The sequence below is a fragment of the Pelophylax lessonae genome (assembly GCF_965119305.1).
Source record: "Pelophylax lessonae genome assembly, chromosome: 8".
NCBI lineage: Eukaryota > Metazoa > Chordata > Amphibia > Anura > Ranidae > Pelophylax > Pelophylax lessonae.
Window position 1 is genome coordinate 148,882,646 of NC_138775.1, and position 144,179 is coordinate 149,026,824.

At 43.6% G+C, this 144,179-nt stretch overlaps 1 protein-coding gene across 2 annotated transcripts; it reads left to right on the forward strand.

Annotated features, from left to right (window-relative positions):
- Positions 1-31,808: 31,808 nt before the first annotated feature.
- PDC (phosducin) lies at positions 31,809-83,792 on the forward strand. Of its 2 annotated transcripts, none has more exons than XM_082264964.1 (4): positions 31,809-31,924; positions 66,674-66,755; positions 79,102-79,262; positions 83,192-83,792. In XM_082264964.1, exons 2-4 carry the CDS (start codon positions 66,689-66,691, stop codon positions 83,711-83,713), a joined length of 750 nt encoding a protein of 249 aa, XP_082121090.1. In that variant the 5' UTR covers positions 31,809-31,924; positions 66,674-66,688; the 3' UTR covers positions 83,714-83,792. The 2 variants fall into 2 exon arrangements, with proteins under 2 accessions (XP_082121090.1, XP_082121091.1); XM_082264965.1 differs by lacking the exon at positions 31,809-31,924 and adding an exon at positions 33,034-33,137.
- The last annotated feature ends 60,387 nt before the right edge of the window (positions 83,793-144,179 follow it).

Sequence of the window (144,179 nt, forward strand, 5' to 3'; positions counted from 1 at the left end):
CGGACGATACACCTCCCACAGAGGACAGCCTTTCGTCGCCTCTGGGCAGCCTGGCACACATGAGCGATTACATGCTGCAGTGTCTCCACAACGACCGCCGAGTTGCCCACATTCTAACTTGTGCTGATTACTGGGTGGCCACGCTGCTGGATCCCCGTTACAAGGACAACGTACCGTCCTTAATTCACTCACTGGAGCGCGATCGCAAGATGCGCGAGTACAAGCGCACGCTGGTAGACGCCATGCTGCTGGCATTCCCATCTGACAGCGGGGCCACAGTGGAAGCACAAGGCAGAGGAGGAGGAGGAGGAGGTCGCCAACGCAACCAGGGCACCGCCAGCACCTCAGAAGGCAGGGTTAGCATGGCCGAAATGTGGAAAAGCTTTGTCAGCACGCCACAACAAACAGCAGCACCAGCAGCTCAGATGGAACGTCTTAGCAGGAGGCAGCATTTTACCAACATGGTGGAGCAGTATGTGTGCACACGCCTACATGTAGTGAATGACGGGTCTGCCCCCTTCAACTTCTGGGTCTCCAAATTGGGCACATGGCCTGAGCTTGCCCTTTACGCCTTGGAGGTGCTGGCGTGCCCTGCAGCCAGTGTATTATCTGAACGGGTATTTAGCACGGCTGGGGGCGTTATAACAGACAAGCGCAGCCGCCTGTCCAGAGACAATGTGGACAAGCTCACGTTCATTAAAATGAACCAGGCATGGATCCCACGGGACTTTTCCGTACCTTATGCAGAATAGCAATGGATACCGACCTTACCCACCCATTGTTCCATTTTTGCTCTTTCTCACTCTTTTGGGGTGTACCCTCATTTAAAATTTTTGAAAAGAAGCAGTGTTGGCTACCTCGTCCTCCTCCTCAGGGCCAGATTAATGTAGGGGCTATTGGAGCTGCAGCTCCAGGCCCCTACCTTTTATATAGGCCCCGGGTTGGCCATATTCACTGTTACCGCTCTTCTGTCACTTGTAAACACAGAAGTCTGGCTTCTATGCTCGCTTCCCCAGGCAGCACCCTCAGAACCTCCCCACACAGCGTGAAGGCCGGACAAGGAGGGACAGTTGGCGATGCATGGATGTGTTTATGGGCTTCAGAGACAGCATCCCATGTTGAATTAGGCATGCATGGCTGCACCCTTCCTCCTCTGGGTGCATGGCAAGGCACGGCCCTTAAGGCCCTTCAAAATCCTCAGCACTAAGCCCATGATGCTGTTAATCCGGCCCTGGTCCTCCTCCACCGCCGCTTCCACCTACACCGCCCATAGGTGTGCGCAGCCTATTGCATTAAGGTGTGCACCCCAAAGTTGAAATACACATGCATGTGTTTGCCAGCAGGGAGAGTAATGTATCGGGGCCATGTACCTGTAGGCAAGGAGAAATAGAGCAGAGCAGGTCCCAGGGAGATCTTTCCCATCTCCTCACTGGCAATGCTATGTGCCCTAGGTGATTAGGGTGTGCCCAGGCACACCCAGCACACCCTGTGCGCACGCCTATGTCACCGCCACATCCACCACCACCTCAACCTCCCTCCTACTCCATATGGGCCTCGTCCTTCAGAGATGAAGAAGAACATTGTTTTATTTTTCTGTTTTTTTTTTGTTGTTTTAAGTTATTTCCCTATCCACATTTGTTTGCAGAGCACTTGCCATGCTCTTAATTACGTTTTGCTGCCATTTGCAGCACTCTAGCCCTTTCCTTTGGTGTTTTAGAGCCATTTTAGTGCCTTAAAGTTCGGGTCCCCATTGACTTCAATGGGGTTCGGTGTCCGGGAAAAGTTCGGTAAAAGTCCGGGACACGGACCCGGACTTTTTTTTAAAGTTCGGCCGAACCCGTCGAACACGGACATCTAGGTGTTCGCTCAACCCTACTTGTTGGTATTATTGAAAATGAGTGCGTTTTCACTTTATGTGGGTTCAAAGGAAGGATCACAAAGCTTTTTATTTATACATACATTTTTTTGTACATTTGCATGCTTAGAAGAGATAACTGCCGAGTAGGGTTGAGCGAACACGGACTGTATTATTCGTGTTCGTACCGAATAATTGGATTTTTTTTACCCGAACACGGACACGGACACGGACACTTTACTGTATATTCGGGTAAAAATCCGTGTTCGGACGTTTTATTTCCGGGTTTTGCATGCTTTGGCGCGCTTTTCATGGCGGGCTTTCAACAGCCAATCAACAAGCGTTTAACTGGTGTGCCTTAAGTCATCCCAGCCATGCCTACAAATGTATCAGTAGCTGTGATTGGCCGTCTGAAGCATGTGACCAAGTCTTTATAAGTTCGAGGCAGTGCCACTACGGCGTCATTCTGCTGCTTAGATCAGGGAGAGAGCACACATCAGCGTGCTGGCTGCTGATTTTAGGGACAGACAGGAAAAAAAAACATTTGTGTCCGGATAGAATTGAGGGACAGGTCGGAGTGTGTTAGGCAGGGCGAGTTGTAGGCATTTTAGGGATAGAGTCTGCTGTTTTTTAGGGAAAGTGTGTTCTACAAACTACAATCGACATTGCTGTGTGGGGTGGGGTTTGCACTCAGTCCCGATCTACGATCTCTTATCAATCCTGTTAAGGATAGAGTCTGCAGATTTTTAGGGAAAGTGTGTTCTACAAACTACAATCGATATTGCTGTGTGGGGTGGGGTCTGCACTCAGTCCCAATCTACGATCTCTTATCAATCCTGTTAGGGATAGAGTCTGCAGATTTTTAGGGAAAGTGTGTTCTACAAACTACAATCGATATTGCTGTGTGGTGTGGGATAGGAGATAGGCAGGTGTCAGTGATCCACATCCATTTTGCTGTGTGTGGGCTGCAGTGAACACAATCTTTTTGGGGTGCAGTGAACACAATCTTTTTGGGGTGCAGTGAACACAATCTTTTTGGGGTACAGTGAACACAATCTTTTTGGGGTACAGTGAACACAATCTTTGTGGGGTGCAGTGAACACAATCTTTGTGGGGTACAGTGAACACAATCTTTGTGGGGTGCAGTGAACACAATCCTTTTGGGGTGCAGTGAACACAATCTTTGTGGGGTGCAGTGAACACAATCTTTTTGGGGTGCAGTGAACACAATCTTTGTGGGGTACAGTGAACACAATCTCATACTTCTGAAGATTTGAGGGTGCTGCCTGTTCCATACTCCTCCTCCTACTGCTCAACCATCCTTTTAGGGGTACAAACAATAGTAATTGGGGCCTAGTGTGGTGTTGTACGTGTGAGATACATACACTTTCTTTTTGATCATATTTTCTATTCCGCTATTCAATTAAAACCTTTGGGGATCAATTAAATTGCGTGATAGTCTGTGTCGGTACGTGTGAGATCCACCTTTCCAAGTTTTTGGGGTTCATCTCATACTTCTGAAGATTTGAGGGTGCTGCCTGTTCCATACTCCTCCTCCTACTGCTCAACCATCCTTTTAGGGGTACAAACAATAGTAATTGGGGCCTAGTGTGGTGGTGTACGTGTGATATACATACACTTTCTTTTTGATCATATTTTCTATTCCGCTATTCAATTAAAACCTTTGGGGATCAATTAAATTGCGTGATAGTCTGTGTCGGTACGTGTGAGATCCACCTTTCCAAGTTTTTGGGGTTCATCTCATACTTCTGAAGATTTGAGGGTGCTGCCTGTTCCATACTCCTCCTCCTACTCCTCAACCATCCTTTTAGGGGTACAAACAATAGTAATTGGGGCCTAGTGTGGTGGTGTACGTGTGAGATACATACACTTTCTTTTTGATCATATTTTCTATTCCGCTATTCAATTAAAACCTTTGGGGATCAATTAAATTGCGTGATAGTCTGTGTCGGTACGTGTGAGATCCACCTTTCCAAGTTTTTGGGGTTCATCTCATACTTCTGAAGATTTGAGGGTGCTGCCTGTTCCATACTCCTCCTACTCCTCATCCATCCTTTTAGGGGTAGAAACAATAGTAATTGGGGCCTAGTGTGGTTTTGTACGTGCGAGATACATACACTTTTTTGGATCATATTTCCTATTCCGCTATTCAATAAAAACCTTTCTAGGGCAAGATCTTAAATTACAGAAATATGAGGAGACCGTCAAATAAGGGCCGTGGCCTGGGTCGTGGTGCTGCTGGTAGAGCTCCTGTTGCAAGGAGAGGACGTGGTCGATCTGTGCCAGCTATACGCACAAGTGAAACACCTTCCTCAAGTGTGAGTAGGCGACAGAACCTGCATCAGTATTTGGTAGGGCATCATACGCCCCTAGAAGTGATGAGGCCAGAACAAGTGGAGGCGATAGTAGATTGGTTTGCTGCTGACAGTGCCTTCAGTTCCTTCACATTGTCTCCCACCCAGTCTACTGCAGAAAGGTCACAGTTGGCACCTGCAGCCGATGTCCAACCGTCTTTCACCTCACCCCCTTGCAAATCAGGCAAGCAGTCTGAGCCCCAAGCCATACAGCAGTCTCTTCTTCTTTTTGATGACTCTGTCAGCAGGGTTTCCCAGGGCCATCCACCTAGCCCTGCCCCAGAAGTGGAAGAGATTGAGTGCAGCGATGCCCAACCACTTATTTCTCAAGATGAGTACATGCAAGGATCATCGCAGCACGTCTCCGATGATGACGAAACGCAGGTGCCAACTGCTGCGGCGTTCAGCATTGTGGAGACCGACAAGGAGGGCAGTGGTGAAGACTGGGTGGAAGATGATGTGGAGGACGATGAGGTCCTCGACCCCACATGGAATGAACGTCATGCAGGTGACCTGAGTAGTTTGGAGGAAGAGGCGGTGGTCGCACAGAGCCACCAGCACAGCAGAAGAGGGAGCAGGGTGCAGAAGCGGAGGAGCCGTGCCCTAGACACTACGCCCGCTACTGCCCAACGCAGCAAGGGAACGAGCGCACCAAAGTCAGCTCAAAGGAGTTCTCTAGCGTGGAAGTTCTTTAGAAAATGTGCTGATGACAGGACACGAGTGGTTTGCACCCTGTGCAATCAGAGCTTGAAGCGAGGCATAAACCTTCTCAACCTGAGCACAACCTGCATGATCAGGCATCTAAGTGCAAAGCACGAGCTGCAGTGGAGTACACACCTTCAAAACCAAGAAACGTCTCTGGCTCATCCTGCTTCCTCTTCTGCTGCAGTCTCGGCCGCTCCAGCCACATCTGTAGTGATACCGGCACCTGCCACCCCGCAAACAGACGATCTGTCAGCAACACCACCACCTGGGTCACCAACAACCATCTCCACAATGTCCCGTGGAAGCGTTCAGCTTTCCATCTCCCAAACACTTGAGAGGAAGAGGAAGTACCCCCCTACCCACCCGCGATCCCTGGCCCTGAATGCCAGCATTTCAAAATTCTTGGCCTTTGAAATGCTGTCATTCCGTCTGGTGGAGACGCACAGTTTTAAAAACCTTATGTCGGTGGCTGTCCCACAGTACGTCGTGCCCAGCCTCCACTACTTTTCCAGGCAAGCCATCCCTTCCCTGCACAACCAAGTGGGGGAAAAAATCAGGTGTGCACTGCGCAACGCCATCTGTGCCAAGGTCCACCTAACTACCGATACGTGGACCAGTAAGCACGGTCAGGGGCGTTATATCTCCCTAACGGCACACTGGGTAAATGCAGTGGCGGATGGGCCTGAGGCGGATAGCAATTTGGCGCATGTCCTTAAACCACCGAGGATTGCAGGGCACTTCAGTTTGCCTCCTGTTCCTAACTCCTCCTACTCCGCTTCCTCATCCTCTACCGCCTCCTCATCCGGACAGTGTAACACCTTCACCACCAACTTCAGCACGGCCAGGGGTAAACGACAGCAGGCAGTTTTACAACTTGCCTGTTTGGGGGACAAACCACACACCGCGCAGGAGTTGTGGAGGAGCATGGAACAGCAGACAAATGAGTGGTTGCTGCCAGCGAGCCTCAAGCCCGGCCTGGTGGTGTGCGATAACGGGAGAAATCTCATAGCAGCTCTGGGCCTAGCCGGTTTGACGCACATCCCTTGCCTGGCGCATGTGCTGAATTTGGTGGTGCAGAGGTTCCTTAAAAACTACCCCGATATGTCAGAGCTGCTGCAGAAAGTGCGGGCCGTTTGTGCGCACTTTCGGCGTTCTCACCCTGCTGCTGCTCGCCTGGCAGCGCTGCAGCGTAACTTCGGCCTTCCCGCTCACCGCCTCATATGTGACGTGCCCACAAGGTGGAACTCCACCTTGCACATGCTGGAAAGACTGTGCGAGCAGCAGCAGGCCATAGTGGAGTTTCAGCTGCAGCACGCACGCGTGAGTCGCTCTGCGGAACAGCACCACTTCACCACCAATAACTGGGCCTCCATGCGAGACCTGTGTGCCTTGTTGCGCTGTTTTGAGTACTCCACCAACATGGCCAGTGGCAATGACGCCGTTCTCAGCTTAACTATCCCACTTCTATGCCTCCTTGAAAAAACAATTCGGGCGATGATGGAAGAGGATGTGGCACAGGATGAGGAGGAGGATGAAGAGGTAACATTTCCAAGGCTTTCAGGGCAGTCATTCGCAAGGGGCTCCGAGGGTGGGTTCCTGCACACACAAACGCCAGGGACACAATTGTCCAGCAGGGGCACAGTTCTGGAGGATGAGGAGGATGAGGAGGAGGAGGAGCTGGAGGAGGAGATGGAACCATGTTCACAGCAGGGTGGCACCCAGGCCAGCTCATGGCCATCACTGGTGCGTGGCTGGGGGGATACAGAGGACACGGACGATACACCTCCCACAGAGGACAGCCTTTCGTTGCCTCTGGGCAGCCTGGCACACATGAGCGATTACATGCTGCAGTGTCTCCACAACGACCGCAGAGTTGCCCACATTCTAACTTGTGCTGATTACTGGGTGGCCATGCTGCTGGATCCCCGTTACAAGGACAACGTACCGTCCTTAATTCACTCACTGGAGCGCGATCGCAAGATGCGCGAGTACAAGCGCACGCTGGTAGACGCCATGCTGCTGGCATTCCCATCTGACAGCGGGGCCGCAGTGGAAGCACAAGGCAGAGGAGGAGGAGGAGGAGGTCGCCAACGCAACCAGGGCACCGCCAGCACCTCAGAAGGCAGGGTTAGCATGGCCGAAATGTGGAAAAGCTTTGTCAGCGCGCCACAACAAACAGCAGCACCAGCAGCTCAGATGGAACGTCTTAGCAGGAGGCAGCATTTTACCAACATGGTGGAGCAGTATGTGTGCACACGCCTACATGTAGTGAATGAGGGGTCTGCCCCCTTCAACTTCTGGGTCTCCAAATTGGGCACATGGCCTGAGCTTGCCCTTTACGCCTTGGAGGTGCTGGCGTGCCCTGAAGCCAGTGTATTATCTGAACGGGTATTTAGCACGGCTGGGGGGGTTATAACAGACAAGCGCAGCCGCCTGTCCAGAGACAATGTGGACAAGCTCACGTTCATTAAAATGAACCAGGCATGGATCCCACGGGACTTTTCCATACCTTGTGCAGAATAGCAATGGATACCGACCTTACCCACCCATTGTTCCATTTTTGCTCTTTCTCACTCTTTTGGGGTGTACCCTCATTTAAAATTTGTGAAAAAAAGCAGTGTTGGCTACCTCGTCCTCCTCCTCAGGGCCAGATTAACGTAGGGGCTATTGGAGCTGCAGCTCCAGGCCCCTACCTTTTATATAGGCCCCGGGTTGGCCATATTCACTGTTACCGCTCTTCTGTCACTTGTAAACACAGAAGTCTGGCTTCTATGCTCGCTTCCCCAGGCAGCACCCTCAGAACCTCCCCACACAGCGCGAAGGCCGGACAAGTAGGGACAGTTGCCGATGCATGGATGTGTTTATGGGCTTCAGAGACAGCATCCCATGTTGAATTAGGCATGCATGGCTGCACCCTTCCTCCTCTGGGTGCATGGCAAGGCACGGCCCTTAAGGCCCTTCAAAATCCTCAGCACCAAGCCCATGATGCTCTTAATCCGGCCCTGGTCCTCCTCCACCGCCGCTTCCACCTACACCGCCCATAGGTGTGCGCAGCCTATTGCATTAAGGTGTGCACCTCAAAGTTGAAATACACATGCATGTGTTTGCCAGCAGGGAGAGTAATGTATCGGGGCCATGTACCTGTAGGCAAAGAGAAATAGAGCAGAGCAGGTCCGAGGGAGATCTTTCCCATCTCCTCACTGGCAATGCTATGTGCCCTAGGTGATTAGGGTGTGCCCAGGCACACCCGGCACACCCTGTGCGCATGCCTATGTCACCGCCACATCCACCACCACCTCAACCTCCCTCCTACTCCATATGGGCCTCGTCCTTCAGAGATGAAGAAGAACATTGTTTTATTTTTCTGTTTTTTTTTGTTGTTTTAAGTTATTTCCCTATCCACATTTGTTTGCAGAGCACTTGCCATGCTCTTAATTACGTTTTGCTGCCATTTGCAGCACTCTAGCCCTTTCCTTTGGTGTTTTAGAGCCATTTTAGTGCCTTAAAGTTCGGGTCCCCATTGACTTCAATGGGGTTCGGTGTCCGGGAAAAGTTCGGTAAAAGTCCGGAACACGGACCCGGACTTTTTTTTAAAGTTTGGCCGAACCCGTCGAACACGGACATCTAGGTGTCCGCTCAACCCTACTGGTTTACACTAATCAAATATGACATATATGAAGTGCAGTGCACACTGATGTAGCTTGTGTTCTTATGTAATTGTATAAATATGTGTATAGGCAGCAATAAGTGTCAATCAATGTAAACACATTGTAACAACCCGTTGCTGTATTGAAAGAGGCTACAAATACCAGTATGCACATACTTTCTCATGGACTAAATTCCTTACATAGTGTTTAAAACCACAAAAACCTCTTTCTGGAAAAAACTTTCCAGAAATGGTTTTCCAAAAAAGACCTTCCAAAAAAGAAGAAAAAATAAGAAAAAATTATTATCCAAAGAATACCCTCCCGCGAAGTTGTGCTGTTCCCTATCAAGGGTGATGTGGTGTCGCACTAATCGTGTATATAAAAAGGAGGGGGGAGGGAAAAAGGAGGAAATGTATGGGAAGAAAAGGAATACAAAAACAAAATCGGGTGCAGATAACAACATACCAATTGGCTAAATTTGGCTAAATTATAGCTCTCCATCTATGTTAGAGTGGCCAACCATTGTTATAAAGAACCCAATATAATTAAAATCGGCCGGTCTATGGGTTAGTGTGGGAATTTGTCTCGTCCAATTCAATCCAAGCAATCAAAGCAAGATAATTGTTGTATTGTTGCTGTAGAGACTGACATCACCCACAGATCCCAGAGGCGGGGGAAAGAAAATTCGGAAACGAACCTCCAATATGATGTTATATTTATATATCTTATCACTGAGGATCCATGACAATACAGATGGCTTCAGGACTCTTGATCAAATGTATCAAATAATCAAATAATATGTCACATACACATATATCCCACACGAGCATATAGAGTCCGGAGTAGGGTTGAGCGGACACCTAGATGTCCGTGTTCGACGGGTTCGGCCGAACTTTAAAAAAAAGTCCGGGTCCGTGTCCCGGACTTTTACCGAACTTTTCCCGGACACCGAACCCCATTGAAGTCAATGGGGACCCGAACTTTAAGGCACTAAAATGGCTCTAAAACACCAAAGGAAAGGGCTAGAGTGCTGCAAATGGCAGCAAAACGTAATTAAGAGCATGGCAAGTGCTCTGCAAACAAATGTGGATAGGGAAATAACTTAAAACAACAAAAAAAACAGAAAAATAAAACAATGTTCTTCTTCATCTCTGAAGGACGAGGCCCATATGGAGTAGGAGGGAGGTTGAGGTGGTGGTGGATGTGGCGGTGACATAGGCGTGCGCACAGGGTGTGCTGGGTGTGCCTGGGCACACCCTAATCACCTAGGGCACATAGCATTGCCAGTGAGGAGATGGGAAAGATCTCCCTGGGACCTGCTCTGCTCTATTTCTCCTTGCCTACAGGTACATGGCCCCGATACATTACTCTCCCTGCTGGCAAACACATGCATGTGTATTTCAACTTTGGGGTGCACACCTTAATGCAATAGGCTGCGCACACCTATGGGCGGTGTAGGTGGAAGCGGCGGTGGAGGAGGACCAGGGCCGGATTAACAGCATCATGGGCTTGGTGCTGAGGATTTTGAAGGGCCTTAAGGGCCGTGCCTTGCCATGCACCCAGAGGAGGAAGGGTGCAGCCATGCATGCCTAATTCAACATGGGATGCTGTCTCTGAAGCCCATAAACACATCCATGCATCGCCAACTGTCCCTCCTTGTCCGGCCTTCACGCTGTGTGGGGAGGTTCTGAGGGTGCTGCCTGGGGAAGCGAGCATAGAAGCCAGACTTCTGTGTTTACAAGTGACAGAAGAGCGGTAACAGTGAATATGGCCAACCCGGGGCCTATATAAAAAGGTAGGGGCCTGGAGCTGCAGCTCCAATAGCCCCTACATTAATCTGGCCCTGAGGAGGAGGACGAGGTAGCCAACACTGCTTCTTTTCAAAAATTTTAAATGAGGGTACACCCCAAAAGAGTGAGAAAGAGCAAAAATGGAACAATGGGTGGGTAAGGTCGGTATCCATTGCTATTCTGCATAAGGTACGGAAAAGTCCCGTGGGATCCATGCCTGGTTCATTTTAATGAACGTGAGCTTGTCCACATTGTCTCTGGACAGGCGGCTGCGCTTGTCTGTTATAACGCCCCCAGCCGTGCTAAATACCCGTTCAGATAATACACTGGCTGCAGGGCACGCCAGCACCTCCAAGGCGTAAAGGGCAAGCTCAGGCCATGTGCCCAATTTGGAGACCCAGAAGTTGAAGGGGGCAGACCCCTCATTCACTACATGTAGGCGTGTGCACACATACTGCTCCACCATGTTGGTAAAATGCTGCCTCCTGCTAAGACGTTCCATCTGAGCTGCTGGTGCTGCTGTTTGTTGTGGCGTGCTGACAAAGCTTTTCCACATTTCGGCCATGCTAACCCTGCCTTCTGAGGTGCTGGCGGTGCCCTGGTTGCGTTGGCGACCTCCTCCTCCTCCTCCTCTGCCTTGTGCTTCCACTGTGGCCCCGCTGTCAGATGGGAATGCCAGCAGCATGGCGTCTACCAGCGTGCGCTTGTACTCGCGCATCTTGCGATCGCGCTCCAGTGAGTGAATTAAGGACGGTACGTTGTCCTTGTAACGGGGATCCAGCAGCGTGGCCACCCAGTAATCAGCACAAGTTAGAATGTGGGCAACTCGGCGGTCGTTGTGGAGACACTGCAGCATGTAATCGCTCATGTGTGCCAGGCTGCCCAGAGGCAACGAAAGGCTGTCCTCTGTGGGAGGTGTATCGTCCGTGTCCTCTGTATCCCCCCAGCCACGCACCAGTGATGGCCATGAGCTGGCCTGGGTGCCACCCTGCTGTGAACATGGTTCCATCTCCTCCTCCAGCTCCTCCTCCTCCTCATCCTCCTCATCCTCCAGAACTGTGCCCCTGCTGGACAATTGCGTCCCTGGCGTTTGCGTGTGCAGGAACCCACCCTCGGAGCCCCTTGCGAATGACTGCCCTGAAAGCCTTGGAAATGTTACCTCTTCATCCTCCTCCTCCTCCTCATCCTGTGCCACATCCTCTTCCATCATCGCCCGAATTGTTTTTTCAAGGAGGCATAGAAGTGGGATAGTTAAGCTGAGAACGGCGTCATTGCCACTGGCCATGTTGGTGGAGTACTCAAAACAGCGCAACAAGGCACACAGGTCTCGCATGGAGGCCCAGTTATTGGTGGTGAAGTGGTGCTGTTCCGCAGAGCGACTCACGCGTGCGTGCTGCAGCTGAAACTCCACTATGGCCTGCTGCTGCTCGCACAGTCTTTCCAGCATGTGCAAGGTGGAGTTCCACCTTGTGGGCACGTCACATATGAGGCAGTGAGCGGGAAGGCCGAAGTTACGCTGCAGCGCTGCCAGGCGAGCAGCAGCAGGGTGAGAACGCCGAAAGTGCGCACAAACGGCCCGCACTTTCTGCAGCAGCTCTGACATATCGGGGTAGTTTTTAAGGAACCTCTGCACCACCAAATTCAGCACATGCGCCAGGCAAGGGATGTGCGTCAAACCGGCTAGGCCCAGAGCTGCTATGAGATTTCGCCCGTTATCGCACACCACCAGGCCGGGCTTGAGGCTCGCTGGCAGCAACCACTCATTTGTCTGCTGTTCCATGCTCCTCCACAACTCCTGCGCGGTGTGTGGTTTGTCCCCCAAACAGGCAAGTTGTAAAACTGCCTGCTGTCGTTTACCCCTGGCCGTGCTGAAGTTGGTGGTGAAGGTGTTACGCTGTCCGGATGAGGAGGCGGTAGAGGATGAGGAAGCGGAGTAGGAGGAGTTAGGAACAGGAGGCAAACTGAAGCGCCCTGCAATCCTCGGTGGTGGAAGGACATGCGCCAAATTGCTATCCGCCTCAGGCCCATCCGCCACTGCATTTACCCAGTGTGCCGTTAGGGAGATATAACGCCCCTGACCGTGCTTACTGGTCCACGTATCCGTAGTTAGGTGGACCTTGGCACAGATGGCGTTGCGCAGTGCACACCTGATATTTTCCCCCACTTGGTTGTGCAGGGAAGGGATGGCTTGCCTGGAAAAGTAGTGGCGGCTGGGCACGACGTACTGTGGGACAGCCACCGACATAAGGTTTTTAAAACTGTGCGTCTCCACCAGACGGAATGACAGCATTTCAAAGGCCAATAATTTTGAAATGCTGGCATTCAGGGCCAGGGATCGCGGGTGGGTAGGGGGGTACTTCCTCTTCCTCTCAAGTGTTTGGGAGATGGAAAGCTGAACGCTTCCACGGGACATTGTGGAGATGGTTGTTGGTGACCCAGGTGGTGGTGTTGCTGACAGATCGTCTGTTTGCGGGGTGGCAGGTGCCGGTATCACTACAGATGTGGCTGGAGCGGCCGAGACTGCAGCAGAAGAGGAAGCAGGATGAGCCAGAGACGTTTCTTGGTTTTGAAGGTGTGTACTCCACTGCAGCTCGTGCTTTGCACTTAGATGCCTGATCATGCAGGTTGTGCTCAGGTTGAGAAGGTTTATGCCTCGCTTCAAGCTCTGATTGCACAGGGTGCAAACCACTCGTGTCCTGTCATCAGCACATTTTCTAAAGAACTTCCACGCTAGAGAACTCCTTTGAGCTGACTTTGGTGCGCTCGTTCCCTTGCTGCGTTGGGCAGTAGCGGGCGTAGTGTCTAGGGCACGGCCGCTCCGCTTCTGCACCCTGCTCCCTCTTCTGCTGTGCTGGTGGCTCTGTGCGACCACCGCCTCTTCCTCCAAACTACTCAGGTCACCTGCATGACGTTCATTCCATGTGGGGTCGAGGACCTCATCGTCCTCCACATCATCTTCCACCCAGTCTTCACCCCTGCCCTCCTTGTCGGTCTCCACAATGCTGAACGCCGCAGCAGTTGGCACCTGCGTTTCGTCATCATCGGAGACGTGCTGCGATGATCCTTGCATGTACTCATCTTGAGAAATAATTGGTTGGGCATCGCTGCACTCAATCTCTTCCACTTCTGGGGCAGGGCTAGGTGGATGGCCCTGGGAAACCCTGCTGACAGAGTCCTCAAAAAGAATAAGAGACTGCTGTATGGCTTGGGGCTCAGACTGCTGGCCTGATTTGCAAGGGGGTGAGGTGAAAGACGGTTGGACATTGGCTGCAGGTGCCAACTCTGACCTTTCTGCAGTAGACTGGGTGGGAGACAATGTGAAGGAACTGGAGGCACTGTCAGCAGCAAACCAATCTACTATCGCCTCAACTTGTTCTGGCCTCATCACTTCTAGGGGCGTTTGATGCCCTACCAAATACTGATGCAGGTTCTGTCGCCTACTCACACTTGAGGAAGGTGTTTCACTTGTGCGTGTAGCTGGCACAGATCGACCACGTCCTCTCCTTGCAACAGGAGCTCTACCAGCAGCACCACGACCCAGGCCACGGCCCTTATTTGACGGTCTCCTCATATTTCTGTAATTTAAGATCTTGCCCTAGAAAGGTTTTTATTGAATAGCGGAATAGGAAATATGATCCAAAAAAGTGTATGTATCTCGCACGTACAAAACCACACTAGGCCCCAATTACTATTGTTTCTACCCCTAAAAGGATGGATGAGGAGTAGGAGGAGTATGGAACAGACAGCACCCTCAAATCTTCAGAAGTATGAGATGAACCCCAAAAACTTGGAAAGGTGGATCTCACACGTACCGACACAGACTATCCCGCAATTCAATTGATCCTCAAAGGTTTTTATTGAATAGCGGAATAGGAAATATGATCAAAAAAAGTGTATGTATCTCGCACGTACACAACCACACTAGGCCCCAATTACTATTGTTTGTACCCCTAAAAGGATGGATGAGGAGTAGGAGGAGGAGTATGGAACAGGCAGCACCCTCAAATCTTCAGAAGTATGAGATGAACCCCAAAAACTTGGAAAGGTGGATCTCACACGTACCGACACAGACTATCCCGCAATTCAATTGATCCTCAAAGGTTTTTATTGAATAGCGGAATAGGAAATATGATCAAAAAAAGTGTATGTATCTCGCACGTACACAACCACACTAGGCCCCAATTACTATTGTTTGTACCCCTAAAAGGATGGTTGAGCAGTAGGAGCAGGAGTATGGAACAGGCAGCACCCTCAAATCTTCAGAAGTATGAGATGAACCCCAACAACTTGGAAAGGTGGATCTCACACGTACCGACACAGACTATCTCGCAATTGAATTGATCCCCAAAGGTTTTAATTGAATAGCGGAATAGAAAATATGATCAAAAAGAAAGTGTATGTATCTCGCACGTACACCACCACACTAGGCCCCAACTACTATTGTTTGTACCCCTAAAAGGATGGTTGAGCAGTAGGAGGAGGAGTATGGAACAGGCAGCACCCTCAAATCTTCAGAAGTATGAGATGAACCCCAAAAACTTGGAAAGGTGGATCTCTCTCACACGTACCAACACAGACTATCCCCCAATTTAACTGATCCCCAAAGGTTTTTGATTAAATAGCGGAATAGAAAATATGATCCAAAAAAAGTGTATGTATATCACACGTACACAACCACACTAGGCCCCAATTACTATTGTTTGTACCCCTAAAAGGCTAGATGAGGAGTAGGGGGGGTATGGAACAGGCAGCACCCTCAAACCTTCAGAAGTATGAGATGAACCCCAACAACTTGGAAAGGTGGATCTCTCTCACACGTACCAACACAGACTATCCCCCAATTTAACTGATCCCCAAAGGTTTTTGATTAAATAGCGGAATAGAAAATATGATCCAAAAAAAGTGTATGTATATCACACGTACACAACCACACTAGGCCCCAATTACTATTGTTTGTACCCCTAAAAGGCTAGGAGTAGGGGGAGTATGGAACAGGCAGCACCCTCAAACCTTCAGAAGTATGAGATGAACCCCAACAACTTGGAAAGGTGGATCTCTCTCACACGTACCAACACAGACTATCCCCCAATTTAACTGATCCCCAAAGGTTTTTGATTAAATAGCGGAATAGAAAATATGATCCAAAAAAAGTGTATGTATATCACACGTACACAACCACACTAGGCCCCAATTACTATTGTTTGTACCCCTAAAAGGCTAGATGAGGAGTAGGGGGAGTATGGAACAGGCAGCACCCTCAAACCTTCAGAAGTATGAGATGAACCCCAACAACTTGGAAAGGTGGATCTCTCTCACACGTACCAACACAGACTATCCCCCAATTTAACTGATCCCCAAAGGTTTTTGATTAAATAGCGGAATAGAAAATATGATCCAAAAAAAGTGTATGTATATCACACGTACACAACCACACTAGGCCCCAATTACTATTGTTTGTACCCCTAAAAGGCTAGATGAGGAGTAGGGGGGGTATGGAACAGGCAGCACCCTCAAATCTTCAGAAGTATGAGATGAACCCCAAAAACTTGGAAAGGTGGATCTCTCTCACACGTACCAACACAGACTATCCCCCAATTTAACTGATCCCCAAAGGTTTTTGATTAAATAGCGGAATAGAAAATATGATCCAAAAAAAGTGTATGTATATCACACGTACACAACCACACTAGGCCCCAATTACTATTGTTTGTACCCCTAAAAGGCTAGGAGTAGGGGGAGTATGGAACAGGCAGCACCCTCAAACCTTCAGAAGTATGAGATGAACCCCAACAACTTGGAAAGGTGGATCTCTCTCACACGTACCAACACAGACTATCCCCCAATTTAACTGATCCCCAAAGGTTTTTGATTAAATAGCGGAATAGAAAATATGATCCAAAAAAAGTGTATGTATATCACACGTACACAACCACACTAGGCCCCAATTACTATTGTTTGTACCCCTAAAAGGCTAGATGAGGAGTAGGGGGAGTATGGAACAGGCAGCACCCTCAAACCTTCAGAAGTATGAGATGAACCCCAACAACTTGGAAAGGTGGATCTCTCTCACACGTACCAACACAGACTATCCCCCAATTTAACTGATCCCCAAAGGTTTTTGATTAAATAGCGGAATAGAAAATATGATCCAAAAAAAGTGTATGTATATCACACGTACACAACCACACTAGGCCCCAATTACTATTGTTTGTACCCCTAAAAGGCTAGATGAGGAGTAGGGGGGGTATGGAACAGGCAGCACCCTCAAACCTTCAGAAGTATGAGATGAACCCCAACAACTTGGAAAGGTGGATCTCTCTCACACGTACCAACACAGACTATCCCCCAATTTAACTGATCCCCAAAGGTTTTTGATTAAATAGCGGAATAGAAAATATGATCCAAAAAAAGTGTATGTATATCACACGTACACAACCACACTAGGCCCCAATTACTATTGTTTGTACCCCTAAAAGGCTAGATGAGGAGTAGGGGGGGTATGGAACAGGCAGCACCCTCAAACCTTCAGAAGTATGAGATGAACCCCAACAACTTGGAAAGGTGGATCTCTCTCACAGTTACCAACACAGACTATCCCCCAATTTAACTGATCCCCAAAGGTTTTTGATTAAATAGCGGAATAGAAAATATGATCCAAAAAAAGTGTATGTATATCACACGTACACAACCACACTAGGCCCCAATTACTATTGTTTGTACCCCTAAAAGGCTAGATGAGGAGTAGGGGGGGTATGGAACAGGCAGCACCCTCAAATCTTCAGAAGTATGAGATGAACCCCAAAAACTTGGAAAGGTGGATCTCTCTCACACGTACCAACACAGACTATCCCCCAATTTAACTGATCCCCAAAGGTTTTTGATTAAGTAGCGGAATAGAAAATATGATCCAAAAAAAGTGTATGTATATCACACGTACACAACCACACTGGGCCCCAATTACTATTGTTTGTACCCCTAAAAGGCTAGATGAGGAGTAGGGGGAGTATGGAACAGGCAGCACCCTCAAACCTTCAGAAGTATGAGATGAACCCCAACAACTTGGAAAGGTGGATCTCTCTCACACGTACCAACACAGACTATCCCCCAATTTAACTGATCCCCAAAGGTTTTTGATTAAATAGCGGAATAGAAAATATGATCCAAAAAAAGTGTATGTATATCACACGTACACAACCACACTAGGCCCCAATTACTATTGTTTGTACCCCTAAAAGGCTAGATGAGGAGTAGGGGGGGTATGGAACAGGCAGCACCCTCAAACCTTCAGAAGTATGAGATGAACCCCAACAACTTGGAAAGGTGGATCTCTCTCACACGTACCAACACAGACTATCCCCCAATTTAACTGATCCCCAAAGGTTTTTGATTAAATAGCGGAATAGAAAATATGATCCAAAAAAAGTGTATGTATATCACACGTACACAACCACACTAGGCCCCAATTACTATTGTTTGTACCCCTAAAAGGCTAGGAGTAGGGGGAGTATGGAACAGGCAGCACCCTCAAACCTTCAGAAGTATGAGATGAACCCCAACAACTTGGAAAGGTGGATCTCTCTCACACGTACCAACACAGACTATCCCCCAATTTAACTGATCCCCAAAGGTTTTTGATTAAATAGCGGAATAGAAAATATGATCCAAAAAAAGTGTATGTATATCACACGTACACAACCACACTAGGCCCCAATTACTATTGTTTGTACCCCTAAAAGGCTAGATGAGGAGTAGGGGGGGTATGGAACAGGCAGCACCCTCAAACCTTCAGAAGTATGAGATGAACCCCAACAACTTGGAAAGGTGGATCTCTCTCACACGTACCAACACAGACTATCCCCCAATTTAACTGATCCCCAAAGGTTTTTGATTAAATAGCGGAATAGAAAATATGATCCAAAAAAAGTGTATGTATATCACACGTACACAACCACACTAGGCCCCAATTACTATTGTTTGTACCCCTAAAAGGCTAGATGAGGAGTAGGGGGGGTATGGAACAGGCAGCACCCTCAAACCTTCAGAAGTATGAGATGAACCCCAAAAACTTGGAAAGGTGGATCTCTCTCACACGTACCAACACAGACTATCCCCCAATTTAACTGATCCCCAAAGGTTTTTGATTAAATAGCGGAATAGAAAATATGATCCAAAAAAAGTGTATGTATATCACACGTACACAACCACACTAGGCCCCAATTACTATTGTTTGTACCCCTAAAAGGCTAGGAGTAGGGGGAGTATGGAACAGGCAGCACCCTCAAACCTTCAGAAGTATGAGATGAACCCCAACAACTTGGAAAGGTGGATCTCTCTCACACGTACCAACACAGACTATCCCCCAATTTAACTGATCCCCAAAGGTTTTTGATTAAATAGCGGAATAGAAAATATGATCCAAAAAAAGTGTATGTATATCACACGTACACAACCACACTAGGCCCCAATTACTATTGTTTGTACCCCTAAAAGGCTAGATGAGGAGTAGGGGGAGTATGGAACAGGCAGCACCCTCAAATCTTCAGAAGTATGAGATTGTGTTCACTGTACCCCACAAAGATTGAGTTCACTGCACCCCACAATGATTGTGTTCACTGCACCCCACAAAGATTGTGTTCACTGCACCTCACAAAGATTGTGTTCACTGTACCCCCCAAAGATTGTGTTCACTGCACCCCACAAAGATTCTGTTCACTGTACCCCACAAAGATTGTGTTCACTGCACCCTAAAAGGATGTTGTTCACTGCACCCCACAAAGATTGTGTTCACTGCACCCTAAAAGGATGTTGTTCACTGCACCCCAAAAAGATTGTGTTCACTGTACCCCCCCAAAGATTGTGTTCACTGCACCCCACAAAGATTGTGTTCACTGCACCCCAAAAAGATTGTGTTCACTGTACCCCCCAAAGATTGTGTTCACTGCACCCCAAAAAGATTGTGTTCACTGTACCCCCCAAAGATTGTGTTCACTGCACCCCACAAAGATTCTGTTCACTGTACCCCACAAAGATTGTGTTCACTGCACCCCAAAAAGATTGTGTTCACTGTACCCCCCCAAAGATTGTGTTCACTGCACCCCACAAAGATTCTGTTCACTGCACCCCACAAAGGATTTTGTTCACTGCACCCCAAAAAGATTGTGTTCACTGCACCCCAAAAAGGATTTTGATCACTGCACCCCAAAAAGGATGTTGTTCACTGCACCCCAAAAATGATTTTGTTCACTCCACCCCAAAAAGATTGTGTTCACTGCACCCCACAAAGATTGTGTTCACTGCACCCCAAAAAGATTGTGTTCACTGTACCCCCCAAAGATTGTGTTCACTGCACCCCACAAAGATTCTGTTCACTGTACCCCACAAAGATTGTGTTCACTGCACCCCAAAAAGATTGTGTTCACTGCACCCCAAAAAGGATGTTGTTCACTGCACCCCAAAAAGGATGTTGTTCACTCCACCCCAAAAAGATTGTGTTCACTGCACCCCACAAAGATTGTGTTCACTGCACCCCAAAAAGATTGTGTTCACTGCACCCCAAAAATGATTTTGTTCACTGCACCCCAAAAAGGATTTTGTTCACTGCACCCCAAAAAGGATGTTGTTCACTCCACCCCAAAAAGATTGTGTTCACTGCACCCCAAAAAGATTGTGTTCACTGCACCCCACAAAGGATTTTGTTCACTGCACCCCAAAAAGATTGTGTTCACTGCACCCCAAAAAGGATGTTGTTCACTGCACCCCAAAAAGGATTTTGTTCACTGCACCCCAAAAAGATTATGTTCACTGCACCCCACAAAGGATTTTGTTCACTGCACCCCACAAAGATTGTGTTCACTGCACACCAAAAAGGATTGTGTTCACTGCACACCAAAAAGGATTGTGTTCACTGCACCCCAAAAAGATTTTGTTCACTGCACCCCAAAAAGATTGTGTTCACTGCAGCCCAAAAAGATTGTGTTCACTGCAGCCCAAAAAGATTGTGTTCACTGCAGCCCAAAAAGATTGTGTTCACTGCAGCCCAAAAAGATTGTGTTCACTGCAGCTCACACACAGAAAAATGGATGTGGATCACTGACACCTGCCTATCTCCAATCCCACACCACACAGCAATATCGATTGTAGTTTGTAGAACACAGTTTCCCTAAAATTCAGCAGACTCTGTCCCTAACAGGATTGAGAAGAGATCGTAGATCAGGATTGAGTGCAGATTCACCCCACCCCCCACACAGCAATATCGATTGTAGTTTGTAGAAGACACTGACCCTATAATTCAGCAGACTCTATCCCTAAAATGCCTACAACTCGCCCTGCCTAAACACTCCGACCTGTCCCTCAATTCTATCCGGACACAAATGGTTTTTTCCTGCCTATCTTTCCCTAATCAGCAGCCAGCACATTGATGTGTGCTCTGTCCCTTAGCTAAGCAGCAGAATGACGCTGCTGCGACGGCTGCCTCGAACTTATAAAGACTTGGTCACATGCTTCAGACGGCCAATCACAGCTACTAAGACATTTGCAGGCATGGCTGGGATGGCTTAAGGCACACCAGTTAAACGATTGTTGATTGGCTGTTGAAAGCCCGCCATGAAAAGAGCGCCAAAGCATGCAAAACCCGGAAATAAAACGACCGAACACGGATTTTTACCCGAACATACAGTAAAGTGTCCGTGTCCGTGTTCGGGTAAAAAAAATCCAATTATTCGGTACGAACACGAATAATACAGTCCGTGTTCGCTCAACACTAGTCCGGAGTCATTTCTTTGATCATCATAGATCCTGAGAAAAACTTAATAAGTGCTATTAGAGCTCTTGTGTATATATATACATCCTGGCTAAATAAAAGCCTCGGATATTCCTGTGTGAAAAAAATATCACAGGATATCTGGTGTAGAATTACCAGAGTAGGGAAATATGTGCATTGTAATAGTCATGTTTCTGGACAATGTTTATACTGATAAATATTAGGTGTAAAAGTGTGTCACATCCCACTCAAAGTTCATGCCTTCAGGTAATCTTGTACGGAGTTTAAATATCCAGAAAACTTCACGTTTGCAAAGTATCTGAAAAATATCTCCTCCTCTTTTGGGTTTTAAGATTTTTTCAATGACCTGAACCATGACCAGAGAAGTGTCCCCTTCATGTAGGTCATTGAAATTACGAGCGACATTGGTTGATTTGAGACAACGAATGTCGCTTAAATGTTCTCTAAATCGGTCCTTTAGTCTCCTAGTTGTTCTGCCCACATACTGGGTTAAACACTTTTTGCAGGTAATCAAATATATAATGTATTCAGAATTGCAATTGAATAACTTATCTATTTTGTAGATCCTGCCACTAATAGTGGATTGAAATTGGGGACTTTTTAGAATATGGGGACAGGGGACAGTCCCGTGCCCCACATCTGTAGTTTCCTCTACAGTGTAACCACGTTTGCGATGAGGGGGTTGTTTTGGTTTGATACATGCTAGGGGACAATACATTTCCCAAGGTGGCCGCTCTCTTAGCCACAATATTGAATCCTTTCCCCAAAATTTCATTACATGCATGGTCTAGATGTAAAATAGGTAGATGTTTCCTTATTATGGATTTTATGTTGTTAAATTCTAGACTGTATGGAAGTGCCAATGTGACCAAAGGTGTGAATTTATCTTTTTTGTTGTTTCTCATATATTTGTCACTAGAGGGACCCTTTGTCGCTTGTGCAAAATTGGGATCGGACTCCTGATTTGTGGGTGCAGTATGATTAGGCGCAGTAAGTTGCAGGAGATCAGTGCGGTTTCTCCCAAGGGCTAGTCGATAGGCTCTGTCCAACATCCACCTGGGATAGCCTCTCTGGAGAAAGCGCTGGTATAGGGAATATGATTCCTCTTTAAAGGTGTCACTGTCACTGCAAATCCTTCTGAGCCTTAAAAACTGCCCCACAGGAATTCCTTTTTTTGTGTGGAGAGGATGTCCCGACTTGGCATGTAATAAGCTATTACCCACCTGGGGCTTTCTGTATAGGGAGGAAATAACTTTATCACCTGCATGGTTCAAAGTTATGTCCAGGAACATAATTTTGTCTGAACTGGAAATACCCGTAAAGGAGAGGTTCAGGTCGTTATTGTTCAAAAACGATATAAATGATTCAAGATCAACAGATCTATGACAGATAAATAGTAAATCGTCAATGTAGCGACAGTATAAAAAAGTATTATCCCTGTATGGGTTCCTACCTCCAAAGATGCAGGACCTTTCCCACCAACCCAAGTAAAGATTGGCTAGGGAAGGTGAGAATTTGGCTCCCATCGCTGCCCCGCATCTTTGGAGGTAGAACACACCATCAAAAGCAAAATAGTTATGCGTTAATAAGCAGTCAAGGACTTCTATCACAAAAGCCTGTAAAACAGGTGACATCTCCGTATATGTTTCTAGACTGTAACCAACTGCTTCCAGTGCTAATGTGTGTGGAATGGAGGAGTACAGACTGGACACGTCACACGTGATCCAGCTGTACTCCTCGGACCACACGAAAGAATCCATGATTTTTAGCAAATGGTTTGAGTCTTTCAAATAGCTTGGTAGAACTTGTACTATATGCTGGAGTTGTCCATCCAGCCATTCTCCTAGTCGTTCGTTGAGGGAGCCAATGCCTGATACAATTGGGCGTCCATGTACTGGATCCAGTCCCTTATGTATCTTCGGCAAGTGATGGAAGATTGGTATTATTGGGAACTCCGGGATCATATTTTCAAATTCCTTGATGGAAAAGGCACCTATGGCTGCCCCTTTCTTGACAAGATGCTTTAAGACATTTTTAAACTTGTTAGTCGGATCACTTTTTAAAATTTAATATGTATTTGTGTCCATTAGTTGTCTCATAGCTTCCGCTTTATAGTGTGTTTTATCGAGGACAACTACGGCTCCTCCCTTTTCCGCATTTTTAATGATGATAGAATCATCTTCCTGTAGTAATTTCAACGATTTCCTTTCATTCACGGACAAATTATCTGTATTGGTTTTACCATATGTAGATAGGTTTGAAGCCAGCTTAAAAATGTCATTTTCGACTAGTTTTTGGAACTTATCCATTTCAGCCGATCGGGATTGTATGGGATAAAAAGATGATGGTATATTCAAATTAACCCGACGTGTTCCCTCATCCCTATCGGGGTATGATGAATGTGATTCATGGATTAGCTCCTCTAGTTCCGAAACAGCACATTGTTCACGAAACGACAAGATTGGAGAGTATGTTTGGCTGTTGTCGGGAGGATTGGAGTCCAAATTGGTTTCTTCAATCGTATTGTCCTCTGTGTCTACAAAGAAATGTCTCTTTAAAGTTAAATTTCGTATAAATTTGTTAATATGTAGTGTAGTATCAAACGGGTCAAAGTGAGTATGGGGACAAAAATTCAGTCCTTTAGATAGTAAAGATATTTCATCTGATGTAAGACTCCACTGGGACAAATTTACTACATTACTATACATCACTTGCGATGTATCCTCAGATTGTATTGACCATTTGAAAAATCGCTGGTTTTTCTTTCCTCCTCTCCTTGTTTTGGCTTTTTTGATGATTTTTTCGTTTTGGTTGCATTTCTGCCCTTTCTTGGCTCGTTTTTTGACCCATTAAAGGAACCGGAATGTGGTCTGGGCATCTGTGTATAATCAATAGATGTATCGGACGATGTATAGGCTACTGATGTGTCAGTGCCTGTAGTCTCCGCATCTGAAAAGCTGACTTTTTTCTTCTGGTAATGGCGATTCCAGGTGTTCGTTTTTTTCCAAATATAGACATTATTTGTCTCATAGTCAACTTTATCTCTTGATAGCTTTTCTTTTTTACCGCTCATCGTGTTGGTTTCCAATTTGTTTATTTTATCGTTTAGTTTAAGATCCAATTCCGTAAACAAAGGGTTACTTTTTAACGGAGTGATTTCTTCCTGTAGTTTTGAGATTTCATCTTGTAACCTTTTTAGTTCCAGTGTCTTGGAGTCTACTATAAGCTTCATAAGTTTAAAGGAACAGGTGGAAAGTGTATCGGTCCACTGCTTTTTTAATTCCTCATTAAAGAGATCGAATGTGGGGAACTTTTTTATCCGTAGACCTCTCAGGATACGCTCCAAGTCCAGATACTCGTTAATAGTGTTTTTTTCCCAATAGGCTTTTATTTCTTTCACCATAAGTTTTTCCAATTTGTAGAACAGTGGTTTTATGGAGACTGAGCTGTCCTCCCTTGTTTGCTTTAAAGTTGCATGTGCATTACTTCTAAGGGGGTTTGTGTTCAAGTCTCTTAGGGTTCTACTAGTGGATGGTTCTTCCATGTCCATATATGCAACTCACAGGTATAGTGATATATTAAATGCCTTTGTTCGCTGAACAATGATGTATAGGAATATAAACTCCAAATGAATATATCATGAAAGACACTCACCGAGCTGGTCTGTAATCACGGAGGAATAGGCAGAGTCCAAGCTGGGGAGACCGCTCCAGGTGAGACTAGGATCAGGTGCTGGTCGGATCCGCAATCCAGGATTACATCAAGCAAAAAGGAATGACCGCACTTCTGATGAAATTCAGAAAAAGGAGTGTCTTCTTCCACATCAATCAAATGGCAAATACAGGTACACACTGTGAGTGCAGGACAAAACAATTTGTGAGATACTGTACCAATAAAATGTGCTCCAATATATTGAAAAGAATACATATACCGGTACCAATGTTTTAAATTACATAAAGAACATCCAAAAGAATTATATCCACAATCTCAGTGCAGTAAATCAACAATAATACATAAAGTACATGCTACAAATTTGTGGTTGCACAGACTTTTATTTGTAGCATGCAGCTTGCTTATTATTGATGATTCACTGCAATGAGATTGTGGATTTAATAATTTTAAATTTTTTTTATGTAATTTACAACATTGGTATACAGTACGTATTCAAATTTTTGGAGCATATTTTATTAGTATATTCTAATCATTAGATTTGCAGCACTGATATTGTGAATTAAATTACCATTTTTAGGAAGTTCATTTATAATATTTCAACATATGTGGTAATATTTTGAGGTATATTTTTATTGGTATTAATAGATTTGCTGCACAGGGATTTTGTATTTAACTACCAATTTTTTTATATATTTTATTTAAAATATGTTTCTACATGTGGTTAACACCATTAATGTTTAAATATTTAGTTGTGGAATGTGGGAACACATTTGAATGTGAGCAGCAACCTGAACTATCTATAATATTAGAAGTTAGTGGCAACGCAATAGTATATTGTACACAATGCCATGAGTTTATTGCACAGAGTACAATGCTTGGACATGTTGCCTCCTTCACCCTTACCTTCCCTGGTGCATGCCCCAGACTACACTTTTTTCACTACTGCACTCTGCCTCCTCTGATCCAGCAGCATCATCCTCCCCACACATGCCATGAGAACCCCACATAGCCACTGCAACAATGGAACTGCCCACCTCGCCCTAGCCCCCGCCCGGCTGGAGGGGCCCATTGGAATACAGTATCCTTCCATGCAATGCCCCGCGGCTTAAGCAATTTGACTTTCCCCACCCACACTCCCTATATGGAAAGGGGGTTAGCAAGGGAGCGTCTGAAAAGTTCAGCATTCCGTTACGTTGGTGCTTTGAGAGCTGCTACATTCACAAGCCCGGTGTGAATAACGTGTCTGGGTATCAGGCAGACTGAAACCCGTACACGTGATTTAAAACCCAGACTGTCCAGGTGGAACCCAGACAGGTGGAAACCCTAACCTTATCCTAAACAGAGGATACAATCTTAATTTAGTTGCACCCGGTGATAGTCAACCCAGCTGATTTTTAGTGTATATGCTCATTTGGCTTTCCCCTAAGTTCAGCCTGGCTGCCAATTCTCCTTTAGTAGGTGTCACCGATACCTCTGGCATTAGTATGAGGATACACAGTGGCCTTGGAATATGAATATTTATATTCTTTCCCAGCCAACCATTGGAAGTTAATTTTCCAGTGGAACATCATGGGGAAGGGTGTTAATATTTGTTGATGGCTGGGTGATCTCTCTCAGGCTTGGGGATGGTGTGTGTGAAGTAGCTAAGCTAAGGCCTATGCATATGCTTGGAGCAGAAGGCTGGGAGCAGAGGGAAATAAAAAGTAGGAAGAAGGCGCACCCGTCTAGTGCATTTTCATAAAAACTTTTAAGAAATAGTAAAACACTCTATCATAGCGCTGAGGAATTTGGCATGACCCTCGAAACCCATCAGCTTCACCTATCTGACTGACACGCGTCTGGTGGAGCTTTGTGTTCAATGCCTGTGACCATTCTCTCTTTGTGAGTATAATGGAGTGCTTATATATATTTTTTTATTATACAGGATTTATATAGTCCCAACAGTTTACGCAGCGCTTTACAACTTAGAGTAGACAATACAACTACAATATTTTTTAATACAGCAGGAATCAGAGGGCCCTGCTCATTGGAGCTTACCACCTAAAAGGGAAGGTCAAGAGGTAATAACTGTGAGGGATGTGCTGATGGAGAAAATAAATGTTCAGTTAGGGGGGGCCAGATAGGCTTCTCTGAAGAGATGAGTTTTCAGGGATCGTCTGAAAGTGGTCAAAGTAGAAGATAGTCAGACAGATTGCGGTAGAGCATTCCAGAGGATGGGAGAGGCTCAGGAGAAGTCCCAGAGGCCAGTATGGAATGAGGTGACAAGGGAGCTAGAGAGCAGGAGGTCTTAGGAGGAGCAAAGATAACTATTTGGTTGGTATTTCCAGACCAGGTTAGTGATGTAGCTTGGGGCCAGGTTGTGGATGGCTTTGTAAGTTATTGATAGTATCTTAAATTTAATTTATTGGTTGAGTTGCTGCCAGTGGTGTTCCTGTACTGAAGAGGGCAGCAAATCTGTTGTGCATTCATTTGTTATTGTAGTTGTTGATGATCCCAGGTGGTCCTACTTGGTTGTACATCGTACATCGTCGACTTTAGCGTGGTGCATTTTATTATTTGTCAGTTAGTAGCAGAAGGAGTCTGCCTGTGCAGAGTATCCTGGTGCTTTGGGCCTTGGGCTCAGGGAGCACAGGCCAGGAGAAGAAGAGACGGTATCTGGGATGAAGTACCAGAGGTGACTCTGCCACTTGAGGTCCTATGGAGGAAGAACTGACAGAGAGCCTGGGGAAGCATCAGGATGGGATCATCAAAGCTGTTGTTACTGCTAATGAAGATATGGTTTCTATTGGAAACAACTACTGCTTCATCTAAGAAGGTACAGGTGCTGGATTCAGCGTAAAGGCCCGTGTACTGGTGTCCATTACTGTGCTATTGATTCTTCAGGTCAGTAATGTTTTAAATTCCTTACCTTTCCCTCTTTGGAGTTTAAGTGGGAGATTATTTCCAGCATTTTCCACTATTGCCTGAGAACTACAGGAGTAAAAATATCAGCACTCCCTGTCTCTGGGGGGACTCTACCTGCTTCCTGGAGTTCAGTGGGCCGCTACATTTTTGGCTCCCAGTATGAGGCTCAACATGATTTTTGTTGTGGTTGCCTCTAAAAAGGTTGACTGCTCAAAGATTTGCTTTGGGTCTGTAGGAAAGTGACAGAATATCATCCTCAAGCCTCAATAATTGCAGAGACTGTATTACGACCATCCTATTCAATGTGGGGAAGAACCTGGTTGTTTTTTGTTTGGGAGAGTGTAACCCTTTTTTCTTTGTCATTGTAGACTGGTGCTGAAGGGGTTAAAAGCAGACTCTAGATGGTGCACTTCCAGGGAGAAGAGGCATTGAAGGTTCCAGAGAGATATTGGACCAATCAACAGTTGCTGCTGTTGAAGAGGAAGACGTTGCAGCCTGTGTGCCCTGCCATCTTGCTGCATGTGTTACATAGCTGCATCTGGGTGTGAGACGAATAGAACATGATGGGCTTTATTCTTTTCAATGTCTCTTTTGCCTCAGCAGATTGGAAAGTCACAGCACCTCGAATTGCTACTGATGCAGCTGGTCTCAGGGAGACTTTTACTGACACCAGAGTACAATGCTACCATGCAGTAGTTTGGTGTTCTACATCATTCGTGGACTGTGCAATCAAAACTGCTGCTGCAGAATCTGTAGAACTCATTTTGGACACCAAGTTTGCCTCAACTGCTGCTGCAGAAAACAATCTGTCACCACCTGCGGCCAGTAGGTCCAGCACAGACTTCCTACGGCTGTGGGAGAGATCTGCAAGGCACCCCATTATTGCCAGATGCAGAGAGCCATCCTGCACTGACCAGGATGGCTCTCTCAGTTAATTGCAGTGAACGACTAAAAGATGGTTTTCAGTTATGTTAGGATTATTATCTGAGAACTATTCATTTGGGTGAAAGGTCAGCCCTTCCTGTCACTAGGGGTACTCCACCTGCCTCCTGAAGGTCAGAGGGATGTTACATTAAAAGTAGCTTACATGCAGGACTCCAGGAGTCCGCATAACTTTTTTCACTTAGTAATCAGAGGCATCAAACACAACAAAAAACCTTGGTTTAAATTAGGTTTTCTTTTGGTTTTGTATGGTAAATTTATCATTATATACTTTAAACAAAATAAAGTTGACTACAAACCATTAGTTTCTCTGTAATGTATCTACCATTGTACAAGATCATTATTTTTTAAAGCTGAAATCCAGGTATGAATTTTTTTGCATACTTACATTGGTCCAACTTGGACCAATGTTAAGTATGCATATGCCATACCCGTGTAATCGCTACTACAGTGTTTGGTACAGTCTCCTGGCTCCCGTGCTGACTGGCTGCCCTGCTGCATGGTGAACACAGGAGGGTGCTTGCTCTGTATGGGTGCCATTTGTAGGATGTTTTTTATTTTCTAACAATATATTAAAAAAAAATACCTGGAATTCAGCTTTAAAAATTGACAGAAGTCTAATTCCAAGAGAATTTGAGGAGTCACCCTTGTTACATAAATGTAAATCCCCAGTATGATTTCATTTTATAGTTCTATGGCTATAAAATCAAATTGAATATATTTAGTTACTATATCAAGTGCAACTTTGTTTGTAAATTTATATGCCTTGATTCAAAATCGTGGTACTTTCGTTTTCGTACTTGAAACATTGTTGAAAGAATTCAGTGTTCCCAGGATTCTTTACCTTTATTTTATCTTCAATGGGAATGAGTGAAGTAATTTTATCAAAATTGATGTTGCCATCAAGTTCATCTCTGTAGCACTGCTTGGATGAACGTGAATGATCCTTCCCTTTTTGCTATTCCTGTAAAACAGTAAATGGCCATCACCCTTCCTTTATAAGCCTGGCTTTCTCCATCTCTTTGCTTTGTGGATTATTTACATCCATCACAGAGTTAGAATGTATAGTGGCAGCACAAGCAGCAGTTTCCCCATCATGCAGTGTGGTGGCAATCCAATGGATAAGGAATTTTTTCCAACATGAGTGACTCCACGAGGTATAGGCCACCACCAGCAGTGACTAAAGCAGCAGGTGGATGATTACATGGGATCCATGGGAGCTGTGTGGTTGACACAATATGCATCGGGCAACTTCTCAGGGCTTACTCAGTATGCACTGGACCTTCTGTTTGCCCAGCTTCCAGTATAATTTCTGAGTGCGTTTTCAGTAAAGCAGATGGTGTAAACACTAAAAACTTGACAGCCGGTGTAAACAAATTGTAGTTCCATAAGATGGTCAAGTCCTGGATCGTTGAGCATTTCATGTAAACTGCTCTGTCTTGTACCCCCTAACCCCACCGCCATAATCTTCTGGTGTGGAAGAGGGTAATAGAGATAAGGGGCTGTCAGCAGCTCTCATCAAGAAAGCTTAATTATGCCTGCCCTTTCCTTTCCTGCCTGATCCACCATTCATAGTAGCGGTTCTACAGCTTCTTTGAATGACACAGGAGCTGTGACTGGAGGGAAGGAGCTATCAGTCATCCATCTGCCTCCCATTCAAAGATTCAGAGTCATTCATAGAAAGCTTTAGTATGGCTTTCGTGAATGGCGGACCAGGTGGGAAAGGAAAGGGCATAGAGAGCTCCTGGCCACCTCTCAGCTGTTTTAATACCCGCTTTACCGCAAGATTACAGCGGCAGGATTGTGGGGTGTAGGATTGAGTGGATTACTACTAAAAGAAGAAGACTCAATGACACAGGAACTGTGAATGGAGGGGGCAGAACTATCAATCAACTGTCAATCCCCTTTCAGAGATTGTGAAATTCAAAAAAAGTTGTAGTATGATGTCTAAAAATGTCAGAAAAGGCAGGAAAGGGTAGGCATAAACAAGCTATCGTAAGATTACGGTGGCTGGGTTTGGGGGGGGGGGTGGGGTTGGGGGTGCAGGAACAAGTGGATTAAGACTAAAAAAAAGAAGAATCAACAGAAGTGACACATACTAACTGAAAGTTATGTCCCTTGTGCTGATTTTTCTATTTCTGTTTTTGACTCCACCTGGCTTTATTGTTTGCTGTCCTATGTCCCAGAAGCAGTCCACGTCCCTGCCTAGTAAGAGTTAGAAGTCACCAATCATAGCAAAGCTCATGCTTTTGAAGGCATAGTTGAGTTTCAACCCTACATTACTTCAAACCCTGAACGTAATCCCTCATATTAAAAGAAGAAATCCTAAATCCTTACTCTAAGTATAACCACATCACTTTACCCTAATCAGCTATCCCTGACCTAAACATTATTCATTACTTACCCTATAACAAAACTACTAACTCTAACTTGAATTCCCAGAGTTTCATACCTTAAGAGGCACTGGAGCGGCCAGCACTGAAAGTCCTGTGCCAAGATCTTGGCATTGAAAGCTAGTGATTTCTTGTTTCCAGGGCTAAACATATTACATAATGGTTTCAAGCATTCAGTGATGTCATAATGCCGGGAACAGGAGAGGAGAATGAATCGAAAGGTGTACGTTTTACATTACGACAGTTATGAATAAGGACTATGTAATAGTCTAAAACCATGAGTGGACAAAGTGTCTATGATTTATTGTTATTAGGGTAAGCAAACTGCAGCAAACTGGTGCTGTGCTAGTTTATTCTTGCTTCTTATGACAGAACATCTTGGTACTTCAGAACTAGTAGCTTTGACATAGTTGCACTAACATTATTTTGTAGAGTAAAAAGCAACTAATTATAATTCTACATTTATTTCAATAATTTACCATTGGGATTAATAAAGTATTCTGATTCTGAATCTTAATATTAGGCAAACAGCAATTGCTACAAAGTTTCACTTTCTTGCAGAATATTGGCAGAATATTTTATTTATGAAACAGCACTGGGGATGGTTTCTCTCCTTTTGAGACTGGATATCAGCAGCTTTCTTATTGGTCTACACTAATAAACAACATTTTCCAAATCCTCCATCATAATCCTATTACTTACACAGAGCTATTTCTGCAAGTGTCATCATTATTATCCAGAGAGCTAAACCTCATTCCTAATCTGTCCACCTGCTCCCAAGTGCTGCTCTGGAGCTGGCTAATCCCTTGTTTCTCAAGGACATTGGCCATCACACAAAACTGAAGCTGAGCATCGGCAAAGGTAAATATTTTTTACAAATAGGTTACTGGAAATTAAATTTACAGGTTTAAAAAAAATGCATACTATTTTACTGGATATTTAATTCAGCTGCAATCACCTAAATGCTTGTTTTGCAAGGCCGCCATTAAAATCATTATATCTACATCCTACACAAAAGGTTTGCTAGCATGATGACATACAAGGCAAACACTACTACCAGATGAAGAAGCTCATATTCAAATTACATTTAACTGCTTTTAGACATAGTATCCTTTAAACACAGATATATGTATTGTAATAAAATATGTTTTCATAGCATGTATATAATGGCAATTATAATTATGCTCTATTTCATGATTTTGTTGAATGTCAGAGAAAGTTGCCTCTTGAGTAAGCCCTTTTCTAGTTAGTTAAATAATTATGTTACATTGATGTCAGTAGAGTAATATTTTACAGTAACATGACAAAAGTGAAATGCTGTAGTCAAAATACTTTATAGTAACTTTGCTTGATATGTTTTATCCTTAAATAGTCTGTTTCTTTTAGAAGATTAGCAATTTTCCTAAAAAAACTATTTGCCAAGGATTCACAAGATCCACTTCCTTGATACAGTTAGCAGCTTAATTTCCTATGATGGGATTTTATTGTTTTTTTTTTTTTCCTGAAATACTTTTTTTTTAACTGAACACATATTTAAAAATGTGTCAAGGTGAAAACAATATAAGGGGATATGCTCTTTGCAGACGGTATTACCAGACAATATTTGTATTGTTTTAATTGTGATTTTGAGGCTATACTAAGGTTATAGGAAAAGCTTGAATTTACAGGAGAAATAAAAGAAAGAAGATTTCTTTTTTAATCCCACAGTGAAAAAGAAAAAAACAAACTTTTTTTTTGGGGGGGGAGGGGGGGGGCAGTGCAGTGCAGGGGCAGCGCTATCGATAGCTAGTGTGCTAATGGGACGCTTTTAGTGGAACTATTCAAAAACCCTGCGACCTCCCACCCCATTTTGTCTATCCTGCTCCCTTAAAGTTACAGACAGTCAAAAATATTGGTCACATGGTTTTTGCTAAAAGGAGAGGATTAGAATTCAGGCAAGGATATTGACTGGCCAGATCTGCCTGAACGTCAATCTCTTAAACCCCTTTAACAAAGATCACAAGATCCCATTTCTGCCATTTGGTCTTGTGATTGGCATTGTAGGGAGCCAAGAGCACTATTTCCTACAGGAAAGGTACTTCTTTTACCATTTGGTATGATTTCAGTATATGCTCTCTTACACTGAAGCAGCAGCAGCAGCAGCAACAGCAGCAGCACAATGGAAGCTGATATTACCGGGGGACTAAATGCATACTGTAGAATATATATATATATATATATATATATATATATATATATATATATATATATATATATATATATATATGAAAATAAATATATACACTGTGTATGCTTGAGGGAGGCAGACAGGCATTTAGAGGAAGGGTTGTAGTATTCTCTGTTCATGGTAGATGGTAGATGTATTCATTTATATTAGGAAGGATAAGAAGTGATGAGAGATCTCTTCATTGGGGACAAGATAAAAACACAAGCAAACTTTTAGTAAGGTGAATAACTGTCAGAAATTCTGACAATGTTTTCATTGCTGTTTGTCCCTTCCTATCCAGGTGGCAAATGCTCCCCCCATTTTTTGTATGGGCATCAAAAGGATCAGAAGAAAGGTAGAATCTTCCCAATGGGATCACATACAGTAATGAAAAACCAAACAGAAACGTTAACTCTTAACCGCTTTATCCACAACTATAAAATAGGCTTGAGGTAGCCGAAAACTTTTTCTAATAGAATACCGTAATTAAAGCTGGGAAAGAGTTGTGAGATCAGCAAAACTAGCATTTTGTTGTTCTCCATACCCCACTACAATGCAAAAGTATCTAAAAAGTATTTGCTTTTGTGTTTTTCCCCAAGAGTCATGAGATTCAATATGACATGATAGTATTTTGCATTATATGTGGGATAGATTGAGTAGAGACATTTAAAAATGGAGAGTATTGCTACGTGAAAATCTTAGGGAGAACAACAATTATCCAGAGGACAATTATCCAGTTTTGAATGTCTACCTGTCTGCACATCGCAGTAGCAGTGTTACAACTTCCTACCTGTCACTACTGGTTACCAAATTGTTCCAAAAAGGCATGAGATACAAGTGCCTTCCTTGCCCAGGAGTCAGTAATACAGTGTACCAAGCCACACAGAGTCAATTCTGGAGACCTCAGTGTAGAGAGTGGACAGTTGACTAAAGTGATTATGCCACCAGTATTTTGAAAAGGTACGATTTTAGTTATCTGCCCAGACATTCCACATAATAGTACTGGTAGAGGAGGCAGAAGATACACAAGTTATTGTAGTAAGGCTGACTTTAAATAAAAATGTAGACAGTGTATACCAAATACGTGCCTTTGTTTCCCTCCTTATATTTAGCACTGCAGTAGACAACAGAATATTTGGCTTTAAGAGCAGTATAAAGTACTTTGGCCAAGAGCAGTAAATAATAATGATGTGGTTTCAGATATTTACTGAGATACAGAATGATAACATGGAAAAGGTGGAATGGCCTCCTGTTGTTTTCCATTGTGCTTCTTGGACAGAACAGTGTTTCGGCTGTTTATATTTTGCAGAAAACCTACAGTTCAAAAATACATCCCATAACTAAGCTTAGTTAGAATTCTCATGGCTAAAATTGTCTTGGGTCTAACACAATACAACTTATAGAACTTTAGAGCAGCCCACTTAACCACTTGCCTAACGACTATTTACATTGGCATTCAGCCCCTCACAGGCAAAGCGACGTAGATCTACGTCGCTAGCCTGTGAGGCTCTAGGGAGCGAGCGCGCGCCCGCTCCCACTCGCTCACTGCCCCCCCGCGCGTGTGAGCAGCAGACCCGATGTCCGCCGCTCACTCGCGATCGTCGGTTACAGAGGGAGAAAGGCAGGCAGCTAGTGTAAACAAAGCCGCCTGTCATTCTCCCCTGTGTAACAGCAGAGATCATACGGTCCTGCTATGTAGGACCGTAGATCTCTGCTGTTACATCACTAGCCACATCCAATCACAGTTAGAAGCACGCCCCTAGGGACACACTTAACCCCTCCTTCTCAAATAAAGTTAACCCCTTCCCTGCCAGTGTCATTTTTACAGTAACAATGCATATGTATAGCACTGATTACTGTAGTAATGTCACTGGTACCCCCAAAAGTGTAAAAAATGTCAGTCAAGGGTCCGATCTGTCCGCCGCAATGTTGCAGTGCCGCAAAAAAAATCGCAGATCGCCGCCATTACTCGTTAAAAAAAAACAATAAAAATGACAAAAATCTTTCCCTTAGTTAGTAAACGCAATAACTTTTGCGCAAACCAATCAAAATACTCTTTTTGCGATTTTTTTTTTTTTTTACCAAACATATGTAGCAGAAAACAAAATGGGTTAAAATGTTAAAAATCTTTGATTTTTACATTTTTTTGGGGGGGAATTTCATTTAAAAAAATGTGAAAAATATTGTTATTTTTGCAAAATTGTCGCTCTTTTTTTGTTTATAGCGCATGATCAAAAAATCGCACAGGTGATCAAATACCACCAAAAGAAAGCTCTGTTTGTGGGGAAAAAAAAGGACATCAATTTAATTTGGGTACAGCGTCGCACGACCGCGCAATTGTCCGTTAAAATCACGCAGTGCCGAATCGCAAAATAGGCCCTGGTCAGGAAGGGGGTAAAATCTTCCGGGGCTTAAGTGAAGTAGCTCTGCATCCAAACAATGTAATTATTTATAGGTAATATGTTTCCATTGCCTATCTTCCTCTGATGTCTCCTGCTTGATATCTTGAGCTGGTTCCTAAGTCCTTGCACTGTTATATCATTCCCACCACCAGACTCACTGTCATAACAAGTGGTACTGGTAGAGATAATGGCATGAATGGTATTTCTCATCGCCACGTGCTTCTTTATAGGTGATGTCCATAAACGTTTTCTATATAATATATATTGCTTAAACCTAACAGCAAGGATATATTATAATATTAGTGTTGGTATGTTATTGACTTCTGGTTTGGTTGGTTTCCTACCAAAGAAGTCAACAGATGAAGGTCATTGCTGCACTGTGTTGCATGAAATAGCAAAAACAGAATAATTCAGTATTTGTCACCAAAATGTAAATAATAGAAAAATATGTATATATATTTTTTTTTTTTTTTAAGAAATTGCGTCATTCATTAAAGTGTTACTAAACTCAGGACCCTGCAGTACACAGAACATAGAAATGCAATTGTTTTAGTAAATACAGTATAAACTGCTAAATACCTTTTCTCATCAGCAGTTAGAGTAGTCTTGTGACTTCTATTAGTGTCTGGTTAAAGCTTGTAGGAGGAGTTTTCATTCTACCCTGATTATCCTATGAGGCTGCAGGACCCCTGATCCTCTTTCTGGAAAGTGCTTATTGGACCTGTGCTGATCACATGCAAAATACTCTCTAGCAATACACACCAAAATGTGCATGTGCAGCTTGCCCCAATGCTCTGTTCTATCAGGAGATGATTTGGGGACTGTGGAAGAAGGGGAGTATCAGAGAAAAAAGGATTAAACAGCCTTTTTACACAATGCAGAGGATTAACCCCTTAGGTTCCACAGTGAGTATAACAAGCATGCTTTACTGCATACAGTATACAGACTGATTTTACTTTTGTGAGTTTAGTAACACTTTAAGTTACAACTGTCCTTATTTTCAGTCATGTGATTTTTTTTAAAAAATTCTCATAGCTGTAAATAATGATTTTAATATGAAATAACAATCGTTAAAGCTTAGTCGTACTGAGCTTGTGAGCAAGTTATGTGTCTGACTGAGAGTGACACAGCAAGAATTGTAGTTTATGTCACAGCAGTCTAATATATGTGGAATAGACCATTTTCATTGCTACATTAGTAATACATCATTGCCTTCTTATAACAGATGAAATTGAAATGGAATCACTTCTAGCACAAATTATAAAAAAATAAGGGGTTTATTTTTCTTTTTAGAAAGGATGGGCAGAACCATAAAAATGATTTATTTGCGACTATGTAGTGAATTTTGATTACAGCATAACTTATTTTGATATCAATATAGCGTTTTTTAGCTTTGTTGATAATTATCATTGCAAAGTATTGAAAACATGGTTCTGTGGAATTGGACCAGCCTATTGTGCAGGCTTGTCACAATTTTTAGCACAACTTCAAAAAAACTGGTTTATGTAGGGGAATGGATTTAGAGACAGCTAGCACTGTCAGTCAATTAGAAAATGTCTAAATCTATCCAGCTGAAAGTTTACCAGGAATCAGCGGAAATTATGCTCTGGCAATGCCAAATATGGAGGCTGTTAAACCCTTTCTGACTGGGTGAGAGACAAGGCAGTTAAATTGGGAAGGATGTAAAAGCAGCATGGGCATGCTGCTGATTGTTACCCGATTCTTATTTTAATTACACTTTAGAAAACTAACAAACAAGTTAGCAGGGGTGTATTAACATCTTAGGAGCCTCAAGGAACAGAAAATCTTGTGCCTTAAGCCCTACCCTTAAATTGGCCACCCCCCAAGCCTCACACCTGTTGTGTGGCCTAAAACAGTTGTTTTTCCAAATCACTCTTATCTATTGTGCAGAAAAAAACTGACCATTTTCAGTGGTGCTTTGCTGGCTATGGAGGAGAGCGACCACAACACTAAAGCAACTGGGGAGATCTTTTGCCCAAAAAGAAAAGGTCTGTAGCCTTGTTAGCCACCAATATCGAATGTGCAGACCACAGACCTCCTCCTGGTGCATTTTACACAGCTATTTCCCAACGTTGCCCAGTATGGAATGGCAGAGTCCAGATCTAAGATGGCACCAATGAAGTCAAGTTATAAGGCTCCTCCGCACATAGATCTGCCAGTGATTCCAGTACAGAACTCCCAAGCGATGGCACCAGAGGATCCATTGTCAAGCTTTTTAATACCTACCTGGTCATTCCTTAACTAATGTCCTCAACTAATCTACCTGTTCAGAAAGCTCAGAAGGGTTGTGGCCTTCCAGCACTGTAGCAGCAATGTTGAGCCTAGATATACCTGAAGTAATGGACCACTGAGATTAAGAATCCATCTCTGGATGTTGACCTCCAACAGCAAGTCTTGCTAATGGACTTCAATGCGATCGCTTTGCAGCAAGCATCTAAACAGCATGGGACTAACCTCTGTACTTGGCTGCAACACCACCAGTTTATGGCCCTTTGGCTGAAGGTCTAAGATGGGAAGAATCAGGGACACAACTAAAACATCAGAATGCATTCCAGATGCCACCTCTCATGCTGATTTACAATATCTTGAACTCAGTCTTGAATAGACCACCAACCAAACGCATTGAGCTGGTCAGAGTACAGCAGGTCCTCAAACCTAGGAAGGGAGCAACAGATCAATTCTGGTAGGTCCTCCGCAAGATCCACTATTTCTAGGTTATGGAAGATAATAGGCAGAAAGGTAGACTTCGACAGATATCCGTCCAGCTCCTTTCTGGCTTGTTAGCCCTTACTGGAGGCGATCTGCTAAACTCAATAAACTTATAAGTGGGACCATCCTTTCCACCTGGTGGTCTTGATCAATGCAAACTAGTTTATCCTGTACACACCATAGCAGTTGATTTCTTGGGACTAATCCTATTTCAGTTCCAAGCTGATTGGACTATCTGCCTTGTGCTCAGGGATATCATTACTCATGCTCCAGACAGTTGGGGAGAGACCAGTGCCTACAAGCCCCAGGAAGCAGTGAGCCCTGACTGACCTAAATATATCCTACATTAAAGAAATGGGGAAGGGGCTCAGCGCCGCAACATCAGACCTAACCAGGTCGTGGGCATGGGAGAAGGTATCCTGCAGCAAAAAGTGTCCAAGGAGACTAGACCATTGGAAATTACAAACATGCATGCATTGCAGTGAAGCACCTTGTCCTGATGGCTTCAAGACCTCTCCCTCCTGGTACTGCTCCCACTACAGGTATCTGCATATCAATGGTTGATTATGATCCTACTGTTCTCCTTCCTCATGTTTGTCATAACTCAGGGGCCATGTTTACGTGTGATGCCTATTTTCTATGTGACTGGGAACTTGCTTGGCCACCGTGTTAAGTTAGAACTGCTAAAAATTCTCTGTACCCCAGTGGGGTGAGGAACATCACCACACCATGTGGCCTTGAGGGGCACATAGCCATAGACTTGAGATCTGTCACTTTTTTTGTCCTCTGGTCTATTAGGGACCCAGGTATTCCCTCCCTCATACTAAAGATACTTTTAATCATATGCCACAAGGTCTTGTACTTGCTGGGGGGCACAACCAACCTCTCTAAAATTGTGTTTTGTAATTACTATATTTGATATATTTGTATAATTGCTTCTATGCCATTTGCTTTGTTTCTGCACTACTTTGGATAATAACTGCAGTAGACAGGGTATTGGGGCTATTGTCATGTGGAAATGATTGGGGACACTTTTACAGTCAAACCTCACTCTTTACACCCATTGTTCTGGTTTAGTAGTCACTCTTCTTACAGACTACTTACTGGAGGATGGAAGGAACACAGAGGTAGGACATGGATGTGGGCAATGAAGAAGTACCTGTCTCCAGCCCAAGAGTACCCGAGTACCTGTCTCCAGCCCCTCAGATTACCTGAGTACCTGTCTCTAGCCCATCAGAATACCCAAGTACCTCTCTGAAGTCCATCAGAATACTGGAGTACATTTCTGAAGCCAATCAGTGTACCTGAGTACCTGTCTGCAGCTCATCAGAGTACCTGAGTACCTATCTGCAGCCCATGCCTCCTAGATTATATGTTGGGGTGTTTGCTTTCCAAAATGGGTCATTTTGTGGGGGTTTCCATTGTCCTGGTGCTCCAGTGCCTTCAAAAGTGTGATAAATTGTAATGAAATTATATGTGTAATTTATGCTCCTAGAACACCTGACGGTGCTCCTTGCATGTTGGGGTTCTGTATGTGGCTATGCTGTGACAAAATCTCACATATGTGGTATCTCCATACTCAGGAGAAGTAGCAGAATGTATTTTGGGGTGTCATTTTTACTATGTACATGCTATGTGTTAGAAACATCTTATAAATTGACAACTTTGTGTAAAAACACATATGTTTTCATTTTCTTTCCACATTTTCCAAAAACTTGTGGAAAAAAAATGATTGTTCAAAAGACTCATTATGCCTCATAGAATATATACGTTGGGGTGTTTGCTTTCCAAAATGGGGTCATTTTGTGGGTAATTCCATTGTCCTGGTGCTCCAGGTCCTTCAAAAGTGTGATAGGTCGTTAGGAAAATATATGTGTAATTTATGCTCCTAGAACACCTGACGGTGTTCCTTGAATGTAGGGCCTCTGTATGTGGCCAGGCTGTGTAAAAGTCTCACACATGTGGTATTGCCATACTCAGGAGGATTAGCAGAATGTATTTTAGGGTTTAATTGCAAGTATGCATATACTGTGTGTGAGAAATAACTTGTTATTATGACAATTTTGTGTAAAAAAAAAATGATTTTTTCGTTTTCCCAAAAATTGTGGGAAAAATGACAACTTCAAAAAACTCACCATGCCTCTTACTAAATACACTGGAATGTCTAATTTCCAAAAAAGGGTTCATTTGGGGGGTATTTGTACTGTTCTGACATCTCAGGGCCTCAAGAAATGAGATAGGCCCTCGGTACATCAGGTGGGATTAGGTGGGATCGATTTTCAATGATTGGCACCATAGCTTGTAGACTCTATAGCTTTCACATAGACTAAATAATAACCATTCATTTGGGTTATATTTACCAATGATATGTAGTAGTATAAATTTTGTCCCAAATTTATAAAAAAAAAAAAAAATTACTTATTTGCAAAATTTTATAATAGAAACTTAAACAAAATGTTTTTTTTTTTTCAAAAATTTTGCTCTTTTTTTACTTGTATCGCAAAAAAAAAAAAACCCAGTGGTGATTAAATACTACCAAAAGAAGGCTCTATTTGTGTGAAAAAATGATAAAAATTTGATTAGGTACAGCGTTGCATGACTGAGTAATTATCATTCAAAGTGTGAGAGCGCTGAAAGCTGAAAATTGGTCTGGGCAGGAAGGGGGTGTAACTGCACAGTATGGAAGTGGTTAAACGAAAATCGAACGATCTGGTATCGTACGAGAAAACTGTGTACTAGGGATCAGATTATTGTACGATCACTACGAAAGCGGTATTTTTCGTCCAATTTTCTGATCGTGTGTACTAGGCTTATTGTTATGAATATTCACAGAGAAAAATAAGAAAAAAAAAAACAAAATGGAACAGTAAAGATTACATGGCCCTAATGGCCTAAAAGTATATAGAAATTTTGTAACAATAACAGCAGTTCAACGTTCTAGCCAAACATGAGGGTATCATGAAATATAACGGTAGTAGAATACGTATATTAAAGAATTATAGGGGTTGTAAAAGAGAACCCATATTTGTGTAACATATGCCAAAATAGCCTAGATTTTTAGAGAGGTCACGTTCCCATTAGGACCTACTATGGTACGATTTGAACTGATTTCTTGGGGCCGGGGAGGTTGATTGTGTGTGGTTCTGTAAGGTATTGGAGGGGTGAGATTCTCCAGATAGCTAATACCAAAGGTTGAGAGTTACTTATGTTAAAAGGTAGTTTCAAGGTTGACAATCCAGCTGGCCGGCTTGGTTAGTTCTATTAGTTGCATGAGGGTGGGTGTGGGAGAAAAGGGGGAATTGGGGGGAAATGATGAGGAGAGGCTAGTTAGGGGGGGGGGGAGTAGAATAAAATAGAGGGTATGGAGATGAAAATAAAGGGGGTGAGAGGAAAACAGGCCGAAACAGGTGGGGCGTGTGCCTCCTATCTAAGCCTGATATTCGGCCCATTCAACCTCAGTTATCCCAGACATTTTGCGCAGAGTATATTGGAGATGTAGGGTGTTTAGGTGGCTCAGGTAGTGTGGGGGCACATAGTTTCGGCATATTCAGAAGTAGTCACAAATTGAGACCAGCACAACCAGCGAATGGTGTATTTGGAGATTTTATCATGTGTAGTGGCTATGAGTTCTTCCATTTCAGCGATTTTGTTGATTCTTTTAAACCAATCTTTGATTGAGGGGGCATGGGTTTTGTCCCACAAGACCAGGATACATCGTTTTGCAGTGTTTAACATGTGCATGGCTAGGGATCTAAAATATGAGCGTCTGGGTAATGTGGAGTGGAGCAAAAGGAGTTGGCCGGGGGGGGGGGGGGGGGGAGTCTAAAGCTAGGGTAGAAACCCTGAAGGTTATGTTGTGAACTTCTCTCCAAAACTTTTGTATGGTGGGGCATGACCACCAGATGTGTGTGAGAGAGCCTTATTCAGAGTTACATTGCCAGCATAAGTTGTATACTTGTGGTGCGAACTTGTGGATAGAAGTCGGGACCCTATACCAACAAGTGAGGACCTTATAGCTATTTTCCTGAGTTCACACATTGACCGAACCCTTCAGGACATTTTCAAATATTTGTTCCCACTGTTCTTCTATGAGATCTAAGGAGAGTTCTTTCTCCCAGGTATGGTATGTTTTATTTTTCACAGTATGTTTGGTAAATAGTAATGAGCAGTGCTTTTAATGTTGATGTATATGTGCTAAAGTTATGGGGAAAGTTTACAACCACTTTAAGAGATGCCTGTGGACCCTTAGAGCAGTATTAAACCAAAAAAAAAATTGCACCATGTGAATCCTTAAATGACTTTATGTCTTAGGCTGGGTTCACACTATTGTGATGAGAGAACCAGCGAGATTCCAGTGCGGGTTCCCGCATTGAATGTCTCTGGCAGGCAGTTCACACAGCCCTATGTGAACCGCTGAGGATGTCAATACAAAGTTAATGACACCCCCAGATCGGTTCGCAGATCGCAGTGCAGGAATCAAATCTCATGGGTGTTCACAAAAAAAAGGGTCCTGCATAATTTTTGCCCGAATGCGATGCAAATTCAGCCATACAATCTGTATGGCTGAATTTGCATTGCACAGACATCGCATGTGATCTGCACAGCAAAGCGGTGTGAATCGCATGCGATGTCTGACATCGCAATAGTGTGAACCCAGCCTTAGAGTGTCTTCACTCCATTGGAGGTGCAATGGAGACACCTTTGAAAAGCAGTCTTTTTTTCTTCTATGGGAAAGGTTTTACACAAATGAAGTAAAGATGACAATTTTAAGCATCCTTGTTGGTGCTACATTGTTTGTTCCAACCCTCTAACTGACACTTATGCTGGACAGCTTGATCTGTTGCTGGCCAGATCATCATGAGAAAGCCTAAAAAAAAAAAAAAGAACAAAGTCAGCCACCAGATCTAAAAAATTACTAAATAGATCAAATAATCAGTCTCTGCCTGCTTTGTTGCTATTTAGGAGACTTATTTTCTTTCTGAAAAGCTCTTTCTGCAAAGTATTCAATTATATATTATATAATTTATTAAATTGTGTTGTTTGAGTTTAATGCTGCTTTAAAGATCTCCCTGAATAAAGATCAGAAGTTCTTTATGCAGCTTTTCATTGCCTTACCAAATGCAGATAGATTCATATTCCTGAATAAATAATTAAAGTTCAAAGAAATGTAAACAGGGATTTTATTCCTCAGTATATATACAAATAATCTAAAATAGTAATGAGTGGGAGACATTGGGGATTTTTAAGCTCTTTAATACTGTTTTAAGAATCTGTATATAATACAACCAGTATGTTTTTGGAAAATGGATGATAATAAGAATGAAAGTCATATTTCCGGTCTCATGATCCAGTCAAGAGTAAATAAAACTGAATCATATTGTCACTTGTTTTCCTACAAGAAAAGTATGGCCAAAGCTTTTTTGGCAATGCTTTTTCTTACAGGTCACAGGGGTACAAGTACTTTTGTACTGGAGTGGACCAAAGTCAGCTAAAAGTAGGCTATTGCCCACAATCAGCTGATGGGGAAGAGCTGCACCATGCTTAAAAAGCATCTTAACAATATTGTCAGGATCCACCCCACTGCCTGATTGACAGCTGGCTCCATCTTTTAGCACACAGCTGAGAGCCAGAGCCAGTTGAGCCCACACCCTCCATAGCCCTGCACTCTAGTGATCGCTGCAGGAGAAAAGGGAAGAGGAGTGACTTAAAGCGGTTGTAAAGTCAGATGTTTTTTTTCTCTTAATGCATTCTATGCACTAGGATGAAAAAATCTTCTGTGTGTAACAGCCCCTCTCAGCCACCTTAAAACATACCTGAGCCCATCTCGATCCAGAGATGTTTCAGGACAGTCTTGGCTGACTCCCTCCTTATTTGCTGAGACAGCAATGTGGCACCATTGGTTCCCACTGCTGTCAATCAAAGTCAGTGTGCCAATGAGGAGAGAGAGAGGGGTGGGGCAGAACCATGGCACTGGGTCTGAATGGACACCCAGAGCAGTGGTTCGGTTTGGGTGTCCTCATAGCAAGCTGCTTGTTCTGGGGGCACTCAGCAGTAGGGAGGGGCCGAAGAGGGACCCAAGAAGAGGAGGATCTGGGTTGCTCTGTGCAAAACTACTGCACATTCAGGGCTAGTGCTAGACTATTTTGCACCTTAGGCACGACCAACCACTTGCACCCCCCCCCCAAAAAAGGCTCCAAATGCCAAATGCAGCCTGTACAGGGATGTTCTCTCACCCCCTTGCCAAAGTTAGCTCTCTGTGCAGACTGACTGGGGAGCTGGGAGGAAGTAATGTTGCACGCAGCATGGCTTGTGCAGCACCTCATTGGCTGGATACTTCTTCTTCATGGATTGACTGAGGTTTGCAGGAGACAGCTTTGTCTCCAGCTAACATCATCCAATCCTGCAGTGGTATGCGGAACATCGGAGCAGTGTATGGGGAACAAAGCAGCAGTCAGAAATTTTGGAACCCCCCTGGGCCTGACCTACCTACATCAGAGTTTACCCCTTTTCATTAGGGTCCCCAAAGTCCCCCACTTTACATCAGGGTCCCAGGAGTTCACCCTTACAACAGAGACACCAATTTCATTAGGATCCCTATAGTCTTCCCTTACATTAGAATCTCAAAGTCCCTCCTTACATCAGGGTCACCAGAGTCCCCCTTACATCAGGGTCCTCAGAGTCCCCCTGGCCATTGCTGTGCCCTAAGCAGCAGTGCACCCTAGGCAGCTGCCTAGTTCACCTAGTGGTAGTACCGGCTCTGTGCACAGAGCAGGTAAGTATAACATGTTTGTTATTTCTTGAAGAAAAAAAAAACGAGACTTTAGTATCACTTTAAAGTCACTGCTCTCTTCTCAGAGCAGACCAATAATGCAGCATGTAGTGGTCATGTGATTGCTCAGTTCTCATTGGTGTGGGATAGCTGCATTTTTTTTTCATGAAGTCTTTTCTTATATTCTATATCCAACCCTCATCATAATTTAAGGTCTGGTATGGATGCTGAGAAGAATCCCTGGCCATTTTGTTTAAAAACAGAAAGAAGCATCTTCTAAATGTCAAAAAGCAGCAATTATTTTTTGCCTTTCTAAATGTAACTTGTGCTTTAGTACATAATACAGTTGTGCCAGTTCAAGTGCACATTGAGGGCATTCCCCAAACATTTCTTTAAAGGATTTTTTTTTTTTTTAATGGTGCTATTAAACTTTTGAAAGAGCCGATCATGCTCTTAAAATGTTCTATCTCCCTAAAATGCTCTACCTTTTCAAAGTCCTTCTTATCCCCATTCCAGCATATATCATCAGGATTGAACAAAGGGAAATACTCAAATTTATTTAGGGACTCCATAGACATCACATTGCTGCCTCTGTCCTATACATGATGGAAGACTCACCTAACCTGTCTAGATATAATAAGGCAGCACAATTTGTGCCATTACCAAAGCTCATGCTACCTTATTAAATAAGAGGATCAATGCGCTACCCAGAGGGGTTTGATAGGAGTAAATCAATTCCAAAAAAAAAACAATAAAATATAACAAAATAAAAAATAAAGAAAAAGCTGCCAATCTTAATCGGTGTCCCCACCGTGAATTGATACGTGTATGTTGTAGAAAATCTGCGCTAATTCAAATCAAAAATAAATGTGATAAACTCTGTGACAATAACGATGTCCATCACTGTGGATAGTGCTCTATGTGATTAAACCTGATGCAAAAAAATCAAGGTAAAATCAATCCTCAATATAAAACTGTAAATGCGAGCCTATACACAAGGAATCTTCAGTAAATGACTATGAAAAGACTGTGCATAAATAAAGTCCTCAAATAGAATAAATAGTGTGTCAATCCCAAAGAAATATATGGTACAATCACAAAATCAATACAATCGATGAAAAATAGCGATGATCAATATAATCGTTGATGACTGATAATATAAATCTGTGATGAAAAAATTCCTAAAAAATTCATAAAACAATTCATATAAAAAGTGGTATATAAAAATAAAATATAAGTATCTGAAAAAATCCCACAGTGTCCAATACACAATCCAAGATGAATGAAATAAATCTTCAAAGCGAAAATCTTAAAAGGATAAACCAATCGTAAGATATAACATCAATAATCTGGATATCGATCCAATCTCCAACAAACAGGTGTGTAGTGGCCGCTTACCTCCCACATACACTATCTTCACATGTATGTAATCCAAACAAGCCGATTGCTTTCCTTTGAAATGAGCTTCCGACCTCTCTCCTCTCTTGCGGGCATGTAATCACTGATGTTCGCAGTACATCGATCTCCCAATGCAGTAACGATCTTCAGCTGCACAATATGCTCACTCCAAGCCGTTCCGCCTCATAGGGTATAAAATGAGACGCTCATGGTGCAGTAACTTCAAAAACCAGTTTAATTAAAATTAAAGATACACTTACAATTAAATAGCAACAAACGAGCAAAAAGAATGCTAGAAGCGATACACTGTAGAACCTCCGGCTACGGCCGTAAACACAGAGGTGACATCACCCGGCTCCTCCCGACGCGTTGCGTCACTACCCACGTGACTTTATTCACGGGGGTTTGATAGGAGTAAATCAATTTAAAAAAAAACAATAAAATATAACAAAATAAAAAATAAAGAAAAAGCTGCCAATCTTAATCCGTGTCCCCACCGTGAATTGATACGTGTATGGTGTAGAAAATCGGCGCTAATTCAAATCAAAAATAAATGTGATAAACTCTGTGACAATAACAATGTCCACCACTGTGGATAGTGCTCTATGTGATTAAACCTGATGCAAAAAAAATCAAGGTAAAATCAATCCTCAATATAAAACTGTAAATGCGAGCCTATACACAAGGAATCTTCAGTAAATGACTATGAAAAGACTGTGCTTTTCATAGCTACGGCCGAAAACACGGAGGTGACATCACCCGGCTCTTTCCGACGCGTTGCGTCACTACCCACGTGACTTTATTCCCTTGATAAAGTCACGTGGGTAGTGACGCAACGCGTCGGGAGGAGCCGGGTGACGTCACCACCGTGTTTACGGCCGTAGCCGGAGGTTCTACAGTGTATCGCTTCTAGCATTCTTTTTGCTCGTTTGTTGCTATTTAATTGTAAGTGTATCTTTAATTTTATTTAAACTGGTTTTTGAAGTTACTGCACCATGAGCATGTCATTTTATACCCTATGAGGCGGAACGGCTTGGAGTGAGCATATTGTGCAGCTAAAGATCGTTACTGCATTGGGAGATCGATGTACTGCGAACATCAGTGATTCCATGCCCGCAAGAGAGGAGAGAGGTCGGAAGCCCATTTCAAAGGAAAGCAATCGGCTTATTTGGATTACACACATGTGCAGATAGTGTGTGTGGGAGGTAAGCGGCCACTACACACCTGTTTGTTGGAGATTGGATCGATATCCAGATTATTGATGTTATATCTTACGATTGGTTTATCCTTTTAAGATTTTCGCTTTGAAGATTTATTTCATTCATCTTGGATTGTGTATTGGACACTGTGGGACTTTTTCAGATACTTATATTTTATATTTTTATATACCACTTTTTATATGAATTGTTTTATGGATTTTTTAGGAATTTTTTCATCACAGATTTATATTATCAGTCATCAACGATTATATTGATCATCGCTATTTTTCATCGATTGTATTGATTTTGTGATTGCACCATATATTTCTTTGGGATTGACACACTATTTATTCTATTTGAGGACTTTATTTATGCACAGTCTTTTCATAGTCATTTACTGAAGATTCCTTGTGTATAGGCTCGCATTTAAAGTTTTATATTGAGGATTGATTTTACCTTGATTTTTTTTGCATCAGGTTTAATCACATAGAGCACTATTCACAGTGGTGGACATCGTTATTGTCACAGAGTTTATCACATTTATTTTTGATTTGAATTAGCGCCGATTTTCTACACCATACACATGCTACCTTATAACTCCTATGGCCCCTTTCACCCATATGGACCGTTCGTTAATTTTTCATCCATCCGTTGACGGAGGAAAAATGGACATCAATGCATTCCTATAGTTCTCTGTTCACATTTTGTATTGCTCGCCTTATACTGATCATTAACTTGTTTTGCCCCCCCCATTCCTCTGACCTCCTATTGTCCATCCTACATTACATCACTCACTGAAAATCTTGATTTCTCTCTCACCTTATCTCTTCTTTTTTCTCTCTTTTTTTGTCTCCCTTTGCTATTGCAGTACTATGGGCTCTTCTACACGCTCAGTTGTCTGAATGCACAAGCACTGGGAGGGTATATCCTATTATATTTTATTTGTTTCTCTTTTGGACATTCTTGTTTTCATCCCCACACATCCATTTGATATCTTAGCCAGTTTACAAGCCACATTTAGAAGTGAACTTGCTTTCCGAGCTGCTTTATCCATTTGTGTTATGATCTACTGCTCTTATTATGTTGTTACTTGACATTAATCTTTTTGTGCTCTTGAGCCTTTTTTATGCTGTTCTTCCTTGTTAAAAAAAAAAAATCAATAAACTTTAATAAAAAGAAAGAGCATTGGTACATGGCAGGGCCAAACTACTCATGTATATTTTTTTCCAAAAGCTTGCAGGTCAGTCTTGAAAAATTGCATAAATAAATAACAATATTCAGCAGCTAAAGACTCTAGTATAGTGTGGGGATACCAGATTTTTCAATTGATCACTGAATGTACAGCAAACTGACATTTGCTTGGTTTGCTCATCACTAGTTGTGAGTGGGGGCAGCTTGGGTATTAATATGTGCACATTGTTTACCTTGGTTTTCTGTGTCTAGTTTGGGGAGATTTGGGTTCTCATGATAGTTTGCCAGCGGGTTGGTCAGTCCTTGAGTATGAGCAATGGAAGGCAATACCTTGCACAACATCTGGCCTTCTTCATTAATGAAAGGACTTGTTAGAAAGCCTCAAAGCTTTAAGTGTCTGTTAATATAAGGTTAACATTATAGGTAAAGTAGCCCATACCCCCGTAGGAGTCGCTGAATGTAATAGCTCATTAAGTAATCTAGGGATGCATTTTTTAAATTATTACTAAATAACTTGTATCTGGGGAGGACAATGGAGTATGGGATACTGCAAAAACGATTGAGCACCAATCTGCAGAGGACACTTTCTAGTTAGGAGCCACACACTTTGATTCACTCACAGCTGTGGACCAGAGGAATATTAGGCATAGATTTAGCAGAGGACACCTCTCCACTAGTTAGTAGCAACACAGTCTTTCACTCCCACCTGAGGACCAGGAGAATTGTTGTTGAGCACATTATAGTAGCAACCGACTTTGGCAGTCTAGATTCTTGCAGCTGAGGACCACAAAGTAAATTGGTAGCACAAATATCCAGGCTGGAACGGTTCAAGCATCCACAGCTGGAAACCATGGATAAACTGCAGCACATGAATAAGGCTCTGCTCACAGATCCTGGAGGTAGAGAACAAGTCTATGGGCTCTATCCATAGAAGAGTAGTTCAGCAGCCATTCCAGAGGTGCTCCAGGGGCAGACAGCCCCCCAAAACTTGCAGGTCATTTCCCTCTCACCTCCCATATCCACCCCCATGGGGGGGCAGTCTCCCCAGGGCTGCAGACTTTTTAACAGCTTCCCCAAACACCATCTGGGCACACCTCCCCAAGGATTGGCTAGGTTTTGCTAAATATTCAGGCTTATTATTTGAATTCTCCCTCCCTAAGCTCTAGTAAGTTCTTCTAGAGGCAGGAAGAAGCAATCAACCCCCCCCCCCCCCCCAGCCTGTGAAACTTTGAACCGACAGGAGCAAACAATTACTGCTCCCCTAATTACAAAACAAGGCAAAAACGAAATTTATTTAGCAGCCTAACTAGAATGGTGCTACACTAATTTCCTCAACATGGATTTTATCAGACTATAAAATAGGTTCTGTATACAGTATACAGTGCAAAGGAAGTATTCGGCCCCCTTGAACTTTTTGATCTTTTGCCACATTTCAGGCTTCAAACATAAAGATATAAAATATAATTTTTTGTGAAGAATCAAAAACAAGTGGGACACGATCATGAAGTAGAAAGAAATTTATTGGATATTTCAAACTTTGTTAAGAAATAAAAAACTGAAAAATTGGGTGTTCAAAATTATTCAGCCCCTTTACTTTCAGAGCAGCAAACTCTCTCCAGAAGTTCAGTGAGGATCTCTGAATGATCCAATGTTGACCTAAATGACTAATGATGATAAATAGAATCCACCTGTGTGTAATCAAGTCTCCGTATAAATGCACCTGCACTGTGATAGTCTCAGAGGTCCGTTTAAAGCGCAAACAGCATCTTGAAGAACAAGGAACACACCTGGCAGGTCAGAGATACTGTTGTGGAGAAGTTTAAAGCCAGATTTGGATACAAAAAGATTTCCCAAGCTTTAAACATCCCAAGGAGCACTGTGCAAGCGATAATATTGAAATGGAAGGAGTATCAGACCACTGCAAATCTACGAAGACCTGGCTGTCCCTCTAAACTTTCAGCTCATACAAGGAGAAGACTGATCAGAGATGCAGCCAAGAGGCCCATGATCATGCTGGATGAACTGCAGAGATCTACAGCTGAGGTTGGAGACTCTGTCCATAGGACAACAATCAGTCGTATACTGTACAAATCTGACCTTTATGGAAGAGTGGCAAGAAGAAAGCCATTTCTTAAAGATATCCATAAAAAGTGTAGTTTAAAGTTTGCCACAAGCCACCTGGGAGACACACCAAACATGTGGAAGAAGGTGCTCTGGTCAGATGAAACAAAAATCAAACTTTTTGGCAACAATGCAAAACGTTATATTTGGCGTAAAAGCAACACAGCTCATCACCCTGAACACACCATCCCCACTGTCAAACATGGTGGTGGCAGCATCATGGTTTGGGCCTGCTTTTTTTCAGCAGGGACAGGGAAGATGGTTAAAATTGATGGGAAGATGGATGGTGCCAAATACAGGACCAGTCTGGAAGAAAACCTGATGGAGTCTGCAAAATACCTGAGACTTGGATGGAGATTTGTCTTCCAACAACACAATGATCCAAAACATAAAGCAAAATCTACAATGGAATGGTTCACAAATAAACATATCCAGGTGTTAGAATGGCCAAGTAAAAGTCCACACCTGAATCCAATCGAGAATCTGTGGAAAGAACTGAAAACTGCTGTCCACAAACGCTCTCTATCCAACCTCACTGAGCTCGAGCTGTTTTGCAAGGAGGAATGGGCAAAAATTTCAGTCTCTCGATGTGCAAAACTGATAGAGACATACCCCAAGCGACTTACAGCTGTAATCGCAGCAAAAGGTGGCACTACAAAGTATTAACTTAAGGAGCTGAATAATTTTGAACGCCCAATTTTTCAGTTTTTTATTTGTTAAAAAAGTTTGAAATATCCAATAAATTTTGTTTCACTTCATGATTGTGTCCCACTTGTTGGTGATTCTTCAAAAAAATGACAGTTTTATATCTTTATGTTTGAAGCCTGAAATGTGGCAAAAGGTGGAAAAGTTCAAGGGGGCCGAATACTTTCGCAATGCACTGTATCTGATTAACAGATCTGTATCAGTGCAGAAATACTTACCCTGATGCAAAATCCAAGTTAGAAGATATTTAATAAGTGCAGTAATATTTAAAAGTTTAGTTTTTGGGAAGTACAGACCCCTTAGGGTTTTGACATTCCAAAAAGTGTGATCTATACAAGAAATGCCTGACAGATATATATGAAATTATGTGATTCAAGGGGATAGTTCATTCCTTTTTCAATTTCTGTAAGCCTCTGTCTGATTACATGTGATCCTTTAAGACAGTTAGCACATAAAGAAGTAAACATTTCACTTGTAAACTTGTGTATTGCATGTATTTAAATCATAAACCTTTGAAGAGTATTACAAAAAAGCCACTGTTAAATGCACCAAAATGGCTGTAGAACATCAGATGTGTGACTTTTATATCTGCTACTATACAAGGGATACATTTATTATTGCTTCTACTCTGAGTAGAGCGTACTTAAACACTTTATTAAATTTTTTTTCCATGAATGTTTTATTGAAACTACCAATGTCAGTTTACAAGGTAAATGGTCCATATGGATTGGTTAAAGATATAATCACAGATATAACAAATGTAACAATCCAATAATACATGAACAAAAAGTAAACCTATTTAAACGGTCATGTATTTCAGCAAGAAAGGCAACTTGCCAATTAGTCATACTAATTTATAGATGCCTCATAGCCATAGGAGAAAAAAAAAGGGGGGGGTTATTAAAAAAAAAAAGGGGGGTGAGTTGAAGAGAGCGACAGAAAAGGAAGAGGAGGGAAACAGAGGTGTAGTTGTAAAGGAGGAAAAATAAATAAATAAAAGGAAGGTGGGGGGGTCAAAAAATGTGTCGTGTCCTCTCCCTTCAGTATCCCTTATTGCCTAGTGGGAATAAATCCTCTGAGCAAACCCCCAGCTCAACCATATCACTTTAGGTCTATAAGACAGCAAAGAAAAAGATGTGATATCTCATCTGTATTCTTGGTATCGATCCGTGGTCTTATGTTGGACCAACATGAGCATGTAACTGTAAATTTATGCAGTCGTTCATGTGAGAGAAATGGAGTTCTTCCATTTCTTCTATTTTATTTATTCTACCAAACCACTTCACTGCAGTTGGGATATGAGTTGATCTCCAATGAATTGGAATACAAAGTCTTGCTGCATTCTCCATATGCATAGCGAGGGATTCATGGTATTCTCTTTTAGAATGGATGTGATGTAGTAGGCTTTGGGCAGAGGAAAATTCTAAGGAGTAAGAGGTCACATGGGATATGATATTGTGAAAAGTTTTCCAGTATGGTTGCAGGAGCTCGCAGCTCCACCAGATGTGTAACATAGAACCTTCTTCTCGGCCACATTTCCAACACAGGTTGGAACATGCTGGGTAGAACTTGTGTATAAGGGTCGGGGTTCTGTACCATCTACTTCTGATTTTGTAAAAGTTTTCCTGTATCGTGACATTCAGAGAGCCTTTATGGACAAATTCATTGATCCGTTCCCAGTTATCATCTGAGAGAGTAAAATGCAATGTTGTAGCACCTTTCTCCTGCACTCAGAGACAGGGCCCCCTGTCCAACTTGTTTAGAGAGGTTATTCCATAATACTCTTACTTGGTTTCCCAAATGGCCATGGCCTTGCTGCCCTTTAGGACTGGGGTTGTCCAAATGTACTAGAGTCAAAAGAAGCAAACAAAAGGGCGCACCGGTCTAGCGCATTATCCTTAATAACAGGCTTTATTAACCACTTTCCGACCGCTCACTGAGCTGGTACTGTGGCAAAGTGGCTCGTTATCATCCAGCGACATAGACCTACCTCGCTGGATCCCACCCCCTCTCGGGCCAGAGGAGGAGAGGCGGTGATCACCGCCGCTCTTCCCGGATCGTCGGGGATCGAGTGAGGAAATCCGCCCACTTGTGTAAACAAAGCGGGCGGATCTCCTATGTGACAGACAGTGACAGGTTACAGGATTCAGCATAGCTGAACCTGCGATCTGTGTCTGTGTCACACAATCCCCTCCTCCCACACACGTCAGTAAGCATGAGGCATACATTTAACCCCTTGATCACCAATAAAGTTAACCCCTTCCCTGCCAGTGTCATTATTACAGTAACAGTGCATATTTATAGCACTGATTACTGTAGTAATTGCACTGGTACCCCCAAAAGTGTCAAAAATTTCAGTTAGGGGTCCGATCTGTCCGCCGCAATGTCGCAGTCCCGCAAAAAGAATCGCAGATCGCCGCCATTACTAGTAAAAAAAAATTAACAATAAAAATGACAAATCTTTCCTGTAGTTAGTAAACGAGATAACTTTTGCTCAAACCAATCATAATACGCTTATTGTGATTTTTTTTACCAAAAATATGTAGCAGAAAACAAATTGGCCTAAAATGTTAAAAAATTTTGATTTTTAATTTTTTTTTGGGAATGTTATACAGTGGGGATAGAAAGTTTGGGCACCCCAGGTAAAAATTTGTATTAATGTGCATAAAGAAGCCAAGGAAAGATGGAAAAATCTCCAAAAGGTGTCAAATTATAGGTTAGGCATTCTTATAATATGTCAACAAAAGTTAGATTTTATTTCCATCATTGACACTTTCAAAATTACAGAAAACAAAATAATGGTGTCTGCAAAAGTTTGGGCACCCTGCAGAATTTATAGCATGCACTGCCCCCTTTGCAAGGCTGAGACCTGCCAGTGTCATGGATTGTTCTCAGTCATCGTCTGAGAAGACCAGGTGATGTCAATCTCAAAGGTTTTAAATGCCCAGACTCACCTGACCTTGCCCCAACAATCCGAACCATGGGATCTTCTAAGCAGTTGTCTAGAAAATTGAAACTGAAAATAGTTGACGCTCACAAAGCTGGAGAAGGCTACAAGAAGATAGCAAAGCGTTTTCAGATGCCAATATCCTCTGTTCGGAATGTAATTAAGAAATGGCAGTCCTCAGGAACAGTGGAAGTTAAAGCAGGATCTGGAAGACCAAGAAAAATATCAGACAGAACAGCTCACAGGATTGTGAGAAAAACAATTCAAAACCCACGTTTGACTGCACGATCCCTCCAGAAAGATCTAGCAGACACTGGAGTTGTGGTACACTATTGCACTATAAAGAGATACTTGTACAAATATGGTCTTCATGGAAGAGTCATCAGAAGAAACCTCTTCTACGTCCTCACCTCAAAAATCAGCGTTTGAACTTTGCAAATGAACATATAGATAAGCCTGATGCATTTTGGAAACAAGTTCTGTGGACCGATGAGGTTAAAATTGAACTTTTTGGCCGGAATGAGCAAAGGTACGTTTGGAGAAGAAGGGGCACAGAATTTAATGAAAAGAACCTCTGTCCAACTGTTAAGCATGGGGGTGGATCAATCATGCTTTGGGGTTGTATTGCAGCCAGTGGCACAGGGAACATCTCACGAGTAGAAGGAAAAATGGATTCAATAAAACTTCAGCAAATTTTGGATGGTAACTTGATGCCATCTGTGAAAAAGCTGAAGTTAAAGAGAGGATGGCTTCTATAAATGGATAATGATCCTAAACACACCTCGAAATCCACAGGGGATTACATCAAGAGGCGTAAACTGAAGGTTTTGCCATGGCCTTCAAAATCTCCTGACCTCATCATAATTGAAAATCTATGGATAGACCTTAAAAGAGCAGTGCGTGACAGACACCCAGAAATCTCAAAGAACTGGAAGACTTTTGTAAGGAAGAATGGGCAAAGATACCTCAAGAATCTAAAGACTCTTGGCTGACTACAAAAAGCGTTTACAAGCTGTGATACTTGCCAAAGGGGGCAGTACAAGATATTAACTCTGCAGAGTGACCAAACTATTGCAGACGCCATTTTTTTGTTTTCTGTTATTTTGAAAGTGTAAATGATGGAAATAAAATCTAACTTTTGTTGACATATTAAAAGAATGTCTAATCTGTAATTTGATGCCTTTTGGAGATTTTTCCATCTTTCCTTGGCTTCTTTATGCACATTAATACAAATTTTTACCTGGGGTGCCCAAACTTTCGATCCCCACTGTATATCAGAATGTAAAAAATATTGTTTTTTTGTCAAAATTGTCGCTCTTTTTTTCAAAAATTTAAAATCGCACAGGTGATCAAATTCCACCAAAAGAAAGCTCTATTTGTGGGGAAAAAAAGGACAATTTGGGTACAATGTCACACGACCGCGCAATTGTCCGTTAAAGTAATGCAGTGCCGAATCGCAAAATATAGCCTGGTCAGGAATGGGGTAAAATCTTCCGGTCTTAAAGCGGTTAAAAATACGCTCATTGAGGATTTTTTTGTCAAAGACATGTAGCTAAATACATTTTGGCCTAAATATATGACAACAATTGAATATATTGGATATTTTTTAACTGCCAAAGTAGAAAATGTCAATTTTTTCGCATAATTTTCGCTCTTTTTTTATTAATATCGCAAAAAAAAAAAAGCGCAGAGGTGATCAAATACCTCATGGTAAAGTGGTTACCACCACTACAATCAAAGATATAAAAAAGCACATCCAATCTGAACATCTGGAACAAGCTGTATCCGTGGCCAATGTCCTCAATATATAATGGCTAGCGCATTTCGAGGCTTAGCCTCTTCTTCAGAGCCCTGAAGAAGTGGGCACTGAAGAAGAGGCTGAGCCTTAAAACACGTTAGCCAACATATATTGAGGACATTTGTCATAGGTACAGTTTGTTCCAGATGTTCAGATTGGATGCGGTTTTTATATCTTTGTTTGTGAGTATATTTACCTTTAAATTAATAAAGCCTGTTATTAAGGATATTGCGCTTGGCCGGTGCGCCCTTTTGTTAGTTTCTTAACTCTATCGTCCGAGTTGTAGTTCTTTTTCCCAGGCCTTTCTGGCCATGTCAACGATCTGAGAAGGTTCTCCCAGGAGAAAAGAGTATATCAGTGAGATCAGGTGACATTGTGGAGACTTCCTGGTACATAAAGACTCAAAAGGTGTCAACGGTCTCTAGACCATACTTTGTCCAAATGTGAGGACCTTAGATAAAGTTGAATTTGCCTAAAAGTCCACAAAGGGAAGAAATTTGTTAAGGATATAGTTTCCAGTTGAGCTAAAGAGAGGAACTTCCCTTTAGAGAAAAAATGGTGAGCTACACCTCCTCGTGGGGCCACTCCTCCTTCAGTAAGGTCTGCGATAAGCCAGGGAGAAAATCTGGGTTACCACGGATCTTAGTTAGAGGGCCCGGCGAAGAGGAGAAGGATGTCAATTCACATGCAATCCTAAAGCATAATAATGATGGGCCAATAAGCAGGTGTTCCATTCTGAATCTGTTTGGAAAGGTGTGGGGGTGGGAGCCAGGTCAATAGATGAAGTGATAAAGGAGATTGATCATTTCCTATTGATACCCACGCCTTTTTTATAAATTGTACATTTCAGCTGAACATATTTAATGCAAGGTACTGATTCCTTCCATATAAACATAGAGCAAGCATATGCAGAAAAGAAAGAGTAAGGGCTCTTTCACACTAGTGTCCGTCGGACGGACTCCGTTTTTCTCAGCGAGGGATCGATCCGCCGATCCCCCGCTGAGCAGAAAGATGACAGCTGTGTCTCCGCGCTGTGTGCGGAGACACAGCTGTCAGTTCCCCATGCATCTCTATGGGGGAAATCGGATGGGAACGGACCGTCGGTCCGTTCTCATCCGATCCGATCCGCTGGATGGATGGAAAATAGGGTTTCCATCCCTTCAGATTTGACGGATCGGATCGGATGTCAGCGGACATGTCTCCGCTAACATCTGATGCCCCATAGAGATGCATGGGGGGACTGTTCAGATCCGCCAAAAAAACGAACAGGCGGATCTGAGCGGTCCGCCTGTGTGAAAGAGGCCTTAGGTAGAGTGATGGGCACTGTCCACATTAAATAAAACAATCTTAGAAGCACATTCATTTTGATAAGTGCCGAACGTCCAAACTAAGAGAGGTAAGCCCCACCCGGTTTTTTTGATCATTTTGAATTTAGCGGATCAATGGCCTAAAGTTCATGTCAAAGGTTTTTAAATGAGGAAGGTATTTGAATGCCCAAGTACGTTATTGCATCTGTCTTCCAGGTGAACATAAAGTTTTCCTCATATAAAGTCTTTATTGGTGTCGGGACTGAGACATAATTCATTTTTAGATTTGATAATTGATGAAAATGATCCAAATCCTTGAGTAGGTTCGGTAAAGAAATCTGTGGCATCGATAGAAAAAAATAGCAGGTCGTCGGCGACAGCTGCCAGTTTATGTTCAGGTTTGTTCAGCGTAACCCCTCTTATGTCTTTATTAGATCGCACTTTGTTTAGGAAGGGCTCCAATGTTAATACAAATATTAAAGGAGATAGCGGGCATCCCTGGTGTGTACCGTTTCTGAAACTGAAGGCATTCGACAGGTGGCCATTGACTCGTACGTGGGTTGTAGGGTTGTAAGCTCTAACGAGCAGGGCCCTCTAGTTCCTCCTGTTTTGAACTGTATTGTAACTGTATTGTCTTCCTTCACATTGTAAAGCGCTGTGCAAACTGTTGGCGCTATATAAAATCCTGTAATAATAATAATAAAGTGCTAGGATGCTCAAAAGCATACGGGGGTGCAAGCCCAACGCTTGCAGCACCTCTCTTTTATAGTCCCAGGCCACTCTTTCAAATGCCTTCTCTGCATCAATGGAGAGAAAGAATCCCTGTCAACAGGAAAGCCAGTGATGCAAGTTTAAGGGCTTTGATAGTATTATCTTGCACTTCTCTTCCAGGTATGAAGCCTACTTGGTCCAGTCCAATTAATTAGGGAATCAATGGGAGATTTCTGTTGGCTAACATTTTTGTATAGAGTTTGATGACTATATTTAAGAGAGATATTGGTTTATAGTTCTCTGCTAGAATTACATTTTTCCTTTCTTCAGAAATACTGTTATGTTTGCCTCTAGGAAGCTATTGGGCAGGGAAGAGGAGACAGGTAGAGCAATAAGGGTGGTCAGCAGTTTAGGGGCTAAAACAGCCTGAAAACATTTATAATAATGTAGTGTTAGACAATTGAGTCCAGGATTTTTCCCTCATTCAATTGTTTTATTCCTATATCCAACTCCTCCAGGGTGAGAGAGCATTCTAATTCCCTAGCCTTCTGTGTCAAGATTGGCTTCATACTATATTTGGCTAGAAAATGTAGCATTTGTCCTAGGCGATCATCCCTTGAAGAGGAGCCCACAATCCGGTTATGAATTTTATATAGCTCCTGATAGTATTGTTTAACGTGATGGGCAATCTCATCATTGTGTGAAATTGCCTTGACCGTGCAAATGATGGATCTGGAGGGAGGATTTTGTCGCCTGAACAGCTCGGGCCAAAAGGCGACCACTTTTGTTTCCATGTTCATAGACCATTTTCTGATTCAGGATATACCATCACCTTGTTTGTGTACCCAATTCCTCTAACAGAAGAGAACGAGTTTGTGTGAATACCTGTAGGATGTCTTGGGCCTGCAATCGTTTGTGGGATGCTTCCAATTCTTTGATTCGGTTGAGCAAGAAGCCAATCTGTTTCTGTCTCTCCTTCTTTAGTAGAGAGTGCTATGAAATCTCCTCGTGTCACGCATTTATGTGTTTCCCATAGGGTGACCGGGCTAATTTCCGGCGTGGCATTCTCCTGAAAAAACCTAATAAGGTTGAAGGCGAAATACTATTTCTGAGACTTTCAAAAGTGAGGCGTTGAGCCTTCAAATCTTGAAAGGATAGGGTCAGGGAAATTGAATGGTGGTCTGAGTAGATGATAGGCTCGATTGTGGCTTTAGATAGGTAGGGGAGATCTCTTTGGGACTAGAAAAAATAGTCCAATCTCGAGTATCTGTTTTGTGAGGGCTAGAAAATAATGTAAAATCTTTGTCTTTGGGGAATAAAGTCTGCCACATGTCGTGAAGTGTCAAGTTATGTAATTGCAAGTTAATTTGACGTATGGCTCTAAAGGGCAGCGCTGATGTACCAGAAGACGTAACCAGTGCTGATGTACCAGAAGACGTAACCAGCGCTGATGTACCAGAAGACGTAACCAGCGCTGATGTACCAGAAGACGTAACCAGCGCTGATGTACCAGAAGACGTATCTACTTAAACACTTTAACAGAAAGAGAAAGAGACACTGAGAACATATATATATATTAACTACTTAGCTGTATAAACGATTAAAAGAAATACAGAGCTGTACTGAAAAGGAAAAACAAAACTGCAAATTTTAAAGAATGGCATCATTACCAACTATGGGCCTTCTGTTAAAACCAAAGCTTGTGAATAATGGCAAAGCAAAACTACAGAATATCCAAAACCAACAAGCATTTTACAATATTAAAGGCTAAGTTCATCTTAAAAAAATATTAAATGCACATTTTTTTGAAGGTAAAAAATGTTAATTTATTTTTTTTTTCAAAGGCTGGCCATACACTATACAATTTTCTTGTTCAACTTTCCTTTAGATTTACCAAAACCATATAATATAAGTTCAAACCTGAACACTTTCAATTTGTATGCAATCAGGCAGGCCCTTGCACTACATAGTTGAAGGTAAATCTAAAGGAAATTGAATAAGAAAATTGTATGGTGTATGGCCAGCCTTAGGAGCCTGTAAAGCATTGCAGATCATGGGTGCAGTGCCAGGCTCCTGCAGACTGTCAGTAGAGCTATGTTTCCATTCCTCTGATACGGGCTGGCAGTTATTAAAGTCCAGGAAGATCAATGAACTATGGGAGTGCTCTCCGGCAACCCTCGCAGTGTAATAAGAACTACAATAGCTGATGGTAGTTGTAGTTCATTCATTCACAGAACTCTGCAAATTAATGATGCGGCTGTGTGTGCATAACCCGCAAAGCTGCTCTGTATTTTAATTGTGACAGTGCAGTGGGTGAGGTAAGAAGATCCCCCGCCTGCTGCCACAATGGAGGATTGGGTTGGGTTGGAGGCAGGTGATTTAGTAACATGGTAATTACAGGTGTAGCACGTAACATGTTACTAAAGGTGAACTTATCCTTTAAATAAGCTCCAGATAAATGAGCCTAAACATGTTCAGCCAATAGAAAAATTAAATAACGGCAAAAGCTGTGCAGAAACTAGGACACCATCCTATGAGGTGATAACAGAGGAAGAAAGGAGGCTGAGAAGAAATAAGGGACAACAGAAGAAAAGGTTAGGGTAAGGCCAAGTGAACAAGATTTTGATGAACCTATCCTCTGCAGATACTAGCAGTAAATAAAAAAAAAAGGCAGAGAGACTACAAAGGACAATAGCCTGTCAGTACCAATAGGAATACCGCATGCAGGTGTTAGCAGGCAATGTAATCAGAAAAACAACTTGTGTGAAAGGTTATGTTTCACCTCTTTGCATCTGACCGTTGTAACTAAAATCTTACTAGGGCGGGTTGATATACCCAAATGTCTTTTTGTTTTTGTTGGTCCTGCTGCTGTTAAAGCTTTTGCCATTGGACAACATAGAGCATTGGTTAACCACTTCAGCCCCAGAATGTTTTACCCCCTTAATGACCAGGCCAATTTTTGCGATACGGCACAGCGTTACTTTAACTGACAATTGCGTGCATCTCTGTACAAATAAAATTGATGTCTTTTTTCCCACAAATAGAACTTTCTTTTGGTGGTATTTGATCACCTCTGCAGGTTTTTAATTTTTGCGCTATAAACAAAAAAAGAATGACAATTTTGAAAAAAAAAAAAATAGTATTTTTTACTTTCTGCTATAAAACATATCCAATAAAAAAAATGTAAAAAATCTAATTTCTTCATCAATTTAGGTCAATATGTATTCTGCTACATATGTTTGGTAGAAAAAAATCCCAATAAGCGTGAATTGATTATTTTGCGCAAAAGTTATAGTGTCTACAAACGATAGGATATTTTTATGGAATTTTTATTTTTTTTACTAGTAATGGCGCTAATCAGCGATTTTTAGCGGGACTGCAACAGCTAAATCTGACACTAACTGACAATTTTGACACTTTTTTGGGGACCAGTGACATTAATACAGTGATCAGTGCTAAAAATATGCACTGTCACTGTAGTAATGACATTGGCTGCGAAGAGGTTAACAACAGGGCAATCAAAGGGTTAAATGTGTCCCTAGGGGGTGCTTGCTAACTGTGTGGGGCGAGTGCTCTGACTGGGGGAAGAAAGAGATCGGTGTTCCTGCTTGATCTCAACCTTCTCCCCTGTCAGAACAGCGATCTGCCTTGTTTACATAGGCAGATCGCTGTTGTGACTCTCCCGCCGGACCCGCTGATTGACATCCCCCGTGTCTAATCAGTGCGCAATCGTGCCTCCGGTGGTGGCACATGCGCCCCCCAGTGGCTATTGCACGAAATGATGTACAGGTACGTCATTTCACACAATAGAGCCGACCTGCCGCAGTAAATATGCGGTAGGCGGTCGGCAAGTGGTTAAAGGCATGGAGTCAAAAGAATGGCCTGGACAGGAAGGGGGTGAAACATTCTGATCCTGAAGGGATTAGTTTACAAACTTTCCTTATAGCTCATTACAGCTAGAGGCCTAGCGATAGTGCTACATTTTTTTCTTTACAGGTATGTTGTTTCTTCTTTGTTTTGTTTTTTTTTTAATTTCAAAAGAGAAAGGATGTAGTAATATGTTATATTGTAGCTCTGCCAATACGTGTCATGTGACTATGATACTAAGGTTAAAACACGTAAATAAAGAGGTGGGTTGCTGGTGACATCAGTGCGTTGATATGGACACGTGTCCATATTCAGTCAATATTAGTGTTTTTCTTTTTTTTAATTAACTGAAAACAGTGGATAGGAAGACAACTCCCCATAATCTAAATCAGGGATCTCCAAACTATGGCCCTCCAGCTGTTGCAGAACTACACATCCCATGTGGCATTGCAAAACTCTGACAGATATGACTAGGCATGTTGGGAATTGTAGTTCCTGAACAACTGGAGGGCCATCGTTTGGAGACCCCTGATCTAAAGCATGAATGTTGGTGTTTCACGTGTGACTTCCCAGTGCTAAATTAGTGCACATGCAGTTGGAAATACCTGTGACTGAACACAAGCTTTTAATATGTTTGAAGGCACTAATTGATCTCTAGGATGGCCTAAATGTTGCAGCCAGGGCCGCTGATAAGGCAGTACAACTGGTCCTGTTGTACTGGGCCCAGGCCTCATCAGCTAAACAGGGAGGCTCGGGCAGCTTTATTGTTTATTTCTGCCTACATAAATAAATTGATTTTACTGGACCGCTCCTATTTGCTTAACAGGACATAGATTACATTTTCCAGGGCCCATCACGTCAACAGAGGGGCCCAGGAGTTGGGAGCCGGGGGGGGGGGGGGACTTTTTTTTTTTCATTTTTGGGGTGTAGGCGGATAAAGTCAGTGTTGCTGTTCTGCTGCACCTCAGGGGGCTGGAGGCAGGGTTGGGGGCCCATTAGGAAGGCTGTATGGGGCCCCATGATTTCTAACAGCAGCCCCAGTTGCAACTCCTGCCCGAAAGTAACATTGGCAATATATTGAGGATGATATTAGGTTATTTGAGCCAACCCTGGGACTATGGTATCTTTGCTGCATGAAAATTAACGTAAAGCTTATCTATGGTTAAAAAGTAAAAATCCACATTGCATTTCCGTTATTTCTAGCTAACTTCTATTGATCTGAATGTCCTTGAAGTTTGAAGACTTAGGCTGGCCATACATGTTCAATTTTCTTGTACAATTTTCTGTTAGATTTACCAAAATCCATATAATATGAGGTCAAAACAAAACAACACTTTCAATTGTATCCTATAAGGCAGGCCTTTATACTACATAGTTGAAGGTAAATCTAAAGAAAATTGTAAGAAATTTGTATAATGTATGGCCAGCCTTGAGCCTCGAACACACGATCAGATTATCGGACGATCTTTCGTCCGTTTTTTCTTGCATGCTAGTCTAATGTGGAAAGTGAAGAGGTTACTTTCATACAAAAATTCCCGTATGACAGAATTCTACTTCAGAAGTGATGTCATGAGTTGAATTGTTTTGTATGTGTTATTTCATTTCTGAGCATGCCTAGTCTTGCTCTTACGATTTTTTACGGATGAAAACTGTACTAATTAAATGAAAATCGGACTTTGTGTTGACGTACGATAAAAATTTTATAGCCTGCACATCCATTTTTTGTCGTCCGAAAATTTGTAACGGGCTGTCGAAAGCACTATACTAACAATCCGAAAATCGGCAGATCGTTCGTCGGACAAAATTTTACTTCTGATTTTTGTATCATGTGTACTGGCCTTTACTGTGTGAAGACCGCTACACATTTACTTCCTAGAATTCTGTGACATGTATTCAGTATGCCCTGTGTGTAGGAATACATTTCACAGAGCCTACCATCTGAACTACACATGTGCTGAGAGAAGGAGTTTCAGGAGGCAGAGTTAGTACAGGAATCTCTGCTTGCAGGCAGCAAGGTACCATGGGATATGTAGTCCTTGGAAATCGAGAGTAAACAGCAGAGAAGGTGTTGCAAAGCATGCAGGGCATCCAGGAAGTCATGGAAAGAGATGACCAGCTGACAGGCAGAACTAACAACATGAACATAAATTTTTCACGTAAGCTTATATTGCTTGGTCAAAAATAATCATTGTATTGCTTTTAAAAAAAATATAAAATGAAAGTGTATTCTGTGACCATACAACTTTTTATTTGGCATTTGCACTTTTGCAGTCAAATTGTTGTGTTCCCACTCACACAACGTACTTAGGAAAAAAAAATGCTTACCTTTTAGATGTTTCAGAGGAGAAGGTGTCCTAGCTGATTTTAAGAATTTCTGGACAGTCTTAAGCCTGGTATACACATATAGTTTTGTTTTTGTTCAACCTAGTGGGCTGAACGAAAAAAACAGTTGAGGAGCTTGCTGTACTAACTATGCAATCTTAGTGCAGCTATTTCCCCGCTGAGCTATTGTGTTCTGACAGGGGGACTGCAAGTCCTGATCAGATGTTGATTGGCTGCTGGTTTTCCAGCAGGCCCATTCAACAGAAGCTGGACGTTAAGCTTTTACAGTGTCTTTGTCCCCACACAGACTTATGGTGTGAATACACGATTAGAATATCGCCCGATCATTCGACCACCGACTTTTGAAAAAGTATTTGTCGGTCGAAAACGTTGCCAACATACACGGTCCGAATATCGACCGACCGTTGCCCGCCGACCATCGAAACAGTGTTCCTCGGTCCTCATGTGTGATGAGGTTATACAGATTTAAACTGAACGACCTCAACACCAACGTATAGAATATCGTTCAGTCGCAAACAAGACGACAGAATTTTTCGGGTTTTTCAAACGGTATTTTTCGTTCACAATATCGATATCGCTCATTGATGGCTGGGCATTAACGAGTAGAACATCGGCCGATCGCTCGCTGAACGGAAATTTTCGTCCGATTTTCTTATCGTGTATTCCAGCCATAATTTGTGCCTCTTTAACATACAATGCAGGAGGGCGGTTTCTAAAATTTTAACCCTTTGTTAGGGCAGACAGTGTTCAAATCTAGTTTACAGATGCCAATAAAGAACCGTAAACAAAGTACAGAGAGGGTTAATTATGTTAAACATTACTCCATGCCCCCTTCTAAAGATTGCAAAGCAAGGAGACCATGTATGGATTTTTAAACAAGTAAAACACACTTAAAAAGGTAACGAGCAAATTTATTTTTTCTCTTTTATAAGTTATGCGATCTAAATGGAAACAGGTAAGAAATATAAAGTAGGTGGTATCCCAGTTTGGCTGCAAAAGTAAAAATATACTGTAAACTGAGGTGTTGGACAACTCATGGCAGCTACCAAGGCACACATTAATTTATTTGACATAGAATTGTAAACACTAAGGCCCCTTTCACACTTGTGCGACGTCTTGCGATTTGGGACTGCAAAGTCGTATGACAAGTCATACTCCATGATTTCCAATGAGTACCGTTCATATCTATACGACTTCAAGTCGCAACGACTTCAAAGTAGACCTTGGACTACTTTGGGCCGATTTTATTGCGTTTTGATGTCCAAAGACATATGCAATGCTTCAAGTCCAGTCAAAATCGTGGTAAAATTGCGGCAAAAAAAATTTGCATAAGTTCACATAAGTGTGAAAGGGGCCTAAGGAGTCTATTTTAACCGTTTTCACTGAAGATTTCCCTAAGGTAGGCCATAGGCTAGGTAATTTTCTTTCCTTCCAAAGAAAATTGCTTGATTATCCCATCAACACTGACTGAGGAATGCTATTGTCATTCAGGAAAAAGCTGACAGGCTGGTTGTACACATGTCTATTAATAGATCGACTTGTGTACAACCAGGGTGCCCATACATGGACCAAAATTCGGCCAGTCCCTGCTAAACTGGTTGAATTGCGATGCATGTATGGATGGCTCAACTCTTACCCAAGAGTCAACATTTTATCTAATTGGATTCAATGAGAAAATGTGTAAATTCTGTGTGAAAGTTGCGCAAACTTTGTGTAAAAATATTTATAAACCCCTTAGTATTGGTTGAGTTTGATTTTAATGTTGCATTTGTGGATATGCGGCTTACAAACTACTGCTTTATACAAATTCTGTAGGTCACAGTAACAAACTGTTATACAGTAAATATCAACACAATGCATACATAACCTTTTTGACCATATCAAATAATTTAAAAGCATTTTTTTAATGTTTACAGAATCCAGAATTAGTTATGGGGGATATTGACACCCAAAGCCTCGAAGAGGAAACCGATTTTGAAGGATCTGCTACAAACACAGGTACATTTTTTTATTTTTTTTTTTACAAATGCTTTATGTAATCTTCAACCGTATTTCCAATTTAAAGCGCAAATATACTGTGCTATACTTACCTTTGCACCAGTGGTCCGATATCAACGCGGTCCCAGCATCTTTTCCTCGGCTTCTTCCATGTGCCGGTCTTTGCCCATCTTGATTGGCCAGCAGGGGTATGACGTTACGCAGGAGTGCAGCCATCCTGGCACACAGGCACTGCGCCAGAATGTGAACTGAGCCGTGCTTGAATTGGTCAGTTTTATTGTGCCCAGTGTATATTTCCTCAGTTGATGGCAGTAGAAGCCTTGGTTGCAAATTACCATGAAAGTGTGCCCCTTAATGCAATGTTTCTCAACTCCAATCCTCAAGTACCCCCCAGCAGGTCATGTTTTCAGGCTTTCCATTATTTTTCACAGGTGATTTGATCAGTTTCACTGCCCTAGTAATTACCACAGTGGTTTCATCTGAGGGAAATCCAGAAAACATAACCTGTTGGGGGTACTTGAGGACTGGAGTTGAGAAAAATTGCCTTAATGAACTCTGGGACAAAGATTTTACAGTGATTACAAATATCCTATGTTCTCCCACCAATGTCCCACTTTTTAGGGCGTTATATTTCCAAAATTGGACATTTAAAGAGATAAAATGAAACACTTTGTTTTGATTTGGAGAAGCAACATTTGCTAGCACTTCAAGGGTTAACAATTAGCAAGGAGGCGAAAAGAATGTTTTGCAGTATAAAGAGTACCATTAACCTGCAGCCTGTAGGTATGGAAGGCAATTCATTGTTTCAAAGGTTTGTGAACTGTTAAAAATGAACTACAGGCAATTTAAAGGGTAACTCCACTTCCATTGGGGAAACTGGGAAATAAAATAAAAAAATAATATAGCATATACATGTGCGACACAGGTCATATTGTAATTGACTGTTATTAACCACTTGCCTTCTGTGCACTTAAACACCCTTCCCATCCAGGCCAATTTTCAGCTTTCAGCGCTGTCACACTTTGAATGACAATTGCGCGGTCATGCTACACTGTACCCATTTGAAATTTTTATCATTTTTTTCACACAAATAGAGCTTTCTTTTGGTGGTATTTAATCATCTCTGGGTTTTTTATTTTTTACAAAAAAAAAGAATAAAGACAAAAAATTTTGAAAAAAAAAAAAAGTTTTTCTTATTTTCTGCGAGTAAATTTTGAAAATAAATTTTTCTCCTTCACTGATGTGCGCTGATGAGGCGGCACTGATGGGCACTGATAGGCTGCACTGATGGGCACTGATGAGGTGGCACTTATGGGCACTGATGAGGTGGCACTTATGGGCACTGATGAGGAGGTACTAATATGCCGCACTGATGAGCACTGATAGGCGGCACTGATAGGCGGCACTGAGAGGCGGCACTGAGAGGCGGCACTGATGAGCACTGATAGGCGGCACTGCTGGGCACTGAGAGGCGGCACTGCTGGGCACTGAGAGGTGGCACTGCTGGGCACTGACAGGTGGCACTGCTGGGCACTGAGAGGCGGCACTGAGAGGCGGCACTGATGGGCACTGATAGGCGGCACTGATGGGCACTGGCGGATGGCACTGGACACTGATGGGTGGCACTGATGAGCGGCACTGATGGGCAGTACCATCAGTGCCCACACTCAGTGCCCATAGTGCTGCCAGTCAGTGCTCATCAGTGCCTAGATGAGCAGGCACTGATGGGCACTGACTAGCAGGACTATGGGCACTGATTGTGGGCATTGATGGGGGGCACTGATGGCGGGCACTGTGGGCACTGATGGGGGGGCACTGTGTGTGTGTTTTTACCTTGTGTAATCAGGGCACTGGTGATCGGTGCCCTGATTACATTCTCCTGTGTCCCCGGCGCTGTGAGGCTCCCCCTCCTTCCTCACACTGCAGGCTCCGTGTGAGGAAGGAGCGCCGGCGATGAGAGATGATCTCATATGTTTACATATGAGATCATCGCTCATTGGACGGCCAGATCACGTGGTGAATGGCCGCTGTGATTGGCCATTCACCACGATCTGTGATCGGCCGTGTCCAAGGGACACGGCCGACACAGATTTTCCCCGCAGCGCGCTCGCGGGAGCGCGCTGGGGGCGTGTCACTGGGAGGCCGTTTAAAAACGGCCTCCCGAAAATTCGAGTCCGCGCTGCAGCCGTATATAGGCTGTAGCGCGGACGGGGGGTGGTTAAAAATGACCTTTCCTTTTTAATCTGCAGCTCTGTTATTTTCTGTAAAGTCGAATGCGATATGGCTACCTGACAGCCAGCCCCCCAGAAACATAATTTCTTGCTTGTGTGATTGGCTCACTGATTTTCCCAGAAGTCTACACTAAGATACAAATCAGGTTTTTGGCATCCCCTGCAACAAAAAATAAATTTTTGGTAAGATACTCCCAATAGTAAATAACGTCTAAAGGGATGAGCCCTGATTCTGCAGCATCTGGTTGATAATTATGAAACCACTTCCATTAGACTCACTTAGCACAGGGGCAAAGAGAAACAAACAGGGATTTCTTCAGAATAACAAAAGGTAGGAATCTGCAAAAAAAGTTTGTTAAAACCCTTGTATTGTACATAGATCACCCAAAGGGGAATTTTTTTTTCTCAATAAAAGTAAAGCTACGCTGTAAGTGCAGTACAGGCGGTCCCCGGGTTACAAACATCCAACTTACAAACGACTCCTACTTATAAACGAAGGGAGACAACAGGAAGTGAGGAGAAATCTAGCCCTAGGAAGGGAAGCTTTATCATCAATCCTTGTTTCCACAACAACCCAAAATTTTCAAAATCCAGTTGTAATAGGGACAGAAAGTGAGGTGAAATCTTCTGAGCAGGGGTAGAGACAGCTAAACAAATGGTACAGGGGTGTTAACCATTCCCTATGCTGTCCAAAAAACTTAAAAATTATTCTTTTGGCTAGAGCTAAACTTACCTACAGTCCCTATCTTGTTTGTAACCCGGGGACTGCCTGCATATGGAAACTTTTGGCCAGTTACCATGCCAAATACCATGGCAACAACTTTGATTTCCACCACAAAAGCAGTAGCATTGCTTGGTGCAGAAAACTGGGTCAAAAAAACCCACCATAGTGCTAATTGGATAATGAAGTAGCAAGGCAGTGGTGGTTGAAACTTGTCATATAATCCATATAATTAAATTTTTGCAAAGTTTACTCTTTTAATGTAATGATAATGCTACCAGTTGCACCGAATACACTAAATAACAGGTGCTGATTGGTGGTGTAATAATGCAGAAAGGACTGAAGAAGGGCTTATTATTTACAAGCATTACTGGTAGATGTCTGCTTAATGAAACATAGCACAAGCTGATAGTTAAGTCTGAATATATAATCATTTATCGTCCCCTTTTTTAAGATTAAAAAAATATTCATATTATACAGTATCTATAAAACAAGGGTTTCAAATCATTGCAACTTTGTAGGCAGATGCAGTTTCTCCACCGCAGGTGGTACTAAACGGCAGCTGCAGTACAGAGGGAGATGAAGTTGGGGAAACATGGTTCCCTATGGTTTCTTGAGTCACTAAGGCAGCAATCCGGTTGGATGCTGATGGGCTATGTGACTCTGACAGCCATCTTGGGTCAGGCAGAGTTTACTTAAGACCCTAGCTCCTAGGTTTGGCGCACATTTAGCATGTGGATAGTCAGGGCCATAGATAATTTTTTTTCTTGGGGGGGGGGTTCAGCCTTGAGTACCCAGATAACAATAATTATCATACCTGCCACGTTGTGACAAATTGTGGTGTGTGTGTGTATATATATATATATAAATATATATATATATATATATATATACAGTAAATACAGCGCTCCCAGCAGGCACTTCTGCTGGTGAAGCAAATAGTAAACATGGCATCAATGTCAGCTGGGCCTTGCTTGTCAGCCTCATGGATGAGACAGGTGGTCTCCCCAGTGGCAGTTCAGCTCCCGCACCTGATAGGCTACACTAGCCTAGCTGCTGTGAAATTGACCGATGCTCTGGGGGGGTTTGGATCCCGCTGACCCCCCCCCCCTTATCTACGCCCCTGTGGATAGTGTAGGGACAGGTCATCCAACTGTCAGGGACAGTATTAGCAGCAGGTAAAGGTTCCAGATGAGTTAAGGAAAGCCTGGGGATCTAACACTCTTCCTGGAAACCTCTCCACTTGGGCTCAGACTGGCTAGGCCGCATTCCACCCCTCAAGACAGACTCTGTCAGCTCGGCTGATGCTTCGCTACACGCTTCTGTCATCCGTGAGTGTTCCCAGTTGGGTTGCCTTCCGACAGGCTTGTTGTGAACTGTTTTACTTTTACCTCAATACAAGTTCCTTTAATTGAATCTAAAATGAGTTTGTGTTATTGCCGCCACACCATGCTGCACCCACACGCACTTGGCGGCAGTTGGCAAGATAAGTCACTTCTCGCAGCTCATTAGGAAGTAGGTGTAGGCTCCGCTAAGATCGGCTCTTGCCCTGGTGCCCAAGTTTAATGCCTCCATTATGCCCCTTGCGGAGTGGGTAGAGAGACTAAAGCGCGCTGAGAGCCTGTACCAGGTTCCTGCCCGCTGAACATGGAGCTAGCTATTAACTCCTTGAAGGATGATTCCAACAAGCGGTAATGGCTCTCCCAGAAGAGGACTAGGCCACACTGCTGCAAATTATTGCACGTCTAGCGGGCCTGTTTAGATAAATTGTGGCTTGCTCTGCTAAATGCTGGTGTCATCTGTGAGTGTTCCTGGTTGGGCTTGTTGTGAACTGTTTTACTTTGACTTCAATACAAGTTCTTTCAATTGCATCTGGTGCAAGTGTTTGTTTTTGCCGCTGCACCATGCTGCACCCACCCAAAACTCAGTAGTCATTCTTCTTTTTTTAAAAAAACATTTTTTTCCAGCAAGAACTCATCTATGTGGTCTTTTATTAAACTCTCCAATATCTTCCCGACTATAGAAGTTAAACTAACAGGTCTATAGTTACTTGGCAAAGACTTTGATCCCTTTTTAAATATAGGCACCACATTGGCCTTACGCCAATCAAGTGGTAATATTCCAGTCCTTAACGAGTCCCTAAAAATTAGAAACAAAGTCTTAGAAATTACAGCGCTCAATTCTTTTAGGATGCATGGGTGGATGTCATCTGGTCCAGGCGCTTATTCTGTGTAAATATTTCTGGACCATATCACTTTTGAGCCATTGTGGATCATTTGGGGCTGTGTCAATACCGTCCTCATTATGGTCATGAGCTCCCCCATGCTCATTTGCATATACAGAGCTGAAGAAAGTATTTAATAAATTTACCTTTTCTTTGTCCCCAGTCACCCACTCCTGATTATTTTGTAAAGGGCCTACATGCTCAGACCTAACCTTTTTACTGTTAATATATTTGAAGAATTTTTTGGGGTTTGTCCTACTATCTTTTGCAATCTGTCGTTCATTTGGAATTTTTGCGTCCCTGATTTCCTTTTTACATATTCTGTTATATTATTTGTAACAATTAAACAATGATAGTGTTCCCTCATTTTTATATTTTTTAAAAGCTCTTTTCTTTTTATCTATAGCTTTTTTAACTTTTGCCATGAGCCACATAGGTTTTATTTTTAGCCTTTTAAACTTATTACCCATGGGAATATACTTTGCAGTGGGGGGTTGTAATGCGCTTTAGGGTGTTTTTAAACCAACTCTTCTTATTATATTATATATACTTTTCTTTCAATTAAAATTCATAAAATACTACAATCATGTATCACTCTATTAATTTAAAGTGCTCATGTGCTCCAAATAACGGTGACGAGGGTATGTTACACATACAGTGCTTGTGTGCCAACCATAAATTAAAGTAAATCCGTGTTGTTAAACAATAAATAGATATGGGGTGCCTTTCATCCAATTTAACATATAAAGTGCCTAAAACATAAAGTGACCAAGTGCGCCAGTATATATAAAACATATACAGTGCTTCTATATAAATATTTCAGCAAAACTATTCACTGGAGGAAGATAGAAAGCACCACGGATCAATTTGAATTGATGTTATTTTAAAATAATTTGTTTGGACACTTATAGATTATTTAGCACTAAAAGGAGTAGGCCTTTGACAGAGTGACCTGGGACTGTATGAGTGAAACTCAAAAATTCTAAAATGGAGACAATCTGCTTCAGATGATACTGGCACTTTACTCCACTCCAACTGCACAAGTGAAAGTCAACGGCCACCTGTCAAACACCTTTCCAGTATCAAAATATCAAGGGTGCAGTAATAATCGATCATGAATATAAAATCGCAGCCTTCGCGGATGACATCCTCTTATTCTTTTGGAACCACATATCTCCCTCCCGAATCTCCTAAAGGACTTTAAACTCTTCCAACACATTTCCAACCTAAAGATTAATTTTGATAAATCCTATGCCCTAAACATATCCCTCCCGAATGACACTGTGTCCCAATGTCAGAACAACTTTCCCTTTATCTGGAAACCCAGGTTTAGTACCTACTTAGGTATCCAACTCCCAACAAAACTCTCTGACTTATTCACATTGAACTTCTCATCTAGCCTGACCTCAATTAAAGAGGACTTGCAAAGATGGGATATGGCTTCTTTCTGCCGTCATAAAAATGAATATTCTTCCAAGAACTCTATACATTATGCAAGCTGTCCCTATCCACCTTCCGCCTGCCGCTATGTACAAGGCTCTTTGCACAAAATTTATCTGGCACAAAAAACGCCCACGTGTTCGCAAAACTAAGGGGGGCATAGGACTGCCTGATATACATAACTACCACAGAGCTTGTTTACCTACTAGAATAGTGGATTGGAATATTCACGCTGGTACCAAACAATGGTTACTCTAGAAGACTCTATCTCGTCAGCACCGTTAGCTACTATGCCCTGGCTATCTCTGAAACATGTCCCCCAATCACTCCTTGAACACCCCTTGATAGGTCCTTCCCTACGAAACTTATACGAGACAAAAGCAACATTTTCCATCTCCTCTACACTACTGGTCCGCTTACTTCGCTCTGTCTTAACCCAGACTTTACTCCCGGGATATCGACACAATTTCTTGCTTCATCTTGGCCACATAAACATATTTTAGCCAAACATTTATTTTCCAAAGCAGAACTCATGACCTGTGACCAACTTCCCAAATGTTAAACCATAGTTTTCCTCTATGGACATACCTGCAGGTACACCACTTTCTTTCGAGTACAAAACCTAAAAATACCTGGATGCCTCCACTCACAAAGTTCAAATCCCTTTGTCTGGAGGAATCGCCCCAAAAACATCTAATTTTCATAATATACTCCTTACTATTTGACAAGTATCCCATGAAAAACAAAAAATGGAAACATGGAAACATGATCTTACACTAAACCTTTTTTGACACACAATGGCAAAGCACCTTTGAAACCATTCTCAAAGGTTCATCTAATGTCTCGGCCCAAGAGAACAGCTACAAAATTCTCATGCGATGGTACAGGGTTCCAACTCATCTCCATAAATTTAATCCATCCATCTCCAAGCTCTGTTGGAGATGCAATCAAGAACCAGGATCACTGCTTCACATTTGGTGGTCTTGGGCGGTAATCCAAAAGTTCTGGAAAGAAGTCCATACCACCCTCCTAAAAATATCCATGTCTGGGTTGGACTACTCACCCGCACAATACCTACTACACCACAATTCTAAGGCAGACCACGCTTATTTCAAATCACTGACCATGTACTTGATTAACGCAGCCAAAATTAGTATCCCCGCCCTATGGGGTAAAACTCGAGCTCCTTCTATTTCCGAGTGGTTTCATAGAATTGACAGAATAGCGGTGATGGAAGAATTAATAGCCGTTTCAAATGACTACATATCTAAATTCATCAAGACATGGTCTTGTTGGTACCAATTCAGATCCACTCCTGATTATATTCGCCTTATGAATCCTAAAAGTTGAGCTGTACTTGAAACTTTTCTAGATTCTCTGTCAACATCCACTTGCCTTTTTTTATTTCCTTTTTTTTTTTTTTCCCCCGATCTTGGAACACTGAGACAGACGAGTGGAAGTGGGTCACAAGAGCAGGGTATGATGGAGGCTATGCCCCCCCTGCTCCGGCCCACTCCACTCCAATGCCCCACAACTTCACATCTCTTACAGTCTGCACCTTCACATTACCTCTCTACACTCATCACTTTTTTATCCCCACATAATCACGCATTGGACGAAATATTTTGTGTTACTAGAGTTTCAGTACTCTTCATATAACTATCACTCTATACCCCACTCTCTTCTTACCCATCCTTCCTTCCCCAGTTCTGACCGTTGAGTTATGTTTTTTAATGCTATGTTAGCTAAATCTGCATTAACAATAATCAGTATGTACATTCTGTTATATACAGTGGGTACGGAAAGTATTCAGACCCCCTTAAATTTTTCACTCTGTGTTATATTGCAGCCATTTGCTAAAATCATTTAAGTTCATTCTTCTTCCTCATGAATGTACACATAGCACCCCATACTGACAGAAAAACACAGAATTGTTGACATTGTTGCAGATTTATTAAAAAAGAAAAACTGAAATATCACATGGTCCTAAGTATTCAGACCCTTTGCTCAGTATTTAGTAGAAGCCCCCTTTTGATCTAATACAGCCAGGAGTCTTTTTGGGAAAGATGCAACAAGTCTTTCACACCTGGATTTGGGGATCCTCTGCCATTCCTCCTTGCAGATCCTCTCCAGTTCTGTCAGGTTGGATGGTAAACGTTGGTGGACAGCCATTTTTAGGTCTCTCCAGAGATGCTCAATTGGGTTTAAGCCAGGGCTCTGGCTGGGCCATTCAAGAACAGTCACGGAGTTGTTGTGAAGCCACTGCTTCGTTATTTTAGCTGTGTGCTTAGGGTCATTGTCTTGTTGGAAGGTAAACCTTCGGCCCAGTCTGAGGTCCAGAGCACTCTGGAGAAGGTTTTTGTCCAGGATATCCCTGTACTTGGCCGCATTCATCTTTCCCTCAACTGCAACCAGTCGTCCTGTCCCTGCAGCTGAAAAACACCCCCACAGCATGATGCTGCCACCACCATGCTTCACTGTTGGGACTGTATTGGACAGGTGATGAGCAGTGAATTGAGGCCAAAAAGTTCTATTTTGGTCTCATCAGACCAGAGAATCTTATTTCTCACCATCTTGGAGTCCTTCAGGTGTTTTTTTAGCGAACTCCATGCAGACTTTCATGTGTCTTACACTGAGGAGAGGCTTCCGTCGGGCCACTCTGCCATAAAGCCCCAACTGGTGGAGGGCTGCAGTGATGGTTGACTTTCTACAACTTTCTCCCATCTCCTGACTGCATTTCTGGAGCTCAGCCACAGTGATCTTTGGGTTCTTCTTTACCTCTCTCACCAAGGCTCTTCTCCCCCAATAGCTCAGTTTGGCCGGCCGGCCAGCTCTAGGAAGGGTTCTGGTCGTCCCAAACGTCTTCCATTTGAGGATTATGGAGGCCACTGTGCTCTTAGGAACCTTAAGTGCAGCAGAAATCTTTTTGTAACCTTGGCCAGATCTGTGCCTTGCCACAATTCTGTCTCTGAGCTCTTCAGGCAGTTCCTTTGACCTCATGATTCTCATTTGCTCTGACATGCATTGTGATCTGGAAGGTCTTATATAGACAGGTGTGTGGCTTTCCTAATAAAGTCCAATCAGTATAGTCAAACACAGCTGGACTCAAATGAAGGTGTAGAACCATCTCAAGGATGATCAGAAGAAATGGAAAGCACCTGAGTTAAATATCTGAGTGTCACAGCAAAGGGTCTGAATACTTAGGACCATGTGATATTTCAGTTTTTCTTTTTTAATAAATCTGCAACAATGTCAACAATTCTGTGTTTTTCTGTCAGTATGGGGTGCTATGTGTACATTCATGAGGAAGAAGAATGAACTTAAATGATTTTAGCAAATGGCTGCAATATAACAAAGAGTGAAAAATTTAAGGGGGTCTGAATACTTTCCGTACCCACTGTATGTACTTGCTTACAGGTACACGTAATAGGTTTGGTCTATGAGCCTCTATACTTTCACCGAAATGCTTTACAGCTGTTCTACTGGACTATGCTCTTGTTATCGCATATTTTTAATTGTACTGTATTGTAACAAATTTAATAAAAATCTTTGAAATATAGTAACCAAACAAGGTCTAACATTTGCTTTATCAATTAGGCTTTGGCAACAAAACCGAAAACTGAAAAAGGCACAAAATATATGCACTAACTGTAATGAAGATTGAAAAAAAAGAACAGCCAGCAAAATTCTGTTGATTACAAATACAAAAATAAAAATCCTGATATGCAGCGCTTATCAGATATAGTGTATAACATCCAAAGAATTATATGTTGGGTACTTAAAAAAGACATACCATATATAGTTCATATGATGAATATTGAAAGGACAAATGAAAACCCTACACCAGCTTCAATGTGATGAATAATGCACACAGCACCACAGTGTTTCCAGCAAGTCTCCTTATCAGAGAGGTTGGACCCTCAAGCTATAGAATGGTCATATAGGCATATGTCAAAGGTATATCCAGAAATCAGCACCAAGCATCAGGTTAAATGACTCCCATCAACACTCTATGGGCTGTGTATGTAGATTTCAATACCCAGGAAGATTCATACGAATGGCTACAGGGCTCCCAATTCACATGAAGCTCAGCAGGGTAATAAACAAAGATTCCATAGTGAAGCACATTATGAATTGATCAAAGGCTTTAATAAAAATGTACTTCCAACATTCGGTAAAATCAAGCATCAAACAGATAGATCAAAATGGCCGTGGCTGGTGGTGTGCTTGCGTCATACGCCTAATGCGTTTTGACATCGTCAGAGGCTCCGCACTCATACTAATGGACATTTACATTGTTTTTGATACAGTTGATCACCGGTCCTCCTCAAAAAAACTCCATTCCCTTGGTCTTCATCACTCTGCTCTTTTCTGGTTCTCCTCCTACCTATGAGATTGTACTTTCAGTGTCACCTACAACTTTATCTCCTCCTCCCCTCTTCCTTTTTTGTTTGAGGGTCCCCCAAAGCTTTAATCTTGGGTCCCTTCTATTCTTTTTTAAACTTTTTCCCTGTAGCAGTTGCTAACCTATACCATGGCTTCCAATATCATATCTATGCCAGTGAAACCCAAATCTTTCTCTCTACTTCTCAGCTCACCCCTTCTACCTCCTCGCGTATCACTAACATACATATCAGTATTGATGTCACAACACTTCTTTAAACTCTGTCAAAAACTGAGATTTTCATATATTTAAATAAATACTGCCCATTTTAACCTCTGGAACATTTCCAAAATGTGCCCCTTGCTAACTAATGACACCACAAAGCAATGAATACACTTCCTGGCTCCCACCTCATCTATTGCAACTCCTTTCTCACCAGTGTACCTTCACACAGGTTAGCCTCCTTCAGTCTATAACGAATGCTGGTGGTACACTTGTCCACTGCACTCACCAATCTGTGCCCGCCACCCGTCTTTGCATATCTCTACATTGGCTTCCTCTAGCCCAACATATAAACTTCAAAATACTAACTACAACATACAAAGTTATCCACAACTTTGCCCAGGTACATAACCAACCTCATCTTGAAATATCACCCAATTCACTACTCCAAAGGCCTCCTATCCTTTAGCCCCCTTGTCGCCTCCTTCAATGCTTGCCTCCAGGACCTTTCTTTTCCTCCGAAGCTCTTTACTGCAATCTGGCTGGTTATTTAATATTTGGCAAGTTATTGGCATTGGTTTTACAAGCATTAATCTGTGTTCATCTTTCTGTGAACTTCAACAAGGTTATTGCATAGGAGTGGAATGACTGATCTAACTTCTAACATATTCCTTGTAGCACACACTATGCAAATTAATTATTAAAGTGGACCAATCACAAACCTAACCATTTCAAATGAAACATATGATGAAAAAAATATTTCAACTTTTTCTTTAAAGTCAAGCTGGGACCCTAACTGTCTCTCACTTAATCCTCTGTTTGGTCCTTTGGCCTCACTGACTAAAAGGAAAGCTTACAGATGGAGGCAGTAACCTCACTCGATTGCTTCATCAAAGTACGTCTTCTAGTGCTGTGGTCCCAGTGGGCAATCATCAGGCCTAAACACCATCTTGTGGTGGGGGGGGGGGGGGCTATAACTCCATAGGCTGGGCTTCTGCAGCAGGGAAATGGTGAGTGAGAATGGATCAGTTAGTGTACCTTGCTAGGGTGGTAGGCTATCTGCTGTACAATTTCATCTTTAGGTGTAAAGTGTTTTTCAAAGATATTCTTTATTGTTCACATAGGGCCTAAAGGTGTCATACATGATTGGAGAAAGTTCAAACTTGTCAGTGAAGACCAAGAAGCAATACCTACAAATAAAAAAGAAATCCTTCGACAAATGTCTTCTCCGTACAAATCACCAAGCAAAGAAGAGAAGGACACAAGAGAAAAATTTACTCGTAAGGTAATAGACATTGGATGAGTCTAATTATATCTATATCCAAAAACAAAAAAGTAGTATATGGCAGCTTACTAGTCCTTAGATGAGGTGGGTGTATTCGTTTTCTCTTTTTCAGGCTTTTTTATTTTTACCACACTTCCTGTCATATGTGAGTATGCTCATTCACTTGACTGTATCTTTGGAGATAGTCATGGTTGTCCCCCGTCTGAACTTCAAACATGTCTACCTCTTTTCATGTCAATTACAGATTAATCGTTTTCAAAGGAGAGATAATATAATAATACTTTCAGTTCACCTCACAAGGCAAAGGCAGGCAAAATCAACAGGTATTTTCTGCAATTGCATAACATTTTTGTAGCCTGAAACATGGATGCAGCCACCACATCTAAGGACTAGTAAGCTGCTACTGCAATATGTTACATTTTAGTTCTTTATGTTAGATTTCTTAAATTAGTCAAACAATTGATTTTTACATATGTCACCATGTACAATCTGCATAGGTATTTGTATACATTTACCATAATGCACCAAGGGCGATGTGTGCTTGTAATGTTCCTTATCTTTTTAAAGTTAAATGTTGGGAGATTTCTATATACTGTCGCAACACCAATGTACTATTTTTATGAAATGAGAAGCTTCAGGGTCTTCACCGGGAAGCAGCTCAGTTCCATAGGGAATGATGGCTCACTTGAAATTTGCAACACAACAAGGTGCAGAAAGTACATATAATGTACTCAGTTGCTTAGTTCATTGTGATTGGGCAGTCATTTTTAATAGGAGAGAGATGCAACCGCCAGTCAGTGACCTCTCTGTCCCTTGCAGTGGCGGCTGCATAATGAAGTGATGCCTAGATACAAAATGATCCAAGAACAGATATTTACATATAAAATCAGCAAGGGTTGAAGTAATTTATAGTTGTCCTGGAAAAGGTTTTCCATCCTCTCCGGACGCGAACAAAACTAGACTTAGGGACCTAAATACCTAATTTCTAAAATCTACAGCAATACACTGTTATGTCAACCTCACAAACTATGTAACTATATCAATGTACAAATACTGTACTGGCGACCCTAGCATAAAGAACAAACTTTTCAGAGAAAGGGAATACAATAAGACACGTAGCCACTCATTAAAACTTGAGGAAAAACGGTTTAAGCTAAAAATACGTAGGGGGTTCTTTACTGTCAGAGCAGTGGGGATGTGGAATTCTCTTCCACAAGCAGTCATATCAGCAGGGAGCATTGATAGTTTCAAAAAACTATTAGATGGGCACCTTAAAGACCACAACATACAGGGGTATACAATGTACGGTTAACAGCAAACACACACACACATCATAGGTTGAACTGGATGGACTGATGTCTTTTTTCAACCTCACAAACTAAGTAACTATGTAACTGGTAGATTTTTAAATGAATGTTTGGACAAAAATAAGACATTAACCTTTCAATTTATTGTTATTTCTGCAAATTTTCAAACTTGTCCTTCGTTTTTTCGGCTCAAAAACGTCACAACCGATTATCGATTTGTGCCCATTAACTGGCCTTAATATGAAAGAACTGTCTAAATGACCGAATTTTGGTTGATTTTTCATATAGTGTATGGCCAGCATTAGGATTTGGAAGATACAAAATTTATTTTTTAGTAAATGTATTCAATGGACATGTCTTTTTTTCAACCTATCTAACTGTGGCACATGACTAGGGGGAGGGGCTGCTTTCATCAAAACAAGAACTTGAAAATCAACTCCTCTCTCCTGTCTCCACCCCCCTTTAATAACATTCCAGTTTTACTGCTGGGCAACTGCTCCCCTGGGCACCCTGACATAGCCATATGTCGCGCCAAAACGTCCTGGTTTACAGACGCGCTTGCCTGTATCCCCTGCCTCTTAACCACTTAAGCCCCGGAAGATTTTACCCCCTTCCTGACCAGGGGGTATTTTGCGATTCCGCACTGCGTGACTTTAACGGACAATTGCGCGGTCGTGCGACGCTGTACCTAAACAAATTTCACGTCCTTTTTTTCCCACAAACAGAGCTTTCTTTTGGTGGTATTTGATCACCTGTGAGATTTTTTGATCACGCGCTATAAACAAAAAAAGAGCGTCAATTTTGCAAAAATAACAATATTTTTCACATTTTTTTATATGAAATTCCCCCCAAAAAAAAGTAAAAATCAAAATTTTTTAAAAATTTTCGGCCAATTTGTTTTATGCTACCTATGTTTGGTAAAAAAAATTGCAAAAAGCGTATTTTGATTGGTTTGCGCAAAAGTTATCGCGTTTACTAACAAAGGGAAAGATTTTTGTCATTTTTGTTGTTTTTTTTTTAACGCGTAATGGCGGCGATCTGCGATTTTTTTTGCGGTACTGCGACATTGGGGCGGACAGATCGGACCCTTGACTGACATTTGTGACACTTTTGGGGTTACCAGTGACATTTCTACAGTAATCAGTGCTATACATATGCACTGTTACTGTAAAAATACACTGGTTGTGAAGGGGTTAACTTTATTTGGGAGGGAGGGGCTGTGTGTATCCCTAGGGGCGTGCTTTCTACTGTGATTGGCTGCGGCTTGAGCTGTAAGGACACTGATCAACGGATCTACATACTAGATCCATTTGATCAGTGTCTTTACAGCGAGGAGAATGACAGGTGGCTTGTTTACACAAGCTGCCTGACATTCTCCCTCTCCCCCGCCGATCGCCGAGTGACCGGCGGACATCGGGTCCGCTGGTCACACGCGCGGGGGGGTCCGTGACCACGTGGGAGCGGGAGCGCGCCTCCGGGGGCGCGCGCTCGCTCCCTAGACCCTCACAAGCTAGTGACGTAGCCCTACGTCACTTTGCCTGTGAGGGGCTGACTGCCGACGTAGATCGGCGTTAGGCAGTTGGCAAGTGGTTAAGCTGTGGTTGGACACAGCACAAGTTCATCAGCAAGCTTGCAGCCAATGATTTGGGCTGTTAACCTGCTGATTGCTGTGGCCAATCACAACACAGATCTGACTGTTTTTTTCTCCCTAATTTCACTTTCTGGTTAATAGCTGAAATCAGGGAGAAAAGCCAGCCAGTCTGTAAGTGAATAAAAACAGAACAAATACACTTGTTAGGCACACAGGTAACCTTTTGATTGCCCTCCTGATCACCCCTGTCACCCAGCCAGTGCCATTAGTATAGTGATAGTGTACAGTATTATCACTGATCACTGTATTAGTGTCACTAGCGATGTCAGATAGCGTCAGAGTCAGTTAATGTTCCTCCCAGCCAGTGTCAGTTAGCGCCAGTACCTGATTGCCCACCACACTATTACAGTCACACTATAAGTCGCTGATCATCGCCATTATTAGTATAGTGTCTGTCCGGATCCGTAACTGGTCACAGTCAGAACTATACTAATGTCCCCAATAGTATAGTGTCCTCAAAAATGCAGTGTTAGAAGAATCCGCCCTGATCAGTGTTAGCACTTGCGACATGTAACAGCATACATTTTGGCCTATATTTATGAAGAAATTTAATTTCATTGGATATATTTTATAACAGAAAGTAGAAAATGTTGGGTTTTTTTTCAAAAATGTTGGTCTTTTTTAATAATAAAAAAAAAAACAGTGGTGATCAAATACCACCAAAAAAACCTCTATTTGTGTGGAAATAATGATATAAATTTTATTTGGGTACAGTGTTGTGTGACCACGCAATAGCCAGTTAAAGTAGCACAGTGCTGAGTAGCAAGAAATGGTCCTGTCACAAAGGAGTAAAACCTTCTAGCGGTCAAGTGGTAAGCACCCCATTGAGCCCCCCCTTATTTAAAGAAAAAATCTGTATACATACAACATTGGAGGACACTGCATTTTTAACACTGGGGTTGGGCTTTAAGACACTTATCAAAAAGATTTATTTTAGAATAACATTCTCTGTGTTATATCTTCTTCTCCAGATGAGTATGCAAGAATATGAATTAATGCAGGACAAAGAAGATGAAAACTGTTTACAGAAATACCGCAAGCAATGTATGCAGGACATGCACCAGAGGCTGAGCTTTGGTCCCAAATATGGGTACTTATATGAGCTAAAAAGTGGGGATGAATTTTTAGAAGCAATAGAAAAGGAACGTAAGAGCATTACAGTTATAGTTCATATTTTCTCTGATGAGATCAAGGCTTGTGAATCACTGAATAACTGTTTGACCTGTCTTGCTTTAGAGTATCCAACAGTGAAGTTCTGTAAAATAAAGTCAGCTGATACAGGAGCTGGAGAAAGGTTTTCTAGAGATGTCCTCCCTACCATATTAGTCTACAAGGCAGGTGAACTTATCAGTAACTTCATCAATGTTACTGAAAATCTCAATGAGGAGTTTTTTGCTGTAGATGTGGAGGCCTTTTTTAATGAGTATGGCCTTTTGCCTGAGAAAGAAATCCAAGGCCTCGTATGTGATGATGGAGAAGGCGATATTGAATAACTGAAAATTTTGCAAATATGTATCTTAAAAAAGTATGTTTTTCCCCTCACATTAAATGGGAATACAATAGGATATTTTTTGAGTCTTCTGAAGCATGTTTATGGTTATGTTAACCTAATAGACATGCTATTATTATGGATTTAGATTCTAATGAATGTAAGTTTTTTAGAACTATATATCTTGTGAAATAGATTTACCAATAAAAAATATTAAAACATTAACAATGTCTAGCAAAGGATATATTTTACTAAACATGTGTATTTTATTAATGTGCTTTGCCATTCCTCATGTAATTACACTGCTGAATGACTTTTGTAAATGGATGCTTTTTGGCACCCATAAGCTGTTAGTACAGGGTGTACATGTCCTATTGATTGCCTTGACTCCCAATGCCCACATATGCTGTCAAATGCTTTAATTGCAGGACTCTATGAGTTCTGCTTAGCACTGGCAAAGGTGACTGTAAATTAAAGAAAACACAGCATTAAAATCTGAACTGTTTATTCTTGGTCACAGTATGACCAACTTTCTTCATGACCTGATTATGAAAAACAAAATTAAAGCGGTAGTAAACTTTGTTAGAAAAAAAATTAAAATTCCCCTTGTAAGGGCCCTTCCACATGGGCTTTCCGATCAGGTCCGCTTGTCAGTTTTTTCAGGTGGACCTGATCAGATGCTCCATGCACCTCTATGGAGCAGCGGACGTCAGTGGTGAAATGTCCGCTGACACCCACTGCTCTCCGATCCGATGTGGTCCGTGAAATCCGGACGGATGGAAGCCTTTTTTTCCATCCGCCTGGAGGATCGGATTGGATGAAAATGGACAGGCGGTCCGTTTCATTCAGTTTCTTCATAGAGGAGAGCGGCGACAGGTCTGTCTCTGCAAAGTACGCGGAGATGGACCTGTCATCTGCATTCTCAGCGGGGATCTGCGGATCGATCTCCGCTGAGCAAAACGGAGTCCGTCGGGTGGAAAGCCTGTGTGAATGGATCCTAAGGCAATGTCTATGGTGAACTAGATCGGCGCTAATTCAAAAGTGAAATCAAGAGTGAATAATAAATGTGATAGAAAACAAGATCAGTGCTTAATCAAACACAATATAGCAATAATAAATCATAACGATAATACTGTGAATAAATCCAGGTGTGAAACAATATGAATGACTGCAAATATGCTCAAATCCAAAACAATGTGAGCAAAATAAAAGTCCAAATCAATCCATATAATGTACAAATGCAGAATAAATCAAAAATGTCCAAGATTATAGCTGTGCTGGAACATAAAATCCTATGTGCGTGAAACCATCTTCAATAAAGTGTCAAAGTGAAGGTACAATAACTTAATGTCGGTCCAATATCGATACTCGATACTATATAGTGTGTAATGGCCGCTTACCTCAAACACACAAAAAAAGCGCATGTGTGTGATCCAAAACAAAGGCTCTGTGCTCCAAACCAGGCTCCCCAGACAATCCCCTCGAATGGATGGATAGTGGCATCCCTGTGGTAAGCAGTGGCAGATCTCCTCAAATATCCTGGCAAATCCTCCGCTGAGCAGATGTAAATCACAGGCACCAATCTAACTTCATGGGGATGCAAAAGAATACGCTCATGGTGCAGTAACTTCAACAAGATTTAATGAAAAAAAAGGTAGTGCACTTACATTTAAAAACTGAATACAAGCAAAAATCGGGACACCGATTTAGATTGGCAGCTTTTTCGTTTCACCATTCAGTATTAATTGCTTGCTTACATCAAACCCCTTGGGTAGCGCATTGGTCCTCGTTTCTATTAGTAAGGCAATGTCATAATGTGCTAGTATGCATGGCATAATGTAAGTAAGACTGCATTCTGATTTCTGGCTTCATGCAGTTACCTTTTTCCTCACAAGCAGTACCAGTATGAGAAATTACCATAGCATACTGAACCTTCAGGTTCAATCAACTAAATACAATTTAGATGAATACAAACAAAAGGTGTTCATACAAGCTTCAGCTTGTATAAGAACAGTGCGTACAGCAAGCTTGCTCAAAGCATTTGCAGAGCTTTCAGCAAGCCTTTTAAGCCTTAAGGCTCGGTTCACACTATTGCGATGCGGGAAGGCTGCGAATTCGCAGCCTGTTCCCGCATCGCACACGCACCCCCGGCAGTTCACACTGCCATATGCGATCCGCTGGGGGTGTCAATGTAATCTTAACGACACCCCCAGTTTGATCGCATATCGCAGTGCGATCGTGCAGTTCGCACAGGATCGGATCGCACAAGTGTGAACCGCTGTGCGATCCGATCCTGATGCGGCAGCAAAAATGCCTCCTGTGCGTCTTTGCTGCGGGTGCGGTGCGAATTTAGCCATACAAACTAAGGGCTCCTCGCACCTGTGCCATCACAACATAAAAACAGCAAATCTGTGAATAAAAGAACTACAAGTCCTGTCTGCCACTGCAACAGAAAGCTTGTAGTTCTCATGAACTGTGAGGGTGCTGATGGGCGCTCTTGTAGTTCATTGACACTTCCTACAGCTTTCAAACAGAAAACCTGTACACAGGTATGGGCAGAGAGCTGTAAGCAGTGTCTGCAGGAGCCTGACATTGCACCCGCAATCTGCAATGTGGCTGCAATGCTCCATAAATTCCTGAGAAAAACAATAAAAAATGCAAATTTTTTTACCTAGAAAAATATGTGCATTCATTATTATCTGTTAAAGTGAACCTTGTTTTTTAAAGCAGAATTATAGTTACTCCTGCAATATGATGTCCAGATCCTCCCTGCTGGCCACTGACATCTTCAGCTGGTCTTCTTCCACGTTTCAATCTTGGGCTGTTCTGATTGGCCGGGCTAAGATGACGTCACTTCCGCTCATTCAGTCATCTAAGCAGTTGTCGAAATTATGAAACAAGCTCATACTTTAATACTCATACAAGTCATACTTTAATGCAGAATAGACATAGAAAAAAGCCTGTGTGTTCACATTTTTTTTATTTTTTTTTTAAAGTTCCACTTTTAGGCCCCGTTCACACTGGGGCGACGCTACTTGCCGGGGCGACCTCATAGGTCACGGCGCGCTGCTCGCACCGCGACCTCGGAGCGGCCGGCACGGACTTCATAACATTGAAGTCTATGCAGGTCGCTCCGGGTCGCCCCAAAGAAGCTCCGGACCCTTTTTCTAAGTCGGAGCGACTTGTGTCGCTCCTATTAGAACGGGTCCGCAGCTTCTCTATGGAAGGCGACCTGTCAGGCGACCAGGTCGCCTGACAGGTCGCCCCAGTGTGAACGGGGGCTTAAGTAGTATTTGTTTGTGAACCTCTGACATGTAATATAAACAGAGCCTAGCCCTAGTGTGTACTTTTCTTAACTGAGAGCACATGAATCACTTGGGTAGGCATGGTTTTAATGCAGAAGAGACATACTATGTATTTTCTGCATTAAAGGGTAATTCCTTTCAAAAATGAAAATGATTAATAATATGTTAAATATCTTTATCTTTGATATTATTCATTTTCTACCTAGCTGCTTGTGTAGCTTAGAAAGTCTTATCTAAACTAGGCAATCAGCTTATTCCTGTTCTTCCCCGACAACGCTATCTCCCTTTATCTGAATTTGCTAAGTTGTCTTTCACTTCCTGAAAAGGTTGTCGGTCTTTCTTAGACAGGCATGCCTAGACCTGCCCAGCCCCACCCCCATTCCTCCTATCCTTCACAAAACATGATCTCCTAACTTCATAGCCTCGTTTAGGCTAGCAGCTTCTCCTGAGAGAGGGAGATGGAGAGGGAGAGGGCATACACACACACACAGTGTTTGTTAGAAACTGTAAGATGGATTACAGTGCAACATGCTGCAGATTTTCTACAGGGTAGAACCATGTGGTTGTTTCTGCTTACATTGTGTGAAATGCACATTAAACAGATCAATAATTTGTCATTTTCTGCTTACTGTGCATTACACAGGCATTACAATTTTGGATCATTTTATTTTTTTCAGCTAAGTGTGCGTTAGACATTTACTTAAAGGAATCATGAGGGGTTTTAGTCTTACTAATGGGTTAATGGGGAGTTCTCTCCTTGTCATGCGTTTCACTTACTACAATGTTGGATCATATAGAGTTCTCTGCTTGTCATGTGTTGTTCTCTGCTTGTCATGCGTTGCAATAACACTACAATGTTGGATCATGTGGAGTTCTTTGCTTGTCATGCGTTGTTCTCTGTTTCTGATGCATTGCATTCACATTATAATTTTGGTTAATGGGGAATTCTCTGCTTGCCATACCTTGTTCTCTGCATGTCATGCATTGCAATAACACTACAGTGGTGGATTATGTGGAGTTCTCTGCTTGTCATGCGTTGTTCTCTGCTTGTCATGCATTGCAAAAACACTACAATGTTGGATCATGTGGAGTTCTCTGCTTGTCATGCGTTGTTCTCTGTTTCTTATGCATTGCATTCACACTACAATTTTGGTTAATGGGGAGTTCTCTGCTTGTCATGCATTGTTCTCTGCTTATAATGCATTGCACTCACACTACAATGTTGGTTAATGGGGAGTTTTCTGCTTGCCATTAGTGTTGAGCGAACACGGACTGTATTATTCGTGTTCGTACCGAATAATTGGATTTTTTGTACCCGAACACGGACACGGACACTTTACTGTATGTTCGGGTAAAAATCCGTGTTCGGTCGTTTTATTTCCGGGTTTTGCATGCTTTGGCGCTCTTTTCATGGCGGGCTTTCAACAGCCAATCAACAATCGTTTAACTGGTGTGCCTTAAGCCATCCCAGCCATGCCTGCAAATGTCTCAGTAGCTGTGATTGGCCGTCTGAAGCATGTGACCAAGTCTTTATAAGTTCGAGGCAGCCGCAGCGGCGTCATTATGCTGCTTAGATTCAGGGACAGAGCACACATCAACGTGCTGGCTGCTGATTAGGGAAAGATAGGCAGGAAAAAACCATTTGTGTCCGGATAGAATTGAGGGACAGGTCGGAGTGTTTAGGCAGGGCGAGTTGTAGGCATTTTAGGGATAGAGTCTGCTGAATTATAGGGTCAGTGTCTTCTACAAACTACAATCGATATTGCTGTGTGGGGGGTGGGGTCTGCACTCAATCCTGATCTACGATCTCTTCTCAATCCTGTTAGGGACAGAGTCTGCTGAATTTTAGGGAAACTGTGTTCTACAAACTACAATCGATATTGCTGTGTGGTGTGGGATTGGAGATAGGCAGGTGTCAGTGATCCACATCCATTTTTCTGTGTGTGAGCTGCAGTGAACACAATCTTTTTGGGCTGCAGTGAACACAATCTTTTTGGGCTGCAGTGAACACAATCTTTTTGGGCTGCAGTGAACACAATCTTTTTGGGCTGCAGTGAACACAATCTTTTTGGGGTGCAGTGAACAAAATCTTTTTGGGGTGCAGTGAACACAATCCTTTTTGGTGTGCAGTGAACACAATCTTTGTGGGGTGCAGTGAACAAAATCCTTTGTGGGGTGCAGTGAACACAATCTTTTTGGGGTGCAGTGAACAAAATCCTTTTTGGGGTGCAGTGAACAACATCCTTTTTGGGGTGCAGTGAACACAATCTTTTTGGGGTGCAGTGAACAAAATCCTTTGTGGGGTGCAGTGAACACAATCTTTTTGGGGTGCAGTGAACACAATCTTTTTGGGGTGGAGTGAACAACATCCTTTTTGGGGTGCAGTGAACAAAATCCTTTTTGGGGTGCAGTGAACAAAATCATTTTTGGGGTGCAGTGAACACAATCTTTTTGGGGTGCAGTGAACACAATCTTTGTGGGGTGCAGTGAACACAATCTTTTTGGGGTGGAGTGAACAACATCCTTTTTGGGGTGCAGTGAACAACATCCTTTTTGGGGTGCAGTGAACACAATCTTTTTGGGGTGCAGTGAACACAATCTTTGTGGGGTACAGTGAACAGAATCTTTGTGGGGTGCAGTGAACACAATCTTTGGGGGGTACAGTGAACACAATCTTTGTGAGGTGCAGTGAACACAATCTTTGTGGGGTGCAGTGAACACAATCATTGTGGGGTGCAGTGAACTCAATCTTTGTGGGGTACAGTGAACACAATCTCATACTTCTGAAGGTTTGAGGGTGCTGCCTGTTCCATACTCCCCCTACTCCTCATCTAGCCTTTTAGGGGTACAAACAATAGTAATTGGGGCCTAGTGTGGTTGTGTACGTGTGATATACATACACTTTTTTGGGATCATATTTTCTATTCCGCTATTTAATCAAAAACCTTTGGGGATCAGTTAAATTGGGGGATAGTCTGTGTTGGTACGTGTGAGAGAGATCCACCTTTCCAAGTTGTTGGGGTTCATCTCATACTTCTGAAGGTTTGAGGGTGCTGCCTGTTCCATACTCCCCCTACTCCTAGCCTTTTAGGGGTACAAACAATAGTAATTGGGGCCTAGTGTGGTTGTGTACGTGTGATATACATACACTTTTTTGGGATCATATTTTCTATTCCGCTATTTAATCAAAAACCTTTGGGGATCAGTTAAATTGGGGGATAGTCTGTGTTGGTACGTGTGAGAGAGATCCACCTTTCCAAGTTGTTGGGGTTCATCTCATACTTCTGAAGGTTTGAGGGTGCTGCCTGTTCCATACTCCCCCTACTCCTAGCCTTTTAGGGGTACAAACAATAGTAATTGGGGCCTAGTGTGGTTGTGTACGTGTGATATACATACACTTTTTTGGGATCATATTTTCTATTCCGCTATTTAATCAAAAACCTTTGGGGATCAGTTAAATTGGGGGATAGTCTGTGTTGGTACGTGTGAGAGAGATCCACCTTTCCAAGTTGTTGGGGTTCATCTCATACTTCTGAAGGTTTGAGGGTGCTGCCTGTTCCATACTCCCCCTACTCCTAGCCTTTTAGGGGTACAAACAATAGTAATTGGGGCCTAGTGTGGTTGTGTACGTGTGATATACATACACTTTTTTGGGATCATATTTTCTATTCCGCTATTTAATCAAAAACCTTTGGGGATCAGTTAAATTGGGGGATAGTCTGTGTTGGTACGTGTGAGAGAGATCCACCTTTCCAAGTTGTTGGGGTTCATCTCATACTTCTGAAGGTTTGAGGGTGCTGCCTGTTCCATACTCCCCCTACTCCTAGCCTTTTAGGGGTACAAACAATAGTAATTGGGGCCTAGTGTGGTTGTGTACGTGTGATATACATACACTTTTTTGGGATCATATTTTCTATTCCGCTATTTAATCAAAAACCTTTGGGGATCAGTTAAATTGGGGGATAGTCTGTGTTGGTACGTGTGAGAGAGATCCACCTTTCCAAGTTGTTGGGGTTCATCTCATACTTCTGAAGGTTTGAGGGTGCTGCCTGTTCCATACTCCCCCTACTCCTAGCCTTTTAGGGGTACAAACAATAGTAATTGGGGCCTAGTGTGGTTGTGTACGTGTGATATACATACACTTTTTTGGGATCATATTTTCTATTCCGCTATTTAATCAAAAACCTTTGGGGATCAGTTAAATTGGGGGATAGTCTGTGTTGGTACGTGTGAGAGAGATCCACCTTTCCAAGTTGTTGGGGTTCATCTCATACTTCTGAAGGTTTGAGGGTGCTGCCTGTTCCATACTCCCCCTACTCCTAGCCTTTTAGGGGTACAAACAATAGTAATTGGGGCCTAGTGTGGTTGTGTACGTGTGATATACATACACTTTTTTGGGATCATATTTTCTATTCCGCTATTTAATCAAAAACCTTTGGGGATCAGTTAAATTGGGGGATAGTCTGTGTCGGTACGTGTGAGAGAGATCCACCTTTCCAAGTTGTTGGGGTTCATCTCATACTTCTGAAGGTTTGAGGGTGCTGCCTGTTCCATACCCCCCCTACTCCTCATCTAGCCTTTTAGGGGTACAAACAATAGTAATTGGGGCCTAGTGTGGTTGTGTACGTGTGATATACATACACTTTTTTTGGATCATATTTTCTATTCCGCTATTTAATCAAAAACCTTTGGGGATCAGTTAAATTGGGGGATAGTCTGTGTTGGTACGTGTGAGAGAGATCCACCTTTCCAAGTTGTTGGGGTTCATCTCATACTTCTGAAGGTTTGAGGGTGCTGCCTGTTCCATACTCCCCCTACTCCTCATCTAGCCTTTTAGGGGTACAAACAATAGTAATTGGGGCCTAGTGTGGTTGTGTACGTGTGATATACATACACTTTTTTTGGATCATATTTTCTATTCCGCTATTTAATCAAAAACCTTTGGGGATCAGTTAAATTGGGGGATAGTCTGTGTTGGTACGTGTGAGAGAGATCCACCTTTCCAAGTTGTTGGGGTTCATCTCATACTTCTGAAGGTTTGAGGGTGCTGCCTGTTCCATACCCCCCCTACTCCTCATCTAGCCTTTTAGGGGTACAAACAATAGTAATTGGGGCCTAGTGTGGTTGTGTACGTGCGAGATACATACACTTTTTTTGATCATATTTCCTATTCCGCTATTCAATAAAAACCTTTGAGGATCAATTGAATTGCGGGATAGTCTGTGTCGGTACGTGTGAGAGAGATCCACCTTTCCAAGTTGTTGGGGTTCATCTCATACTTCTGAAGGTTTGAGGGTGCTGCCTGTTCCATACTCCCCCTACTCCTCATCTAGCCTTTTAGGGGTACAAACAATAGTAATTGGGGCCTAGTGTGGTTGTGTACGTGTGATATACATACACTTTTTTTGGATCATATTTTCTATTCCGCTATTTTATCAAAAACCTTTGGGGATCAGTTAAATTGGGGGATAGTCTGTGTTGGTACGTGTGAGAGAGATCCACCTTTCCAAGTTGTTGGGGTTCATCTCATACTTCTGAAGGTTTGAGGGTGCTGCCTGTTCCATACCCCCCCTACTCCTCATCTAGCCTTTTAGGGGTACAAACAATAGTAATTGGGGCCTAGTGTGGTTGTGTACGTGCGAGATACATACACTTTTTTTGATCATATTTCCTATTCCGCTATTCAATAAAAACCTTTGAGGATCAATTGAATTGCGGGATAGTCTGTGTCGGTACGTGTGAGAGAGATCCACCTTTCCAAGTTGTTGGGGTTCATCTCATACTTCTGAAGGTTTGAGGGTGCTGCCTGTTCCATACCCCCCCTACTCCTCATCTAGCCTTTTAGGGGTACAAACAATAGTAATTGGGGCCTAGTGTGGTTGTGTACGTGCGAGATACATACACTTTTTTTGATCATATTTCCTATTCCGCTATTCAATAAAAACCTTTGAGGATCAATTGAATTGCGGGATAGTCTGTGTCGGTACGTGTGAGAGAGATCCACCTTTCCAAGTTGTTGGGGTTCATCTCATACTTCTGAAGGTTTGAGGGTGCTGCCTGTTCCATACCCCCCCTACTCCTCATCTAGCCTTTTAGGGGTACAAACAATAGTAATTGGGGCCTAGTGTGGTTGTGTACGTGCGAGATACATACACTTTTTTTGATCATATTTCCTATTCCGCTATTCAATAAAAACCTTTGAGGATCAATTGAATTGCGGGATAGTCTGTGTCGGTACGTGTGAGAGAGATCCACCTTTCCAAGTTGTTGGGGTTCATCTCATACTTCTGAAGGTTTGAGGGTGCTGCCTGTTCCATACTCCCCCTACTCCTCATCTAGCCTTTTAGGGGTACAAACAATAGTAATTGGGGCCTAGTGTGGTTGTGTACGTGTGATATACATACACTTTTTTTGGATCATATTTTCTATTCCGCTATTCAATAAAAACCTTTCTAGGGCAAGATCTTAAATTACAGAAATATGAGGAGACCGTCAAATAAGGGCCGTGGCCTGGGTCGTGGTGCTGCTGGTAGAGCTCCTGTTGCAAGGAGAGGACATGGTCGATCTGTGCCAGCTACACGCACAAGTGAAACACCTTCCTCAAGTGTGAGTAGGCGACAGAACCTGCATCAGTATTTGGTAGGGCATCAAACGCCCCTAGAAGTGATGAGGCCAGAACAAGTTGAGGCGATAGTAGATTGGTTTGCTGCTGACAGTGCCTCCAGTTCCTTCACATTGTCTCCCACCCAGTCTACTGCAGAAAGGTCAGAGTTGGCACCTGCAGCCAATGTCCAACCGTCTTTCACCTCACCCCCTTGCAAATCAGGCCAGCAGTCTGAGCCCCAAGCCATACAGCAGTCTCTTATTCTTTTTGAGGACTCTGTCAGCAGGGTTTCCCAGGGCCATCCACCTAGCCCTGCCCCAGAAGTGGAAGAGATTGAGTGCAGCGATGCCCAACCACTTATTTCTCAAGATGAGTACATGCAAGGATCATCGCAGCACGTCTCCGATGATGACGAAACGCAGGTGCCAACTGCTGCGGCATTCAGCATTGTGGAGACCGACAAGGAGGGCAGGGGTGAAGACTGGGTGGAAGATGATGTGGAGGACGATGAGGTCCTCGACCCCACATGGAATGAACGTCATGCAGGTGACCTGAGTAGTTTGGAGGAAGAGGCGGTGGTCGCACAGAGCCACCAGCACAGCAGAAGAGGGAGCAGGGTGCAGAAGCGGAGCGGCCGTGCCCTAGACACTACGCCCGCTACTGCCCAACGCAGCAAGGGAACGAGCGCACCAAAGTCAGCTCAAAGGAGTTCTCTAGCGTGGAAGTTCTTTAGAAAATGTGCTGATGACAGGACACGAGTGGTTTGCACCCTGTGCAATCAGAGCTTGAAGCGAGGCATGAACCTTCTCAACCTGAGCACAACCTGCATGATCAGGCATCTAAGTGCAAAGCACGAGCTGCAGTGGAGTACACACCTTCAAAACCAAGAAACGTCTCTGGCTCATCCTGCTTCCTCTTCTGCTGCAGTCTCGGCCGCTCCAGCCACATCTGTAGTGATACCGGCACCTGCCACCCCGCAAACAGACGATCTGTCAGCAACACCACCACCTGGGTCACCAACAACCATCTCCACAATGTCCCGTGGAAGCGTTCAGCTTTCCATCTCCCAAACACTTGAGAGGAAGAGGAAGTACCCCCCTACCCACCCGCGATCCCTGGCCCTGAATGCCAGCATTTCAAAATTATTGGCCTTTGAAATGCTGTCATTCCGTCTGGTGGAGACGCACAGTTTTAAAAACCTTATGTCGGTGGCTGTCCCACAGTACGTCGTGCCCAGCCGCCACTACTTTTCCAGGCAAGCCATCCCTTCCCTGCACAACCAAGTGGGGGAAAATATCAGGTGTGCACTGCGCAACGCCATCTGTGCCAAGGTCCACCTAACTACGGATACGTGGACCAGTAAGCACGGTCAGGGGCGTTATATCTCCCTAACGGCACACTGGGTAAATGCAGTGGCGGATGGGCCTGAGGCGGATAGCAATTTGGCGCATGTCCTTCCACCACCGAGGATTGCAGGGCGCTTCAGTTTGCCTCCTGTTCGTAACTCCTCCTACTCCGCTTCCTCATCCTCTACCGCCTCCTCATCCGGACAGCGTAACACCTTCACCACCAACTTCAGCACGGCCAGGGGTAAACGACAGCAGGCAGTTTTACAACTTGCCTGTTTGGGGGACAAACCACACACCGCGCAGGAGTTGTGGAGGAGCATGGAACAGCAGACAAATGAGTGGTTGCTGCCAGCGAGCCTCAAGCCCGGCCTGGTGGTGTGTGATAACGGGCGAAATCTCATAGCAGCTCTGGGCCTAGCCGGTTTGACGCACATCCCTTGCCTGGCGCATGTGCTGAATTTGGTGGTGCAGAGGTTCCTTAAAAACTACCCCGATATGTCAGAGCTGCTGCAGAAAGTGCGGGCCGTTTGTGCGCACTTTCGGCGTTCTCACCCTGCTGCTGCTCGCCTGGCAGCGCTGCAGCGTAACTTCGGCCTTCCCGCTCACCGCCTCATATGTGACGTGCCCACAAGGTGGAACTCCACCTTGCACATGCTGGAAAGACTGTGCGAGCAGCAGCAGGCCATAGTGGAGTTTCAGCTGCAGCACGCACGCGTGAGTCGCTCTGCGGAACAGCACCACTTCACCACCAATAACTGGGCCTCCATGCGAGACCTGTGTGCCTTGTTGCGCTGTTTTGAGTACTCCACCAACATGGCCAGTGGCAATGACGCCGTTCTCAGCTTAACTATCCCACTTCTATGCCTCCTTGAAAAAACAATTCGGGCGATGATGGAAGAGGATGTGGCACAGGATGAGGAGGAGGAGGAGGATGAAGAGGTAACATTTCCAAGGCTTTCAGGGCAGTCATTCGCAAGGGGCTCCGAGGGTGGGTTCCTGCACACGCAAACGCCAGGGACGCAATTGTCCAGCAGGGGCACAGTTCTGGAGGATGAGGAGGATGAGGAGGAGGAGGAGCTGGAGGAGGAGATGGAACCATGTTCACAGCAGGGTGGCACCCAGGCCAGCTCATGGCCATCACTGGTGCGTGGCTGGGGGGATACAGAGGACACGGACGATACACCTCCCACAGAGGACAGCCTTTCGTCGCCTCTGGGCAGCCTGGCACACATGAGCGATTACATGCTGCAGTGTCTCCACAACGACCGCCGAGTTGCCCACATTCTAACTTGTGCTGATTACTGGGTGGCCACGCTGCTGGATCCCCGTTACAAGGACAACGTACCGTCCTTAATTCACTCACTGGAGCGCGATCGCAAGATGCGCGAGTACAAGCGCACGCTGGTAGACGCCATGCTGCTGGCATTCCCATCTGACAGCGGGGCCACAGTGGAAGCACAAGGCAGAGGAGGAGGAGGAGGAGGTCGCCAACGCAACCAGGGCACCGCCAGCACCTCAGAAGGCAGGGTTAGCATGGCCGAAATGTGGAAAAGCTTTGTCAGCACGCCACAACAAACAGCAGCACCAGCAGCTCAGATGGAACGTCTTAGCAGGAGGCAGCATTTTACCAACATGGTGGAGCAGTATGTGTGCACACGCCTACATGTAGTGAATGACGGGTCTGCCCCCTTCAACTTCTGGGTCTCCAAATTGGGCACATGGCCTGAGCTTGCCCTTTACGCCTTGGAGGTGCTGGCGTGCCCTGCAGCCAGTGTATTATCTGAACGGGTATTTAGCACGGCTGGGGGCGTTATAACAGACAAGCGCAGCCGCCTGTCCAGAGACAATGTGGACAAGCTCACGTTCATTAAAATGAACCAGGCATGGATCCCACGGGACTTTTCCGTACCTTATGCAGAATAGCAATGGATACCGACCTTACCCACCCATTGTTCCATTTTTGCTCTTTCTCACTCTTTTGGGGTGTACCCTCATTTAAAATTTTTGAAAAGAAGCAGTGTTGGCTACCTCGTCCTCCTCCTCAGGGCCAGATTAATGTAGGGGCTATTGGAGCTGCAGCTCCAGGCCCCTACCTTTTATATAGGCCCCGGGTTGGCCATATTCACTGTTACCGCTCTTCTGTCACTTGTAAACACAGAAGTCTGGCTTCTATGCTCGCTTCCCCAGGCAGCACCCTCAGAACCTCCCCACACAGCGTGAAGGCCGGACAAGGAGGGACAGTTGGCGATGCATGGATGTGTTTATGGGCTTCAGAGACAGCATCCCATGTTGAATTAGGCATGCATGGCTGCACCCTTCCTCCTCTGGGTGCATGGCAAGGCACGGCCCTTAAGGCCCTTCAAAATCCTCAGCACCAAGCCCATGATGCTGTTAATCCGGCCCTGGTCCTCCTCCACCGCCGCTTCCACCTACACCGCCCATAGGTGTGCGCAGCCTATTGCATTAAGGTGTGCACCCCAAAGTTGAAATACACATGCATGTGTTTGCCAGCAGGGAGAGTAATGTATCGGGGCCATGTACCTGTAGGCAAGGAGAAATAGAGCAGAGCAGGTCCCAGGGAGATCTTTCCCATCTCCTCACTGGCAATGCTATGTGCCCTAGGTGATTAGGGTGTGCCCAGGCACACCCAGCACACCCTGTGCGCACGCCTATGTCACCGCCACATCCACCACCACCTCAACCTCCCTCCTACTCCATATGGGCCTCGTCCTTCAGAGATGAAGAAGAACATTGTTTTATTTTTCTGTTTTTTTTTTGTTGTTTTAAGTTATTTCCCTATCCACATTTGTTTGCAGAGCACTTGCCATGCTCTTAATTACGTTTTGCTGCCATTTGCAGCACTCTAGCCCTTTCCTTTGGTGTTTTAGAGCCATTTTAGTGCCTTAAAGTTCGGGTCCCCATTGACTTCAATGGGGTTCGGTGTCCGGGAAAAGTTCGGTAAAAGTCCGGGACACGGACCCGGACTTTTTTTTAAAGTTCGGCCGAACCCGTCGAACACGGACATCTAGGTGTTCGCTCAACCCTACTTGCCATGTGTTGTTCTCTGCTTGTCATGCATTGCAATAACACTACATTGTTGGATCATGTGGCGTTCTCTGCTTGTTATACATTGCACTCACATTACAATGTTGGATTATATGGAGCTCTCTGCTTGTCATGTGGTGTTCTTTGCTTGTAATGTGTTGCACTCACACTACAATGTTGGTTAAAGAGGAGTTCTCTGCTTGTCATACGTTTTTCTCTGCTTGCCATGCGTTAAACTCACACTACAATGTTGGATCATGTGGAGTTCTCTGCTTGTCATGCGTTGTTCTCTACTTGTCATGTGTTGCAATAACACTATAATGTTGAATTATGTGGAGTTCTCTGCTTATCATGCATTTCAGTAAAACTACAATGTTGGATCATGTGAAGTTCTCTGCTTGTCATTCTTTGTTCTCTGCTTGTCATGCATTGCAATAACACTACAATGTTGGATCATGGGGAGTTCTCTGCTTGTCATGCGTTGCAACAACACAACAATGTTTGATTGTGGGGAGTTCTAACTTGTCATGCATTGCATTAACACTACAATTTTGGATTGTGGGGAGTACTCGCTTGTCATGCGTTGCAATACCACTACAATGTTGGATTGTGGGGAGTACTCGATTGTCATGCGTTGCAATACCACTACAATGTTGGATCACGGGGAGTTCTCTGCTTGTCATGCGTTGCGATAACACTACAATGTTGGATTGTGGGGAGTTCTCGCTTGTCATGCATTACACACTACAAGGCAGAATCATGTGGCTTTTATGTATAGTGATCATTGTAGACTGCGAGCTGTGACCCCCCCAAGCACTTCCAGCTACACTGACAGCCCCCCCCCCTGTGTCCAGCTTCCTTCTTCTATGGTAGTCTTCATTCAAAGCCCAGCACAGATATACTGTATATGTGCCCCTCCCCCCCCCAGCACAGCTATACTGTAAATGTGCACCCCCCCCCCCCGCCGGGTCCTATGTGGATGGCTCTTTTTCTATTTCTTCATTTTCTCATGAATTAGGATGTACAATGCATTCTTACTGAAGAGAGAACACTGGGCGGGGACCTATGATCAGCTCCTCCCATTCTGTATACGCAGTGATGTCACTAGCTTTCAGTAACCACACCCACTTGCTGCTCTCAGACTCAGCAGGAAGAGAAATTGAAGTCATGTGACAGCACTGAAAACTGCAAAATAAAGGAAGAAAAATTGTGATTTTTTTTTTTTCATTTTGAGACATAAGGCTGAATTCTGCCTACAATAATGATTGCAGGGGAGAATTTAAGTATTAGGCTTTACTTCCACTTTAAAGTATGACTTGTATGCGCAGCTTGCTTCACAATTTCAACAACTGCTGAGATGAATAAATGAGTGGAGGTGACTTCATCTTGGCCCGGCCAATTTGAAAAAAAAAAAAGAAAAGAAAAAACTATATTTGCACACATTTGGTTTGATGCAATGGAATAAATCTAGCTGATTTAAACTGAAAGTTAATTTGGGTTTTAATGTTTTTATTTATTTTTTTTTTAAATCAATTATAACGTACACACTATTCGACAGGATAACCTTTGTATACTACTTCAAATGGCTCCTGCTTTCCTCCTTGCTTGCCCCATTTCAAGGATTTGCTTTTGTTTATTTGTGGTGTTCTATTCTGACCAATACAATGATAAAAGGTTCTACCATAGAGACCATCTGTGCTAAATGCAATGTTTTACCTATAAAATCCTCCATTCATGCCATGCAGACGGAAATACAATTATCTATCATGAAGCAGTGAAATGAAAACATATTATTAACCTTGAATTCATGTGCACCCTGCTCTATTTGTTTAGGCATGCCCAATGCCCAGACCCATTTGTTCATGCTCATCTACCAAGTCTAAATATATATAGCTTGATGCAAATCCTTTCCACCACTGATGCAATTAGTTCAGCTACTCTCGTCATAAGTGGATCACAGGTGGATCAGATCAGTTCAAGCAGGATTTTGCTCTAACTGGGCCGGACTTTGCAGTTTGAAATCTTTAGATTATTTCATCAGTTAACTCATTTGTTTCCAACCAATTCAGCATGCAATTCAGTACACTGCAAACATAGATGTATTCATGATAAAAAAAATGTACATAGAATATGTGGTAAAGAGTTTGTACAACCATTTTCAACAGTTAAAGTGTAACTCCACTTTTGTTGAGAAAAAAACATTCCCCTCTGGGTGATCTCTACATTACAAGTATTATAACAAACTTTGTTGCAGATTCCTACTTGTGTTATTGTGAAGAAATCACTGTTTGTTCCTCTGTGCTGAGTGTGTTGAATGGGAGTGGTTTCATAATTACAGTGCCTTGCGAAAGTATTCGGCCCCCTTGAACTTTGCGACCTTTTGCCACATTTCAGGCTTCAAACATAAAGATATAAAACTGTAATTTTTTGTGAAGAATCAACAACAAGTGGGACACAATCATAAAGTGGAACAAAATTTATTGGATATTTTAAACTTTGTTAACAAATAAAAAACTGAAAAATTGGGCGTGCAAAATTATCCAGCCCCTTTACTTTCAGTGCAGCAAACGCTCTCCAGAAGTTCACTGAGGATCTCTGAATGATCCAATGTTGACCTAAATGACTAATGATGATAAATAAAATTCACCTGTGTGTAATCAAGTCTCCGTATAAATGCACCTGCACTGTGATAGTCTCAGAGGTCCGTTTAAAGCGCAAAGAGCATCATGAAGAACAAGGAACACACCAGGCAGGTCCAAGATACTGTTGTGGAGAAGTTTAAAGCCAGATTTGGATACAAAAAGATTTCCCAAGCTTTAAACATCCCAAGGAGCACAGTGCAAGCGATAATATTGAAATGGAAGGAGTATCAGACCACTGCAAATCTACGAAGACCTGGCCGTCCCTCTAAACCTTCAGCTCATACAAGGAGAAGACTGATCAGAGATGCAGCCAAGAGGCCCATGATCACTTTGGATGAACTGCAGAGATCTACAGCTGAGGTGGGAGACTCTGTCCATAGGACAACAATCAGTCGTATACTGCACAAATCTGGCCTTTATGGAAGAGTGGCAAGAAGAAAGCCATTTCTTAAAGATATCCATAAAAGTGTCGTTTAAAGTTTGCCACAAGCCACCTGGGAGACACACCAAACATGTGGAAGAAGGTGCAACCACAGATGGAAACCAAAATCGAACTTTTTGGCAACAATGCAAAACGTTATGTTTGGCGTAAAAGCAACAAAACTCATCACCCTGAACACACCATCCCCACTGTCAAACATGGTGGTGGTAGCATCATGGTTTGGGCCTTCTTTTCTTCAGCAGGGACAGGGAAGATGGTTAAAATTGATGGGAAGATGGATGGAGCCAAATACAGGACCATTCTGGAAGAAAACCTGATGGAGTCTGCAAAAGACCTGAGACTGGGACGGAGATTTGTCTTCCAACAAGACAATGATCCAATACATAAAGCAAAATCTACAATGGAATGGTTCACAAATAAACATATCCAGGTGTTCGAATGGCCAAGTCAAAGTCCTGAATCCAATCGAGAATCTGTGGAAAGAACTGAAAACTGCTGTTCACAAACGCTCTCCATCCAACCTCACTGAGCTCGAGCTGTTTTGCAAGGAGGAATGGGCAAAAATTTCAGTCTCTCGATGTGCAAAACTGATAGAGACATACCCCAAGTGACTTACAGCTGTAATCGCAGCAAAAGGTGTTGCTACAAAGTAATAACTTAAGGGGAATAATTTTGCACGCCCAATTTTTCAGTTTTTTATTTGTTAACAAAGTATGAAATATCCAATAAATTTCGTTCCACTTCATGATTGTGTCCCACTTGTTGTTGATTCTTCACAAAAAATTACAGTTTTATATCTTTATGTTTGAAGCCTGAAATGTGGCAAAAGGTCGCAAAGTTCAAGGGGGGCGAATACTTTCGCAAGGCACTGTATCTATCAGCTGTGGCAGCTGCAGGGCTCAAATGAAAGCTGCTGGACCTGCATCCCTTTAGACGTTTTCCTATTGGGAGTATCTCACCAAAAATTACATTTTTGTTGCAGGGGATGCCAGAAATCTGACTTGTATCTTAGGCAGACTTCTGGGAGAATTGGTGAGCCAATCACACAAGCAGGAAATTATGTTTCTGGGGTGTGGTCACTACACATTCTGTGTACAGAACTGCTCCAGGTAGCCATATTGCATTGCATTGTCAGAAAATTACAACCGCTGCAGATTAAAAAGGAAAGGGAATTCTTAATAACATTCAATTACAATATGATTTGTGGAGCAATTGTATACACTATATTGTTTTTTATTTATTTGCTAATTTTTTTTTCCCCACGAAAGTGGAGTTAATCTTTAAGGAGTTTTCTTTTTCAAGATAGCAATGTACCTGTCAGAAAGTCCGCAGACAGAAGGTGCAATTATTTGGTTTTAAATAATGGTGATGATATATTTAGGTGCAAAAAAGTACAATTTATTATGATAAAAAGCAAAGGAGTAATTTGCTTTACACATCAGCACACCTATATATAGACAATGCAATAAGTGAGAGGAAACAAAATTAATAAATCAAAAGTAAGCACTCAACCCTATATTAGAGAGGAAAACCTCAATGACAAAAGGCAGGCTGATCACCCTAATTACTGGCTGGCTTTTTGTTTGTAGAGTGTATAGTGGTGCCTTTTTCGGGGCAACACCAGTGTCTCTTCATCAGGCCTGTGTCAGCAATAATGGATTTTGGATCACTTTATGGTGCTTAAGGAACATTGCTTTCATACAATTAGTTTTAAAGTGGCTGTAAACCTCTGAAATGAAAAATGAACAAAGTATATCTCTCTATAGTGTGTGCATGTCTCAATCCTAGTGTAATTTCTGTCTGCTCTGGCTTCCCTCTACTATCTGCATGAGTCACTTCTGACAGGTAATCCCCATACCACAGAATCCCAGGAGATGCACCCCCCCCTCCCCCTCCAGTAAACAGCGGGTATTCAAAGGATTTGTAAAGTCAGGAAGGTTTTTTATCCTAATGCATTCACATTAAGGTAAAAAGCCTTGTGTGTAGCAGCCCTCCATCATCCCTAACACTTACCTGTTCCCCTCTCTGTCCAGCGATGTCCATGAGTCCCTCGGCCGTCCTGGGGCTCTCCTTCCTGATTGGCTGAGATATAGCCACCATGCCATTGGCTCCCGCAGCTGTCATTCAAAATCAGTGAGCCAATCAGGAAAGAGGGGGGTGGGGCCAAATGGCAGCTCCGTGTCTGAATGGATACACTGAGTTGCAGCTTGGCTCGGGTGCCCCCATAGCAAGCTGCTGGCTGTGGGGGGCACTCAATAGGAGGGCGAGGCCAGGAGCAGGAATGAGGGACCTGAGAAGAGGAGGATCCTGATATCTGGATGATGGGTGCAGCTGCAGACCGTGATAAAAAAAAAAAACATAAAAGGCAAGTGTCAAAATATAAAAATGAAACTAAAAAAAAAATAAAAAAAAATAAAATAAAATAAAGTGCCCCCACGTGCATAGGTACGTCCGACCCCCATATGTAAACGGCGTTCAAAACACACATGTGAAGTATCGCTGCGAACATTAGAGCAAGAACAATATTTCTAGCCAGGACCTCCTCTGTAACTCTAAAGAGGTAACCTGTAAAAAAATTTTAAAGCGTCACCTATAGAAATTTTTAAGTATTGAAGTTTGGTGCCATTCCACGAGTCTACGCAATTTTAAAGCGTGACAAGTTAGGTATCTATTTACTTGGCATAACATCATATTTCACATTAAATAAAAAAAAATTAGGCTAACTTTAGTGTTTTATTTATTTTTTTAATTCACAAAAGTTAAAAAAAAAAAAAAAATGCATTTGAAAAATTCTTTTGCAAATACCATGTGACATAAAAAGTTGCAACAACCACCATTTTAATAATATAGACGATGTGTAAAATGCCTCCTGGATGCTAATCAACGTATAGGGTTAAACACATAAGCAGTGCTACTACATACTATATTCTCAGAGAAAATATAGGAAAGATATATTAGGTGAGTCCATACATAGAAACAGTCCAAAGGAAGACACCGTCCTTAGAAGTCTTTTGATGACGAAACGCATCAGCGCTTGGATACGCGGTCACCCTGACAACCAGACGTCTGAGTGGCTGCCACGAACCTCTTCGGAAGCTTCCGGACGCTGAGAAGAGGGACGGTGAGCCTCCGGCGGCTAAGCCTGCGTCCGTGTGTGTCATTACTGTGCTGTGTTATACGCTGCTCTTTATGGTTTTTCATTGTGAGTGTTTTCCTAGGGGAGAATGGGGTTTTAATAAAGCATTATTTTAAACATATTGCCCTTTGAAGCCCTTGTTATTTCTCTCCACGCTACAATATCTTTGATTGAGCTGACCTCTAGTGGCGGTTGATTAGCGTTTCATTGAGAATTGGGTGCTTACTATCTGTTGGAGGATTTGGAGGCACAAGTGTACAGTTGGAAATACCTTTATTGGGCTGACCTGCAGAGGCGGTTGTCCAAAACCTTACAGTTAATTGGGAGCTTGCTGGCTGTGTTGGTGGATTTAAAGGCACAGTACTTATATATATCTGGTGAGTGAGCAATACCTAGGGGATTGGGCACGTGGTGCGGTGAAGGCGCATGAGCTTACTACACTTCCTGGTGAACTATCACCCCTTTCTTGGACTGTTTCTATGTATGGACTCACCTAATATATCTTTCCTATATTTGCTCTAAGAATATAGTATGTAATAGCGCTGCTTATGTGTTAAACCCTATACCCGGATTAGCATCCAGGAGGCGTTTTACACATCTTCTATATTATGTTTGTTTTCTTATAAGGCTGCAGCTTCACCGTAAATGGTATATGTATCATTGATTGTGTATTAAGTTATTGATTTATTTATACATGCTGGGTGATTGGGTATATTTGTGTTCACATTTATTCTCAGTCCTGTTTAGATAACCACCATTTTATTCCCTCATTCCCTCGGGTCTCTGCTAAAGAAAAAAAAACACATATATTTTTTTAGGGGTTTTGGGTAATTTTCTAGCAAAAATTAATGCTTTTTACATGTAGGAGAAGTGTCAGAATTGGTTCGGATAGCAAGTGGTTAAAGGAACAGTAGCTTTTTTTTTTTTTTTTTTAGGGTTACAACCGCTTTAAGACTGACTGAACAGCAGCGCCTACACGAGGCTTTTCACACAAATATTCTGCTTTTGACATATATTCCGTTTTTTTTTTTCATCTTTACGTGTTTTATTTACTTTTTTTTTTTTTTTTTTACATTTCTGTTACAAATAGTTCACGTCATAAAGTTCCAGTGCTAAAGGTTTCATTCACAGTAATGTCTGAGAACAGTTTTGAAGATTTTTGGAGGGCTGACTGGCCTATTTTCAAAATGCTTATACACAGGTTCTGTCATTTTAATGTAAATCCTACATTTCAAACCAGTAAATAGCAAGATCATGTCACAAGAAGTGAAAAGAATAAGAAGGGAACGGCACAGCATATTAAAAATGTCAAAATATTATGGATCTTTAAATAGTTAGCTTTTATTTAATGTCCTTTACCATAAAGAAAACACTTTAATATTCATTGAGAGCAGGGCCGGTGCTTCCACTAGGCAAACTAGGCAGCCGTCTAGGGCGCATTGCCACCTAGGGGCGCAGCATGAATGATTATTGTGAGCTGAGAGGAGAGGTGGTGGTAGGGGAGGAAGAAGGGACAGAGAAAGATTCCAGGTGTCTTGGGAAGTGGCGGAACTATAAGGCCCTGGCTTCCCACCGCTGTTGGAGGGACCCCAGGAGGCAGGAATGGAGCCCACCAGAGTGCTGCCTGCATGATGATCCTCTTCAGCTTAAGCTGAACGGCCTTAACCCCAGGGAGGAAGTGACTCTCTGCACTGAGCTGGTAGGCAGCCGTTCATTTCCCTGGGTTGGTATTAAGCAGGGAGCGGAGGAGAGCTGAACCTGTGCCGGAGCTCAGCACTGGAGGGCGGAACCTTTACTGGGGCAGAAGCAACGAGGCACCGGAATGGTCTGAGGAGGTTGGTGATGAAGGACATGCGGAGCTCTCTGACTGCTGCTTTTCCCTCCACCAGGAGCCGGTTGGAGCTGTGGTGAGCACTGTGGTCCAGGAGAGGAGCGTCCTGGGAGAAGGAATCAGCAGGATCACTGTGAAGGAGGGCAGAGTGGGGGCCACTCTCTTCATACCGCCCAGTTATTGTCCCCAGAACAGGGGATCGGTGTCCCTGGGTGTTACATGGAGCATCCCTGGTATGAAAGGGAATCAGGGTTTACCAGGTGTGCCATGGGGAATCAGAGTCACCAGGTGTGTCATGGAGGATAGGGGTCACCGGGTGTAACAGGAGTTTGGGGTCACCAGGTGTGCCATGAGGAATTGGGGTCACCAGGTGTGCCATGAGGAATTGGGATCCCTGGGTGTGCCATGGGGGATTGGGGTCCCCATGTGTGACACGGAGGAACATCAGGGTCCCCAGGTGTGACATGGAGGAACATCAGGGTCCCCAACTGGGACATGGAAAAACATCAGGGTCTGACATAGAGGAACATTGGGGTCACTGAGTATGACAGCATGACATAGAGCAGTGATGGCAAACCTTGGCACCCCAGATGTTTTGGAACTACATTTCCCATGATGCTCAACTACATTGCAGAGTGCATGAGCATCATGGGACATGTAGTTCCAAAACATCTGGGGTGCCAAGGTTCGCCATCACTGACATAGAGGAACACGGGGGTCCCTAGGTGTGACATGGAGGAACATCAGGGTCAGTGGGTATGACAGCATGACATTGAGGAATATTGGGGTCCAAGGGTGTGACATGGAAAAACATCAAAGTCCCTGGGTGTGATACGGAGGGACATTAGGGTCCCCGGGTGTGACATGGAGGAATATGGTGGTCACTGGGTATGAAAGCATAACATGGAGGAACCATAGGATCGGGGTCACTGGGTATGACATAAAGGAGTTTTTAACCCCTTCCTTTTTTTTGGGGGGGGGGGGCGCAAGTAGCTGGTCTTGCCTAGGGCGTAAACTAGTCTAGCACCGGCCCTGATTGAGAGTCCTGGTTTAGTTTGAAAAGTCATTGAATTGTATGAAGAATGTACAGACTGTGCATAGGTTAATAAACACTATTCTAAAATGCTGTTTATCCTGTTTTCTCTTGTTCGTTTTGAATATTTTCAGATAGAACACACACTTACTTGTTTAAAAATGAACGTCAGGCACAAAAACCTTGAACAAAATATATTTTGCAATAGCCAAAAAGTATATACAGTATCTCACAAAAGTGAGTACACAAATCACATTTTTGTAAATGTTTTATTATATTTTTCATGTCATATATTTTCATATCTTACACTGAATAAATGACACTTTGCTGTAAAGTAGCGAGTGTACAGCTTGTATAACAGTGTAAATTTGCTGTCCCCTCAAAATAACTCAACACACAGCCATTAATGTCTAAACCGCTGGCAACAAAAGTGAGTACACCCCTAAGTGAAAATGTCCAAATTGGACCCAAAGTGTCAATATTTTGTGTGGCCACCATTATTTTCCAGCACTGCCTTAAACCCTCTTGGGGATGGAGTTCACCAGAGCTTCACAGGTTGTCACTGGAGTCCTCTTCTACTCCTCCATGATGACATCACGGAGCTGGTGGATGTTAGTGATCCTTGCACTCCTCCACCTTCCATTTGAGGATGCCCCACAGATGCTCAATAGGGCTTAGATGTAGAGATATGCTTGGCCAGTACATCACCTTTACCCTCAGCTTCTTTAGCAAGGCAGTTGTTGTCTTAGAGGAGTGTTTGGGGTCGTGATCATATTGGAATACTGCCCTGCGGCAAAGTCTCCGAAGGGAGGGGATCATGCTCTGCTTCAGTATGTCACAGTACATGTTCGCATTCATGGTTCCCTCAATGAACTGTAGCTCCCCAGTGTCGGCAGAACTCATGCAGCCCCAGACCATGACACTCCCACCACCATGCTTGACTGTAGGCAAGACACACTTGTCTTTGTGCTCCTCACCTGTTTGCCGTCACACACGCTGGACACCATCTGAACCAAATAAGTTTATCTTGGTCTCATCAGATCACAGAACATGGTTCTAGTAATATGGCTATGGATATGATGCTGAGCATTTGATCTCAACTTCTTTGGTCGAGCATGGCGAGGCCTGTTCTGTGTGGAACCTATCCTGTTAAACCACTGTATGGTCTTGGCCACCATGCTGCAGCTCAGTTTCAGGGTCTTGGCAATCTTGTTATAGCCTGGGCCATCTTTATGTAGAGCAACACTTTTTTTTTCAGATCCTCAGAGAGTTCTTTGCCATGAGGTGCCATGTTGAACTTCCAGTGACCAGTATGGGAGAGTGAGAGCGATAAGACCAAATTTAACACACCTGCTCTCCATTCACACCTGTAACATTGTAACACTAACGAGTCACATGACACTGGGGAGGGAAAATGGCTAATTGGGCCCAATTTGGACACATTCACTTAGGGGTGTACTCACTTTTGTTGCCAGCGGTTTAGACATTAATGGCTGTGAGTTGAGTTAGTGAGCTGTACACTTACTAATTTACATTGTAGCAAAGTGTCATTTCTTCAGTGTTGTCACATAAAAAGGTAGAATAAAATATTTGCAAAAATGTGAGAAAGAAGGCCCCACCCACTACAGGCTGACTGCAGAAAACTACAGGAGGGAGCGGTGAACAGACCAGAGCAGCAGTGACTGGTCTTTATTACAGGAGACTTCTGCATAAAGGCAAGGTTTCACCCTGGATTACTACACAGAACAAACACTCAAAACAGACTGAGATTCAAGGAAGAATACGGATGCCTCCTGACTATTTAAATATTATTTACATATCCCCTAATTCAGCTTTAACCACCTCCCACCCGGGCCATTGTACATATATGGCCGGGTGGGAGTCTCGTCCTTCTGATCGGACGTTCCGGAACATCCTTCAGAAGGAGAGAGATCGCGCCGCCGCAGGCACGCACAGCGGCGCGATCTCGATGTGCCTGTGTCCCTAGGACACAGAGCAACAAGACTCGGCAGGAGGGCCCTGTGATTGGCCCTCCTGATCACATGACGGCTGTGTCCAATCACAGCCGTCATGTAATGTCAATACAGCCGTTGTAACGGCTTCGATCTCTTCTCCTCATGACAGATCCTGTCAGTGAGGAGAAGAGCAGAGGATCGATTCTGCAGCCGGGGTGATCAGTGAGTATTTCTAATTACTCACTGATCGCAGGGGGGGTCTGTGCTGCTAATCAGATGATTGATTACCAGTGCAGCCCTGGGGGGAGGGGGTGCCACTAGAGCCACCAGGGATGCCCACCCATGACCACCAGGGATGCCCACCATGGCCACCAGGGATGGCAAACAGGGCTCAGAGAGCCTGCCAGTGGTGCCCCCCTATTAGTGCTGCCCACCAATGCCATCTATCAGTGTTGCCCACCAGTGCCCGTTATTGCCATCTATCAGTGCCGCCCACCAGTGCCCATCATTGCCCACCAGTGCTGCCTATCAGTGCCCATCAGTGCCCCCCATCAGTGCCGATAAGTGCCACCCATCAGTGCCACCTATCAGTGCCCATCAGTGCCGCCTATCAGTGCCCATCAGTGCCCATCAGTGCCGCCGATCAGTGCCCATCAGTGCTGCCTATCAGTGCCCATCAGCGCTGCCTATCAGTGCCCACCAATGCTGCATATCAGTGCTATCTATCAGTGCCCATCAGTGCTGCATATCAGTGCTACCTATAAGTGCCCATCAGTGCTGCATATCAGTGCCACCCCATCAGTGCCACCCCATCAGTGTCTCCTCATCAGTGCCTGTCAGTGCGGCGTCATCAGTGCTCATCAGTGCAGGAAAAAACATATCTATTTACAAAATGTTATAACCTAAACAAAAAAAGTTTTTTCTCTTACGTCCTCCGACAGTCGCCGTCTCTTCATATTCGTCACAATGGGGTATTTGACTTTGCTCCGTAGGAGTAGCTAGGCAACAGAATATGTCAATATTAAAGCTTTTAACATATCCCACCCCCAGGGGGTGGTCCCCTCAGTCAATACCCTCCTACTTCCTGTATCCATACCTCAGTTTCTTTGTCTAGCTTTCAGGAGTGGCTGGATGTTTCTATGCTGGGACATTTTGTCTCAGCCTTTATCTTCTTTTTTTGATTTTATTTGAGTTTTTTCTCTTTCTTTACCTTGCTGTTACTTTTGTCAGCATTAGTTAGTTCTTCTGATGAAGAGGATCGTGCGGGCTGGGTCTCAGGCTGGCCCCCCTGATCGCAGGTTGTGGGCCAGTGGCTTCCCAGCCTGCCATCGAGCATCCAGTCAGGTATTTTTCCTGGCATATGTGAACGACCCATTCCTGTTCGCTGCAGGGATGCTAAGGTGAGTTGGCTACCTCACTGGACGCCATGCGGTTTCGCGCCGCAGTTCTGCTGCGTCCTGGCTGCGACTCTCCCTGTCACATGTGCAGTGGCTTCATCGCTTGTGCGGGTTCCCCACGCCATTCAGGAGGTAAGTGTACTTTGTGTGGGGACCTGTATGTGTAGTGGGTGTCAGTCTGGGACTGTGTAACCCTGCATGCCTGTTCACACTGTTGGGCTCCCTGTCTGGTTTAATGCTGCTGTGGGCTGCAAGGAGGGGGGCTGTTGTACACTGTTCAGTGTCAATACTGTGATTATCTGTGTGACATGCTGTATGATTATAGGACATGATGTTATACATGTTGGTGCATACATGCGGCGGCCGCTACGGCGGTCCGCCATTTTTATTATAGCTGCAGGCGTGTGCTGGCCATATCTGTGTGATAGGAGCGGCGTTTTTGGCGCCAAGCGCCGCCATTTTGGCGGCGATCGCTCGGGCCGCATGTCAGCGCTGCATGCTCTGCCTTTGCTAGTCCCTCACCGGCGGCCATGTTTGTGGAGCCTTCCATAGGCTTTATGGGAGCGGTCTGTGTTTCCTCACTTCCTTTCCCTGAGCAACAGCGATCGGTGCAGCAGCTGAGTGGTCTCTCCAGGTTTATCTACCTTATCCCTGTATTCCTTGGCTAAGTTTTGTGTTTATCCCTGTGGGGGTCGGTGTGTGCTTGTGTGCGGTGGGCTGCGCTCGCCGCGCTATTAAAGGGGCAGTACTCCTTTTCTGCCTAACACACTTTTGGGGGCATGGATTCTCAGGAAAGCAAATTTCCTCTCACCTTAGTGGGGGGCCAGGGGACTGCTGCTGCTTCCCCCGAGGGGGGTGATTTGGCTACTGTCGTGGCTAACCTTGCTGCTCAGGTGCAAATGCTTGTGGCTGCTCAATCCACAAAACGGCCCAGAGTTTCAATTTCCTCTGATTCAGAGGGTGATGGTGATGGGGCGGCTATGGCTGGGGTCTCCTTATCGGGGTCCCGTTCGTCCCTGGACCTTGTAGGGTCTGAAGTGGAGGCTGAGGTTGAAGGGGTTGATAATTCCCCCCCTGGCTCGTCTGAAGAGCTTGCACTCATGGATGACTTGGTTGCTTCTATCAAACAAACACTGCGTTTGCAGGATGAGCCTTGTCCTCCTGCTGTCCTGGCCTCTTATGGGACGCAGCGGAGTCGCAAATCATCGCAGGTTTTTCCTTGCACTGAGGATTTTCAGCGCGCTGTTAGTGAACAATGGCGCAATATACGGAAGCCTTTTGCTGTGCCAAGTAGGTTCAAGCTGCGTTATTCTTTCTCATCCGCTACAGATGAACGTTGGTGTGTGCCACCTCCGGTGGATCACGCGGTGGCGTTTTTTTTGAGTAAGTCCACTGCGATTCCTGCTGAGGATACCCCGGTGTTCCGGGATGCCACGGACAGGAGGCTGGAGTCTCTTGCCCGTCATACTTATTCGGTTAACGGTTCCGTACTGTAAGCTATTTTTGCTTCTCTTATGGCAGCTCAGGCTGTCGCGGATTGAACGCAGGTACTTAGGCGCGTCCTGGTGGCTGACTCTGCCCCTCCAGCGACGCTGGCTATGGTAGTTAAATCCATCAGGGTGTCATGTATTTGTGTGATCCACCGGAGTTGGCTGCACGTGTGCACAGCGTGGCGGTGTTGTCACGCCGCCTGATTTGGCTGAAGTGTTGGTCTGTGGACCAATCTTCGCGCAAAACCTTAGCTAATCTATCCTATACGGGATCTCGCCTTTTTGGCGAACCCTTGGATGCGCTGATAAAAGGGATCATGGATGGTAAGAGCGTTCTTACCCCAATCCCACAAGGCTAAGGTTGCTCCGGGTAAGAAGCATGCTTCTTTTCGGCCCTCTCAGGGGTTCTTTCGTGCCTTTCGGTCGCACTATAAGGGCAAGCCCTTCAAAGGTCAAGGCTCCCAAAAGAAGCCGTGGACAGGTAAGCAGAAGTCCGGCCAGTCCGGATCCGCTGCCCATAACAATGCGGCCTGAAGGGATGCCCTCACCCAGTTCTGGGGTGGGGGGACGTTTGCTCGGTTTTTTTCTTCAACCCTGGATGGCCTGTGTTCGGGACAGGTGGGTTCAGGAAATCGTTCGATCTGGCTACAAGATCGAGTTTCTCTCTCGGCCGGCGAGCAGATTTTTTCCTTCAAATCTTCAACTGTCTCCGGAGCGGTTGCGGGATCTGCACCTGGCGGTGCGGGACCTGCGAGCTCAGGGAGTGGTGGTTCCGGTGCCTCATCTGGACAGATTTCGGGGGTTCTATTCCAATCTGTTCACCGTGCCCAGGAAGGAGGGCAAGGTGCGTCCAATTCTGGACTTAAAGGCTCTGAACCGCTTTGTGCGGGTTCGCAAGTTCCGCATGGAATCCCTGCGGTCGGTGGTGGCTGCCCTGGTTCCGGGGGAATTCATGGCCTCCATCGACTTGAAGGATGCGTACCTTCACATTCCAATTTTCGAGGGTCACCAGAGGTACCTTCGATTCGCCATTGCGGAGGATCATTACCAATTCGTGGCGCTACCTTTTGGTCTCGCTTCGGCTCCACGGGTGTTCACCAAGGTGCTTGCACCGGTTCTGGCTTTGTTGAGAGCCCAGGGCATTTCTGTCCTGGGGTATCTGGACAACATTCTGGTTCGGTCTGCGACCAGCCAGGGTCTGGTGAAGGACCTGTCCGTCACGATGCAGACTCTGCAGGAGTTTTGGTCGGACGATAAACTTTCCAAAATCGACGCTTGCCCGTCGGTTCGTCTTCCCTACCTGGGAATGATTCTGGACTCGGTCCAGGTGAGGGTCTTCCTACCGGACGACAAGCTCAGGACTCTTCATGAAGAAGTCAGGTCCCTCAGGGACGTTCCGTGCTCGTCACTCCGGACGTGCATGCGATGTTTGGGATTGATGGTCTCGGCTTTCGAGGCGATTCCCTTCGTCCAGTTTCACACGCGGGGTCTCCAAGCGGAGATCCTGTCCAGGTGGGACGGGCAACCGCAATCTCTGGATCTCCAGATTTCGTTGGGTCATCACACCAGAAGGGATCTTCTGTGGTGGCTCCAGTCCCCGGCGGTGTCGGGGGGCAAGTCTTTTCGTCCTCTCTCATGGACGGTGGTCACCACGGATGCCAGCCTGTCGGGCTGGGGTGGTATTCTGGGCGTTCTGTCCGCCCAGGGAAATTGGTCGGAGGAGGAATCCTCCCTTCCGATCAACATTCTGGAATTGCGAGCGATAAATCTCTGCCTTCGACGTTGGACGGACTGGCTGCAGGGCCGTCCGGTTCGGGTGCAGACGGACAATGCCACGGCGGTGGCCTACATCAACCATCGAGGGGGCACCAGGAGTGCCCGAGCGGCTCGGGAAGTGGCCGACATTCTGTCTTGGGCTGAGACGCACGTCCCGGCGATAACGGCGGTTCACATTCCGGGGGTGGAGAACTGGCTGGCGGATTATCTGAGTCGCCAGTCCCTGGACCAGGGGGAATGGTCCCTCCACCTGGATGTGTTCCAGATGTTGTGCGCGAAGTGGGGTCTTCCAGATGTGGACCTGTTCGCGTCTCGTCTGAACAACAAGGTGGAAAGGTTCGTGGCAAGGACGCGCGATCCTCGGGCGGACGCGTCAGACGCGTTGGTAGCTCCGTGGCATCAGTACCGACTGATGTATGCATTTCCACCGATTCAACTGCTGCCCAGGTTCCTTCGCAGGTTGAACTCGGAATCGCACACGGTGATTCTTGTGGCGCCGGACTGGCCTCGCCGGTCCTGGTACGCAGACCTCGTGAATCTGGCGGTCGACGCCCCGTGGCGTCTGCCTCTTCGAGATGATCTTCTGTCTCAAGGACCAATATTCCATCCTGCTTTACAGTCGCTGGCTTTGATGGCCTGGCTGTTGAAACCGAGGTCCTGAAGGATAGGGGTCTCTCCCCTGAGGTCATTCACACTTTGATCAACGCGAGGACGTCTTCCTCGGGGAAGGTCTATTACCGTACTTGGAAGGCCTATTTTGCCTGGTGTGAGTCCAGGGGGTGTTCCCCTCGCACATACTCGGTGTCTAGGGTGTTGTCCTTCCTTCAAACGGGTGTTGACCAGCGTTTGGCGCTGGCTACGATCAAGGGTCAGATCTCTGTGCTGGCCGTTCTTTTTCAACGTCCTGTGGCGTCTACCTCCTTGGTTAGCACATTTGTTCAAGGGGTGCGGCATCTGGTCCCTCCTAGGAGGGAACCTCTGCCTCCTTGGGACTTGAATCTTGTTCTATCCGTGTTACAACATGCTCCTTTTGAACAGATCGGGAGGATCTCGTTGTCTATGTTGTCCAAGAAGGTCGCCTTTTTGGTGGCGATCACTTCGGCTCGCAGAGTGTCGGAGCTGGCAGCTTTGTCCTGCAGGTCTCCGTATTTGTTCATTCACTTGGATAAGGTGGTCTTGCGACCTAACCCTTCCTTTCTTCCGAAGAGGATTTCGGAATTTCACCTCAATGAGGACATTGTCTTGCCTTCGCTCTGCGCGAAGCCTAAACATCCGAAGGTGGTGGATTTGCACTCCTTGGATATTGTTCGGGCAATTAGGGTTTACCTAAAATCGACTGAATCTTTTCACAAGTCGGATTCTTTGTTTGAAATGGATCAGACAGACCATTGAACAGGCTTATGCTCTGACGGGGAAAGTTCCCCCCATGCCTGTGACGGCGCACTCTACCGGATCTCTGAGTACGTCTTGGGCCTGTCATCGTCGGGCTTCTGTGGCCCTGGTGTGTAAGGCGGCGACTTGGTCGTCCGTTCACACCTTCTCAAAGTTCTACAAGGTGGATGTTCAGGCATCGGCAGATGCTTCCTTTGGCCGCAAGGTTCTTAGTGCGGCAGTTCCTTAGGGTCCCTTGTTTTTGGACCCTTGGCTGTTTGGGATATATTTTTTATCCCTAGGTTGTTTGTTTTTTCCTGGGTTGTTGCTCCTGTTGAGCAAGTTTTTTTCATGCTGCCCAGCTGGTTTCCTTCCCTTGGTAAGGTTCCTTTCTCTGATGTGGTGACTGTGTTGCCTTAGGCGTGGCTGCGTTTCCCACCCCTCATGTTTGCACTGCTTTGGGACGTCCCCATTGTGATGAATATGAAGAGGCGGCGACTGTCGGAGGACGTAAGAGAAAACGGAATTTTTGTAAAATCTTACCTGTAAAATTCCTTTCTCTGAGTCCTCCGACAGTCGCCGCCCCCGCCCCTCTTTTGGGGTTTGTTATGTACCCTACTGCTATTCTACTGAAACTGAGGTATGGATACAGGAAGTAGGAGGGTATTGACTGAGGGGACCACCCCCTGGGGGTGGGATATGTTAAAAGCTTTAATATTGACATATTCTGTTGCCTAGCTACTCCTACGGAGCAAAGTCAAATACCCCATTGTGACGAATATGAAGAGACGGCGACTGTCGGAGGACTCAGAGAAAGGAATTTTACAGGTAAGATTTTACAAAAATTCCGTTTTTTTTTTCAAACTTTTCGTTCTTTTTTTATTTGTGCACCAAAAAAGAAAAACCTGGCGGTGATCAAATACCACCAAAAGAAAGCTCTATTTGTGGGGAAAAAATGACATAAATTTGGTTTAGGTACAGTGTTGCATGACCGCGCAATTGTCATTCAAAATGCAACAGCTGAAAATTGGTCTGGGAAGGAAGGGGGTTTAAGTGCCCAGTATTGAGGGGGTTAAACATAATAAATACAGAAAAATATACTGTATATCTGCATATTATACACAAAACAGAAATACATCCTTTTAAATCTGAATACCACACATAATGCATGGGAAATCAGAGATATACTCCCAGACGAAGTCTTTTGATGACGAAACGTTGGCGACTCCAGACGCAACATCCACACGCCCCCTTACGGAGCCGGCTGCTTTACATTGCTTGATGCTGCTTTGGACATTTGCGGGACGCCGCTACCTGGTCCTGGAAACAGCACGTTCTATGTACCTGTTTTTTACCTTCTCATTGTGAGTAGTACTCTTTTAATAAATTAGATTTTATATGTTACGGAATTACGCTATGGGCTCTTATGGGAATAATAGGCTAGGATTTGACTTAACTCTAAAACTTAACTATAATAAAAACAATGACTTAATATTGGCTTAAAAAATTTGGACGCGGCTGTTTATTATTGGTTTTAAAATATCAATAAATAAATAATAAAGACTGAAATAATTGTTAAAACATCCACAGACAGCCTAGCCATAAAAAGCTCAGGCTGCATCATAAATATAACATTTTATTATTATTAAAAAGAATTCCCAGCCTAGCCATAAAAAGCTCAGGCTGCACCATAACCTTAACTTCCTTATTATGAAAGGAAACAACCCAGCCTAGCCATAAACAGCACAGGCTGTATCCAAAATATATAAAATTGTCTTTATTATTATAACAATTCTCCACTCTAAAGCCATAGTCCACCTTTTGCATAAATGCAAGGGGTAATACCACATAAAAAACAGCCGCGACAGAAGGGGAGGGGGGGTGGGGAGACGAACACTGGAGTTTTCTTGAGGTGAATGAGCCCCTCAGAGACCTCACTGCCCTTAAATAGGCTCTCCAGACCTTCCAGAACATTCCCTGGCCTTAACCTATCACCTGTCAGGATGCTCCTAATCCCACCTCCTGGAGCTATCTCCAGGCAGGGTCCCGCTTTTTTCTGAGGTAAAAACCTAACACCTAGTTCCCTCCAAATTCTGACTAAACTACCAATGTTTTTTCCTGCCATTTTCCCATGAGGAAAAAGGGGGCATATAAAATGCCCCTTTTTCTTTTCATGGGAATAATAGGCTAGGATTTGACTTAACTCTAAAACTTAACTATAATAAAAACACTGACTCAATATTGGCTTAAAAAATTTGGCCGCGGCCGTTTATTATTGGTTTTAAAATATCAATAAATAAATAATAAAGACTGAAATAATTGTTAAAACATCCACAGACAGCCTAGCCATAAAAAGCTCAGGCTGCATCATAAATATAAAATTTTATTATTATTAAAAAGAATTCCCAGCCTAGCCATAAAAAGCTCAGGCTGCACCATAACCTTAAAGCGGAGTTCCACCCAAAAGTGGAACTTCCGCTTTAGGTGGTCCTGACCCCCCGACATGCCACATTTGGCATGTAATTTTTTGGGGGGGGGGAGCGGGTACCTAGTTTTGACAGGTACCCGCTCCCACTTCCGCTCGGAGCGCCGCGGCGCCCTGAGCGGAAGTTCTCCTCTCCCCCTCCCTCCCTGCAATCTTCTGGGACATGTCAGAGGTCCCAGAAGATTGCCGGCCAATCACGGCGCGCAGCTTGACTCGCGCATGCGCAGTGGATACCCGGCTGTGAAGCCGCAAACTGTAACAGCCGGGTGCCCACAGCAGTGATGCCGGCGCCGAGGGAGAGGATCGAGGCTTCCGGCGGCCGCATCGCTGGACCGTTGGACAGGTGAGTAAATGGCTGGAACTCCGCTTTAACTTCCTTATTATGAAAGGAAACAACCCAGCCTAGCCATAAACAGCACAGGCTGTATCCAAAATATATAAAATTGTCTTTATTATTATAACAATTCTCCACTCTAAAGCCATAGTCCACCTTTTGCATAAATGCAAGGGGTAATACCACATAAAAAACAGCCACGACAGAAGGGGAGGGGGGGTGGGGAGACGAACACTGGAGTTTTCTTGAGGTGAATGAGCCCCTCAGAGACCTCACTGCCCTTAAATAGGCTCTCCAGACCTTCCAGAACATTCCCTGGCCTTAACCTATCACCTGTCAGGATGCTCCTAATCCCACCTCCAGGAGCTATCTCCAGGCAGGGTCCCGCTTTTTTCTGAGGTAAAAACCTAACACCTAGTTCCCTCCAAATTCTGACTAAACTACCAATGTTTTTTCCTGCCATTTTCCCATGAGGAAAAAGGGGGCATATAAAATGCCCCTTTTTCTTTTCATGGGAATAATAGGCTAGGATTTGACTTAACTCTAAAACTTAACTATAATAAAAACACTGACTCAATATTGGCTTAAAAAATTTGGCCGCGGCCGTTTATTATTGGTTTTAAAATATCAATAAATAAATAATAAAGACTGAAATAATTGTTAAAACATCCACAGACAGCCTAGCCATAAAAAGCTCAGGCTGCATCATAAATATAAAATGTAATTATTATTAAAAAGAATTCCCACACGACAGAAGAGGGGGGAAAAAACGACCAACCTCTTCTGTCCCTACCCCACAACCGCGGACATTTTAACACAAGAACCTAAATCTGAATTAAAAATATCCAGCCCTATATCAGATAGGTGAACCCCATCAAATCTATAGAGGCCCTCTGAACCGTTCTCCAATTCCGTATGTCTGAATGACAAAATGCCGACCCTTCTAAGCAACTTCGCTACAACTCTGTTTGTCCTTTTTCTCATCTTCTCGAAAGGACGCAGAGACAGGGAGACCAACCATCTCAATCTCTGCACTATTTCCGAAAAGATCACTACGGATCTGGGAAATGCTAAACTAAAATTATAAAGATCATCCCTAATTCTGAAAATGAGGTCCAACGTCTTTACTTGGCCTATATCGTTTCCCCCAAGGTGTACTATTAAAAAATCTGGGGGAGGAAAAACCTGTGACATTCTACCGACCTCAAACCAAAAGTCCTCCCAAACCATACCTCGTCTACCGCACCAAAAAACCTTAAATTCTTGTGCGTCCAATCCTAGATTTTCGGTATACACTCTCTGCTTTGCTCGCTGTTGCGCCCAATACACAAAAGAGTGGCCGATAATCCAGACCACTTTCTGTACTCCTAAAAAAGAAAAAAATTTAACAATTAGGACGAACATATAACTTGTAGCAGTCAGACCTCCACCTACCCATTTTTTTGATGACCGCTGGCTCCAAACCTGCTCTAGCAGCCTCTGTCGCCGCCCCTATCCTAAACGAATGGGAGGTAAATTTCTGTTCGCTCAAACCCAACTTTGCCATACACAACTTAAAAACCCTCTCAAATTGATATTTTGTCATCCCAGCCCCTGACTCATGGACAAAAAGAGGTGCAAAATTACCCATGGGTCTATGACTAATATAACTACCCAACAATCTGACCGGACAAATTGGAAAATCCCTCAGAGATCTCAAAGTGATCCAAACCCCTTTTCTCAATTGATCCGTCTTGGAACCATCTAGTAGAATTCTCACTTCCCTCTGAGTGAATTCAACACCCTCCCGACGAAGACCAACGACTTCTGAGATCCTCAGCACAGCAAAAAATGCAATCGAGAACGCTGCCTGAAAAAGGCTGGCTTCAAATTTTGAATAACAGATCTCAAAAGTCATCTTACACAAATCACCCAAAATATCAGGTGTGATTGGCATACGGGCGTCTTTCTTAAAATTTCTCCTTCTGTACCCTTTTACTGCCTGTCTGACAGAGAAAAATGACAGACATGGAGGTAAGTCATTTAATTTAAAAAAGAACGATATACCCGCCATTAGCTTTTGAATATGTGCACAGGAATATTGCGCAACCATTAATTTTTCCAAAAACATCAGGATCAAACCTTCAGAAAAAGCAGACCGCTCTTTTCCAACCTCATCAATGAAACCCAACCACATTACCCAGGCCGACTGGTACCCAGCCCATGTGGAGGGGGCAACTGAATCTTTTATAAAGTTAGGAATGCAGCTCAAATTAGAGTCCACAAATTTGTTGGGCAAGGAATGCCAGCTGGATCTGCCTTCGGAAGTAGACTGAAAAACCTCTCCATCTGTGAACGAGAGAGAGCATCCGCCACGTCATTGTCCTTGCCGGCTATATGTTTAGCCTTCAGCCAGATATTCAAATTTAGGCATTTAAAAATCAAATATCTCATTAGGGCAATGACGGGCAGAGACTTCGAAGACAAGCAGTTTAGCGCATACATGACTCCCTTATTGTCAGTTCTAACAAGTATTCTCCTGTTCTTAAACTCTGACCCCCAAATCTCCAGTGCCACCAAATTGGAAAAAGTTCTAACAGTACTATATTTTTTGTAAATCCTTGAACTTTCCAATGATGTGGCCAAGAACCAACACACCAATGTGTGCGCCAAACTGCACCGAACCCATCCGAACCCGCTGCGTCTGTGAACAATAAGAAGTCCTTGTCCAGGACAAAATCTTCCTGGAACAAAGTCCTACCGTTGAAATGGACCAAGAATTGGGACCACACCAGTAAATCTGCCTTTAGCTCAGAAGTGACTCTCAAATGAGCAGAAGGAGATTTCAAACCTGCAATGGCTCCATATAGTCTTCTAGAAAAAATCTTTCCTATGGGCATAACTCGGGTTGCAAAAGCCAACTGTCCCAGAAGAGCTTGCATTTCTCTTAAGCAGACTTTTTTCTTTCGCAACATCACTGCCAGTAGCGCCCGCAACCTATCCACCTTCACAGTAGGTAACCTGAATTCCATGGAAACGGTATCAATAGTGATACCCAAAAATTCTATGCAGGTGGTAGGGCCCATGGTTTTTTCCATAGCCAGCGGGACGCCAAAATCCTGACAAACCTGAAAAAATGTTTCCAACAGCTTCATACAATTAGCACTGTCACTCCTTCCCATGAATAGGAAGTCGTCAAGATAGTGGATCAGGTCATCAGAACCTGAGACCTGACCCACCACCCACTGTAAGAAAATTGCAAAAGATTCAAAATATCTGCAAGAGATCAAGCAGCCCATCGACAAACAGCGATCAAAATAAAATTTGTTTTGCACACAAAAACCTAAAGAATGGAAACCTGAAGGGTGAATGGGAAGCAGCCGAAAGGCAGATTGTATATCTGCCTTTGCCAACAACGCTCCAGGACCCAAGCGTCTAAGTATCATCACTGCATCCTCAAAGGATGCATATGTCACTGAGCAAACTTCCTCAGAAATTTGATCATTTAATGACATCCCTTTCGGATATGACAAGTGATGTATTAACCGGAACGTACCCGGTTCTTTTTTAGGGACAATACCCAATGGAGAAATCCTAAAGTTAGAGAAAGGGGGGGGCTGAGAATGGACCTGCCACCCTACCTTCTTTAATTTCTTTATCTATTTTAGATAAAACAACATCCAGGTACCGGTCCACTGATTTCACGTTGTCAAAAATTGTACACCCCGAACCTGTGAAAATAGGTAACCTGAAACCTTCCTGAAAGCCTTCAGTTAGCATGTGAGCTATCTCCCTGTCTGGGAAAAAACGAAGGAACGGGCGCATGTTTGCTAACCTCACCGGGGACTGTGCCTTTTGAAACCAGTGGCTGCTGCATGTTAGCACTGGCCATTTTTTTAAAGCATTTGACCACTGAGTGCGTACCTGCGCAGAAAGCACATTCGTGCTTGTACCTGCACGCTGCTGCCCACTTGCATTGTCCCTCGTTAAAGTTAAAACAAACTCCCTTGCGAAAGGAAGTAGTAGGCTGATTGGGAGTAGTAGATTGTTTACTAAAAACTGGCTTTTGTGGAAGGAACAAATTTAACCACAGTCCAACATCCTTTACCCTTCATTTTAGTTGTTTGTGAATGGCCAGCTTCTGCCAAAAGGCCTCATCATACGCAAACCACGCAGAGCTGCCAAAGTTCTTATAGGCTTCTAGGATGATATCAACGTGCTGAAATAAGCCAGCACTTTTTTCAGGGGACTTCTCACAAAGAACTGCAGCGTATATGCAGAACGCCTGCAGCCAATTGTTAAAACTTTTCACAACAGGTCTTCTATCCTCTTCTTTCTCCTCCTTTTTATCATTTTTTAGCAAAAATTCCTTCGCAGAAGGAAGAAGAGAAAGAATGTCAACATATTCTCCCCTCCAAATCTCTTCCTTCAGAGCTACGGGCAAGTGGAAGCCCAGGGGGGAAATGTCATAAGTTAGTGCTTCTTTCATACACACCTTGGGAATATTCTGTGATCTGGCTATGTCAAATGGGGACATGGAAGCACCCTGGTCTACATTGCAGTTTGCAATATTGCCACAAGATGGCAACCATACTTCACTGACGCTCCTCTGAGCCTGTCTACCACTTTGCAACTCCTGCACATCCCTACTGAGCTTAGCTAACAGCTCCAGAATATTACTGCCTCCAGCTGTCTTCCGGCATTCAGCGATGGTGGCCCCCTCTCCTCTACTTCTCCAGACCGGCACTCAGAAACCCCAGCGACTCCATCCGCTCCGGACGTATTGGAACGAGGTAAGCTCAAACACTGCCTCACCCAGTCCTCTCCTCCTGCCTCCCCAGCCCGCTCAATAAGCTGCCTAATCAAGCTCATGCTGAAGGGAAGCCAAATAAAACGGTGCACAGGAGACGAACACTGGAGTTTTCTTGAGGTGAATGAGCCCCTCACTGCCCTTAAATAGGCTCTCCAGACCTTCCAGAATTTTCCCTGACCTTAACCTATCACCTGTCAGGATGCTCCTAATCCCACCTCCTGGAGCTATCTCCAGGCAGGGTCCCGCTTTTTTCTGAGGTAAAAACCTAACACCTAGTTCCCTCCAAATTCTGACTAAACTACCAATGTTTTTTCCTGCCATTTTCCCATGAGGAAAAAGGGGGCATATAAAATGCCCCTTTTTCTTTTCATTCTTTTTATATACTCATGCTTATATGATGGAGTGATTATGAAGCATTGGAGCTTGACAACGGCTGGTGACATTGGTATAACATCTTGCTGGGAGAGGCTGTCTCATTAAATTGAGTAGCCAAGGAGTTCTGGTAAGCTGCTTGTGATACTTGTGCACAGAGGTGTCCCCATCCTTCACTTTTCCCTGGGTGTCACTGAAAAGGATTGTTCTTCTCAACACTTTGCATGTGGATTCATTTTCATTTGCATCTTTGTTTTGGGACTTTATTCAGTATTTTGGACACTATTTTGCTTATATTGTATATAATTTTTTTTTGTGTTTTTCCACTTGTCACATTATTATTCTAATTACTTTAGCGCTGCACTTTTTGTAAAGATTTTGGTATTGATCACTGTTAGTTGATTTTGGTGCTAGCTGCTTATATAATTCATATTGAATTCACTGTCATTTATTTAATTTAGCTCAGGAATTTTTTCTCCCCTTTATATAAATAGCAGGCAGGAAGGGGTTACATAAACTGCACGTTGAACATCGACAGACTATGACAAATTTTGAGGATGAGATATCCCTTCTCATTGTGCATTTTTGGTCACTTAACCTTCCTGGCGGTATGATTGTTTCCGATTTTATGTGCTGAAAGCGGTACCATTATTTTGCATGTAATTCTTAAAGCGGAGTTCCGGCCTCAAATACCTTTTTTAACTAAAAATACCCCTATAATACTAATCCATCGCCCTTTACAGAACCGCTATTCTCATACTTACAAGCTGTACAGTATTGGATTTTAGTCAAAATCGTACTTTTAAAAATGCTGTCTGGGCACGGCCATCTTGGATGTGGGCATCTGAAGCCGCAGTGTCATCTGCTGTGTCCTTCTTCCTGATTCCAGGGAGTGTTCTGGGAGTTCTTCCTGATTCCAGCCTCCTGGGAGTGATGACAAACAGCTCCCAGGATGCAATGCAAAGGTGGAAGTGATGTCGGTGGCTGTGGCCACAGAGGGGGGGAGAAGGAGGAAGTACAATCAAAAATGCCCTAAAAATAAGGTAAGGGACTCCCAAAAAATTTAAAATGAAGCGTGTTTCTCTGTGTGTCAGGAAAGTGCACAATTTTACGTAGATGTGACATGCAGAGATCTAAGCCTGGCCGAAAAGCTAAAGCTGTGAAATATTGGAAATACTTAGTGGAATTGAGGCAGTCCATATTGCATTTTGGACTGAGCAGATCAATACACGTTTCCCTGAACAAATGTTTTCTTTCATTTTTTTACTTAATTGTTTACAATTTTTTAACAAGTTATTTAGATATGGACTAGTATATATACACAATCACATTTCAGCAGCTGCAGCACTTGGCAATGCCATATACATTGTACTGTATGGCAAGAGTGCCATCTATTGGTACATTGTACCTGATCTTAGAACTACTCTGCAAATAAATGGAGTGTAATATACTGTAGAATATTAGTACACAAATCTTTAATAAATTTAAATTTTTTTTTAAAAGAAAAATTAACTGTAAAACTGCAGATACAGTAAGTAATACAAACCTGATTCCCACGTTGTCCTCACTGTAAATAAATAGAGCGTTTAATTTCAAATAGGCCTCCAATATGCACTAGTTACTTAACAAAATTCCAAAGGAATGTCAGAAAAAAAAAAAAAGTAGGACCAGTGTACATATACAGTTTCTCACAAAAGTGACTACACCCCTCACATTTTTGTAAACATTTTATTCTATCTTTTCATGTGACAACACTGAAGAAATGACACTTTGCTACAATGTAAAGTAGTGAGTGTACAGCTTGTATCACAGTGTAAATTTTCTGTCCCCTCAAAATAACTCAACACACAGCCATTATTGTCTACTCTGCTGGCAACAAAAGTGAGTACACCCCTAAGTGAAAATGTCCAAATTGGGCCCAATCAGCCATTTACCCTCCCCGGTGTCATGTGACTCGTTAGTGAGACCCGGTGTGAATGGGGAGCAGGTGTGTTAAATTTGGTGATATCACTCTCACACTCTCATACTGGTCACTGGAAGTTCAACATGGCACCTCATGGCAAAGAACCCTCTGAGGATCTGAAAAAAAGAAATGTTGCTCTACATAAAGATGGCCTAGGCTATAAGAAGATTGCTAAGACCCTGAAACTGAGCTGCAGCACGGTGGCCAAGACCATATAGCTGTTTAACAGGACAGGTTCCACTCAGAACAGGCCTCGCCATGGTCAACCAAAGACGTTGTGTGCACGTGCTCAGCGTCATATCCAGTGGTTTGGGAAATAGACCTATGAGTGCTGCAAGCATTGCTGCAGAGGTTGAAGGGGTGGGGAGTCAGCCTGTCAGTGCTCAGACCATACGCCGCACACTGCATCAAATTGGCTGTGATCCCAGAAGGAAGCCTCTTCTAAAGGTGATGCACAAGAAAGCCCGCAAGCAGTTTGCTGAAGACAAGCAGACTAAGGATATGGATTACTGGAACCATGCCCTGTGGTCTGACAAGTCCAAGATAAACTTATTTGGTTCAGATGGTGTCAAGCATGTGTGGGGGCAACCAGGTGACAAGTACAAGTGTGTCTTACCTACAGTCAAGCATGGAGGTGGGAGTGTCATGGTCTGGGGCTGCATGAGTGCTACCGGCACTGGGGAGCTACAGTTCATTGAGGGAACCATGAATGCTAACATGTACTGTGACATACTGAAGCAGAGCATGATCCCCTGCCTTTGGAGACTGGGCCACAGGGCAGTATTCCAACATAACGACCCCCCCACACACCTCTAAGCCAACCACTGCCTCGCCAACGAAGCTGAGGGTAATGGTGATGGACTGGCCAAGCAAGTCTCCAGACCTAAACCCTATTGAGTATCTGTGGGGAATCCTCAAATGAAACATGGAGGAGCGCAAGGTCTCTAACATCCACCAGCTTTGTGATGCCAACATGAAGGAGTGAAAAAGGACTCCAGTGGGAGGCTCTGGTGAACTCCATGCCCAAGAGGGTTAATTAAAGCATTGCTGGAAAATAATGGTGGCCGCAAAAAGATTATGACACTTTGAGCCCAATTTGGACATTTTGAGTTAGGTGTGTACTCGTTTAGACATTAATGGCTGTGTGTTGAGTTATTTTGAGGGGGCAGCATATTTACACTGTTACACAAGCTGTACTCTAACTACTTTACATTGTAATAAAGTGTAATTTCTTCAGTGTTGTCACATTAAAAGATATAATAAAATATTTAAAAAATGTGAGGGGTGTACTGGTGATCGTTCTTGAGAAAGGCAGAATGGCGGTCTGCCTAAGGAAACAAGGCAGATTGACGTTCTGTCAGAGGGGAAGATGGGATCCTGTGTTTTTGCTAAGCAGGAGCTTCCCCCAGTCAAAGCATCCCCCACATAGTTAGCCAGCACTCCCAGAAAGTACATTTAACCTTTTGATCGCCCCTGATTTTAACCCCTTCCTTGTCAGTGTCATTAATACAGTGACAGTGCATTTTATTTTAGCAGTGATAACTGAATTAGTATCACTGGTCCCCAAAAAGTGTCCGTTGGTGTCAGATTCGTCCACCGCAATATTGCAGTCCCGCTATAACTTTTGCGCAAACCAAATCAATATATGCTTGTTGGGATTTTTTTTTTTACCAAAAACATGTAGCAGAATACATATGGGCCTATATTGATGAGGAAATTTGATTTTTTTACATTTTTTTATTGGATATGTTTTATAGCAGAAAGTTATATATATATATATATATATATATATATATATATATATATATATATATTGTGACAGGAAGTCAGGTAAATCTGGGAATGTAGTCACAGAGAGGAGACACATTCTCACCTGGTTTGGAAAGTTCACCAATTACTATAGGGTGTCGGCTGCCAAAGGCAGCAGGAAGGTGTAAAGAAGTTGAAAGGCCTTCAGCTGTTCAGAATGAGGAAATGAAGGCCTCTATAATTTGTCCAGAGGAAGTCTATGGATTGCTGCCTCCTGTCGTCGTGTGGGCTGGGAGAGGAGGACAGACAGATGTGTGCCTCCCGATGCTGAGGAAGCCTGGGAGAAGGACTGCTGCCTCCTGTCGCTGTGTGGGCTGGGAGAGGAGGACAGACAGATGTGTACCTCCCGACGCTGAGGAAGCCTGGGAGAAGGACTGCTGCCTCCTGTCGCCGTGTGGGCTGGGAGAGGAGGACAGACAGATGAGTGCCTCCCGACAAGCTGGTGAGCATGGGAGAAGACCCCCTGAAGTGATGTGCGCTAAGGAGGGTAAACAAGTGTGAAGGCTACTCAAGGTGAGGTCTTGAACTATTTCTATGTGGGAAGAAATAGATGAACTGTGTTCAATGTGAAGAGAAAAGGGACATGTTCAATGTGAAGAGAAAAGGGACATGTTCAATGTGAAGAGGAAAAGGGACATGTTCAATGTGAAGAGGAAAAGGGACATGTTCAATGTGAAGAGGAAAAGGGACATGTTCAATGTGAAGAGATAAAACATGGACTATTGAGAGTCTGCTGTGTGATCAGCCAAGTCTGCCCAACAGTAGGTTGGGGACAGACTTCATTAGATAAGTTCCAGTGTGTGAAGGTAGCCGCCCACAGTGGCAAGGATTTATTTTATTTATGTTTATTTTGAATTATGCTGTTTTTGGAGCTTGCACTTGTGTGAAGAGATCTTGCATGAATAAACCACACTGTTGTTTGCAACCACTTCTCGGCTATCTCCTTGTGTAAACGCACCCCCAAAGGGGTCATCCACACCCGCCACCGAGCTAATCCCTTACATATGGTGGAGGTATGCAGTGGGCAGAAGCAGAGATCCCTGCAAAGAAGTGCATATGTTTGATGAACTTTGTCTGGTGCATGAGATCGCACAATCTATGTGTGCAGGAGAGAAGATCCTGAAAGAGAAAAAAACGTGTTTTAAAGAGACAGCGGTCTCAAAATTTTTGATGAACTTTGTTGTGTCTGGTGCAAGGGACTGCACAAACTGTGTGCGCAGGAAAAGAGATCTTGCAAGAGAGAGAAAAACTACATGTGTTAAAGAGACAGTGGTCTGAAAATTTTTTGCTGGACTGTGAAAAATTTGTTTGTGGAGTTATTGAAGATGGGGCGATCAAAACGCCTTAAAAATGCAAAGCTAGATGAAATGAGAGACCGGATTCTATGGATGGAGGGGATGTTACCGTCTGAACGAGCCCCATCCATGCCTAAAGAGAGTCTACTAAAGAGGAAGGTTGTTGTCCCTAGCAACACTGATGAAACTGCTATGGAGACGCAGTGTGCTCAGATGAAAAGTAAACTCAAAATGGGGGAGATGCTGAAACAGCAGAGCTTTGCAGCTCAACAAAAGGCTCACCAAGAGAGCATGGCAGGCTGGAAACAGTGACGCCAGCAGCCAATGGAGGCCATCGGTTTTTGAGGAAACCGAGTATGTGTGCAGGGCTGAGTTGGATGCCTTGCAACGGAAAATGGAAGAAAAGGAACAAGCCTTGGAATTGCTTAAGATGGAGCATAGAAACTTGCAGGAAACGAATGAACTACTCAAGTCTCATGTGTCACAGTGGGAAGAAACCACTGCTCTTCTTTTGGTCGAGTTGCAAAAACGTCAAGACACTATAAAGGAGAGAGATACCATCCTCATGGAAAAGGAAATTGAAATTCAGACTTTGCAGAAGCAAAGTATGTGTGAAATGTTGGAGTTGCGTAATCAGCTGGAAAAAAGTCTTCAGTGTTTGGAAGCTACAAAAATAGACCTGCAGGGGGCGCAGGAACAGAATGTTGCTCTGAAAACGACATTGTCTCTCAGCGACAACGAGAAAAGTGAAAGAGAGGCTAAATTACTGAGTACTGTGTATGAGCTTACCACTTTGAGCAATGTGGTAGATGAATTACGTGCAGACTGTGAAAGTTGGAAAGGTGAAGCCCAACGTTTCCAGCGGCAGTTAAAGGAGAAAGAAGCCTGTGTGGCAGAATTACAGTCTCATTCCCAGAAACTAGCCAATGAGGTGAAGGCTCTTAAGCAGGGAAAAGGAGATTGTGAACGTAAGAGAAAAAAAATAGAGGCACAGCTGCAGGAATCGCAAGTCAAGGTGTCAGAAGGTGACCGATTGTGTGCTAAGCTGTCAGAGAAGGCAAACCGACTGCAGGTTGAGCTGGACAATGTTACAAATCAGCTTTCTCAAGCAGACAGCAAATCTAGAGAAATTGCGGAAGATTTTTCTATCTTGGAATCGCAGCTGCAAGACATGCAGGAACTCTTACAGTAGGAGAGGTGTCAAAGACTGAGTTTTAGCACAAAGCTCAAACAAATGGAAGATGAGAAAAATGGCTTCCTGGAACAATTAAAAGAGGAGGAGGAAGCAAAGAAAAACCTATCAGAGCAAGTCGCAACATTGCAAGCTCAGATAGCGGATATGAAAAAACGCATGGAAGAAAGCGTTGGTTCATTAGAGTGTGTTGAAGATGTGAAAAAGAAGTTTGATCAGATGCTTGGTGAGGAGAAGACTGTGTCTGCAAAATATGCAGAAGAACGCGACCGTGCAAAAACGGAGGCGCGTGATAACGAGAGCAAAGCCCTGTTCTTGGCTCGCTCCTTGGAGGAAGCTCTAGAGTGTAAGGTTGAACTAGAAAGAGTTAACCAACAGCTGTGTACAGAAATGGAAGATTTGGTCAGCTCCAAGGATGATGTTGTGAAAAGCGTTCAGGAGCTAGAAAATTCTTAGCGAGCCTTAGAACAGCAAGTAGAAGAGATGAAGATTCCGTTGCAGGAACTGGAAGAGGAATTACAGGCAACAGAGGATCTGTCCCAAAGAGGGGATAGTGTGCCTGATGCAGTTTTTAAAAGGATCAGTGTTTTGGGGTCTGTCCTGAGTGAGCCTCAGAAATGTGATGACATGTGGCTTGAATCACCCCTTTGGAATAAACCGTTCCTTCAAAAACTTCAAGCATTGGAAAATGTATCATTAGAGCTTCAGCAAACAAAGGAGCTGTGTAAGAAATGGTATGATTTCTCAGTTCAGGCTGAAAACCTAGTGGAGAAAACTAAAGCAGAGAAAACTAAAGCAAGTGATATAAATCTGGGAGAAAAAAGCAAACGCCACCTAGTGGAGAAAACTAAGGCTGTTGGTGAAAACGTGAAGCAAATGAATAAGTGCCTTTCAGGGAATATTTCCAAAATGGAACTGGTGAAAGACAGGTGGCAGAAGTTTGATCGTGATCTTGAGATGCATTCCATGTGGAATTCAGGTAGAGAAAAGGAACTAGGGGACCTTGAGCGGTCAAATAGTTCAGCAGAAAGTGCATTGAAGAAATCTGTAATGGATACTACCCAGATCGCTGGGTTCAACTGTGTTGTTGCAGTTGACCCATATGTTGGTGGAAGGAATGTTGATGATGTCGCTGGAAAAATGAACAGGGGTCACTTTGAAGAAATGTGTGACAGCCTGTTGTGGCAAATGGAAGGCCCTCTGCACAGCATCTTAGAGCAAGCTAAGCTCAAGAAACAAAGAGTCAATGATTGTGTACAGCTGTATGGAGAGGCAACTCAAGTCACAGAGGGACGTCAAGAGTCCCTACTTGGAACAAAGCTTAGTGAAGCAGAGGTTCTCAAAGTTTTGTGGAAATCATTTATGGATTGCAGAGAGAGGCGGCTCAAGAATGTTGAAGACATTAAGACTAGCCCAATTGAGTTGCCTATGGATCACGGTCCTCCATGGCGGATAGGATAGACGGTTATGAGGGACAAGCTGTCTGACATTTATGAGAAAGCTGTCAATGAAGATGACAGAAACGAGAAGGAGCAAAATGATGCCAAAAATGCAGTTGAAGAATGTGTATATGAGATGAGAGACAAACTGTGTGGCATTTATGAGAAATCTGTCAATGAAGATGACAGAAACAGTTTAATCCGTCATTGTGAGGATAATAGAAGGCTTATCAGTGAGAGTCAAGAGAAGTGCCTGACACATTAAGGCCTCTATAATTTGTCCAGAGGAAGTCTATGGATTGCTGCCTCCTGTCGCCGTGTGGGCTGGGAGAGGAGGACAGACAGATGTGTGCCTCCCGACGCTGAGGAAGCCTGGGAGAAGGACTGCTGCCTCCTGTCGCCGTGTGGGCTGGGAGAGGAGGACAGACAGATGTGTGCCTCCCGACGCTGAGGAAGCCTGGGAGAAGGACTGCTGCCTCCTGTCGCCGTGTGGGCTGGGAGAGGAGGACAGACAGATGAGTGCCTCCCGACAAGCTGGTGAGCATGGGAGAAGACCCCCTGAAGTGATGTGCGCTAAGGAGGGTAAACAAGTGTGAAGGCTACTCAAGGTGAGGTCTTGAACTATTTCTATGTGGGAAGAAATAGATGAACTGTGTTCAATGTGAAGAGAAAAGGGACATGTTCAATGTGAAGAGAAAAGGGACATGTTCAATGTGAAGAGGAAAAGGGACATGTTCAATGTGAAGAGGAAAAGGGACATGTTCAATGTGAAGAGATAAAACATGGACTATTGAGAGTCTGCTGTGTGATCAGCCAAGTCTGCCCAACAGTAGGTTGGGGACAGACTTCATTAGATAGGTTCCAGTGTGTGAAGGTAGCCACCCACAGTGGCAAGGATTTATTTTATTTATGTTTATTTTGAATTATGCTGTTTTTGGAGCTTGCACTTGTGTGAAGAGATCTTGCATGAATAAACCACACTGTTGTTTGCAACCACTTCTCGTCTATCTCCTTGTGTAAACGCACCCCCAAAGGGGTCATCCACACCCGCCACCGAGCTAATCCCTTACAATATATATATATATATATATATATATATTTTTTTAATTTATTTTTTCTTTCAAATTGTTAGTCTTTTTTTGTTTATAGTGCAAATAACTTTATTTGGGTACAGCATTGCATGACCACGCATTTGTCAGTTAAAGTAACACAGTGCCATATCGCAAGAAAATGGCCTGGTCACGAAGGGGGGATAAATCATCCGGAGCTGACGTGCTTAACACTGAGCTGAGACAGGCCAAATCAGGACAAACCCAGGCAACCCCTCCCAAAGGAAAATCCTCTATACTGGCATTAAAAATACAGACAGCATATTATTCTAAAAGTTTGATTTACAGGATGGAATGAAGCGCCAAAGCATGTAAGGAAATGAGCTTTGGGAACCATTTGCACTACTATTTATCAAAGCTGGAACGGCCCTCCAGACTAGCCCCCACTATACTCCAACCCCCTATTTCAATCACAACTTACTGTACACACCTTTCTCCTGTTTATGTACAACTACAAGTCCTGGTGTCAGTGTTGCCAACCCCTGATGTGAAATTTATTGGAAGGAACCAAAATTTACAAATGGCACCAATTTTTTTACTGGCAAAAATCATGAAATTTACTGACAGAGCTGCATTTTTTACTGACACTGCAAAAAAAGTACCTAAAATCAACATTTTTAGTGCTAAACAATCCAAATATCAATATTTTACCTATAAACATATAGCTAGTGCTATTAGCAATGTGTTTAAGTTAAGAAAAAGTCAAAAAACATATTTCTCCATTTACATGAAGGTCAGGTTACTATAATCCAGCAGGCACAGAGTCCCCCCCTACATCAGAGTCTGCAGGAATCCCCCTTACAGTAAAAGGGAACTCTTATGAAAAGGGGAATGCTTATGATCTATTGGGGGGAATCCTGTTGTAAGGGGGGACTCTGGACCAGAGACCACATTATATCAGAGTACACTGCGTTCCACTTTACATCAGAGTTCCCACTTACATCAGGGTCCACAGAGTTCCCCTGCAGACTCTGATGTGGGGGGCACTCTGGTAACCAGAGACCATCTTCCACAGAGTGAATACACTAAGATATGGGGGTTACTAATATATCGGTGCCCCCTTAGATTATTGTATTCACTCCGCCCCTTACATCAGTGACCCCCCCTCCATCAAACTGGTCTGGCGGCACTGTCACTGACCTCCTCTCAGGTGCATCGTGCAGGCTCAGTCAGACGGCTCTAGTTTGTCGGCTTTAGTTTATTCTATAGACAAGAGATGGTCAGTGGTTGAGGACATGATACGAGATGGTTAGAGGCTGCGGACGTGATACAGGAGGTGGTCAGAGGCTACGCACATGATACAGGAGATGGTCAGAGGCTGCGGACATGATACAGGAAATAGTCAGAGACTGCGGACATGATGAAGAAGATGGTCAGAGACTGTGGACATAGTACAGGAGGTGGTCAGAGGCTGCGGACACAGCAGTACAGGAGGTGGTCAGAGACAGCAGACATGGTACAGGAGGTGGTCAGAGGCTCCACACCCCCTCAAAGTAATTTGTTCCTCTGTCCCCCTTCACATCAGTGTCCTCCTCCTGTCTCCCTATCACTGCTCCACCTCAGTGTCCTCCTCCTGTGCCCCTTTCCCCTCTCCACAGGCACATCAGTGTCAAGTCTCCCAGCTTCACTCTGCAGAATTGTCCTCCTCTGCCCCCTCATTCACATGAATGTCCTCATTCCTCCTCTGCTGTGGCAAGGCGATGCCGAAAACGAGGGCCTTTTATTCAAAAATGGCGCCAGGCCGCCATTACGTAACTGCAAATGCGCCCCCACCCAGCCAAGCTTGTACGAGCTTGTACAAGCTTTCCTGAGCCCAGCAGGCATCGTAACAGTCTGATATTTATCGGCTGCGCGTAATTTAACGGGCAGTTGGCAACACTGCCTGGTGTGCCTATTTATTCTGTTATCTTGTGCATAAATCTGAAGCACATGCAACTGATCATCACAAAACAGTCCAGTCATCAATCAGATATCTGCAGTTCTGGACCGGAAGGCTTTACCCCCTTAATGACCAGGCCATTTTTTGTGATACAGCAGTGTTGCTCTAACTGACAAGTGCGCGGTCGTGCAACGCTGAGCCCAAATAAAATTTATGTCCTTTTTTCCCACAAATAGAGCTTTCTTTTGGTGGTATTTAATCACCTCTGTGCTTTTTATTTTTTGAGCTATAAACAAAAAAATAGCGACAATTTTTTCATCAATTTAGGCCAATATGTATTCTGCTACATATTTTTGGTAAAAAAAATCCCAATAAGTGTATTTTGATTGGGTTGCACAAAAGTTATAGCATCTACAAAAAAATTAATATTTTTATGACATTTTTATTTATTTATTTTTACTAGTAATGGCGATGATCAGTGATTTTTAGGGGGACTGGGACATTGCGGCGGACAAATCTGACACTAACGGACACTTTTTGGGGAACAGTGACACTAATACAGTAATCATTGCTAAAAAAAAATGCTCTGTCACTGCACTAATGACACTGGCAGGGAAAGGGGTTAACATCAGGGGTAATCAAAGGGTTAAGTGTGTCCCTAGGAGGTGCTTACTAGCTGTATGGGAGATAGTCTGACTGGGGGAAGACAGAGATCCTTGTTCCTACTTAGCAGAAATACAAGATTTCCATCTTGTCCCCTTGCAGAAAGGCAACCTGCCTTGTTTACATAGGCATACCACCGTTCTGCCTCTTTCGGGGTAATCACGAGTGGCCGGTGGACATCGGGTCCGCCGGACCTGTTGATTGACATCCTGGCTAGCCAATCATGGCACGATTATGCCATCTAGTGGCTATTGAACAGTCAGTAGCGGCGAAAACGATCCAATTCTGTGCAGTGATGGGCAGGAAGTCAAGTCAGGGCAAGATGACGTCTTTACCGCCAAATGGCCTTAAAGGGAATTTTTTTTTTTTATTAGCAAAAGTAAAAATTATTTTTCTTTTTTTTTTCTTTTAAGTGTAAATGAGAGATCGGAGGTCTTTTTGACCGCAGATCTGGCATTAAAGAGGACCTGTCATGCTTATTTCTATTACAAGGGATGTTTACATTCCTTGTAATAGTAATAAAAGTGAGCATTTTTTTTTTTAACGGTACAGTGTAAGAATAAAAAAAAAAAAAGTAAAATAAATAAGAAAAACAAAACTGAAAGTGCCCCATCCCTCTGAGCTCGCGCACATAAGTAAACTGTGTTCAAACCACACATGTGAGGTATCACCACGATCATCAAAGCGAGAGTAATAATTCTGCCTTAAGACCTCCTCTGTTACTCTAAATAGGTAACATGTAAAAATGCTTAAAATGTTGCCTATGGAGATTTTTAGGTACCATCATTTGTCGCAATTCCATGAGCGTGCGCAGTTTTGAAGCATAACATGTTAGGTATCAATTTACTCTGCATAACATCATCTTTCATATTATACAAAAAAATTGGGCTAACTTTACTGTTTTCTATTTTTTTTTTTATTAAAACAAAAAGTATAAATTGCATTTGTAAGCCCGCTGCGCAAATGCGGTGTGACATAAAGTATTGCAATGATCTCCATTTTATTCTCTAGGGTCTCTGCTAAAAAAAATAAAATAAATGTGTGTGTGTGTGTGTGTTTGGGGGTTCTAAGTAATTTTCTAGCAAAAAATACTGATTTGAACTTGTAAACAACAAATGTCAAAAATAGGCTTTTAGATGCGTGTTACAAATTATAGAATCTTTAAGAACAAAAAACTAAGGGTTTTATAGGAAGATCATTATCATACAATCTTATCAGTGCACTAAGGGGACCCAAATTCAAAGCTTAAAGGAGTAAGTTGTTAAAGTCCATTACTGTATAGCATTACAGTCTAGCAAAGCATTCTTTGTTTTATGTTTTTTTATACCAAAAAGATTTATGTACCACTGCCCCCATAGGGACTGCTACATATTTACTCTGCGGGTCCCCCTGGTTACCAGCACACAGCTATAAGCAATGCAATTTTCTTACATTCTTCTTGGCTTTATCTCTTCAATAATCAGTCCAGGGGTATTTGTTTGTTTTGTTTATTTTGTGATGGGGATAGTAGAAGGAAATAGTGGGATACTTCAATTTAACTATTCACAGTATTTGAGGACTTCCATCTTCTCTACTTCACGTTTAGGTATGGCACAGCCAGGCTGTTAATTCATCCTGCCATTTCAGATGAATAGGGATTAAGTCTATTGTTTTCCTTCAAGACGACTTGGTGGACAATCTCTTATCTTATCTTCAGGACACTCTCCCTAGCATTCTCTTTCTGCTGACACCCGTCCACTGACTATCCTATGAGCAGAGGTGGCCCCCCTCAGGTCAGGCCCTTTGACATGATTCCCTGTACTCACGATACTGCAGCCACAGGGTCTCAAGCTTCCCTGGACCTCTGGGTTCAGCTCCTCTTAACCGCTCCTCCGGCCCTCAGTACAACTTCCTGCATCCGCATGGCACCTCTACAGAGGAGGAGGCAGCCGCCCCCTCCCTCTGGGACTCCGCTCTCCAACGAAAGACCCAGAGCACATGTGCTCCTGGCTTTTTATACAGTATCCCAGCATGCACCGAGGCGACCTGCCCTCTGCCAATCATCAGTACTGTATCAAAAGCCTATGCACCCATTCAACAGGTTTCCTCCCACTGTCCAACATGCCTCCCTATTGGACCAGCGTGAAACACTCTCCAGTCTGAATGAATCGCATACTGAGCACAATGAGCAGATCTCACTAACAGATCCTGCTCTCTGGTAGGCAGAGAACAATCTAGATTTACCTGCAGCCCCTCTGGTAAGTGTAAGATTCTGGTACCTCTAGTACCCTTATTTACTACTTTCTTTTCAATGTGTCCCACCTTTCCCTTTAGGTGGTACGCATATACCTTTAAGAGCGATGAGGTCACTGCTGAGCGCCGCAGAGAGATTTCTGCAGCTGCAAATCCATCTTATTACAAAAACGCAGGAGCGTTACAGATTGAAGGAACCTTAAAAATGGATTCAGCAGAAATACCCACTCAAGTGACACAATTAAAACAACAAGTAAATGCATTAATACATGCTCTTACTGAATTAAAAGAAGACAATCAGGCTCTGAAGCAGCAGGTAACCCGTCTATCACAACTTGCCACTGCTCAGCCCCCTGAACCCAAAATAAATCCTCCCTTAGTGTTTACAGGTGATCGCAAAAAAAGCTCTCTGGTAGGCAGAGAACAATCTAGATTTACCTGCAGCCCCTCTGGTAAGTGTAAGATTCTGGTACCTCTAGTACCCTTGTTTACTACTTTCTTTTCAATGTGTCCCACCTTTCCCTTTAGGTGGTACGCATATACCTTTAAGAGCGATGAGGTCACTGCTGAGCGCCGCAGAGCGGCTATTTCAACCGCCGGCGGTCTCACTCACATCGTTCGTTCAACCTGCTTGGCTGTCCACATGCTTGCTAGTGTGTCTCGCTGTCGGAACCTCCAGTTGCTTTCCTTTGCCTTGAACAGACCGGAACCTCGCTCCTGATCCCTGTATCTCGCTACCGGATCACTCCTCATTACCGGACCCCGCTACTAACCTACTCTCTAGTGATAAGTACCCCGCAGGGGAAACCTCCATAAAACCTACTTACACTATATCTATTGCTCACTAAAGACTGTCGCTCTCTATGCAATACTAAACCTATCATCTGCACTCTGTTATTTAGATTGCTAGCTCTTGAGCCTACTAACATCTATCCTTGCACTGGGTTAGTCTCTCCTGTATGTCATCTGCTATCCTACCACCTACTACCATACATGATTGCTAACCTATCTGCATCCTACCTGTTACCATCTATACTCTCCTGAACATTTCTCTCGAGTGCTTGCCATCTACTGTCACTGTTCATACCTGTCCCTTCAGCACATCACCACTATACTGCTATATACATCTATCACTCCAGGAACATCTTATTGAGTGTGTATATTTGTATGCTGAATCAGGCAGGCCACAGTGATGAGTCTTGGGAGTTTGAATTGGTATTTCAACACATCTCTACATGACTGCTGAGTGGAGATTTCTGCAGCTGCAAATCCATCTTATTACAAAAACGCAGGAGCGTTACAGATTGAACGAACCTTAAAAATGGATTCAGCAGAAATACCCACTCAAGTGACACAATTAAAACAACAAGTAAATGCATTAATACATGCTCTTACTGAATTAAAAGAAGACAATCAGGCTCTGAAGCAGCAGGTAACCCGTCTATCACAACTTGCCACTGCTCAGCCCCCTGAACCCAAAATAAATCCTCCCTTAGTGTTTACAGGTGATCGCAAAAAATTTCGTGAATTCAAAAACGCATGTCAGTTACTTTTTTTGCTAAAACCTCGTACTTACCTTACTGATCATATTAAAGTCTGTACTATTATTTCATATCTGACGGGTGATCCACGGGCCTGGGCAGACTCTCTCTTTGAGAAAGATGATCAGCTTCTCAACTCCTATGCTTTATTCCTAGCGGAACTCGCTAGTTTATATGATGACCCCAATAGGCAGAGTACTGCTGATATTCAATTGAGGTCCTTGAAACAAGGTAGGAGACCTGTAGAAGACTTTGTAGCAGAGTTCAAAAGATGGACCCTTGATTCAGGGTGGAATGACACATCTCTGCGAACTCAATTCAGACTCGGCCTATCAGAAACCGTTAAAGACGAGCTCGCCCGAGCGGATTTACCTGGCACTCTGGATGCCTTGATACAACTCAGTATCAACATAGACAGGCGGCTGCGAGAAAGAAAGGCTGAAAAAATGGGAATGCCATTGTCCAGTCCTTCTCGGATTGCCGCTGTTGACCCTACTCCTATGGAGGTAGGAACCATACGCCCACCTTTATCAACTACTGAACGAGCCAGGAGACGATCCAGTAATCTCTGCATGTACTGCGCATCCCCGGATCATATGATAAGCGTCTGTCCCCTTGCCCGCAAAAAAGAGGGTGAGTGTTCACATGTCCTCCTGGGGGGATTAACAACTTCAATTACTAACCCTTATCTTTTTGTTCGTCTGACATTGCAGTGGGACCAGACTAGGATTACCACTAAAGCCATGATCGACACAGGATCTTGCGGAAATTATATCGATATACGTTTTGCTACTTTAAATAAAGTACCTATTATTTCAAAACCTAAGCCTGTCTCTATTAGTCTTATTAACGGTATCCCGTTAGCTTCTGGCCCAATCACTAATCAGACACAAGCACTTCTCGTCACTACTAACGAGTCTCATACGGAGACCACCACCTTCGATCTATTATCTTCACCCCACTTTCCCATTGTTTTGGGACTTCCCTGGTTACACACACATCAACCAACCATAGATTGGAAGAAACGGACCTTAACCTTCCTTTCTTATTATTGCGAGACTACGTGTAACCTCCCGTCTTATGGAAAGATCCTGTCTGTGGTGTCAGATGAGATTGCACCACTATGCTATCAGGATCTGTCCGAAGTTTTTCTTGAGAAAAACGCTCAAATATTGCCTCCCCATAGGGATTACGATTGCACTATCGATCTACTCCCAAATAGCAAATTGCCTTTTGGTCATGTTTATCCTCTTTCCCAGGATGAACTTTCTCATCTCAAGGAATACTTGGAGGAGAATTTGGCAAAAGGGTTTATTAGACCCTCTACTTCTTCCACAGCTGCAGGACTTTTCTTTGTCCACAATAAGGACTCAAGTCTTAGGCCTATTATCGACTATAGGCAATTGAATGCCATCACAGTAAAGGATCGCTATCCTTTACCGCTCATCCCTGAACTCATTGAACAAGTGCGTGGAGCTACCTACTTCTCAAAATTGGACCTGAAAGGGGCATACAATCTAATCCGAATCCGTGATGGAGATGAGTGGAAGACAGCATTCAGAACCAGATACGGATTATTCGAATATCTTGTAATGCCATTCGGGCTATGTAACGCTCCCGCAGCCTTCCAACGATTCATAAACGACATCTTTAGAGACTTACTTGATGTCTGTGTGGTGGTATATCTGGACGATATACTTATCTATTCACGATCCTTGTCTGAACATATAAAACATGTAAGACTTGTGTTATCCAGACTACTCACACACAATCTATACGTGAAATTAAAAAAATGCCTATTCCATAAAGAAGAAGTATTATTCCTAGGATACATCATATCCAAAACCGGAATCAAGATGGATATGAGTAAAATATCCTGCATTCAGGATTGGCCTATACCAACCACCCGCAAGGCTCTACAGCGATTCCTTGGATTTTCAAACTTCTATAGGAAGTTCATCAAGAACTTCTCTGCCATTGTGAGACCTCTCACACAGCTCACAAGTATAAAAAAAAAACATTTAAATGGTCAGATGAAGCAAGTGGCGCTTTTCGCTTGTTAAAATCAAGCTTTACCTCTGCTCCCATACTACGCCATCCAGACCCATCCCTCCAATATATTCTGGAAGTAGATGCGTCAAATATGGCAGTAGGAGCAGTTCTCTCCCAACGACCAACAAATACTTCACCACTCCATCCAGTTGCCTTCTTCTCCAAATCATTAAGCAGCCCAGAGGTAAATTACCCAGTGGGTGAAAAGGAGTTGCTTGCCATAAAACTGGCTCTAGAAAACTGGCGACATCTACTTGAAGGTACCCGATTACCAATAATCATATATACAGATCATAAAAATCTTCAATATCTTCAGACTAACAAAACTCTCTCCCACCGGCAGGTACGATGGTCAATATTCTTCCTAAGATTCAATTTCCTAGTGACCTACACGCCTGCAGACAAGAATAAAAAAGCGGATGCGCTATCACGATTAACTGAAAATAATTACGCCAAAATCCCTTCTGTTCCTATAATACCCTACAAGCGTATTATTGGGGTTGTCCGTTCCTTGAAGGAAGAGATTTTGCACAGTATAGGATTGGATTCACCTCCACCACACCTAAGTACTGATGCAGAAGGCTTTCTCTACTACAACGACAAACTCTACATACCCCCTACTATGCGTACCAAGATCCTGGAATTGTCACATGATGTGCCTATGGCAGGACATATGGGTATGACGAAAACTTTTAATTTGCTTACCAGACAGTTTTGGTGGCCTGAGATGAAGACATCTGTACAGAAATTTGTTTCTTCATGCAACATCTGTGCCACGTCCAAAATTGACACTACAAAACCATCCGGTCTACTATGCAGTCTACCAATACCCCAGGCTCCATGGGAAGTTGTGTCCTTGGACTTTATAGTAGAACTACCACCTTCCAAAGGATTTAATACCATTCTAGTGTCAGTGGACCATCTAACAAAGATGGCACATTTCGTTGCTATTCGCAGATTACCTTCATCCAAACAAACAGCGGAACTACTAGTGAAACATGTCTTTAAGTTACATCGAATTCCAAAGACTCTCTTATCTGACCGTGGTTCACAGTTCATCTCCAAGTTTTGGCAAGAACTATGTCACATACTACGGATTGAGCGAAAGCTCACTTCTCCCTACCATCCTCAGACCAACGGACAGACTGAAAGAGTCAACCAGTGCATTGAGCAATATCTACGTTGCTACACATCATACCTACAGGATGATTGGGTGGATCTCCTTCCCCTAGCAGAATTTGCTTACAACAACGCAACCCACAGTACTACCAAACAAAGTCCGTTCTACTTGAACTATGGGTTTCATCCCTCTCTTCTTCTACCACGCATCCTTCCCTCAAGTAACCCAGTAGCCTCAGACTATCTTACCCAAATAAAAGACTCTCTGGGTTTACTTAATACTACCATCTCACACGCTCATAGTCAACAAAAAAAGTACTACGACCTTCGTAGAAGACCTTCACCTCAGTATGCTATTGGAGACCTCGTTTGGCTATCAACAAAAAATTTAAGATTAAAGATCCCTAGCAAAAAGCTTGGACCTTTATTCTTGGGACCCTTCCCAATCAGGAAACTTATTGGAAAAGCTGCAGTACAGCTCACCTTACCGGCAGATCTCAAGATCCATCCCATCTTCCATGTGTCGCTATTGAAGCCACACGTTCCTAACCAAGGAATAAGGCCTACCATCTTGCCTCCACCTCCTATACAAGTTGAAGGCGGAGAAGAATATGAGATCAAAGAGATTTTGGATTCTCGCATCCATAGAGGAAGACTCCAGTATCTCATAAGATGGAAGAACTATGGACCCCAAGACGACACCTGGTTAGATACCTCTGATGTACATGCACCTAGGCTTATACGAAGATTTCACTCGAAATACCCAGAGAAACCAGTACTATAGGCCTTCCGGAGCCGGCCTTAAGGGGGGGGTACTGTAAGATTCTGGTACCTCTAGTACCCTTATTTACTACTTTCTTTTCAATGCGTCCCACCTTTCCCTTTAGGTGGTACGCATATACCTTTAAGAGCGATGAGGTCACTGCTGAGCGCCGCAGAGCGGCTATTTCAACCGCCGGCGGTCTCACTCACATCGTTCGTTCAACCTGCTTGGCTGTCCACATGCTTGCTAGTGTGTCTCGCTGTCGGAACCTCCAGTTGCTTTCCTTTGCCTTGAACAGACCGGAACCTCGCTCCTGATCCCTGTATCTCGCTACCGGATCACTCCTCATTACCGGACCCCGCTACTAACCTACTCTCTAGTGATAAGTACCCCGCAGGGGAAACCTCCATAAAACCTACTTACACTATATCTATTGCTCACTAAAGACTGTCACTCTCTATGCAATACTAAACCTATCATCTGCACTGTTATTTAGATTGCTAGCTCTTGAGCCTACTAACATCTATCCTTGCACTGGGTTAGTCTCTCCTGTATGTCATCTGCTATCCTACCACCTACTACCATACATGATTGCTAACCTATCTGCATCCTACCTGTTACCATCTATACTCTCCTGAACATTTCTCTCGAGTGCTTGCCATCTACTGTCACTGTTCATACCTGTCCCTTCAGCACATCACCACTATACTGCTATATACATCTATCACTCCAGGAACATCTTATTGAGTGTGTATATTTGTATACTGAATCAGGCAGGCCACAGTGATGAGTCTTGGGAGTTGGAATTGGTATTTCAACACATCTCTACATGACTGCTGAGTGGAGATTTCTGCAGCTGCAAATCCATCTTATTACAAAAACGCAGGAGCGTTACAGTAAGCAGACAGAGCTCAAAACTATACTCTCTCACTAGCACCTAATTAGGAGGGTGCTACACTTATTTGGTATATGTAAATCAATTATAGCCTGTTAGCATTAAAACTAAAAGTACATATTATTCCAGATGAGAAAGTTGTGACTGTCCAAATGCTTCCCTTCCTGCTTATCCTTTTAACTCATTTCAGTCCAGAAATAGTTGGTGAATGTTCATATTTGAAATTTCATTGTGCTACACCTACTCCAGTTTCTCCAGTGTCTATGTACAGTGGGGAAAATAATTATTTGGTCCCCTGAAGATTTTGTAAGTTTGCCCAATTACAAAGAAATGAAGGGTTTATCATTTTTATCATAGGTGTATTTTAAATGATAGAGATAGAATATCAACCAGAAATCCAGAAAAAAAAAAACACATAAAACAAATGCTATAAATTAAGTTGTAGTTCAGTGAGTAAAAAAAGGAATTTGATCCCTAAGCAAAACATGACTTAGTATTTGGGGGAGAAACCCTTGTTGGCAAGCACAGAGGTTAGAAGTTTCTTGTAGTTAGTGACCAGGTTTGCACACATCTCAGGAGGGGTTTGAGCCACTCTTCTTTACAGATCTTCTCTAAATCCTTAAGGTTTCCTGGCTCTTGCTTGGCAACTCGAAGTTTCAGCTCCCTCCATAAATGTTCTATAGGATTAAGGTCTGGAGATTGGCTAGGCCACTTCATAGCCTTAATGTGCTTCTTCTTGAGCCATTCCTTTGTTCCCTTGGAGGTGTGTTTTGGGTCATTGTCATGCTGGAAGACCCATTCATTATCCATGTTCAGTGTTCTAGCTGAGGGGAAAATGTTCTCATCCAAGATTTTACAATACAGGGCCCTGTCCTCTGGCCCCTCAATGCGGCAAATTCGGCCTGTACCTTTAGCAGAGAAACTGCCCCAAAGCATAATGTTAACGCTTCCATTCTTGACTGTAGGGATGGTGTTCTTAGGGTCATAGTCAGCTTTTTTCTTCCTCCAAGCACATCAAGTCCCCCTCTCAAGAAGGCAAATGTACAGTAATGCCAATAAACATCTAAAGGATTTAGAGAAGGATTGGGAGAACGTGTTGTGGTCAGATAAGACCAAAAATTAGCTCTTTGCCATTCACTCGACTCGCCAAGATAGGAGAA

Coding starts and splice junctions, on each gene's coding strand:
- PDC (XM_082264964.1), top strand. CDS start 66,689: ATGGGGGATATTGACACCCAAAGCCTCGAAGAGGAAACCGATTTTGAA. Junction 66,756..79,101: donor AGGATCTGCTACAAACACAG/GTACATTTTTTT, acceptor TTGTTCACATAG/GGCCTAAAGGTGTCATACAT. Junction 79,263..83,191: donor GAGAAAAATTTACTCGTAAG/GTAATAGACATT, acceptor CTTCTTCTCCAG/ATGAGTATGCAAGAATATGA.